At 48.2% G+C, this 144,179-nt stretch overlaps 1 protein-coding gene, 1 long non-coding RNA gene and 1 pseudogene across 3 annotated transcripts in view; all 3 read right to left on the bottom strand.

Moving 5' to 3' along the window:
• Positions 1-39,853: 39,853 nt before the first annotated feature.
• LOC109283297 (uncharacterized) lies at positions 39,854-41,307 on the bottom strand. Its single transcript, XR_002090402.1, has 2 exons — positions 41,020-41,307; positions 39,854-40,596 (listed from the first exon to the last, which is right to left on the bottom strand). It is a non-coding gene; the product is annotated as an uncharacterized LOC109283297 (long non-coding RNA).
• Positions 41,308-41,880: 573 nt separating this feature from the next.
• Positions 41,881-111,426, bottom strand: LOC102558717 (solute carrier family 22 member 23-like; annotated as a pseudogene).
• A 31,982-nt stretch (positions 111,427-143,408) lies between these two features.
• Positions 143,409-144,179, bottom strand: part of SLC25A14 (solute carrier family 25 member 14) — a 12,928-nt gene continuing 12,157 nt past the window's right edge. For both annotated transcript variants that reach the window (XM_014599227.3, XM_019487951.2), the window contains one exon: positions 143,409-143,888. In XM_014599227.3, the coding sequence (XP_014454713.1) occupies positions 143,847-143,888 (42 nt within the window). In that variant the 3' untranslated portion in view covers positions 143,409-143,846. The remainder of the gene's footprint in view (positions 143,889-144,179) is intronic.

The following is a 144,179-nucleotide window of genomic DNA, read 5'->3' as shown; positions in this document are numbered from 1 at the left end:
TGCAGGGGCTGCCTGGCACAGTTCTGGGCTCATGGGACTGGGAGCATAGCCACCTCCCCTTGCAGGGTTTGCTCCACTTTGGAGTCTCTGGGGCATCAGATCAAGGAGCTCCAGGCTGCAGTTCAGAGACTGCAAGCCATCAGGGATGGCAAGCAGGAGATAGACTCCTACTGCCAGGCCCTTCACCCCCTGGAAGTGAAGGGTAGACCAAGGTCACTTTCCAGAACAAGGGAGGACTTGGGTATCTCCCATACCGTCCAGCCAGGGGGTTGGACCAAGGTGGCCAGGGGCCCCAAGGCCCACCGCACCAAGGTCCCCTCCCCTCTGGGACTTTGCAACAGGTACAAACCTCTTGCAGCCCCAGTACAGCCTGCAGAGATGCCAGCTCCTGCAGGCAAGGGAGGATCACACACCCCTACTCTCCCTAAGACAAAACACAGAGCGCTCATCATTGGAGACTCCCTTCTGAGGGGGACTGAGGGGGCAATCTGCCACCCTGACCCCCTAGCCCACATCCAGGACATAGCTGACAGGATCCCAAAGATTGTCCAGCCCTCTGACATCTACTCTATGCTCCTCATCCATGTGGACACAAATTTCATGGCTCAGAGCAATCCCAGCCAGGTCATGAGAGACTACAGGGCTCTGGGAGTGGGGCTGTCATGGAAACACATGCAGCATACTTTTGGGTCAAGTCAGCAGAAGCTTTTATTTAAATGAAACTACATCTGTAGGGGGGACTCCAAAGTGACATGGATTTCCCAAGCACTTGAAAGGGGTTCCCCCCCAAGAGCAAAATCAGGAGGCTTATATACTTTTTAACAGTCGCTTACAACTCACGTGATCATAGAGTGGAATTAGCTAGAAAAACAGCTACAAACATTACCTCATTACTGCTTTGATGTTATCAGATTGAGAACTATGAGGGAGACAAAGGGAGAAATAACACTCTCTTCTTGCACCTGGAAATCGGAGTTGTACATACTTTTTTACTATCTTCAAGGCCATGGTGAGTAAAGCAGTTGCAGAGGAGTTACAAAGAACAAATACTTTTCCTTATCTGTTCTACTATACAGAGCCAGCAATACCCCTCAAAGCGGTTATGTCATCTTATAACTCGTATGATCAAAGTTTAAGGCATTTATTTTTTCTGATTCCACAGTCCCCCCCTTTGAGACTATTTAGTTTCACTTTAGCCTTAAACTTTTATTTTCATGAGTTTCTCTATTTTATTATACAGCTTGGGCAATCCAAATTTAGGGATGAATTCTTTGAGCAATTTTTTTGCTACAGTGATGGAATCAGCATGTACGCATGGGTAGGCTTCTACCCATCCAGAGAACACATTAATAACAACAAGAATGTACTCATAAGAACAGCACTTAGGTAGCTGCACGAAATCAATTTGCAGATTTACAAACGGTCTTTGTGGAGGGGGATGGGCTGCGGGTATTGTTTTTACCCATTGCTTAATGTTGTGAGCTAAACAGATGGGACAGGAGCTACAGTACTGTTGTGCTATGGAAGGAAAATTTGGGGCAAACTAATCTCTTTGTACTGTAGCAACCATGCCCTCCTTGCTCGTATGGGCTACTGAATGAGTCAGACGAGCAAGATATGGCAAAAGTTTTCTAGGCGCCACCAGGCGGCCGTCTGGGGAGCGCCAGAGAGAGTTGGGGTGCAGTGAACATCTTGCACACAGCTAGTCGTCCTTTTCTTTTTTGGGGGCCTGATTTTGAAGAAGGGCTAGACTTGAAAGGCTAGCCAAAGGAGACTGGTTTGTTGAAAAACAAACAAGAACAGAGTTAGGAGCTTGTGGGCCAGAAAGGGTCGCGTTTCTGGCAGAACAGTTTGCTAGATCATTTTCTCGTGTGACATCATTAAAGGGTTTCTCATGAGCTTTACATTTAACAATAGCAATAGAAGAAGGTAATTGAACAGCTTCTAAGAGCGCTTTTACATAACAACCATGACTGATTTGGGTCTCTGATGAAGTGAGGAACTTTTTTTGTTTCCAGATTTGTTCAAAATCATGAACAACACTAAAAGCATACTTAGAGTCAGTATAAATGGTTGTGGTTTGATTTTTCACAAGAATGTAAGCACATGTTAAAGCAATGAGTTCAGCAACTTAAGCAGAACAAGCTTGGGATAAAGAATAAGCTTTTAAAACAGCATACTGAGTGCATACTGCATATCTCACAACTAATTTGCTTGCATCATTTCTAAGACAGGAACTATTAACAAACAAAACAAGGTTAGAGTTCGGGATAGGAATGTCCTTGAGGTCAGTTCAAGGGGTTAACAATTGAGCTGTGATAGACAGGCAATCATGAGGCTCACCATCAGAGGCTATTGGTAGAAGTGACGCAGGATTCAGAATTGAACAGCGATTTAAGGTTACATTTGCAGCTGACAGTAGAAGTTTCTCATACTTAGTAAGACGGGAATTGGAAACGTGCTGAGTTTTGCCCTTGAGGAGAAGGGCTATCACAGCATGTGGAACTGCAACGGTTAAAGTGTCCCACAACTAGAGTATCTGCCTTTTCAACTAACAAGGCAGCAGCTGCAACTGAACGGAGGCAAGGAGGAAGTCCCGCAGCCACGGGATCAAGGGCAGAGCTGTAATACGCAACTGGGCGATGCTTTTCACTATGCAGCTGAGTGAGTACTCCTAAAGTGATTCTTTCTTGTTCATGACAAAACAAGGTAAAGGGTTTCATATAATTAAGGAGTCTAAGAGTGGGAGCAACAGTGAGGGTTTGCTTAAGGGCTACAAATGCTTGTTCGGCTTCAGGAGTCCAAGGGAGGGGTTCTGGGGTGGTATCATGAGTAAATGCTTGCAAGGGTTTTGCAAAAGCAGCATAACTCAGGATCCACTGTCTACAATAACTCGTTGCACCTAAGAATCTCCTCATCTGTTTTTTAGTTATAGGTTTGGGAATGTTGAGGATAGTTTCAACTCTACTAGGGGAAAGGTGTTGTTTTCCTGCTGAGATATCATGCCCTAAATAATGTATCTTAGACTTACAGAGCTGCAATTTAGATTTTGAGGCCTTGTGGCCTTTTTGAGCTAAAGCTGTGAGGATTTCATAGACATTAGGGCTGGAAGGGACCTCGGAAGATCATCGAGTCCAGCCCCCCGCCCAAAGGGCAGGAAGTCAGCTGGGGTCACAGGATCCCAGCAAGATAAGCATCCAGTTTGCTCTTGAAGGTGTTCAATGTAGGCACTTGAACCACCTCCGGTGGCAGGCTGTTCCAGACCTTGGGGGCTCGGACAGTAAAGATATTCTTCCTTATGTCCAGCCTAAAATGGTCTTGTAGTAGTTTATGACCGTTCAACCTAGTCGCCATCCCTTGGGGCACTCTGGTGAACAAACGTTCCCCCAGATACTGGTGGTCACCCCTGATAAACTTATAGGTGGCCATCAGATCACCCCTGAGCCTGCGCTTTTCCAGGCTAAAGAGCCCCAGGACTCTCAGCCTGTCATCGTAGGGTCTGCTTCCCTGACCTCTGATCATGCGCGTGCCTCTTCTCTGGACTCCCTCAAGCTTCTCCACATCCTTTTTGAATTGTGGAGCCCAAAACTGGATGCAGTACTCCAGCTGCGGCCTCACCAAGACAATGTGTCAAAGTATCTTGCTTACAGGCCTCCAAAGTGGGTGAGGCTAACAACAGATCATAAATATACTGAACAAGGGTGGACCCCCCTTTGAACATGATAGGATCTAAATCCTTCTTTAGGATCTGGGAAAACAGGGTGGGGGACTCTGTATATCTCTGAGGGAGTCTTGTTCAGGTATATTGGAATCTTTGATAAGTAAATGCAAAAGATACTGGCTATTCTCATGAACGGGGATAGAGAAAAAAGCAGAACAAAGGTCCACTACTATGAAATATGTAGCATTTGAAGGGATACAGGAAAGAATAGTGGCGGGGTTAGGGACCACGGGGAAAGCGGGTAAAACAGCAGCATTTACAGCTTGAAGGTCTTGCACAAAGCGATAAGTATCTTTACTAGTTTTTTTGACAAGTAGGATAGGTGTATTACAAGGAGAGCGTATTGGAACAATAATTCCTTGCTCAAGGAGTGAGGAAATGACAGGCTTGATTCCTTTCTCAGCTTCCTTTGAGATGGGGTACTGTGGGACACGAGGAAGTGGCTTGGCAGGGTTTAGGGTGACACACACTGGTTTAGCACTCAGCATGTGCCTCACTTCATTTGCATGGGTGGACCACAACTGTGGAGGTACTCGTGCCAACAGTTCCTCTTGCAAGTAGGAAGTGTCAGAATCAGAGTACTCCTGGGTTAGCAAAGCCACAAGCTTGGTTTCCCTATGTTTTGGTACCTCAAGGTAAACTCTATCTGGGCTACAATAAATCACGCATCGCAGTTTACACAGCAAATCCTAAGGTTGACAGGTGCACAGGGGCTAAGAAGAAAGGCATGATTTTCAGACAAAGGGCCAATAGAGATGGAGACAGGTTCAGAGACGGGATGTGGGATAGGTTGTCTGCCTATACTGACAGCATGTACAGTTTTAGGAGAATGAGGTAGGAAAGGAAATTTAGTAGCTTTTAGCGTGGAGCGGGACGCTCCGATATCAACAAGACAGGAGACAGGTTTACCAGAAATAAGGCATTTAACAAAGGGACTAGATTGGTTAGTAGCAAGCAAAGGAGCGATGATGTTACTGTCCCTCAGGCTGTCTTATTTAACACTGGGAAAATTGACAGGAAGAGGAGGTGGGGGCTGGGGGCTCAGTTTTTGGCCGGGGCAGTTGGGGCATTCTGATTTCCAATGTCCTTCTTGCTTGCAATAATGACATTGGTTCCCATAGCCTGGGTTTTGTGGGCCCGAGGATTTATCTCTTCTCTTGAATCTACTTGGGCCTCCCCTTCCCCGTCTTCGTTTTCTTCTTCTACCTGGACCCTGCAACTGAGAAATCTGTAAGACCATTAACTTAAACTTGGCATTGTCTTTAGACCGTTCTAATTTGTTATGAAAATGGTTAGTTGCAGCAAGGACTTCAGTCAAATCTTTAGTTTTCTAGCTAATAATTACTGTCTGAATTTTTTCAGCAATTTTAGGGTTAAGTCTCTGGACAAATGCAGCTACCATTGCTTGTTTAGCATTTTCGACCGGGTCATCTATTCTTGAATATCGTTTAAATGCCTGTTTGAGGCGTTTCAAATAGTCACTGGGGTGTTCATTTTTGTTTTGTTTACAGGTATTTATTTTGGTTTAGTCTGCTTTTTTCGAGCAAATTGTGAGAACTGCCCGAACTAAAGCATTTCTCTGGTCAATAAAGTCTTGGCCAGTCCCTGGGTTTTGATCTGGCCAAGTACAGGCAGCGTACAGACGCAGCATAGTTTCCTTGGGCAAAATGGATCGCATGAGCTGATTAATGTCAGCCCATGTTGGATTATAACAATGTATAACAGTCTACAATTCTTCTTCAAATTTTTTTGCGTCTTCTCTGATTTTGGGGAATTTTTTAGTTAAATTGTAGAGATCACCTGGAGTTCAGGGTGCATGCACAGTTACTATATTTTGTTTATCGGTGCCAATGGCTGGCATTTGTCTTAGCAGGTAAACTTGTGCAGCTCGGGATCTAAGATTGATGGGAGATCTTTTCATAGATTCATAGATGTTAGGGTCGGAAGGGACCTCTATAGATCATCCAGTCCAATTCCCTGCATGGCAGGAAAGAGCGCTGGGTTTAGATGACCCCAGCTAGATGCCTATCTAACCTCCTCTTGAAGACCCCCAGGGTAGGGGAGAGCACCACCTCCCTTGGGAGCCCATTCCAGACCTTGGCCACTCTAACTGTGAAGAACTTCTTCCTAATATCCAGTCTAAATCTGCTCTCTGCTAGCTTATGGCCATTATTTCTTGTAACCCCCAGGGGCGCCTTGGTGAGTAAAGCCTCACCAATTCCCTTCTGTGCCCCCGTGATGAACTTGTAGGCAGCCACAAGGTCGCCTCTCAACCTTCTCTTGCGGAGGCTGAAGAGGTCCAGGTGCCCTAGTCTCTCCTCTTAGGGCTTGGCCTGCAAGCCCTTAACCATACGAGTGGCCCTTCTCTGGACCCTCTCCAGGTTATCCACATCCCTCTTGAAGTGCGGCGCCCAGAATTGCACACAGTACTCCAACTGCGGTCTGACCAGTGCCCGATAGAGGGGAAGTATCACCTCCTTGGTTCTGTTTGTCATGCATCTGCTGATGCACAAAAAAGTGCCATTAGCTTTCCTGATGGCTTTGTCACACTGCCGACTCATGTTCATCTTGGAGTCCACTAGGACTCCAAGATCCTTTTCCACTTCCGTGCCACCCAGCAGGTCATTTCCTAGGCAGTAGGTATGCTGGACATTTTTCCTCCCTAGGTGCAGCACTTTGCATTTCTCCTTGTTGAATTTAATTCTGTTGTTTTCTGCCCATATGTCCAACCTGTCCAGGTCTGCTTGTAGTTGTTCCCTGCCCTCTGGTGTGTCCACTTCTCCCCACAGTTTTGTGTCATCCGCAAACTTGGACAGAGTACACTTCACTCCCTCGTCCAAGTCGCATGATGAAGACATTATAGAGTATCAGTCCAAGAACCGAGGCCTGCAGGACCCCACTGCCCACACCCTTTCAGGTCGATACCAACCCATCCACTGTGACTCTTTGGGTACGACCCTCTAACCAATTCGCCACCCACCGGACCATGCAGACATCCAAGTCACAGCCTCTTAACCTGTTCACCAGTATGGTGTGGGATACCGTATCGAAGGCCTTCCTGAAGTCTAAGTAAATGACGTCTACCCCTACTACTGCATCCAGGTGTTTTGTAACCTGGTCATAAAAAGAGACTAGATTAGTCAGGCATGATCTACCTGCTACGAACCCGTGGTGATTTCCCCTCAGCATAGTTTTTCCTGCGAGGCTCTCACAAATGTGAGCCTTGATAATTTTTTCAAAGACTTTGCCAAGGATGGAGGTGAGACTGACTGGCCTATAGTTGCCTGGGTCCTCCTTCCTCCCCTTCTTGAAAATGGGGACCACATTGGCCCTTTTCCCGTTCTCCAGGACCTGGCCCATGAGCCATGAATGTTCAAATATTCCCGCCAGTGGCTGTGCAGTGACTTCAGCCAGTGCCTTCAGTACCCTCGGATGGAGCTCATCCAGGCCTGCCGACTTAAATGCATCCAGTTCCTCCAAGTGTCTCTGCAACATCTCAGGGTCTACGCTTGGTAGTCTCGCACCCTGCTGCTGCCTCTCTACAATCCCAGTGAGAGACTTGTCTTGCCCCTCAGTTAGGAACACAGAGGCAAAGAACTCATTGAGGAGTTCAGCCTTGTCCCTCCTGTCCATTTCGTGCTTATTCTCATTCTTCTAAATACACTTGTGGTGAGTTGTGACCCAGGAGTAAATTGCCACACTGGTGATGATTGAGTGGCAGGTATGGTGGATGAGTCTGGAGTATTAAGCTCCGTGAATGAGTTTACTAAAGGAGCTTCAGCTAATGGGTTACTAGCCTGGGCTGCAGGCTAGTAATGTTGATGTTGAACTGGTTGTTGTTGATGTGGGAGTTTTATGAGAGCAGGGTTCAAACAAAAGTTAAGGATATTCTCTGCTGGCTCCGACGGTGGGGGCGCCCTGGGCAATGCTGGATACATCGGAGCGGTGGCCAGCGTGTAATTTGGGGGAGCAGCTAATTTCTCCCGAACAGCTTTTAACTGCTGCTTTAATTTTTCTTGAGAGTCTTTTAGACTTCTACTTTGAGATTTTGTCCACCTTTTGGACATCTCATCATACCAATAAAAGAACGCGTCTCACTGGTTTTGTGGTGTTTTGGATTCACGGGACTCTAAAGCCCCTCTTAAGTGCATTATTTTATCCTGACCAAATGTTCCTTCCTGTGGAAATTGCTTCACGGGATCACTCTTAGTATACCAGTTCTGCTTATCTAGGTACTTGCAAGCCTCGGGAGAATAGTGTGTGTACATAAAGTATGCCGGAGTCCCCTTAGGGGGGACTGGAACTTGTTTTGACTAACTTGTTCTCATTTTCAGTCACATGGGGAGACATAGGATAGGCTTATTTAGGATGTCCGGGCCGCTCAGTGCCTTGCCCCACAGTTTTTCAATGCCCAGACAAAAGGCTTCTGACTCGACACCAGCTCATAAAATGGAAATGGGGAGGGAAACACAAAAGGGATCTTTTAACTTCTGTTTTGGCAGAAGCTACTGGGACAAGGGGTTTGGAAAAGACAAAATCACTCTGAAGCCCTGTCCACTGGATCACGAGGTTCTAGTTGGGCCCCCTTGCTTTCAAAACTGCTCTGTCAGGCAGAATTGGGGTGGCTGAACCCAACCATAGTCCCAGACCTGGTCAGTGGCTCATATTTCTAAATACACACACACACATCCATTCAATCAGCCAGACCCCCTCCCACATTGCCTCAGTTAACTAACTGCGAGCCCAATGTGCTGTTGGATGGAGGTGATTTAGACAGATTCTCCCTGCACAGAACGTACGTTACCAGACAGGATTACCAGACAGAAAATTTTAGCCAACAGTAAGGTTCTAAACTGACCTGTTTTAACAAGGTTCAGATCTAGTTACCATGGCTAAGTTGGGAGCCTATGGGCAGTTCTTTTCTGAAACCCTAATAGAGATTTTGAATTAGGTCTCTTACCTCTCAAGTTTGGCGCCTTGGGGTTCGGGGGGGGCAGTCCGCGGTCCTCCTTCCTCAACACGTGTTCTGGATCTGAGTCACGGCACCAGGAATTGTCGTGGAAACACACGCAGCATACTTTTGGGTCAGGTCAGCAGAAGCTTTTATTCAAATGAAACTACAGCTGTAGGGGGGACTCCAAAGTGACATGGATTTCCCAAGCACTTGGAAGGGGTTCCCCCCCAAGAGCAAAATCAGGAGGCTTATATACTTTTTAACAGTCGCTTACAACTCATGTGATCATAGAGTGGAATTAGCTAGAAAAACAGCTACAAACATTACCTCATTACTTCTTTATACTGAATGCTTTCTCATCCTGATACTTGCTGTTATCAGGATGAGAACTATGAGGGAGACAAAGGGAGAAATAACACTCCCTTCTTGCACCTGGAAATCAGATTTGTACATACTTTTTTGCTATCTTCAAGGCTGCGGTGAGCGAAGCAGTTGCAGAGGAGTTACAAAGAACAAACACTTTCCCTTATCTGTTCTACTATACAGAGCCAGCAATTCCCCACAAAGCAGTTATGTCATCTTATAACTCGTATGATCAAAGTTGAAGGCATTTATTTTTTCTGATTCCACAGGGCTTATGGGGTTGGGGGTGCAGGTGGTCTTTTCCTCACTCCTCCTGGTCATGGGCTCAGGAGGGAGAGACGGGTTGAGGTAGTCAACCAAAGATTGCAGAGCTGGTGTCATTGTGAAGGCTTTGGCTTCTGCGATCAGAGTTCACTCTTTGGTGAGAGAGGTGATGGCCTGCTGGGGAGAGATGGCCTCCACCTCACTCCACTAGGGAGGAGGCTCTTCTCAGCCAGACTGACTGACCTGCTCTCCTGGGCTTTAAACTGAGCCTGCCAGGGGTTGCAGGGATTTCCGCCACTGCAAGCCCACTGGGCAACATTTGCAAATCCATCAGGCTAAGGCTCTCAAGGGAACCCACCCCTACCCTAGCCCCAGAACAATTTGTGGGGAAGGCAAGGGCCCTCAATGGAACACTTGCCTGCCTATATACCAATGCCAGGAGCTTGGAAAATAAACAGGAGGAACTGGTCCTCCTGCTAAGCAAGAACGACTACAACATCATAGGGATAACGGAGACCTGGTGGGACTCCACCTATAACTGGGCCACAGGTATAGATGGCTATACCCTGTACAGGCAGTATCATACAGATAAAAGGGGTGGGGGTATAGCTCTCTATGTAAAGGACTGCTACATGTCCCTGCAAGTTGACATTGGCATCCAGAAAGGACAACTAGAATCACTCTGGGTTAAAATACATGGGGAACATGGCACAGGGGACATCATAGTAGGAGTCAATTACAGACCTGCTAACCAGAAACAAGAGCTGGACCAGGAATTTGCCAGGGAACTGGCTGAGGTGAAACTCTCAGTGCATGGTTGTCATGGGAGACTTTAGCTACCTGGACATCTCATGGGAAGAGTACTCAGCCAAATCTGATTGGTTGCAAAGCTTCCTCACATGCGTGGATGAGCTTTACCTGACCCAAGAAGTCAATGGGCCGAAGAAAGGTAAAGCATTGCTGGACCTAGTACTGGCTAAAGGGGATGATCTAGTCAGTGACCTAAGAATCGATGGAAAGCTGGGTGACAGTGACCATGAGCTGATCACCTTTACTATCCGCTGCAAAACTGGCAAATCAGTCAGTGATACAGAAATCTTTGACTTCAGGAAAGCTGACTTTGACAAGCTCAAGAGGCTCATTGTCGAGGCCCTAAGGGACCATGACTCGACAGGCAGAGGAGTCCAAGAGCAGTGGTTGCTCCTCAAGGGAGCAATCCTGACAGCACAAGGGATTGCTATCCCATCTCGGAGGAAGGGTAGCAAAAGGGCACAGCAACTCCCTTGGCTCATCAGGGAACTTGAACACCTCCTATGCCTCAAAAGAGAGACTTATAAAGGATGGAAGGTTGGAGTACCACCAAGGAGGAGTACTCAACACTGGTCCGTACCTGCAGGGAGCAGATCGGGAAAGCCAAGGCTGCAACTGAGTTCCATCTGGCCAAACATATCAAAGATAACAAAAAGTCCTTTTTCAGATATGTAGGGAGTCAGAAAAGAAGCTAGGGTAACATTGGACCCCTGCTGAACCAAACGGGACAGCTGATAACTGACACTCAGGAAAGGGCCAGTCTGCTCAACGGGCATTTCGTATTAGTCTTTCATCAGTCCAATGGGACCGCCCTGCCTAGCAAGACACAGGACAGCCAGGATGAGGGCATATTTATACCCAGCATAGGTGCTGATCTAGTAAAGGATCACCTTGAGAGGCTGGACACCTTCAAGCCAGCTGGTCCTGACAGATTACACCCCAGAATACTCAAGGAGTTGGCAGGTGTCATAGCCCAACCATTGGCAAAAATATTCAAAAATTCATGGCAGTCAGATGAAGTACCTGAAGACTAGAAGATGGCCAATGTGGTATCTGTCTTCAAGAAAGCACGGAAAGTTGATCCTGGGAATTACAGGCCAATCAGCTTGACCTCAATTCCCAGTAAGATTCTGGAGAAAATTATCAAGGACACCCTTCTGGATAAGCTGGCCGAAGGCAACATCCTGAGGGATAGCCAGCTTGGGTTTATCGTGGGTAGGTCTTGCCTGACCAATCTCATCTCCTTCTATGACCAGGTGACATATCACCTGGACAAGGGAGAAGAGATTGACATCATATATCTGGACATTAAAAAAGCTTTTGATCTGGTGTCCCATGACCTCCTCACGGAAAAATTGGCCAACTGTGGCCTCAGCTTCACCACAGTCCGATGGCTGGGTAATTGGCTCCAAAGTTGGACCCAGAGAGTAGTCGTTGATGGTAGCAAATCATCATGGTGCTCTGTGACCAGCATCCCCCAAGGTTCTGTTCTTGGACCGGTTCTTTTTAACATCTTTATCAATGATGTGGACATTGGTGTCAGAAGTGCACTGGCTAAGTTCACCGATGACACTAAACTTTGGGGCATAGCATCCACACCTGAGGACAGGCTAATGATCCAGGCTGACTTGGATAAACTTAGTAAGTGGGTGGATACAAACCTGATGACGTTCAATATTGATAAATGTAAGGTACACCACCTCAGGAGAAAAAACCTGCAGCATGCTTATAGGCTTGGCAGTGCTACACTTGCTAGCACCACGGCTGAAAGAGACCTGGGGGTCATGATTGACCACAAGATGAACATGAGCCACCAATGCAGTGTTGCAGCTGGCAAAGCAAACAATACTCTGGCTTGCATCCATAGATCCTTGTCAAGTAAATCTCAGGATGTCATCCTCCCACTGTACTCAGCCTTGGTGAGGCTGCGACTGGAGTACTGCATCCAATTCCGGGGTCCAGGACATGGAGAAGCTTGAAAGAGTCCAGAGGAGAGCCATGCACATGATCAGAGGGCAAGAGAGTAGGCCTTATGAAGAAAGGTTGAGAGCCATGGGACTCTTCAGCCTGGAAAAGTGCAGTTTCAGGGGAGACCTGGTGGCTGCTTTTAAGTATATAAGGGGTGTACATCAGGATCTGGGAGAACGTCTGTTCACCAGAGCGCCCCAAGGAAAAACAGGGACTAATGGTCATAAACTCCTCCAAGACCCTTTTAGGCTGGACATAAGGAAAATTTCTTTACTGTCCAAGCCCCCAAGACGTGGAATAGACTCCCTCCAGAAATGGTGCAGGCACCTACTCTGGACTCATTCAAGAAGCATTTGGATGGTTATCTTGCTGGGATCCTTTGACCCCAACTGACTTCCTGCCCCTGGGACAGGGGGCCAGACTTGGTGATCTTTGAGGTCCCTTCCAGCGCTAACAACTATGAAATCTATTAAATCTATGAGATAAAGTGTCTTGTCCTCAAAGCAGAGAAGAGAGAGTGTATAAAGGAAAAAGAGAAATCCCAGGCTACAGCCTACTCTCCCCTGTGGAAAGACCTGCAACTTCTGCGGACAGATCTGTAGCTCAAGGATTGGACTTTTAAGTCACCCCAAGATGCACCAATAAGCTGTGGTATAGATCATCATTAAACTGAAGGATTGCCACTGCCAATATAATACGTCACTTAGATTTAAGATTCTTCTGCTCATATACACTAATGGAGGGAGGTGCTTTCCTTCATTCCACATCCATAGCACATCCATGCGAGAATTGCCATATTTAGTTTATTTAGGGCCCTGTCATAAAAATAATTTCTGGTATGATACAATTGATCATATTCATGACAGCATGGATTTTTATTCTTGGAGGCCGTAAGTATTGAAGAGATTGCTGGCTCTGTGACTTTACAATGACCTCACCTTCCCACTCCCAGACATTTGTTTGTTTCATCCACTACCTAAATCTTTCCATTAAATTTGAATGGCAGTCTGACTTAGAAAGTGGCTTATTTGACTGTGTAGCACCAAGTACCCTGGAACACTGACCCTGTGATTAAAGGGTAACTGTAATACTAAGAATACATACTAAATTGCTAGGAACAGCATTGTTTTGTACTACATGATCTTGATATTTGCCACTGGCAGGGAGATGGAAAGAGCTTATTCAGTCATCTGGTCCATCTCTAAGGGCTTGCCTATACTACAGGGTCATAACTGATAATGTAGCTATAACAGCTATGTCCCCTACTATAAACAGACAATGATGACAAGAGTTTTGTTTTATCTTCTTTTCTGCTGACATAGTTATACCATCTCCCGATATGATGTAAGCTAATCCAATAAAAGCCCTCCCCTGTGTTCAAACTGGTGGTTTTGCTAGCATAGCTACATCAGTCAGAGGGCATGGTTTCTCACATCCCTTGCTAATATAGCCTTTGGGTAGTATAGATTTTTCTAGGTAATCTGATTCTAGGTAATGTTGTAACTCATCTATGGCTTTCTCAGAGTTTGCAGTTATTGTTTTGTTTTGGTATGAACACTTGGAACTCTGGGAACAAAACTCAGCACTGTTTTAAGGTACCAAAATAACTATTTTCTTGGCTGTTACCTATAATCAAGACAAAATGAGAAAACTTTTAAAAGATGCAATAATTCCATCGCTATTTCTTGTGTCCTGTAAACAATTCCTCCCACCTAGAATCCTTTGCATTATCATGTGTCTCAGTGGCCATATTTATATACTTAAAAAAAAAAATCCTTGTTTAGATGGAAACATTTTGCATAGGTCCTTTTGGAAATTAGAAAATTCTATGCTGCCTGAAAGAATACCATGATATACTTGGTTTTATATGGACAAATACTTATACTTTTGCATACAAACTGGTGCAGTTTTTTAAGGAATAATCAAAATCCTCTTTTCAATTTTAGTCATGCAGCATTTATTTCCTAATTAATTCACTGAATCCCATATTCAGAAAACTATGCAGATATAATAAGCAAAAGAAGCTAATATAACAAGGCCAGAAGCTATATTCTGCTCTCGTTTGCAGTTAAGCAAGGCTGCTGAAATAACAGATGAGCTTAACTTAATCTACCTTATTTTCTCCAATATGTTTAATTTAAGCTTCCATAAATCCCTTCTACTGGTAATTTTAGCAAGTAAGCAGTCTTAATACAATTTTAAATATAATTTCAGGGCATTGGTTGTCTCTTCAGAATGGGGAAAATTTAGGACTTGGGTAGCTCAGCACACTTTCTCTCATAAAACATAAAAGAGATCCCTTAAAGTTTGTTCAGGAAATGTAAACTGTCCTGACAAAGCCATGACAAAGAGACTATCGGGAATATTTTTAGATAATACTGCTGCCTGTAAGTATGTTAAGTATAGTAACTATATAACATTTTAAAAGATGCCCACATGCTTCCAAACATCTGTAGGAAGATAACTGCAAGATGATAGTTATGTACTAGATCCAACTCGTATCTTTCCCAGTTGAGTTGAACTGGATTTAGCAGGGAGTCTCCAACAATCATCACCCATTGTCGCTTCTTTGGTGGGGGTGGCTGTTCCTGTCTTGTTCTCATTGTGGAGGACATGGCTGCTTCATCTGTTGATGGTGTTAGGGCTGCATAGTTGTTGCATGAGGCTACTGGTGGAGCAGCTGATGCACATTGTGGCTTTGGGCCTGATGTGACCAGTTTCCACTCTCCATCATTAGGGGCATCCTGCTGAAGCTCAGTCTTCTTCCTGGTCTCTGTGGCATCCCTTTCCAGGTGCAGGACCTGGCAGTAAGCATCAATGTCCTCCTCATGTTCTCTGATGGTTCGCAGCCTGCTCACCTCCTCCTGGACCTCCCTCACCTGGCCCTCCAGAGTCTTGACCAGTGAGCACATCCCACAAGTGAGAGTGCCTGTAGCACAGATCCCAGTCTCCAGCAGGCATGACAAGCAGCCTCCATAGCCTGGAGTCAAGGGCTCCACGTGTGTGGAGGCTGGGACCATGGACCCTGTCTGGTGGAGGACCCCTGAGGTACCAGGTAGGGGAGATCCATCCACATAAGGAAGCCTTGGGGTGCGGCGCATGCCCATCACCATATTGCAAGGCGGGTCTTGTATACATACAAGGCCTCAGAGCTATAGGGCTGTGCAGAATGGCTCCGTTGCATTTCAACTTGTGTTTTGACATTTCAACGGAACAGTGTTTCATTTCAAATTTTGTTTTGATTCAGAACCACTGCTCCATTTTGTTTTGTCAAAACAGTTTCAACCCTGTTTGAATGTTGTGCCCATAGGATATAACGGGGAAGGTCAAAAAAGCCTATAACTTTGTCGTTTCTGGCCTGATTTCATAGATTCATAGATTCATAGATGTTAGGGTCGGAAGGGACCTCAATAGATCATCGAGTCCGACCCCCTGCGTAGGCAGGAAAGAGTGCTGGGTTTAGATGACCCCAGCTAGATGCCCATCTAACCTCCTCTTGAAGACCCCCAGGGTAGGGGAGAGCACCACCGCCCTTGGGAGCCCATTCCAGACCTTGGCCACTCTAACTGTGAAGTTCTTCCTGATGTCCTGTCTAAATCTGGTCTCTGCCAGCTTATAGCCATTATTTCTTGTAACCCCCGGGGGCGCCTTGGTGAGTAAAGCCTCACCAATTCCCTTCTGTGCCCCCATGATGAACTTATAGGCAGCCACAAGGTCGCCTCTCAACCTTCTCTTGCGGAGGCTGAAGAGGTCCAGGTGCCCCAGTCTCTCCTCATAGGGCTTGGCCTGCAAGCCCTTAACCATACGAGTGGCCCTTCTCTGGACCCTCTCCAGGTTATCCACATCCCTCTTGAAGTGCAGCGCCCAAAATTGCACACAGTATTCCAACTGCGGTCTGACCAGTGCCTGATAGAGGGGAAGTATCACCTCCTTGGTTCTGTTCATCATGCATCTGCTGATGCACGATAAAGTGCCATTGGCTTTTCTGATGACTTTGTCACGCTGATGACTCATGTTCATCTTGGAATCCACTAGGACTCCAAGATCCCTTTCCACTTCTGTGCCCCCAAGCAGGTCATTTCCTAGGCAGTAGGTATGCTGGACATTTTTCCTCCCTAGGTGCAGCACTTTGCATTTCTCCTTGTTGAATCGCATTCTGTTGTTTTCTGCCCACTTGTCCAACCTGTCCAGGTCTGCTTGCAGCTGTTCCCTGCCCTCCGGCGTGTCCACTTCTCTCCATAGCTTTGTGTCATCCACAAACTTGAACAGAGTACACTTCACTCCCTCGTCCAAGTCGCTGATGAAGACATTAAAGAGTCATTTGTACAGTGGTTCTCTTGTAACTGCCATGTGCTGAATGCCTCTGAGCTGGTCACCCCCAAGATGCATAGCACTGGACATGCTGAAAAGGGGTTAATGGCAAATGTAGCTTGACTTGGTTCTCCAGGAGACAAGTGTAACCCAGGTGGTACTCCAAAAGGTACCCCCTCTCCAATTGAAGGGATCAAAGCAGGTTAGGGACTCTCCTCCCCCTATACAGCAGAGCCAGACCACCACTGGGGACTTAACCATATACCTTTTAATGAGGGAACAATACTGGGAACAAGACAAGCATAATCAGGGGGTATAGTGGACACCACAGTGCCCCAAAGGGCAGGATTCAACAAAGGTTAGACACTTACAATCATTGACAAAAGACAGGGTTAACAAAATATAAAACACAAATAACAGAGCAAACAATACCGGTTGGGGAAATATAAAAAGGCACAAAATACAAAATGTCAAAGGACAAAGAAATATAGGGCCTAGGTACCTTCAAAGGGGAGAAAGGGGGAAAACACAATGGTCCCTTTCCCTGCAAGAAGAATTTCTCCTTGTTAGCTCACTCACCCCAAATCACCAAAGCTGGGACTTGAACTTGGATCTCCCATGTGGTAGATAGGAACATGACATACAGACAGCAGTGCTGGTACTGCTCAAAGCTGCTAGGGGTCTTGACCTTCCTGGAGCTCCGGCCTCATGTCAAGCTGTCTGGTCTCTGATTGGAGGAGCTGGAAGCCAAGCTGGGAACCCCTCAAGTCGCTGCTCAGATCCTTGCTGAAGCGGGAAGCCTCTCCTGCTGGCCACAGCCTCTCGTAGGGGATCCTGGAGCCCAGCAGGAAGCCTCTCCTGCCGGCCACACACCGTGCTGCTGAGGGTCCAACTGCTGCCTGCAGGTCCTGCTCCTTCAGGCTCTTCTGGGGCAACTGCTCCCGCCCCACTGGCTCAGCTCTTTGAAGCTCCTTCCTTGTGGTCCCTCGCTGGTCTCTTCCCTGAGTCAGCCATGCTGCCCCTTTTATCCCCCTCCAGGTGACCCAAGGGGCCAATCAGGGGACATGAGAGGTGAGTCTCTGGGACCTGATTCATGAGGAAAGGGAATCCCAAGTCCTCCAATCATCTTTTACCCCTTCAAAACCCCTGGACCAAATCATTACCAGATTGGTGAGGAAAGGGAATCCCAAGTCCTCCAATCATCTTTTGCCCTTTCAAGACCCCTGGGCTAGGTCACTGCAAGCTAGCCCGTCACACAAGCATCGGAAATTGGACAACCAGGTGAGCCTGCAGCCCCAAATAGCACAAAATGGGTCCTCATCAGGGGTCAACCCACATCACCCCCCAATGAACAAGCAGGTAAGTAGAAGCAAGCTGACTGGGAGGAAGGCAAACAGGAGGCAAAGGTAAGAGAATTTTGACATGGGGAGTGGCTGCTCCACGGGTTCCATTATTAAGTTGTGTGCCATTATTAAGACTCTGGGATTTGTGATCCTCAGGATGTTTAGGACGGTGAGACCTCCTGTGCCCCTTCACCTGGAAGCAAGGTTCAGGTCTCCTACCATTATTTGTCCTCATCTTAGGCTACTTTCTAAGGTTGACTAGAGCTATTGCCCATAGGTTATGGAGAAGGTTGCAGGTTTCCAGAGGATCCTCAGCGCATGGAAACTGCTTCATGTTAGCGCTCCAAAGACAGAAGTTGCAGCCACTAGATGAGTGCTCTGGCTCTGGTCACTTACAGCTGGTCTCGGACTCTGTTCTTCCAGGCCTCAGAAGAACCAGAATGAGAAGTGGATTGTTACCTCTCAGCTCCATGTTCTTGGGGAACCCTGGCACAGGATGCAGCCTGTCTGACTCACAGAGAACTCTCCCCCTCCCCACCTCTGCCTGAACAAGAACTGATTAGAGGAAAGACTTACAGAAGACAAAGAAGATGCAGTGGGAGACGCACCTAAAGCCCTCCAGACAAGGGTGACAAGAGTGAAGCAACTCCCCTGGTCTCCTTTGCATCCGAGATGGAACGAGATGACAACTCATTTAAATGGGAGATGGGACAGTAATGCACCTTCATTAGCATTCAGGATGGAGAACAGAGATTCCAAGGCAAGACCCGCACTGAATTTTGGGATCAGAAAAGCAGGGGAGCACTGCATGATGGGGAATCCTTGCTCCAAATGCTAATCAACCCACATCTACACACACCCAGCTCAGCAGTTATCAGACCAATTCTAGTAATGACTCTTCTATTGGTATCCAACACACTGGATCTTCCTGTCTGTATTGTAAGCTCCCTCAGAGTAATGCCACCTATAGCCAGCAGTGATCAATTCCTATTATCCAGCATATGAACCATTTTTTACCCCTAAACAAACCTACTGTTCTCCCTTGAGCTATTGTTAGTTCCCTACAAAAACCCCTACCCAAGCTCAAGTTTCTGTCCTGGTGCTTGAATCCAAAGCTGCATCAGTTCCACTCCTTTTTCTGCCTGGAATCTCTCCATTGATCATGCTGAGGACTCTGCTTGTCTGCCAGATCCAACAACACCTGGGAACCTCAACTGGTTCAAGCTTTGCTAAGTGGTGAGACCCTAACTTTCTCTCTCTCTCTCTCTCTCTCTCTGACTCCAGGAACCTGACTTTTATTCTCTTACTCCAGGCACAGCTTTCTAAACCTGACTTTTGCTAATCAAATTCAAGCTAGACTTCCCCAAAACCCTAATTGAAACTATGTAATATTGTAACTGTTTAGTTGTCTCTCTCTTGTATGGCTGTTACTACTGGTTCATATACCTGGCAATAAATAACTTTTATGGTCAAGCTGGTTGCTATACTTTTTATATAAACTTCACCTACTCTTTCTTCTCCTCGACCTCCCCATTTGCTCTGCAGCAACACTTCTTTTACCTACACCAAAGATCCCTGTAATGCCCAAAACCACAGTGGGGTCTGCTCATCACGTGGGTTACTACTAGGGCAGTTAGGCAAAAAGTTTGGGATGTGCGGAGTTTGAGACACATAAGGGGATCAGCTTGTACAGGCTGATTGACCCAGTTTGGCTCAGACGTGCCCTAATGAACTGAATGCTGCCAATGGTACAGCCTCCCATAAGCGAGAAGGAGAGTGGATTTGAACGTGCGTAGCGCTGGACATCCTAGGATTGGGACACCAGGTACATAGCCAGCCAGTCAGAGAGGTGCCCCTGTAAGCAGGGTGGGCCTAGCCGCCTTCCGCTGGCTTGAGAGAGCAGGAACAGTCTGCATCATTGTGCCGCAGGGCGGCCTTGCAGACAAGAGCTGAGTCTCATGGAGTGACAGCAAACTCTTTAGAACCCAGAGCTTGATGACCTTCCCATGGCTGGGTTGAAGCCTGTGGCCTCTTCTCCGTTCCCTGTGTCCAGGCACCTGTCCTCCTTCCTGCATCTAAGCCTGGCACTCCATATCTGGATGGCTGGGCCACCCTATAATGAGGCTGTGAGTCCCATGCCTCTGGTGGAGGGCTAGGTTCTGCAGAGCTGTGGAACACCCTGTAAGCAGGGTCCAGGTCTCAATGTGCCTTTGGGGACAGCTCTGTCCTTTGGCTGGCTAAAGGCCCTCCCTCTAAACAGGGCTCTGGGCCTTTCCCTTTTGTCCCCTGTGGGCAGCCTGACCAGTCAGGCAGACCATGTCCTGTAAGGAGGGTGCTGGTCTCAGCCTTCTCGCCCCCTGGGAGCAGAGGAATATTTTCCAGTGGAAGGCTGGAGGTGAAGCGGTTTGTGGGATGGAGCTCCTTTCTGGCCTGGAAACACTCTTTTTCCCTTGTCAGAGTGTGGATAGTGGGAGAGAGAAGCACCTGGGAGCAAAAGAGTTTGTTATTTTAGTTTAGTTTTTAAAATCACTGCTGCATAATTTGTTTTCTTCCCAGTGCTGGGAAAGGGGCAAGATGTGTCCTCATAACCTTCTCCTCCCACCTCCATACCTATGGGGATAAGCACCTTGTTGCTAAAGGCCATGGATCTGGTTGGTGGCTTTGCGCAGTGCAGCCACCCTGTAATTGGGGTCCAGGCCAGCTGCCAGACATGGCTGCTAATGGCGCAGCCTCCTGTAAGCAGGGTGCGTGCTGCCTCCTACCTTGTGAGAACGGCAGGCAATTTGAACATGCATCGCACTGGACATGCTGTAATTGGGAGGCTACGGGTGCTGCCAAAGCCAGCCAGTCAGAAAGGAGCCCTGTAATCCAGATGGGCGTAGCCTCCTTTCACTGGCCTGAGAGACACGGAGCAGTCTGCAGTGCTGTGCAGCAGGACGGCCTTGCAGACAGGAGCCGAGTCACGTGGGATGACAACAAACTTTTTGAACTTGGAGCTTGAGGATGTTCCTGTGGCCTGGGTTGAAGCCTGTGGCCCTGTCAGCATTCCCTGTGTCCAGGCATCTGTCCTTCTTCCTGCATCTATGCCTGGTACTCCACATCCAGACCCCGGGGCCACCATGTAACAAGGGTGCAAGTCCCATGCCTCTTGGTGGAAGGCAAGATTCTGCTGAGGTGTGGACCACCCTGTAAGCAGGGTCCAAGTCTCAATGTGCCTTTGGTGACAGCTCCTTCCTTTGGCTGGCTTGAGGGATCTCCCTGTAAGCAGGATTCTGGGCCTCTGTCTTTTGCCCCTTGAGGGCAGTCTGGCTAGTCAGATGGCTCATGCCCTGTAAGGAGGGTGCCAGTCTCAGCCTTCTTTCCCTCCTGGAGTGGAGGAGGATTTTCCAGTGTAAGGGTCGAGGTCAAGCAGTTTGCAGCATGGAGTTTGTTTCTAGCCTTGTCAGAGTGTGGATAGCGAGAGAGAGGAGTGCCTTGGAATGAAAGCATTTGTTATTTTCCTTTTGTTCTTCAAATCACTGCAGTGTACTTTATTTTCTTCCCAGTGCTGCAAAAGGGGTGAGATGTGTTCTTATAGCCTTTTCCTCCCACCTCCTCACCTAGGGGCTTAAGCACTGCTATAAATTTCCATGCCTTCTGGCCTAGGGGAGTGTCAGGCCCCTCCTCGAATACTTTTGGGCACGCGATCTCTCTGTATCTCAGGGTACAGGTCTTAGACCCCCTCTTTTTGGGTGGCTAACATGTTCTGGTGCCCCCTTGGTGGATCTCATGAAGGAAGGCTATGTATTCCATACCCGAGTTCCAGGAGATGAGCGCCCTGGCACTTGGCCAGCCATTGTTCTACACCCCCGTGCCTGGCCTGCAGCCTGTAAGCAGTTTCCAGGTTCCCTTGATTCTGTGGTTCTTGTTCTACTTGGTGAGGCTGGTCAGAAATGATAACCACAGATTACAGGGAAGGTTGCAGACTTCTGGAAGATACTGAGCATGTTGGGATCCCGAGGCTTCATGGCTGTTCTGTAACTCAGATCCAGGTCTCTGCTCCACTGTTCTGCTGCTTTGGCACTATTGAGATGGCCTCCCCCAGCACCCTGTAAACAGGGCTGCACCCCTACCCCTTCTGGTCTTGGGACAGGAGGCCTCAATTGGCCCTTTAGGCTCTGTGGCTTCTGTGACAGGAGGCTGAAATGGTGGCCCTTTTGTCCTCTTGACACACAGGGCAGCTTTGACCCCATATCAAGACCACCTGAGTCAACTGTCAGCTGGCATTCAGGTCTTTGCTGGTTTTTATGCCCCAGCAGCCAGCTGTCTGGAAGGAGCACTGCCCTGTAAGCAGGGTTGCCAGTGTTTGTGGTCACTGTTCATGGTGCTTCCCAAGCAGTTCTCCAGAGTACTGGCCCATCACACACTGCTTCTGGCTGGATGTCAGAAGCCGAAACTGCAGACGTCCACTCGTCCCACTTTCCATGGACAGAGGATGGAGTGGCAGCAGGTTCATTTACAGGTAACAGGGGAGAGAAGTTGGGGCCTGTAGTCTCATCCTCTGATGTGCTGACTTAAATCCAATGTCTCTGTTTTTTTTAAAGCCCCCAGAATGAGATGCAGAGAAATGACAGATGTACAGGAGTAAGCCACTAAGAAGGGATGAAACCCACACCAGACCACCCAGAGGGAAAGGTAAAGGAGTTTGGACACAGTTTCTGTCCTCTCTGCAAGTTGCATCCCCAAGTTGTTGACCTTGTGATTAATATGTCATGAATTTTTGGAGCACTGGGACCTCCTTATACACAGGATTCGTGTCTTAGGTTTTCCTATTGTCATACCCAGGTAACTGGTAGGGGTGTACTCCTCATTTAGGAAACTGGACGTATGTCACACCCCCCTTGTTTTTAAAGGATACCAAGCTTGAGAGTACAATAGGCATTGTGAGCTATATTATTTTTATTATTTTATATTTTTAGGGGGGTATGCAATTCATTGCCAGTCAACTTCACTTCTGTTTTGTGTACTATTGCAGGTCCCTGAAGGGCAGCTGGAGAATAACAAATGGAAGCAGGAAAAGAAACTAAGGAACAAAAAGTGTGGGTTGAGGTGGGCAGGAGGGAGGGAGGGAAATGTTTAATGTATGCTTAGCCAAGTACAGATGGATATTGTGTGCATCTCTACACTTTCAAACATCCATTAGGAGCAAGGAGCCCCATGCTTCAAGTTGCACTGTGCATTAGGTCTTGGGTTTGCCCTGATTGTGTGTGCAGAGGTTGAGGCATTGTGCTGGTTGTGTATATTGATATGCGGCAGTCAAGGGTTTTGCATGTTGTTTGGCTGAGAATCGTCCCTCCCTAAATGTCTGCAGTCACTGAATGAACCAAGGGGTTGTGCTGCTGTCCTGGGGTGGGGGTGTGTAGGCACCTTCCCATGTACCCTGAGGTCCTTGCCCTGAGTTGATGACCCCCTACAGCATGTGAGTGCAGTGCAGGGGCTTGGTGTCAGGGAAGCGTGGGTGAGACCAGGGGCCTGTTTCACCCAGTGTCTGTCTCTGACCCTGGCCAGTCCCAGAGGCTTAAGCCAGTGCTGTGGGAGAGCCTCTCCATGCCTTGCAGCACAGGAAGGGAAAGTCCTGCCTGATGGGATGTGTCTGCTCCCCTGGAGTTTGCAGTCATCTCCTACCTCAGCATGTGCCCACAAGCCCTGTACAGAGGAGCTAGGAGGGCTGGTCTGTTGGGGAAGGCACTATACAGGCCCCTAGAGAGTACCTGTTCAGTTCTTTGCTTCATCACTTTTGGGGCACCAGGTGCCATGAGGCTAGAGTCAGCCTATGCCTCTTTGTAACTCCCCCAGGAGAATGGGAAGAGAGGAACAGGTGGTGAAAACTGGAGAACTTGAAATCCCATGTCTACTGGATCTGCACAGCTCTGTCACCTCAGTGACTGCTGCTCTGGGAGGGAGGGAACATTTAGAGAGGTTTTTGTAGGGTCTCTAACATACCTCTGGTTGCTGTGCTTGAGAAGAGCAGCTTGATCAGTGAACAACAGCTTCATCTCTCCCATTTGAGTAAAGTTGGGTAGTGGAATCCTTTAGATGAAGCTCCTTCAGAAAAACCATGAGTTCTTTATTGTTGTGATTGCTGTTGGGGGTTGTTAGTGCTGCTTTAAGCCAAGAGCTTTGGACTGAAATTTGCATTCAAGTTTCATTTTCCATAAAAGGGATAGAAAACGTCCTGGAATCCTTGCCTGTAGAATGAATGTCCCTTTATCTGTCCTCCCTACTAAGGCAGGTATAAGCGCATGATCTGCAGAATATACAAAACCATAGTTCATGACTTTTCAACAGTGTGAAAAGTCACAGCCTCTCTCACATTTTAATGATAGTCCTCAATTTAACTTGTCTGTGTGTGTCCATTGCACTCAGCTGCATCCGCTGACTTAGCAACAGAGGTGGAGTCTGAGCTGCAGGTGCTGCTGATTCCAGTGCTTGGAAACCTAAATCCCAGGGAGTTTGCTTTGGATCTTATGAAATGGCAACTAGGCAGTGGAGTCCCTTCTTCTACGTACGCATTCCTCAGGGTGCCTAAGGGCTCTGGCATGAGCAGGAAACCTGGCTTCTTTCACTGGGGGTTTTGAATGGCTCTTAATGTGGTTTGTCTCATTGTGAGATGAGCACAGTAACACATGGCCATGTCGTGGGTCTGCAGGCTGCTCAGCTGGAAGTACTGCTGGAGGTGGCCCTGCTGATGATGACTTGGGTCTGGAAAGCCTGGCCATAGACAGCACTACCGGCAGAACAGATACCACTTACCCACTCAAAGCCTTTCCCTGGAGTTGCCGACCCCAGTAGAGATTGTTGCTGGTGAATGCTTAGCCAGGGGTTTTACAACTCAGCATCACTGACTCCCCAGGCTTCCTGGCTTCTGCTGTGGACTGGGGCAGCTAGATTTGGGAGTTGACACCTTCAGACACAGAAGCATCAGAGGCTGTGAGCCAGTTCACCTCTTCTTGCTCTGTCCTTTCCAGGCATCCCCAGGCCTCTGTTTTTCTCCTCAGTGGGACCATCTGAATCCTGTGTGGCAACCCCATGGTGCGAGAAGTCCAATTCTCTTCCTCTTTTCCCTGGGAGGGAATGGAGGGATCCTCAGTGTGTAAATCTCTTGATGGGGTGTCTGCCCTAACTGGAGGTCTGTAAGTCTCCAGCACTTGCCTGAGCAAGCAGCCAACAATAAAAGCAGACTGGTCCCTGTCATTTCAGTTCAATCCAAATCCTATGTGGTCCCCATAATAGTTCACCCCCAGCTCGAGACAGGAGCTAACGGGCCCTTGAAGGCCTCATTGCAGACTCCACAGAAGGCATTTCCACCACAGTTATCACTGCTCAGGAAGAACACTGTGTTGTTTCCAGTTGTTTCCCACATCTGCCCTGCCATGTCTTTGGATGCTGGTGCCCGGTTTCAGGTCTGCTTGAGGGATTTGCCATTGGGCCCCAGAAAAGACCCTTACAATGGGCTGACAAGGTTCTTTGGGTGAATCTGATATCCTTAGACCAACACGGCTACAACCTATACCTCTTACAATGGGATATATTGTTTCCTCCCAATCCCAGGGAGTCTTCCACTGTCTCTGGAAAGTCTGAGGCCTGGGCAGTGCTGTCTGGGGATCAGAAAGCCTTTGCACCCCCACTGGTGGATCCCAGCTTGTTCCCTTGCAGGGCTAGTGCACAGGCTGCCTCAGTTTCCCCTGTGGAGGGTGTCAGAGCATGAGCAGCCCCAGCAGGTTTTCCTCTTATGGTCACTGCCAGGGCAGTCCTAGGGGAGTGAGGCTGGTAGAGCAGTAATAGGGAAGTGGCCTCTCTCCTGCCTCCTCATCTCCAGAGGCAGGGTTGGGAATGTGTAGATGTGCTGGATTGTCCCAGCTGAATGAGTCAGTATAAGATGCCTCTATATCCCATATCCCCACAACCTACTCTCCAGAGGTTTTAATGCTTATGCTGATGGGGAACCTGGCTGACAGAAGATATTACATTTCCCTTTAAATCCTTGCTAACTTGTAGGCTGGTTACCAGCACCCAGGACCAGGTACTATTTGTTGATGGCTCCCCCTCTCTCTCCCTTTATTTCTGTCTCATGTGGTGGTTGATGTGGCCTCTACCCTTGTTTCCTAGTGGGGCACAGTGGGGTTTCTTTAGCTGTGGAGCAACCTATGTCCTGCAGGTCCCAAGGGGCTTTGTGTAGCAAAGGAGCCACTGCCTGGGTTAGACCCCAGGATGAAATGCACCTGCAGATCTGGATTTGCACAGCCACCTGTTCCCATTTTTGCCTCAGCTGCCTGGTTTGGGAACAGCCACCTACATCTGAAGCAGAATCAGGGTGACTGTGTAACCAGGTGTCTTCCACCCAGGCTGCCGGGTCCCACATGCTCTTTCCTGCAGTAACACCAGGCAACTTCTTGGTCTCAGTGTTCTCCCCTGCAAATGCACCAGGCTATTCCTGGAGGTAGAGTTGCCCTTCCTTGAATTTTAAGGAGAGGGAGAGTGTGTGAGAGGGAGAGAGAGAGAGAAGAAGGGAGACTGCCTCTTCTTTCCTGCACCAGCACCAGGAGGCCTGGATTCCACCAGGCTTGAAGGGGAAACAGCCCAAGGCCTTGGAGACCCGCTGCTCTCCTGCTCCCTGATTCAGGCCATGTCCCTTCCTGGTGCACCCTCTGCTGGGAGGTCAGCACTGGAGCACCGTCCCCATGTGCAGTGGGTCAGCCGTATGCACAGCCAGTGTCTCCCCAGGCAGGGACATGTGCACTCTGATGTCAGTGTTCCCTGCAGGTTGTGAGGGAGTTTGAATGGCAGCCCCTGGCCACAGTATTGACTGGTGCCACTCATGCAGAGACTGCAGGGGACCTCAAGGCAGTCAGTAGGTCTCTGGTCTTCAGGCAAGGCTAGGGTGGGTGAGGGAGGCTGAGAGATGAGAGGCAGTGCTCAGGTCTGCATGTGGACTACTATTTGGTGAATCCAAAGTGCAACAACCTCCCTTTGCCCCACCACACTAGGGTCTGCAGGGTCGAGTTCCATTCCGCGCATGTGTGTGTGTTGGGTAGGGGGTTACTTTTGACAGGCACATGGTGACATGTCCCTCACTCAGCAATGTCATCAGGGCCTCAGCACTGGGCCAGGCCTGGAATGGAGGCAATAGAAGGGATGGTCCCATTCCCTCATGGGCGAGTCATGGCCAAGTGTCCCAGATTCATCTCCTGGCAGTTCCACGGAAGGTATAGCCATTGTGCTCTCAGCTCTGTCTTTTGGGAAGTGGTTTCCTTTCTCAGTAAAGCCACAATGAAGGGGAACATTCCCGGGGTCGAACCCTTTCAACACCCATGGCTCAGGGAGTGAGATGGGCCATGGTTGGGGTCTGACTCATTGTGTGTGCCCAGCACTGAGCTGGAAGATGATTGTTTGGCCTGTGGGTGCCCAGGGGTCAATTGTTCTGGCTGTGCCTTACCTGGAGCTCTCCCTAGGCCTGGCACATTAGCAGAGGCTGCTGCTATGGCAGGAAGAGTGGGTAGGGCCTGTCTTGAAGAAGCATGAGGCACAAAGCTGTATCCCACCCCCTGCCCTGTGTTTGTGGCAGCAGTGGCCAAAAGGCCGGGAGAGCTGGGTCTGTTGGCTCCAGGTGTGAGGGCTCCTCTGTTCAGATTGTGCCTGTGGTTTGTACATGACATGCAAATGAGGGTAAAAAATACAATGATGAGTGTGGGGCTGTGGTCAATAGGAAGATTTCTTCCCAGTGGGTTGAGCACCCTGGAGCCTGGAACCAGCATTCATAGATTCATAGATGTTAGGGTCAGAAGGGACCTCAATAGATCATCGAGTCCAACCCCCCGCATAAGCAGGAAAGAGTGCTGGGTCTAGATGACCCCAGCTAGATACTCATCTAACCTCCTCTTGAAGACCCCCAGGGTAGGGGAGAGCACCACCTCCCTTGGGAGCCCGTTCCAGACCTTGGCCACTCGAACTGTGAAGAAGTTCTTCCTAATGTCCAATCTAAATCTGCTCTCTGCTAGCTTGTGGCCATTGTTTCTTGTAACCCCCGGGGGCGCCTTGGTGAATAAATACTCACCAATTCCCTTCTGTGCCCCCGTGATGAACTTATAGGCAGCCACAAGGTCGCCTCTCAACCTTCTCTTGTGGAGGCTGAAAAGGTCCAGTTTCTCTAGTCTCTCCTCATAGGGCTTGGTCTGCAGGCCCTTAACCATACGAGTGGCCCTTCTCTGGACCCTCTCCAGGTTATCCGCATCCTTCTTGAAGTGTGGCACCCAGAATTGCACACAGTACTCCAACTGCAGTGTGACCAGCGCCCAATAGAGGGGAAGTATCACCTCCTTGGACCTATTCGTCATGCATCTGCTGATGCACGATAAAGTGCCATTGGCTTTTTTGATGGCTTCGTCACACTGCCGACTCATGTTCATCTTGAAGTCCACTAGGACTCCAAGATCCCTTTCACTTCCGTGCCACCCAGCAGGTCATTCCCTAGGCTGTAGGTGTGCTGGACATTTTTCCTCCCTAGGTGCAGCACTTTGCATTTCTCCTTGTTGAACTTCATTCTGTTGTTTTCTGCCCACTTGTCCAACCTGTCCAGGTCTGCTTGCAGCTGTTCCCTGCCCTCCGGCATGTCCACTTCTCCCCATAGCTTTGTGTCATCTGCAAACTTGGACAGAGTACATTTCACTCCCTCGTCCAAGTCGCTGATGAAGACATTAAAGAGTATCGGTCCAAGGACCGAGCCCTGCGGGACCCCACTGCCCACACCCTGCCAGGTCGAAACCGACCCATCCACCACGACTCTCTGGGTGCGACCCTCCAGCCAATTCGCCACCCACCGGACTGTGTAGTCATCCAAGTCACAGCCTCTTAACTTGTTCACCAATATGGGGTGGGATACCGTATCGAAGGCCTTCCTGAAGTCTAAGTATACGACATCCACCCCTCCTCCTGTGTCCAGGTGTTTTGTAACCTGGTCATAAAAAGAGACTAGATTAGTCCGGCACGATCTGCCTGCTACGAACCCGTGCTGGTTTCCCCTCAGCATAATTTGTCCTGCTGGGCTCTCGCAAATGTGAACCTTGATAATTTTTTCAAAGATTTTGCCAAGGATGGAGGTGAGACTGTGCCAAGGATGGAGGTGAGACTGAGTCATAGTCATAGGTTACAACATCAGGGGGCACAAGATGGAGGCTTGACATACAAGATAGAAACTTGACATTACTTGACATTATTTTACAGACCTAGGTCTAAATTATATAAATGTAATATGCAACAATAAAAATCAATGCAAAAAATGATAGGAATACAATATAATACAATATAAAACAGTAAAATCAATACAAACATAATAGAACACTATTTACAATATAAAAAGGGGCTTATTACAATAATAGTATACAAGAATTTAGCTTACCTAGTATTACTTATAATCACTTATAAGGGATAGAGAGGGCAGAGAGAAAGTCAGAAATGGTTAGGGGAAGGGGATGGAATGTATTTTTAAATTTAAAAAAAGAAAAACTGGAGGTTTTGCTACAATGGTTAAGTTCTAATTGGTCTTGGCTCTACTGTATTTGGGATAAGAGAGCTGCTCCCCCATAAGCAGCCACCCCTCCCATAGCACACTAACACCTGCTAAATCCCTTTAATTGGAGAAGGGGTACCTCATCTGAGTACCACCCAAGTTACATTTACCGTCCACGCTATCCCTACCCTCCCAGGCCTGCCAGTCCCCCTCACTCCTAATCTGCCTCCCTAGCCCTGCCAAACCAAAAACCCAGTCCAACAAAAAGTAATTTTAATTAACTTGAGTCTTGAATTGCCTGACCCATAACAATTTGATCTTTGCCATGAAGTGCATGGGAGCACAGGGAATCCAAAAAAGTTGTATTTTTCATTAATCTGAACCTGGAATTAAATCACCAATAAAAATTTCCAAGATTAGCACCTGGAGTCTTGTTGAAGTATTGCAATAGAGATTCAATGGCTTTCCATGGATTACTGAGTGAACGTGTGGCAAAACCCCCAGATTTTCTTTCTTTTTTTTTTTTTTAATACATTCCCTCCCTTCCCCAACTATTTCTGACTTTTTCTCTTCCTCTCTATTCCCTTTAGATAAGTATGAGTAAGCTAAGACATAGGATAAGCTTTAGCATTTTTGTAGCAAGTTTTTTTCCTTTTCTCTCTCTCCTTCTTTGATCCACTGTTTTATATTGTATACTTTTATGTTTATATTGATTTTTACTGTGTGATTACTGTTTTACTGATTTTTACTGTTTTTTAAATTGATACTATATGATTTAGGCCTACATGTGTAAGTTAGCACAAGTAATGTCAAGTTATGTCAAGTTTCCATTTTAAATGTCAAGCCTCCATCTTGTGCCCTCTTCCCGGGTATAACCTATGACTCATGTGTAACCAGACTCATGTAAATTGGTTCCTGAATGAACGGGGATGAATGAGGATGCTTGAGATAGAATGATAGCAGGCCTCTACTGAATAATCAACTCAATGACTGGGCCATCAGCTCAACAACTGGACCATTGCCTTCCATTGATTCACCCAGGAACCATGGACCCAGCATTTGAAACACAAAGACCCTACAGAAATCAGCCAATCTACTATTGCAACACAGACACCTGGAACTGCACGTCCTTGCCTGGAGTCCACATGCTCAGTACACCAGGGCTGACCCTTGCCTGGGCATGCTTCTACCACTAGGGTCAAGAAGGTCTGCCCCTATAAAAATGGGTAGTAAAGACAGACCCAGTGGGATGCCCTCTCCATCTGGACTATCCACCCAGAAACCCTGCCAGGGACCACCTCTGGACAACACCTTGCTGGAGAAGACCCCAACTAGCCATCAAGGATTAACTCACAGCCCAGGATAGGTAGCTATCACCCATCTTCCTTTCCCAAGCAAAGGACCTGGACTCTGTCCTTACAAACCTTGACTTTAATCCCTTCACCAAGCTGTTATCTCTCCTGCTACCATTGTGTGGGTGTGTATGTGTGTGTGTGTGTGTGTAGGAACCAATAACTTCATGGGGCTGTGTAATGTGTTGCCTGTTTAATAAACCTGTTATTTTGAAACCCTGAGTTAGGTTTTTGTCTTATTGACCTTCGGACCCTCCTCCTTCATTTCCTGGCTATCTCTCAGCTTTCTTCCTCCCAGTTTCCAGCCCCAATCTCCTAGCTTTCTGCCTCTTTGTCTCCTGGCCATCTCCTCCTTGCTACCACTTATCTGCTTCCAATCTGCCAGCTTTCTGCCTCTCAGTTTCCAGCCCCCATTTCCCAGATATCTGCCTTTCTCTTTTCCTGGCTGTCTTCTCCTTGCCATTGTGCTTTTCCCCTTGCTTCCACCCTGGCACCAGGTCACCCTGAATAACCCTGGGGCACATTAACCCTAAGTAAACCCAAGCCCTGGTGACCCTGATGAACCCCAGGGCACTTGACCTTAAGTAACCCCAGCTTCTCTCCCAGTGGGAGACTTATTGGGAGAGGATCTAAATTATGCCTTGGGTCCCCTTGGTTCAGTTGACTAAAGGAGACCATTATTTGTCCTTCAGACTGAGGGAAGCACCCCAACTTCTTGTAGTGGGTCAAGTACCCTCAAGGACTACTAGCCCTGTGTTTCCTGGAGGCCACAGGTCCAGGATCAGTCCAGACTCTGGGAGGTGGCAGCATTACCCCCAGGCTAGCAGGTGTGCTCCAGGAAGGGGGTTGGACAGATTTGAGGCACGCCTAGGGAGGCACTCAGAGCCTTGAAGGTGGTTGGGTGCAGTGGGGCGGGTGTCACAACACAGGAGCACCCCCTAGTGGTCTGCCACATGCCTCACCCTCTGCCTCTTTTTATTTGTAGCTCTAATTAACAGAACTTTGGTGCAGTTCATCAACCCCAGACAAATCATATCTTTTCAAAGCATTGTCTAGTTGCCTGTAAAGAGGGAAGTTTGTTATGGCATGTGGTGGGGGGGGGAGGAGGCAGAGGCACTGCAATAGAAAGAACCAAACTTGCTCCAAAAGCAAGAGGCTGCCTTTTCCTTCACTTTTCCAAAAGCTGCCTATCAAATTGCACAGGTCTGAGATGCTTAGGACACTAAGATGTGCAGAAGTGACAGCAAATGTATACAGTTGTCTCCCACTTTTGATTTTCTGAAAGAATAAAACACCTGGCTCCATTTAGGAAATACATCTGTGAGGAACTGCAGATTTGCAGAGGAAAGCCTTCCCCTTACCTTTTTTTTAAGGTGAAAAAAAGACTTGGCTAGGTCTTTCTCATAAACTGTTCAATTCATATGTGTTCTGCATAAGACACTGAGAAATATTTCACCTCTTTGGAGATGAGTGAATTTAATGTTGGAAGAAGTGCCAGATGAACAATCTTGGAGTCTAAGGTCCAGGTTCAGACTGTTGCATAAGCAACAGACATGCTGCCTTGCTTATTGCCTCAGCTCTGAGAAGGAATCAGCTCCAAGGCTGAGAAGGTCTTTCAGAAAAGGGATGGAGACTCTGCCTCCATTGAGACTGTTAAAAATGTTGGTTGATATTCTGGTTTGGAAGTGAGGTCAGGGGATGTATGGTTTCTTTATTCTCGTGATGGATATTCTCTCTGGCCCACTGCTTATGGGAGAGATGTGTTACCAGAAAGTTAACTCGTTCAGCGCTTCAGAAACAAATGTTTGCAGAATCAAACACCTCTGATTATCTCTACTTTGTTTTCAACAGTTGAGAAGGGAAGGCCCATGAGAACAGGACAGAAAGCTTCTAAATTAATTCTTTATGTCCATCTTCAAGGTTGGGAATGGACAGACAGGAGAAATAACCTGGGGGTATTACAATCTAGTTACTCTGTTTCTTCAAAAACCTTTTTATCATCCATTATTATATAGAATCTTATTGTATAGATGCATGTTGTCTATAAGCTATGTCTAATTGGACTTAGGCACCTAAGTGGGATCCTATTCCACCCTGCTCAAGTTCCTAAAAAGATGTAACATAGAATCATAGAAAATTAGGGATGGAAGGGACCTCAGAAAGTCATCTAGTCCAGCCCCCCTGCTCAAAGCAGGACTAGCCCCAGCTAAATCATCCCAGCCAAAGCTTTGTCTATCCAGGTCTTAAAAAACTCCAAGGATGAAGATTCCACAACCTCTGTGGGTAAGCTGTTCCAGTGTTTTACTACCTTCCCAGTGAAAAAATTCTTCCTAACATGTAAGGTTGTGTGTAGACGAAACAAAATTTCCCATTTACATCGATGCAATTGCATTTGTGTTTGCATGACCAGGAATTTCCCACTGCTTGAAAGTCCATTTAGCACTTTAAACTAACACTACTCAGAGATCCTTTTATTTGTGTTGCTTTCCTGTTACACTACTCCAACTGTGGATTTTGTTCCTGCAAATAGGCGGACTCCAAAGACTCGTAATTAATCCCTTTTGCCACGAGGAGCTGCTGCATTCTAGCCTCTAGCCAGTAGGTGGCACTGTGTGTTCTTTTTTACCCTTTTCCACTCCTCCCTCCTCTGCAGTCAGGTCAGGATGTGTCTGCTTGGTTGACCAGACCGACCAAATATCCTTATTTTATTATTATTTTATTTAAAAGATTGAAAGAATGGGGGAGAGCAATAATATCATTTTCTACCCCCTCTTAACTGTTGTCCCCCCTGCCACCTACTGTCTGTATCTTCCCCCCCACCCATGTACCCTCCTGACCTCCAGCCCTGCCCCCAGTACCCTCCCCCTGCTGTGAGCCCTGCACCCCCCTCCCCCTCATTTTCTATCAATGCAGTGGCCATGGCCCCTGCTGGCCGCGGCAGCATCAGCATCAGTGTAATTGTAAGTTTTCTGCAAGTAGTTTTAAACTTTGGAGGGAAGGGAGTGAGTGGTTACATGACTTCCTTCAATATTGCAACCTGAACTTCATCACATTCCATTCCAGAGCCATGAGTCCAAGGGCAGCAGGATGCTGCCTGCCAGACTCGACACCAGGGGTATGCAGTGTCCCAGGTGATATTTAGGTAATATGACCCACCAACTTTGTGAATACATGCATGTGTTTGTGTGTGTGTGTGTGTAAGTGTGTGTGTGTTCTTTTCATCCAAATTCAAGAAAATTGTAATACCGCCTTCTTCTACGCTAGGTATTGGTATGTCTTCATCAAATCAGTCTCAGCTAAGCAGGGAGCTGCTAATTAGCCAAGGCCATGTTTTAAAAAAGCACTATGCCCAGGGTTTTTTTCTTTCCCCACAGTTCCTTTTCCCCTCACAAGCTCCAGCATTTGAGGCCTGTGGTTCCCCTAAATCCCATGCTCAATAACTAATATAGATGACTGTGTGACTTTAGATTGGCACCCACAATGGTCCACAGAGGGTACTGGGGTTTGAAGGTGTCTACCAGCTGCTGCATTGGAAGAGAGGTCAGTTCAAGTGTGCAGGCAGATGTTTGCAGGGCAAAACAGGTTTGCACCTGCAGAGGAGGAGCAGAACCATGGCTGGAGTTTGGAGAGGGGGTATCTGGTCATGTCTAGACAGTTCCTCATGGGGGTGATGTGATGAGGTTGCTTTGTCCATGTAATAACTGCTCATGCTGCAGAGATAAAGCATCATTGCAATAGATAGCCTGCTTACTCCTAGGCCTTGACATATTCTCGTTATTCCTGCTCACCTATGTGGCCTTTTTGATATACTTGCATGTCCAGATGTGCTCTGTCTCTGAATGCATAGCTACATATATGTGGCAGACTATGTATATATCCAGACTGTATGCATCATATGGCTATTCCCAGACATATTATTGAGGTCTCTGGAGGGGAGGCTAACCAATCAGAAATATGGGCCCTGTTTGTGCCCAGCCTGCGCAGCAACCACACTTACTCCTCCCCTCCCCTCCCCCACCCAGCTGCAAAATGCTTCCCCCCACCTCCCAGGTCCATGAAATCAAGCAGGAACAAGTACAAATCAGAATTTTTTGTTCCTCACCTTTATTTTTTTCACAATACATTGAATTGCAATCAATTCCATTGAGAAATCACAATAAAGCTAAAACAGTATAGCCTTTTTTTTACTCAGCTATGCTGTTGGTAGTCAACTGGTGAATATTTTTTCTACATTACAGCCATTGCCAGCAAAAGCAAGACAATATAAAACACCAATTCACAATATACTCCCATGTTCCTTCAGTAATCCCTTGATATCATATGGATTGATGGAGGGCTGCATGGTGGAAGGGTGAGAGGGCGAGAGGGAGGGATGTAGGGAGGCAGGGTTGAGGCCCCCTCAGGTCCAGATGGATGATGACCTGACTCAGCTGGTTGGCTGAGTCAGGCCATGCTACTCCCTCTCGCTTGCAATGTACCTTTGGAATCTGCTGGGCACAAAGCTTTGGGAGGGATGGAAGTGGCCCCCAGGTGGGTGGCTGGTGGAGAGGGAGGGAGGAAGGGAGGCATGCTGGACCCCCTTCCTGGTTACTGAGCATGTCCCGCACAGCAGAAACATGGGGGGGAAAGCCATGGTCACAAAGGGGGCCCACTCAGGTGCGGGCCCCCAGGCACAGTTGAAGCCCCCTCGTCCAGATGGATGGCCTGACTCAGTGCTACTCCCTCTCCATTGCATTCTACCTTTGGAGTCTTTGCTGGGCACAAAGTTTTGGGAGGGGTGGAGGGGGCCCCCAGGTGAGTGAGGGAGAGGGGTGGAGGGAAGGAGGAAGGCAGGAGCCCCCTCCTTCCTAACAGGAGGGGACAGTAAGGAAGGCTAAGGTGGAGAAAGAACTGGGACTAGCGACCCAGATCAAAGATAACAAGAAGTCCTTTTTTTAAATCCATAGGGGGTAAAAAGAAGCTACTGGGCAATGTGGGGCATCTGCAGGACACGCTAGGAAATCTAGTGGTCATACCAGATGACAAAGCTAGCCTTTTTAGCAATTTCTTTGCCTCCATTTTTCTGAGCAGGGACCGTGTCATCCCCCCACTGGGATCCCTGATGGGCCCAGGGGAGGCTCCGCCAAACCCAGGGTCAGTGAGGACCTAGTCAGGGAACTTCTGGTGGGACTAGACATGTTCACATCAGCAGGTCCTGACGGTCTCCCCCCCAGAGTGCTGAGGGAATTAGCAGAGGTCATTGCAGGACTCCTGGCACAGCTTTATGAGCACTAATTGTGCTCTGGTGAAGTGCCAGAGGACTGGAAAAGGGCCAATGTGGTCCCCATTTTCAAAAAAGGGAGGAAGGAGGACCCAGGAAACTAGAGGCCCATTAGTCTTACCTCAGTCCTGGGGAAGCTCTTTGAGAAAATTATCCAGGAGCACATCTGCAAGGGACCAGCAGAGGAGATTATGCTTAGGGGCAACCAACATGGGTTCATTCAAGGCAGGTCCTGTCAGACCAACCTGGTGGCCTTCTACGATCAGATCACAAAATCCTTAGATGCAGGTGTCATGGTGGACGTAGTCTTTCTGGACTTTAGGAAGACCTTTGGCACTCTCTCACCCCATTCTCATTAAAAAAGTTAGGCAACTGTGGTGGCGATGCCTACACAGTCAGATGGGTCACAAATTGGTTGGAGGGATGGGTCATTTTTGACCTGGAGGGATGTGGGCAATGGGGTTCCCCAGGGCTCAGTCCTCGGGCCCACACTGTTCAACATCTTCATCAGCGACTTGGATGAGGGGGTGAAAAGCACCATGTTCAAATTTGCGGATGACACTAAGATGTGGGGAGAAGTGGGCACACTAGAGGAGAGGGACAGGCTGCAACTAGATCTGGACAGGTTACAGGAGTGGGCAGATGAGAACAGGATGGTCTTCAATACTGACATGTGCAAGGTACTGCACCTAGGGAGGAAAAACCAGCAGCATACCTACAGGCTGGGGAACTCCTTTCTTGTCAGCACAGAGGCAGAAAAGGATCTTGGAGTAATTATTGATTCCAAGATGAACATGGGCCACCAATGTGAGGACGCAGTCAGGAAGGCTAACCGCACGTTGTCATGCATCCACAGATGCATCTCAAGCAGGTCCAAGGAGGTGATCCTCCCCCTCTATGCAACACTGGTCAGGCCACAGTTGGAGTACTGTGTTCAGTTCTGGGTGCTGCACTTCAGGAGGGATGTGGCCAGCATCAAGAGGGTCCAAAGGAGGGCCACTCGCATGATTAGGGGGCAACAAGGCAGGCCCTATGAGGGGAGGCTATGGGACCTGAACCTGTTCAGCCTCCACAAGAGAAGGCTGAGAGGGGATCTGGTGGCTGTCTATAAACTGGCCAAGGGGGACCAGCAGGCAATGGGAAAGTCCCTGTTCCCCTGAGCACTACCAGGAGTAACAAAAAATAATGTTCATAAATTGACTGAGAGTAGATTCAGGCTAGATATCAGGAGGCACTACATCACAGTCCAGGTGGTTAGGATCTGGAACCAACTTCCAAGGGAAGTGGTGCTCACTCCTACTGGGGGTCTTCAAAAGGAGGCTAGATAATTACCTAGCCAGGGTTGTTTGACCCCAGCATTCTTTCCTGCCCATGGCAGGGGGTCGGACGTGATGATCTGCTCAGGTCCCTTCTGACCCTACCAACTATGAAACTATCCTGCACTCCCTTCCCAGTTACTGAGCATGCCCTGCACAGCAGAAACATGGTGGGGGGGAGGAAGCCATGGTTGCAAAGGAGCCCCCCTCAGGTGGGGGCCCCAGGCACAGTTGAGGCCCCCTTAGGTCCAGATGGATGGCCCGACTCAGCTGACTGGCTGAGTCGGGCCATGATACTCAGTCTCCGTGTCAGTCACAATGTAAATTTAGAATCTTTCCTGGGCACAACATTTAGAAAATAATCCCTTAATTTTATACCCAGTCTTAATTATTTGGGCCCCCACACCACCTATAGTGTATGTTCTCTCCCCACCTCCCACCTTGCCCAAGGAGACAGAAACCTCCCTGAGGGAGACAGAGTGGTGGGTGGGGTCAGAAGATATGTACCCCCATCCGAATTTGGTGGTAGGCATGAGGCCAGTAACCAGGTGGAGGGTGAGAAGGCTATATGAAGTGGGCCTGCAGAACTTGTGCAAATCAAGCTCATGCTCAGGCCAAAGCCAGTGAAGAATCCTCAGCTTCTGCCACTGCAGTGGTCAGAGCTAACCAGGAGGAGGGCAGACGTATAAGGCAGAGAGCAGGCAAAGGAACCAAGAAGAAGGCCTTCGCAATTCAGAGGAGAAAGTCAAACTTTTTTAGTGGGGAAGAAGGCACCACCTGTGACCCAAGCCCTCTGCCACTGCAGTGATAGCTCATGATCATAGCTTGCTTTATGGTCAGCAGTGACTCCAAAGATACAAGGGTGCAATGGAGAGGTGTCATATGGCACAGGGCAAGTGGGGCAAAGAGCTTACTACCCAGAACATGGAGGTCTTGGCCAGCAACCAAGAAGGTCTGCAAGGGAGAGGAGTAAGGAATGGAGAGGTGTAAGGCACAGGGCAAGTGCTGATGCTCGCACCAAAGCTTGTGAAGAAGCCTCAGCTCATAGTGATGCAGGATAGGGACCCTTGTAAGGATTGCGCCCTTGTAACTTTGGAATCATTGCTGGGGAAAAGCTTCTTGCAACCAAGACGACGACCTGCACAATTCAGAGGAGAAACTAAAGCTTCCTTAGTAGAGGGTACCCCCTGCGACCTAAGCCCTCTGCCAATGCAGTGGTCATAGCTCCTGAGAACAGCTTGCTTTGTGGCCAGCAGTGATTGCAAAGTTACAAGGGAAGAAAACCTCAAGTCAAGTAATACACAAAGGGAAAGCCTCAGCAGCACGTGATTTATCATCATAAGGAATTGAACTATAATTATAAGTCAGAGGGTAAGTGGGGTGGATTGCCTATTACCCAGACTGTGGAGGTCATAGCAAGGAGGGAGAGAAGACTATATGAAATGTCATGTCATATAGGGTCTACTACAAGGGCTGGCAATTATTTCGGGTGGAGGGCTACTTACCAAGTTTTGGCAAGCTGTTGAGGGCCGCATTTCCCTCTCCGGCACAGGGAAGCAGGAACAGCCCCATGGTCCCAAGCCAAAAGCCTCTGCTAGGCAGGGGTTTCTGGTTGGGGGGGGGGCAGGGCTGAGCAGGCCTTGCTGCTGGGTCGTGCCACCAGTTTCCTCTGGGCCCTACTGTCCCTGTCTCCTGTCATCTTTGACAGGAAGCTAGGAACAAATAAATATTAATTTTCTAAATTTTTTTAGGGGCCCCGCAGGCTGGATAGAATGGCCTGGCAAGCCAGATCTGGCCCCCGGGCCATATTTTGCCCACCCCTGGTCTACTAGCTCAGGAGCACAGTTTGCTCTGTTGTCATCAACAATTCAAAAGTTATAAGGCTGCAATAGAGAGGTAGAGGCAGAGGTGGGCAAGTGGGATGAGGAGCCCACAGGCCTGGGACTACTACCCAGACCCTGGGAGGGAATTTGCTGTAGGTTTTGTCTTGGCTAGCAAACAAGAAGAAACCTAGTACAGATTTACCAGGTTTCAGACCTGAGGAAATCCATTTTTTTCCCCATAAAACTAAAATCTAAACTCCTCATAGACTACTGCAGTGTGTGTGTCTGTGTGCCTGCGTGTAAGATTTTTTCATTATTTGATGTTTTGATGTTTTGATTATTTGATTGATTATTTGATTTATTATTTAAACCACCATGCAGGAGCAGACATGAAGGAGGAAAGTAGGACCTTTCCCAAACCTTAGTTTTCACTTGTTGGAAAACCTAAAATCTAAAATCCTCATAAACTACTATAGCAAAAATGATTTTAAAGGCACACATGTTACATTAGATGATTTAAGAAAATGTAGCAATTTCCTGCCATGCAGAAGTGCATTTTCTGAGACATGGCAAGTAACCACGAAGGAGGTGCTAGGGAGGGAATATGCTCGAGCACCACCCAGGGTGCTAACAGCTAAGCCCCCAGCCATGTGAAGAAAGCCTCTACAATTCAGGTATTACACAAAGGGGAAGCCTCAACAGTTGTGGCCAACAACCAGGAGGAAGTAAGACAAGTTCAGGAACCAGGGGGTGGGCATTTCCTTCACCACCCCAGCCCACCCCACCCCCACACCCATGGTGAAAGAGGCAGGGAGGGTGGGTGTATAATCAAATATATCTATTTGCTTTCTCATCTCTCTAATTCTATATATAACAGAACGATATTGAACATACATTGGCTACATATATATGGTGGAACTGAACCATTACAATCATGAATCCTGAAGGAAGTGTTGTCATGCTCTTCATTTTCTCTTTCTTCCTTTCTCTTTCTTCCAATATGTCACACCAACAGGGATGGATCAACCTGCGGCTAACAGTGGAAGGGGATCTGAAAACTGGAGGGAGGGAGGATAAAAAGAATTTGTACTGGTGCCTCTTGTGTAACAGAAATATATATAACATATATCACACATTGGCTACATATATATGGTGGAAGCCCAGGATGTGTGTGATGTGTCAAGGCTGATAAGGAAAATCTACCTGCTTTGAAATGCTGTGATAAGGAAATGAACAGTTACAATCGTTATTGACCATTAATAAATCATCATTAATATTAGTCTTACTATAAACTCTTATTAATATATTGCTACTGGAATTAATAGCTGCCTCCTATTATTAGTATTATCTGTTGTTATATTATAAGGCTATATCAGGCAGGACAAAAGTCAACTATGATGAAAGTCAATGCATAATAGTTCAGATGCATAATAGTTCAGTTGTTGAGAGAATGAATCCTGAAGGAAGTGTTGTCATTTTTCTTTATTTCTTCCTTCTCTTTCTGCCTCTTGTCACACCAACAGGGATGGATCAGCCTCAGGCTATCAGTGGAAGGGGATATGAAAACTGGTGGGAGGGAGGATTAAAAGAGCATAAGAATGTGTATTGGTGCCTCTTGTGCACCTCAAGTACCTTCTTTCACACCCCTAAAAAAATCCACCAGACCCATTTACAATAAATTTGAACTAAACAATGTGCTCCCCACCCGAACCATAGCTGACCCACGTTATGCCACTGGTGCAGGGCCTTGGGAAAATTAACCTCTCCCCACCTCACCCCATGCATAGCCAGTCCTACATGCCACAGCAGCAGTGGTGGGGAGTTGGTGAGTGTCCTGATGCGAGGCCAGTGGCAGCGCTGAGGAGTCGCCCCATCTGCTTTGCCTATCTCTGCAGGGTCCCCAAAGCACTGTGCCTGGGTTGGTTGCTTGAATTCACACACCCCCGGGGACGACCCTGAGGGCACAGACAAGTGTCAGGCATCACTCACCAAAGGTGGCATGTAGCACATTGCCATGTCTACTTTCAAGTCACACGTCACACAGGTGCAGGCGGGCATCATATAGCACTCGAAGCTTCGTTGCATCCCACTTGATCAGCCTGCAGTCTTTTTGAATCCTGTATTCATATTGCTGTGCCCTCCAGGGGTAAGTCTTGTTCCTGGGATGAGTCCTTCTCTGCCCTCACTGTGCTGTTATCCCTCATCCACCTCAAACCTCCCTCATCGATACAGCAAACGCGCACCCCAACCTCTACTCCTCCAATTTATACTGCTTGAGTGGGGAACGCTCCCCTCCCCCTCCCCCCTGTTCCAGCAGCTGGACTTTGGTATGGAAAAAAACAACAGACAGTCTGGCACAGTCTGTGGAAAAGAGCACAAAAAGAAGGTGGAAAAGTTTGCAAAGTCCCTGGGTTTGTTTGCAAGAAAAACGGGTCAAAGAAGTCTTGTGAAGGGTGATCCAAAAAAAGAGCATCATGAAGGCAATGTGAGGCCCTGACTTTGCAAAATGGCTGGTGGCTTTCCAAAAAGCAAGCCAAGCTGGCTGCTGGGGGGTGACACACCCAGGCAGCCCCGCTGTTTATCCACCCTGCTGTTTACTTCTGGAGCCCCCTGTGTACCTGTGCAAGAGAGATTGTTTTGTGTGCAAGCAAGCAAAGCAAAGCTAAGCTGGAAACCCCAGGGTGCTGCCTCCCCCTCCCCCCACCATGTGGTAGGGAGATTGCCAACCCTTCCCCTCTCCCCAGAACTATGCAGGAAAAACAAAAAGAGGGAAGTGAACCCAAACAATGAACGAAATCCACCTTTGCAACCAAGCTGTGTAAGGGTGGATATGGAAGAAGACACAGGAAGCCAGGAAACCATGAGTTTTTATTGTTTGCAACACAATATTACAGCAGTTACTTGGGCTTCTTTGCCTTCACCCCACCATGACCCTGAACTGCCCCATCTCCCTGAAATGCAGTGGCGCCCTCCTGGCCCTGCTGGCAGTTGTACGGCCCTGCTGTGACCCCACTGAGTTAGGGGGAACAGGCTCAGCTGTTATTCTTGGCTCGTCTTGCACAGAGGCAAGATAAGGGAACCAACTTTTCCCTTTTGGGCATTGTAGCCATTTATTTAGGTAGTTCTGCACACTCTGAAATGCATCCCTGAATGTGGCGTGTGAACTCCGTAATTCAGCATGGGACTCCTCTACCATGTCTTTCAAATTCCACATGGTGTCTTGCATTTCCTTGAGAATGGCATCCCCTTACACGAGGACTCATGGAGCTCATCCTGCCAGGCATCTTCATGTTGCACTCTGCTTACTGAGGACTTCGCCAAAACTTCAAGTGAGGATTTGCAGAACAATCTCTGCTTGCTGCGAAAATCTCTGCAGCGCTCTGCTGAGGTGTGAGCAGGGCACCATTCCCAATGGGCATGGGTCACAGTGGCTGATAAACAAAGAAAAAAGCAATGGTTGCCTTCCCCACAAGAGGAGGAAAGTATACACTCCCACCACCCTCACCATGAAGTGCACGAAATGCTGGCAGGCACAGAAACAGACCCCGCAACAGTGGGGCACCATTCATGCTGCCCAAAACTTATGAGTACTCACTGCTCCAGGAACAGGTCCATGCCTGCCACTGTTAGCTGCAAAAAAATAACATATTTTCACACATATATCCCGCGGGGTATACACGATGTTACCAAAAAAAAAAATGGATGGGTGCGGGCTATCGACGAACTTTTTTTCCCCACTGGGCCCAGGCAGGCTGAGCTGCGCCGCTGTCGTGGGGGCCGGGGCTGGGACCGGGGCCGGGGTTGGGCTGCGCTGCCACTGCTGCGGGGGCCGGGGCACGCCACAGCCACCAGGGCGGGCTACGCCACCTCCCCGCTGGACCCAGGCAGGCCGGGCTGTGCCACCGCCACCACAGGGGCTGGGGCCGGGGCCAGGCTGCACCGTCGCTGCCCCTGCCACAGGGGCCAGGGCGGGCTGCGCCACCTCCCCGCTGGGCCCAGGCAGGCCATGCTGTGCCGCTGCTGCCATGGGGGCCAGGGCCAGGTCAGGCTGGGCTGCGCTGCCTCCCCGTGTATACACCGCCACAGGGGATACACGGGTGCGGTGTATACACGGACTGATTTACAAAAATACAATTTTCCACGGGTTTTACGTGGGTGCAGCTCATACCCGTTGGTGGGCTATATCGCGAAAATACAGTAATTAAAGCAAATTGTTAGCTATCAAATCTGGCCTGCACTACCACAGAAAGAACATGGTGAACCACCTACAGAAATGAATGAATTTCTTCCCCTCACCCCTGGGAGCCCCCCAAACCGAACCAGCACAAACCCAGGAATTGCCTGGCAGTGGCAAGAGGGACATTAGAAGAGACTTACCAGGTCAAGCATGTCCTTGGGTCTTGGTAACAGTAGATGATGCATCAGTCACATGGGTTTCTTCCTGACCCTCAACCTCCTCTGCTTCATCATCCATGCTACTCTGTGGAACAGAGGGGCTAAGTGGCACTAACTGTAAGGTGACCAGTGGTTGTTCCTGCCACTCATCAGGGAACAGGGAGGAGTCTCCAAACAGCTGAGACATGCTCGTTATTTCCCACTCAGAAGGGGCTGCTACCACCTCCCCCTCCTCTTCCACCTCCATGTCCAGCCCAACCCCAGTGCTGAAAGTCTCCAAACCCAGGGTGTCACCTCATCCTTGGAGAGAATGATGGCCAGTTTGTCATAGAAGGGAACAACTGTGAGACCTGATCCAGAATGAGAGTGCACATCTGTCCCTCTGCGCATCTCAGGGACTTGATCTGGGTCTAGTCATGATTGCGCCCTTGCACCTGCATGCCCTTTGCAATCTAAACATAAACAGGCATATTCCTCCTACTTTCCAGCCCGTCTATGATCCTTTGCTCTGCCCAAATGTTGATTAAGTCCTCCAGTTCTTCCTGGCTCCAGTTGGGTCCACAGGCATTCGAGGTATCAGCCTCCTGGGCTGTCAGCTCCATACTGCTAGCCTTGGCTTTCTGAGACATGTCAAAGCAGATTGTGGTCAACAGCACAAGTGATTTGTGAAAGGGGCTGGCAAATTCTGGGTGGGATGCCTTTATACTCAGGCTGTGCTTGCATGAGAGTCTGGGGAAATTCCAAGGATTGTGAAGTCATTACCTATAAGTGTCAAGAGACCCAAAAGTGATGAAGCACCCAGTTAACAACAAAATGAAGGCGATGGGGTAAATAAGGCCATTGTATTTTGGGATGGCTGCTCAATGACCCGGAATGTTGCAAAAATTGAGACCTACCTGGCTGCTTGTGCAAAATATTTTTTTCACACGAGCACAGCCTGTTTTCCATTAAAATGGCAAAAGTTTTGAATAGCCAGGAGAGGAGTAGGCAAGACATTTTTTGTTTGCAAGCTTGATTACATCAGAAGACCAGTGACTGCTAAGTTCAGTATAAAAGGATGTGCAAAAGCCCCAATGCCCCGAGGTGCTGAGGTGATGTGTTGAAAAGCAGCTACACCAAGCTCCAGACCAACCACACAGTCCCTGCCCCCCACTTGGTGCAGATGGGTGAGAGGCCACTGCTGATGGAGAGGGGCAAATTGAAGAACGAGGATGAAATCTGCAATATGATGGACGACATGGAGCAGGAGGAGGAGAAGGAGGAGGAGGAGGAAGTACTGGTTCTGCAAATGCTGTTTAGCTTGGGATTACTGCTGGAATGCTTAAGAGGGAAGGATAGGAATTGTGCTATACTGTTCAGTGGCAAGTTGTGGTCCTGCTTTAACAGCATTAATGACAATAATAAGAAGAAGAAACAGGAACTCAGAGGACTTGCACTACACAAAGCAAAGCAAACAAGTGGAATTTGAATGGGCTCTGTTGACAAACCTGAGGAGGAGGACCAGAATCCGCAAGATGTGAGCCCACAAGAGCAACCTGGACTGGTGGGAGTGAATCATGCAGAGCACTTGGAACAACCAGCAGTTGGTGGAGATGTTCTGAATGAAAAGAGAGATGTTCTATCATATTGTCTCAATGCTGGGGCCACACATGATGAGGCAGGACACAAACATGCATCCTGGCATCCCACCAGACAAGAGGGTTGCAATGGCCATCATGAAACTGGCCAGCCCATCCAGCCTCTGCTACATTGCCAACCAGCTTGGTATGGCTGCCTGCATGGTCAGGCAGCCAAATGGAGAGGTATGCCAGCTGCTTAAAGAGATTGCTACAAACATTATCCACCAGGAGAATCTGCAGGAAGTCATAGATGGCTTTAATGAGAAGGGGTTTCTGAACTGCATGGGGGCTTTAGACAGCACTCACATCCCAGTGCTGTGCCCTGCCAGGAGTGGGAAGATTTACACAAAGAGGAAAAGATATACATCTGTGATCCTGCAAGTCATTGTGGACCACCAAGACTGGTTCACAAACATTTTTACTGGGTGGACCGGCAGTGTGCATGATGCACACATGTTCAGAAACTCCCCTCTCCTTGCCCTCATGGAGAAAGGACACCATGCACCCAGCATTGAGGAGACAGTGATCTACAGTGTCGCCATTCCCCTGGTTATAGTAGTGATGCTGCCTACCCCTAAAGCCCTGGCTCATGAAGCCTTATGAAGGGAGCATTATCAACTTGCAGAAGATAGCTTTCAACTACTGCCTCAGCAGTTGCAGGATGGCCCTGTGTCACAGGATGGGGTCCCCAAGGATGGCCTTGATACCCTAGGGCCCCTCAACCATGCCAATTTGGCCTGATGGGAACCTTCTTTTCTCGCCTGCCACATCTTGATGCATTTATAATGAATAGGGAGGCTGCCTTCAAGTCCAGTTGGACATAGCACGGAAGTGGAAAGGGATCTTGGAGTCCTAGTGGACTCCAAGATGAACATGAGTCGGCAGTGTGACGAAGCCATCAAAAAAGCCAATGGCACGTTATCATGCATCAGCAGATGCATGACGAATAGGTCCAAGGAGGTGATACTTCCCCTGTATCGGGCGCTGGTCAGACCGCAGTTGGAGTACTGCGTGCAATTCTGGGAGCCACAATTCAAGAGGGATGCGGATAACCTGGAGAGGGTCCAGAGAAGGGCCACTCGTATGGTTAAGGGCCTACAGACCAAGCCCTACGAGGAGAGACTAGAGAAACTGGATCTTTTCAGCTTCCGCAAGAGAAGGTTGAGAGGTGACCTTGTGGCCGCCTGTAAGTTCATCACGGGGGCACAGAAGGGAATTGGTGAGTATTTATTCACCAAGGCGCCCCCAGGGGTTACAAGAAATAATGGCCACAAGCTAGCAGAGAGCAGATTTAGATTGGACATTAGGAAGAACTTCTTCACAGTTCGAGTGGCCAGGGTCTGGAATGGGCTCCCAAGGGAGATGGTGCTCTCCCCTACCCTGGGGGTCTTCAAGAGGAGGTTAGATGAGCATCTAGCTGGGGTCATCTAGACCCAGCACTCTTGCCTGCTTATGCAGGGGGTCGGACTCGATGATCTATTGAGGTCCCTTCCGACCCTAACGTCTATGAATCTATAGTCCTGATGGACTTCACTGAACCCTGTGGGTTCCTGGACCCCTCATGGGTCCCATTTCAAAATGGATGTATCAGAACACCCCAGCCTTATGGGCTATATGCGTGGCTCCAAACCGCCCCAAGCCTCATAGATGGTATTCCCACAGTGTCCCTCCGAGGCCTTGATTTCACTCGGCCTCAGGTTGTCACTAGGCTCTCTGCAGCCCTGTCTCTCTCTGCGCCTACAGTGGCACTAGGGTCTGTTCACCACCCGAACACTGTGCCCTCTGTGGTGCTGGGGCCTGGGCACCCCGAATACTGCGCCCTCTCTGGTGCCAGGGCCTGGGCACCCCGAATACTGTGCCCTCTCCGGCACCGGGGTCCCCATGCTGTAGCAGACCCCCATGAGGCCTTCTCCTTCCCCAGTAGACTCACCCAAACTACCGGTGTTATAAACAAAAATCAAAACTGCAAGCACCTAGGCTACACCATAACTCAAGCTGCACAGGGTGTGCTCTGTCCCTTAAAAGTTACCAGGAGCAGACAATTTATAGTCAGGCCTCTTCCCCTTGCTTTCTCTAGGAGGGCTTCTTCCCCCTTGGCCACTGGCAGAGAACTGCCTTCCTGGCCTCAGCCCTGTGGTTTATATATGTGCTAGGCCCTGCCCCTTCTGGTCAGCTGGCAGGTGTGGGCCAACTATCTCATTCTGGCTGCCCTGGTAACCAGCAGCTGGGGCTCCCAACTGACTTCTAGGGCTCTCTCTCTAGCAGTTTCAACCCTTAAAGGAGCAGGACACCCTAGTGCCCTGAGACAGCCTGGAATGTGCATTTGGCTGACTGAAAGGATGATGGAGTATGCTTACCTGCTGGCTTGAGATGGATCAAGAAAATCTAATAGCCTTTATTGTGGCAGTGTACCTGGCCAAGAAAAGGGAGGGTTTCTCATTAGAAACTGTATGAAGATCAATGAGCTTGGGAATGCTGGGAAATGTAGTCCAAAAAAAAAAAACCTGAAAAAAAAGCCAGAAGAGCTCACCAGCACCAACATAAACAACAACCACATATCAACCAGGCAGCAACAAACATACACACACCCACCTGCTATTCTTATGATATCATAGCCCCACCTGCTACTCTTATGATAAAGCAGTTATTAAGCAGCTATAGTTAATGAAAAAAAAAACATATTTTTGTAGCATGGTGGGATGGGAAGGGAAAGGAATGGGAGGAGAGGTTTCATACTGTAATAGTAAGAGCTTTGCTTAATGCTTATAGCAAGAGTTTTGTATGTTGACTTTATAGTAGGCTGGTGAAATAGCACATAGCTTTTTGCTTTGTGAGTGTGATTGAACTATGAACTTAGATAGTAGAATGCTGCAATACACTAGAACGTAGTAAACACTAGGTGTGTTAGATCATGACTCATTTCTAAATTTTTAGCTTGAAATAACTAAATCTCTAGTTTGAGATAATGTTATTTACTTTAAACTATATGAGCTGTACATTCTTCAGTTACGAGGAGTTTTTTTCACTCTAGCAAGAAATTTTGCATGGAGCCCAGCGCAGGCTATCCCATCCCTGAGACTGAGACACTCCGGAGCCAGAAGAATTATGCGGAGTGGCGGCTGCTGCCTAGAGCCAATGTGAAGTAATCATCCTCTCTGCTCTGTCCTATTGCCTGCCTCTGCGAGTATCCTTAAATAAAGCTTGCAAAAGTGAGAACAACTGTGAGTACGTCCTTTCTTCAAGCACGAGAAATCTTCTGAACCCAGTAGTTCATTCTAAAACACATGCAGCTTGTTTTTGGGATTGGGATTGGGATGGGGTCTTTGGGATCATGTACTGATGGAGAGAGACCAGACTGAATGAACATAGGCAGGTGCAAGTGACAAGGATTTTGGGGTGACCATGACCTTGCCTAGGGGAGACTGCCAGTGAGAGTCAGGTCTACCCAGTGAGAGTCCAGGGGTGGGGACTGGGGAGTCCGGGTGGTTCACATGTGCCTTCTGCTGTAATACATTAGGAAAGTCATTCTAGGGAGTGAATTGGCACTTAACTCCCCATACTGAAATTTCACGGGAATGACACACAGTGGCTTAACTCACTCGAAATCACCGTTTGTGCAAACACGAATGCCATGTCATGCAAACAAAAATGCTCCACACCAAAAAAAGCCGCATTAAAATTTTTGGGTGGCCTACTTTAATTCCCATATCATCTACACAAGCCCTAACCTCAACTTCACTCACTGCAACTTGAGACCATTGCTCCTTGTTCTGTCATCTGCCACCACTGAGAACAGTTTAACTCCATCCTCCATCCCTTCAGGTAATTGAAGGCTTCTATTAAGCCTCCCTCAGTCTTGTCTCCTCTACACTAAATAAGCCCAGTTCCCTCAGTCACTCCTCAGAAGTCATTTATCCCAGCCCCCTCATCATTTTTTTTGCCCTCTGCTGGATTCTCTCCAATTTGTCCACATCCTTTCTGTAGTGGGGGCCTCAAAACTGAACACAGGACTCCAGATGTGGTCTCACCAGTGCTGAATAGAGGGAAATAATCACTTCCCTTGACCTACTGGCAACACACCTACCAATGAAGCCCAGTATGCCATTAGCCTTCTTGACAACAAGGGAACAATGCTGGCTCATATTCAACTTACTGTCACTGTAACCCCCAGGTCCTTTTATGCAGAGTTGCTGCCCAGCCAGTCAGCCCTCAGCCTGTACCGGTGCATGGGATTTTTCCATCCCAAGTGCAGGACTTTGCATTTGTGCTGCTTGAATCTCATGTGACTGCTTTTGGCCAAATCCTCCAATTTGTCTAGGTCACTCTGAATCCCAGCCCTACCCTCCATCATGTCTACTACTCCCTTCTGCAAGCTTGTTGAAAACCCTTAAGATTAAATCATAAAATTATGCCAAATAGGAGGACCCATCCTTATTTTCTGTGTGAACTGTTTATCAGGGATGGGGACAGGGTAGAATCAAGGATTGGGACAGGACCTGTTTAACAGGGATTGGGACAGGATCATACTACAGCAGAACAGGATCTGGCTCATGTATGTTATACATACACACAATCCACATTTAAATGAGAGCAATGTTTCCTGACTGTGTTGCTACCTGTGGATTGCCAGTGGCTGGCCACAAGTTTACCAAAGAGGAGGGATGAAGGAACAAAGAGCTCCTGCATTGGTGGGACTGCTCAGAGTAACACCCATTTTAGGAGCCACCAGAGAGGCAAGTGCAGTCCACTCAACCTGACTCTTTTGCCAAAGGCCATTTGGACATTTTTTTTTTCTTTAAATAAAATATATGATAGAACCAGAAGCTACCAAAATCCAACCAGATGCCCATGATGCAGATTTAGTGAATAATGTTCCTCACAGATAGTAAATGCCTTTTCAGCACAGACAGAGAGGAACTCTGGGATTCTGCCAATCAGTTTCAGCTCCCTAAGCAAGCATATTGCATGTCAAAAGCAGCTGAGAAAGGGAAGGGAAACTTTTGTTTGTTTTTTTCCTGGCTGATTTTCTTTGCAGTGTCCTTGAAAGACAGCTCTGTTGGGTCCTGCTCAGTTGAACCTGGATGAAGTTTCCATGGATTCTCTTAAGAATCCATTCTCTTAAAAAAATCATGGTTTCCTTAAGAAAACGGATATCAGATTTGCACCCCCCACCCTTTTTTTTTCTAAACAGACAATCAGCCAAGATGGAAGCGCACTCCATTTTTTAAATCTTCCTCAAGTGGGTGACTAAGGATACTGTTAATTGTTACCTTTAAGATATGTTAAGGACTCCTTTAAACAGGAGTGGCCACACATCAGGGCAGGGAAACACAAGCTGTGGCCTCTGAGTGTCTCAGAAAGAGTCCTCTTCTAGCAAGGATTATCTCAAGTTCATCTTGAGTAGTTCATGTTACAGCTACATCAGACTATCCATAGGGCCAAGAGCTGGGAGCAGTCCTCCACTAGCCCAGGAGGCATCACTCCAAACCATCCCCAGGTGGATGCTTTTTCTTCCCTCAGCCAGCGGAGACAAAAAGGTAAGAATACTCCTCCCACGCCCTGCTCCCATGTCATGCTCAACACCATGCTTGGGGCTCCCCCCACCTTCCCTCCCAGCCCCCCACGTCCCCATTTACCTGTGCTGCCTGCCTGCCTGCTAGCCACTGCCACCACAGCTGTTGCAGCAGCTGCTGCTCTGGGCTGGGCCTAACCCAGAGAGTAACAGCAGTGGTGGCAAACAGGTTCCCCACCCTGGACTGCTCCCTAGTACAGTGCCAGCAGGCACAGGTAAGTGGGAAGCTGCAGGGGGTGAGCAGGAATCTGGGAGGAGTGGGAGCTAATATGGGGTGAAGGGCATGATTTTGGGGGGCAGTAGAGGTGTGCTGTGGGCCCAATCTGGGCTCATGGAAGGCAGCAGGGACCGAGTCTGGACAGATGGGAGTGGGGAGGGGCCGATGGACCCAATATGCATCTTCAGAGGCTGACAAGGTCCTGATCTGGGCTACAGGCCTGTTCCTGGGACCTATGCTGCCTACAGAACAGGTGAGCAGGACAGACACAGAGTCAATTTGGCAGCTCTTAGCCATGCCTCAGCTGGCCAGGCCTCTAAGGGCAGGTCAGAACAGTGCACCTTACAGAGAGTATTAACATCCCTGAAAGCTAGCATGTGCTAGTTGGAACATGTAGCTATACCCTTAGTCTAACTGAACTCTGCTGCACTAAGCAGAACAATGAAGGATGAGGAGGTGGGGAGGACAACAGAATTACACTGTAATTGAAAGAGTGAAGATAAGGAAAGGAAATCTACACCGAGTTACATTCTTTCTTGCCTGCAATAAGAGTGCACAACATGTGAATAAGCATTCTTCATGCACAGTTGATTTGCTACTTCTCTGCACTGCAGTAGTTCTTTATGAAATTCCTTCCCTCCCCCGTTGTTAGCTGAGAACAGCCAGAGATTCAAAGCCTCATGCCATTCTGAAATACAATGTGCTCTGACCAGCCTCTACGGCAAGTCACTTGGATATCTTCACTTACAGTTGAGAAGGCCAAGCTGTAGAAGCAATGCCAGAGCTGTTAGAATCATGAACAGCAGCAGTTCTCCTCTTTGCCCTAGAAACCAACAATTGGGTATGTAACTAGGCAGGATGCCAGAGCAATCCCCACCATGGTATAGAAATCATGGGTGATTGGCATCTTTGCCTCAGGGCCCATCATGCTTTTTACAGAACAGTGGTGTATCCCAAACCATGTCAGCCTAGAGGAAATGGAAAAGAGCAATAGGAGATCACTGCTGAGTAAGTCAGCAAAAAATGAAATACAAGAAGCAGCTAGAAGAAAACACTGAGTCTGAGGTAAGAATTGACTCTATCTTGGCATATATGATCTAGCACAATGGGGTCCAGATTTCATTTTGGCCCCAACTGTTCTTCTCTAGAAGAAAAAATCAAAGTTGAAAAATAATCAAACCAAAGAGGTGACATCAGGTCCCATGTGAATTTTTTTTTTTACTTATTATTATTATGTGATTGGAAGCAACCTGCAATCAGCCAGGAAAACCAATCAGAAGCTGCCCAGAAACTAATTGAACAGATTTCTATCACCATTTAATCTCTTACTCCTAGCACTTGTAATCAGTGCTATTAAATGGTTTATAAAGAAACTCTGTGTGTTCAGGCAGCAAAGAGGTTTACTATAAACCAGATCACACCAGAGATGGAAGCCTGCATCCACCAAGGTAATGATGCTGCCAGCAGCTCTCCAAATGAATGTTTAATGTGGCATGGTGAACCTGTTTTTAATTCATTGCTGATAGTTATGAAAGAGACAATACCTAGGCTGTAATTTATGCCATCCTTCTATAAAATTGCCTTCCACTTATTTTAAGACAAGAACAGGTTCCTCCCTGTTCTAACCACCATGTCTCCTCACTCTGGTTTCAAACATTTATTCTTTAAAAAGGTGGGTAGCAGAAAGAAACTGCTTTGTGTGATATAAAACCAGTGACAGAGGGCCTGGTGTACTTTACTGCTATAAATGCCACCCTCAGAGAGTGCTATAACTCTCCCAGAAAAGAACTACATGTGTGGCAAATCCTATAGTATTTCGGTAACATGGATCTGCTACCTTAACTGAAAAGTAAACTAAAAACTGCCAAACACCTGTACATCATTAAGCCACCTGTGGATTCTAGCCTTTAGAATGACAGGCTACATGTTATATCAACATACCATCATTTGATTTAGAAATCTACAGTACAGTCCACACACGATTTCTTTCTGACCTTAACTATGAACTTTACTAGTCAGCCAACATTATATTTGGTATATTAGTGGGCAATCCTAATCCATTACATACATAAACAGTGCATACATTTGTGATGCATTTTAGAGGTGAGGTGACAGCCACGTGACAGATTGGATACCCATACAATTCCTATATTCTCTGTGTTTTGCCCTCTAATGTACATCTCCATAATTTATTCTAATATCCCAAACTGTTTAGCAGCTGCAAAATTGCAAGTTTTAATAAATCAAGCTGCCTTCAAGCATTTTCTCATTCTTTCTCCCTGAAACACTGTGATTTCCTTCAAATTTATACCTTCCCAAGTTTCACAATAGTGATGAAGAAGGAGAAATAATAATAAGGAAACGTAGTAAGCTTCTGTGCACATAGGCTCAGTTGGGTCAATGCTGTAACTCAGAGCTGTCCAAATTCTGACTGGCCAGGGCCACAGTACAGAGTCCTGCCCTGCCACGGCGGGGAGGGGAAGGGAATTAGCACTTAGGGGGCTGCAGTGGGTCACTGCAATTTCTCATGTGAATGAAGATGACAGGATGGCCCTATAATAAACAAGATACTAAAAATAGATTGGCAAGATAGATTTCCATACATACATTTTATTGGGCCAAGATCTAGTGCTCTCAACATTTTTGTCATCTCTATTTAAATCACACAGATTATTCAAATTAGGACTTCATGCAAGGCATATATTAGAAACACACCTATGTCCCCATGGGAACATTCAGAAAGAGATTTCACACTCATAATTTTTTGTGGCATGCCCAAGCATCCCGATGTTGTGTATAAGCAAATGTGTTTTCCCCATATATTCCCTTAGCAACTTTGAGGACTGTAACAGGGGACCCTAGCCCTGTTACTAAGAGACAGGGTGGTCCCTTTAAATCCAGAACCTTCCAGTCACAGCTGGCTGGTCAAGTAGGGGTTAAGGCTCAGCCTTGCCAGCCAGTCAGGTGACAGGAAGAGGAAGGCCAGGACCCTACAAATGGCAAGTGGAGAAGGCCAGCAGGGAGGGGGACTCCCAATGACTATGGTGCTGTGGCTGTAGTCTCTGTGGGAAGACTATGCCACGCTGTGAGCCATCCTCATGATTATCTAAAGTAAGAAGGCATGTTGCCTCTCTTGTTTCTGTATGAAAATGTTTCCATTATATGACCTTAGAAGCCAACGTTTTGTGTTGAACATTAAGACCGGTGGTTTGGGTGAGGCTACTTGGGGAAGGAGGAGGCCTCAGTGGGGGCCCACTGCAGTGTGGGGACCCCAGCGCCAGAGAGGGTGCTGTATTTGAGGGTGAGCTGACCCCAGTGCCACAGAGGGCACAGTATTCAGGGATGAGCAGACCCCAGAGCCACAGAGGGCACAGGAGCCCGAGTGAGGTTTTTTTTGAGAGCTAGAGCCTGGGAGTCAAACCCTGATTAGTGCATTTTTGACTGACAGGCCTAGCTAGAGAGAGAAGGGGTAGGCCCACAGCAGCCAAGACCCCAACATAAAGAGGAATTTACAAATACCATCTGCTAGGCTTGGACTGTGGTGTAGGAGAGGAATGGAGTGCCCCCTGGCATTGGGGCATTCAATGGGCAGCCTGCCGCTTAATTAACAACAAGGTCTGGCAGGAAAGAAGGCGGGCAGTTGGCCCAAAACAGGTGGGCGGGGCCATCAGTAGACAGACCCCGAGCAGGCCCCCCCTGTTACAAGGACACATCCAGTTCAGTCACTGAACAAGGAAATGACCTTGTATTTCTTGAAAAGCAACCACTTTTCTTTGCCAAATTAAAAGACTTAATTTTAAAAACATTAAACAAAGTACATAACAGTTTTATAAAACTTTGCCATTTATTACTTTCAATTAAGTAGGCATTGCTTTTCCCCTCTGCATTCCTTCAAGAGTCAAGATACATTGGCCAAATCCCATTCTTCCTCACCTCGCTAGCTCCCCAGTTCCTCCTAGAAATTTTATAAAACACATGGATTAAAGTGATAGCCATTAAGGGCGTGTCCACACTTGCAAGCATGTGTGCTTGCAGCAGCTCAAATAGAAGCAGTGCAAATTTGAGCTAGGGCTTTTTGCCTCAGCGCACATGCTCGGACATGCACTTTGTTGTGGAGCAAATTGTGCCACTTGGGGCAAAATAACCCTGCCTGTCTCCTCCTGGATCTCCAGCCAGGGGGAGCCAGAGCCCGGGGTCAGCACCTGTGCTGTCCCCAGCAGTATAAAAAGCTTCCCTGTCCTAGCCCCAGCAGTACAAAAAGCTGCCCTGGCAAGTATCTCAGGGCTACTTGCTCTCAGGAGCTTCTGGGACCCAGCCAATTGGTACCTGGGAACACTACCCCTTCTGCCAGCTAGACTGCTGAAGTGGCCCTGAGAGTTCCCTGCAGCCATTAACCATTGCAGTGGGGACTGCTGCCTGGCTGTGACCTGCTGCACACCTGCCAGACCTGGATGGGGACTGCAGGGCCAGTAGAGGCATCTTCCCCTCTGGGCCAGCAACCAGTAGACTGTGGCTGCAGGGTTGGCCTCTATGCAGCACTACTGCCATGTGTGCCCCCTGCCTGGACACCTGGGCAGCTATAGCTCAGAAGATGTTCCGGGTGTGGTGGCCTGCTTTGAACTGTCAAAGCATGACCTCCTGGCCCCATTTGGCCAGGAGGTCAGCCACAGCCAGCTGGGTCCAAGGTGCCAACTTTGAGCAGGCAGGGTCCTGCTACTGGCTTCCCTTGAAGGAATTCTGGTGTTCCCTATTGGAAAACTGAAAAATCCCTGATAAAAAGAATCCCAAAGTCATTCTGTAAAATGCCTCAAAATCCATTTTCCATGGGGTTACGGCCCCCACAGTGGCTACCACCCCCCCTGCAAGGCCCACATGCCCCACCCCAGTCCCCAATTGCTGCCCCACCTGGCCTTATCCCCCACCAGCTGCTGCAGCCCACCCAATGGCTGCCCCACCCCCCCACTCCCACAGACCCCCCAATGGCTGCCCTGCCCAATCCCACCCCCCCACTTGCACCCCCAGGACCCATGGCTGCCCCCCAACCCCAGGCACCATCACTTCAAAGAAAAGGAAAAAAAAGAAAACGAAAAAAAAAAACCAGGAAAAAAAGCCTCTACTTACCCTAGAAGGATGGGTGGGGGGGCTCTGGGGCCTCCTGGTAGAGCCCCCTGGGCAGCACAGGGCAGTGGGGGACAGGAGGGCCCAGGCTGGGGCTGCTGGGGCTGTCTCTCTGCCCCACTGTGTGTAGGTGGGGCCCCAGTGACTCAGACGGCAGCCAGACTGCCCATAAGTGCCGGGGCTTGGGGTTTTTTTTTAAGTATGGGGATGCTGGGGTGGGGGGGGCATTTTGGGGGTGGGGCCAGCCAGGGAAGTGATTGTGGGGGTTGGGGCACAAGGCAAGGGGAGGGGCCAGGCAGGGAAGTGATTGGGGGGTCTGGGGGGCAGGTGACGGGAGGGGCTGGGCATGGAAGTGATCGGGGGAAGGCGGGGGGAGGGACTGGGCAGAGAAGTGATTAGTGGGGTTGGGGGAAGGCGGGGGTCAGGGCCAGGCAGGGAAGTGATCAGGAGGGTCGGACCGGCAGGCAGGGGGAGGGGCCAGGCAGGGAAGTGATCAAGGCCTGGGGGGGCAGGCAGGGGGTGGGGCCAGGCAGGGCAGGGATCGGGAGGGCTGGGGGAGCAGGTAGGGCCAGCAGGGTTCCCCCCATGGTCCCCCCCCTCCTCCAGCCCCCCCCCCCCCCCACACACACACACAATCCCTTATGGCACTGGAGCCCTGATGCTGAACAAGCAGGCCTTGCGTTTCAGCACCAGGGTGAGGGGCCAACCATAGAGATGCTCTAGCAGCCAAAGTGTCTCCATGGAGGACCCAGCCTCTGGTTGCCCACTTTTTTAAATTCCATTTTTTTTTAACCCCTGGATATTCAGGGGTCTAATTTTCTCCCTGCACTGCAAAATTGCAGCATGGGGAACACTTTTTCTTTCCTACACGGGCCTCTTACCGCGCCTCAAAGGGGTTTGAGATGTGCCCTACAGCTCATTCTCTCACCTGAGGAAAAAAAAAAACCCCTTCCTTTCTCACTGGAAGACCAAACATGAACAATTATTTAACAGTCGACTTCAACTTTAAAAGAACACTATGAAAAGCAAAAATACTACCTGGAAGGATGATTCTGCCTTCTTGACTCTACCCACTGGAAGCAGAGGGTAGACTGTTCAGATGCATCCAAGAAACTTAGAGCACAAACCCTGCTGAGTCCGGAAAGTGAAGATGGAACTGAGATAGAAATCAGTGGGACTTGTTCTTCTAAGTCACTTAAGTGCACTTGGAAATTTTACCTACTTACCAACAGCCAATGTTTGTGTGCAAGGGAGGCAGAGATAGAAAATATTGGTGACTGACACACCAATGCACTTGCAGAACTACCATTTACATGAAGCAGCTAATGTTTTTGCTCCACATCTTAAAATGTCTAGAGAAGGAGCTTACTAGCAGGCCCAACTCCAAGCTTAGTTCCTCTGCTAAGTTTCTTCAAGTGCACACTTTCCTGGTAAAGTTCACTCCTCTTATCAAAGATCAGTTATCAGCAACAGGGTGTTAAGGCTCCTGCACTGGGAGGAAGATGGCCTCTATGTTCTCCAGCATTGCCCACTATCTACTTTCAGTTTACCAGCAGCAAACGTGTTTGACGTATTTGACAGGAAGATGTTGGACTTACGAGTTCACACATAATACCACAATGTTTTTCCACAGGTTCCTGGTTCCCATCACTTTAACAAGGCAGACCTTCTTGGGCCTCCTGGTAAGTTCCTCCTCCTGCTCTGAAACAAACCAAACCAAAGTCATTATCTGGAGAGTGGACCGGCAAAATATCTGGGGGATTTTAGTTTTTGTTATGGGATGAGAGGTAACACTGCTTCTTTTGTTGCTCTGGAGATGCCACACACCTTAAACAATTCTTGATCAGTTTCCCTCCCATTCTTCAAGACCCCAAATCCTGCTGACCCACTCTACAGAGCAGGTGGGGGCATGTGGATCCCTTTGTAGCAGAAAGCCTGTTTTCCTCTTGCCTGCAGTTGCTCTTGCCTCCTTGAATATGTTTTTCCTCTTCTACCTTTTCTTCCTTCCTCTTTCTTTCACTTTAAGATAAGGAATTGTGTTTTGAAATGTGTATGTGTGCATTTTGTATCTCCCCTTGTATTTTGGTATTTTTATCTATTTGTGTGCCATGGCATTACTTTTGTAGCTTATATTTTATACTCCTCACCTTTCAACTAAATGTGTTTAGTTTCATAAGTAAGTTATACATTGTAACAATGTTAACAAGGGCAGGAATCAAACTGCCCTTCCCTGTATCAGGCTGGCCCCTGAAAGAGCGACCACTCCTAGAGCCCTATTCAAAATTCATCAATGGACTCACAAACCTGCACATACATGCGGATGACCCCTGGGGCTGACAGATGCCATCCAGTAGCCACTGAGGGGGGAAGTCCCATGAGGGTCAATGACCCCTGGATTGGGCAAACCTGAAAACTGCGGGGTCACCAAAGTCTGCTAAGGACAGATAAAAAGCAGTGAAAAGTGACCCTTGGTGGCGCCCTCTTGATCTCCAACTCGACCAGACCTGTCCAGCCAGAAGGACCAGCTGGCGACCCCCTTCTGGAGGAACACCATGCTGAAAGAAGCCTCGACTGGCCATCGACGGCAGACTCCAGCGCTCATAGGATAGGTATACCGGACTCTTGTAGCTTGCTACTGTATGTGTGCATGTGTGTGTGTGTGTGTGTATGTGGGGACCAGCCCCAAGGTTTATGAGTTAACTTCATTACAGTGTTTCAATCTGCCTAGTAAACCAGAATTTTAAGGATCCCGAGTTGGACATTTGTAGCCAACACCTTCAGACTCCAAAGCTTCTCCCAGTTTAAAAATATTTATGCAGAAGATATACTGGGAGGTAGGAAGTAGAATTCAAATGGCGAATCAGGCCTAGAGTTAGCATTGCATAAAGTGGCCTGATATACACCAGCATCTCTGCTAGTGTTACAGTTCCAATCAGCAATGCTTTCTGCTCATGCTCTGCCTTTTCCAGAAATAGCCCTCGCACATGCAACCAAACTTGTATCATTTCTGTAACATGGGCCTGCATAACTGAGGAGAGGTCTGGATACTGCCAAATTCATTTTAGATGTGCCTTCTTAAGGAGCACTGAAACCTAGGGTTCCAGAAATAAATGGCTAGTATATTATGTTCAAGGCGCTGTCTGTCGTTATGTTCAGCTGTCTGTCCTTATCAAAGTCATTTTGATAGAAATTAGAAATGGAGGGGAGGGAAGTCTTTAAAAAAAAAAAGAAAAGAAAAGGTGGCTCATCATAGCAATCCCCTCACAGTTCAAAGCAGCACTAGAGCAAAGCAGCACTAGAGCAAAGCAGCTCAAAGAGCACATCCACTGCATAACTGGTATCAAGATTTCTGTAGGCACCAGTGTAGAGGAGAGTTTTAAAAGTCTGAAGGACTGCGAAGAGACTATGGATGATCGGGGTTGCTCCCCACCTAAACAAAGCAGAACAACATTTAATAAAAGCTGCAAAGTCAGAAGTCAGCATTCCCTGCAGCATCCAGGGAGACTGTAGTCAGTTCACGGAGGGTATATAAGGGGCCTTCAAAATTAAGATGAGTAAGCTTCTGTCTTTTGATATGGCAGAGGGATGCAAAGTGAGGAGTAAAAGTCATCTTTGCAGCAACCTCTGAATGGATGTAGGAGGCAGCAACATCATTCTGAACATACCCATATGGCAATGCTTATCTGGAAAACATGACCTGAAGCCCCACAGGAAGAAAAGAAATCAAGAGGAGGAAGTCCAACAAAATGAATGATAGTGTATAAAGTCATAATATGCAGAAAGGATTAATATGCAACTGCTTGGTCCAGTCTAATTTTAAAACTTCTCAATCCAAAGCATTTAATTCAGTGGATCTCACTGTATAAATAAATTTTACTGACCTATAGATTCATAGATGTTAGGGTCAGAAGGGACCTCCGTAGGCCATTGAGGTATAGCTTAAAACACTGCTGTTCAATTCCATGCCATTAACTCAATTTTATTTCTTATGCTAGCCTAAAAATTCTTTTCAGACCTGTTTTTCCCTACTCTTCAAATATTATCTCCTTTAGCCAGCCACTGGTATTCATACATGCTTTATATATTTAATTCTTTCAATATTTCCGTAACCAATACTGTCAATTATTTTGCCATTTTTCACTGCACTGTCTCCAATTTATGGTTGTATTCTGAGGGTATCCAAAGGTGCATTCCAGATATGGACACACTATAACTATAGGCAGAGGAACTAATGCAGCTACACATACTGTAGATTGAGTATGTATGTGCAGATTGAGTACTGATGTGATTAGCCTCTGATAAAGTCCTCCAGTCATAAGCTTAGCCTATTATCCTTGTTCTTGTCCCCATAAGCATTAAAACCATAAGACAAAAATCATCAGTTTGCAAACAAATGATACTCTATAAGCCTCAAATTTGTTGACCCTTTCGGTAACCATTCCTAGTTCCTCACTCTGTTACATTGTTCCCTTGTCTGTAGCTCAGACATAACCAAGCATCCTCCAAGTGTCCCCCAAGTAGAAGGCCAGGCTGGCATTCAAATTCTAATATATGGCAACAGATGCAGCAAAGACTATAAAGCCTTTAGTTTCTGTTTAAGTGTACAGTACAGTATAAGGAAGAGCACCTGTTTGAACTGCTAGGAGCCCTTGACAAATACTTAAAAAGATGTATATTATGCCACCACTACCGTAGTTTCCTGCACCTACCATCACTCCACCAGCAACATAAAACACAAACAATGACTAAACCTTGCCTAGCAAGACCAGTAGCAAAGTGCCCAACTACCCGCTCCAACCTCACCCAGTGGCCAGAAGGCCAGGGAGCAGGCTTGAACTTTCAAAGAGAGTCTTCAAGGTAAACAGAGCTGGACTGCTGTGGAGGCAGCAAGAGAAGAGAGAAGCTCTAAAAGGAAGGGTCGTCAGGGAAGAAGTCTTGCCAGCAATTTTATGCACCAACCAGATTATACCCAATGTATACAAATGCAACTGCCTGTCAAGGGCAAAAAGATGGCCTGTTCATTAAAAAAGGAGTATGGGGATTTGGGGGGCTGATAATGATATGAAAGGAGGCATATCAGCCAATACCAGTCCTACTTCTAATACAGCTGCCTCCAGCTGGTAAATCTGGTGTGGAGGAAGAGAGGGGAGAGGGAAGGGGAGTGGGTGGGGCAGATCTATGCCCCTCACAGTGAGGGAGGGGGCAGGGGCAGGCACTGCCCAGGCGCGGTTGCGAGGTGAAGCTGCAGCTTGTGGGGGCAGGGGGCTCCCACCACTGCTTGCACCCAGGGAGGACACAGGGGGGCATGGGCCCCCCGATCTGTGGTGGGTGGAGTGGGGAAGGCTGTGGGGCTCTTCTTGGCAGGGACTGGGCTCAAATCAGGTGGCAGTAGTGGTGAAGGATGCTGAATCCACCCCAAATATTGCTGCTGCTCCACTCCCACTGCCACCATCGCTAGCTGCCCGGTGCAGCCCAGGCTCAACGCCCCACCTCCACCCATGCAGCAGGAACAGCCTGGGCTGCACCGGGTAGCTGGCGGTGGGGGGAATGCAGCATCCTCCCAGTGCTGCTGGCACCTGCTCTGAACCCAGCCGCCACCAAGAAGAGCCCCACGCAGCCCTGGCTGCAGCCCACCCAATCGCATGCCCTCCTGGGGTGCAAGCAGCAGCAGGACCTGGCTCCCCCACCATGAGCCATGGCTTCACCCCTTCCCACACCGCCTGGGCAGCACCTGCCGCTGCCACCCCCATGCCAGCCCATAGGAACTTCCCTTGTATTAGACATGAGGTTTTCAACCTTTAAGGAGTGTACCCCTTTTGGTGGGTACCCCACCTGGACTGTACCCCTTGGATAAGCGAGGGAGGGGGGTCCCCCAGCGGCCGGTCAATGATGGGGGCTGCTGCCCCAGGGGGTATGTGGTGGCAGAGAGAAGTGGGGGTAATTGGGCAGTGTGCCACCACCATGTGGCAGCAGCAGCAGCAACCCCCCCACCTTCATTGACCACCTGCTGGGAGACCCCCTCTCCCCCATTCATCCAGGGGGTACAGTCCAAAAGGGGTACCCACTAAAAGGGGTACACTCCTTTAAAACAGTTGAAAACCCCTGGTGTAATACAATGGAAGTTCCTATGGGCTGGCTCCTCAGCCCTATTACTCTTTATATTTAGTAACCATCATCCCTTCCCTCTGCTACTTTTACTGATCATAAAGTAAAACATCCAGTTATAATCCATCCAGTTATCACTCATTATTTAGAAGATACAACAAAAGAGCAAAACAGAACTGTGTTAAAAAAAATCATGGCAGCAAGTTGCTCAGTAGCAGGCAAGGTGTAAGAAATCTATTTTAGTCCAAAACATAAATAAATAAATAAAGGCCTCTTTCTGAAAGTCTCAGCTTTCATCACAGAAATCAGGACAAATATTTTGCATGTGTCATCACAGTGCCACCACAGTAATAAATCTGCATTGAATATGGCATGTATACTTGTTTCATAAGCAGGGGGTGGTGACTGGCAGACAGCTGGCAGGATCCCAGGGAGGTTGGGAACATGGCCCTCAGAGACCAGGCTCCAGGAAACTACTGGCTCTCAAATGAAGCCGTGGAGAGACAGCCATGATCAGGAAGGGAGCTACTGGGAAAGCTCACTTGGGGCACAGGAGCTGATGGGTGGCTGGCAAGACCTCCTTTGGCACCATCTGAACCCCCGGTATGCTAAGACCCTGGGCTCTGATTGGGATTGGGAGAGTAGCCCCCTGGGACAGGGGTGGGGGTAAGGGTGGGGGTGGGGCTCCTTCACAAAATGGTGGGGTAGAGCTGGAGCCCTGGGGGGTCTGTGCAGGGTCCCTGACAAGATCTGCCCATTGATTAGGGGACCCCACCGTGGCACCCTCTGGTATGGGACTGTGGGGCAGGGGAGGTGAGGTTTTCCTGGGAGGGGGAGGGAAGAGACCTGCCAAGCACTCGGAAGGCTCCAGCGTCCACCTCAGGGTCCTGGGAAAAGGGACCTCCTTCCTCAGGACTCACCGGGGTGAGCCCCAGGTCCTCTGTATCCCCTAGATCAGAGGGAGGAGGCTCTGCCACCAGGCCTTCCTTTGGGTAGGCCTCAGCCTCAGCACCCATGGTTTCAGGGGCTAGGCCTTGGTCAGCAGAATGAAGGGCTTCCCCCATGGGCTCCTGTTCGGGACTATCCAGCAGCCCCGAAACCTTCTCCACAGGGCATGGCACTTGCATCATGGCACTGCAGGTCCCCCAGTGTATAGAAAATCCTCACCAGGTCCCCCTGATAAATTACCAGGCACCCCTCAGCCTCCAGCCGCACTCCCACTGCCAGCTGGATCATGACCTGGGGACGGAAAGAGCGCACATGGTGGAGGCCAGGGTCTCGGCACCCCAGTGACAGGGCCACCACCAGGGAGATAACTCTCTCCAGGGTTTGGAGCTAGGGGAGCAGGGCCCAATTGGGGATCCAGGGAGGGACAGAGCTGAGGACCACCCTGGTCCCCAGCTCTTCTAGAGGCTCGAGGGGGACGTACTCGCCCTCTACCATGAGCCCCCTCTCTACCACCTTTTGTGCAGCGGCCTCTCAGGCAAGGAAAAAGACCCCTTTACCATGAAAGTGGGAGGCTGCCATGATCTTGCAGGTCCCCCACTACCCAAGCCAGGGCCTGCACCCAGGTCTTAAAGTGCAGGTTCTCCCACTTGGGCAGCTGGCACTTCACCCCATGCCTGTGGGTGAGTGCCGGAAAGGGGGCCCCACTGCCCAAGCTGGAAGGGCCAGCTCTGGAGGGTCCAGGCCCCCCAGCTTTGGGTCTCCCTACAGCTGCCTGTACTTATCTGCAGTTCCCTCCCCAGAGGGCCATGTTTTTGGGGCTGGAGCTAGGACCAGTGACAGGCTGAGTGGGTTTGCTGGCTGGTGTAATGCACCTGATCCCCTCAGGTGCTGGTGGTCTAGGCTTTGGGGGAGGGCCCTAGCCCTTCCCACCCTCAGCTGTGAACGAGGCTGATGAGTCTTCCCACTGCCCTTGCCCTTGGTCCCTGATGACAGGAGAGGGGGCTTGGGAACCCATCTGGGCAGGACCTGGTCAGGGGTGACCCCCTGGCCCTGTTGGCTCCCTACTGGAGTCCCACCTACCCCTGCAGCGGGGGTTGCAGTCTTCTCCACCCATAGATGAGGTTGGTTTGACTCTGCCTCTGGGGTGGAGGCTGCAGGGGCATGCATCCCCTTGGGGGCTTGGCTGGGATCCACCCCCTATAGTGGGGTCTACAGGAAGCTCTGTGGGGGCATCTGACCCCCCAGAAGGTTCCTGCCCTGCCATTGTTTCACAGGAGGGCAGAGAAGACAATAAAGAAAAACAAAATATCTCATGGGGCTAGTGAATCTAGTAGGGGCAGGCTGGGGTTGTGGAGCAGAAGAGGGATAGGATGGAAGGGGGCTGAACTCACTGAGCCACAGCCCCACAGGAAAAAAACAGGAGGCCTATGCTTTGAGAATGTGGCGGGGAGGGGGAACACACACACAAGGGCCTTCATGAAGTCCAGGAAGATGGCATCCACCCTTCATGCAGGGACTTTGTGACCTAATCATAAAAAGAAACCAGGTTAGTCAGGCAGGATCTGCTCTCAGTGAACCCATGTTGGTTGCCCCTGAGCATTACCTCCCCTGCTGGGCCCCCGCAGATGTGCTCCTTGATAATTTTCTCAAAGGTCTTCCCAAGGACCGAGGTAAGACTGACTGGCCTATAATTTCCGGGGTCCTCCTTCCTGCCCTTTTTGTAGATGGGGACCACACTGGCCCTTTTCCAATCCTCTCATACCTGGCCAGTGCCCCACAAGCACTCATAGGTCCGTGTGACCCCCGCCAATTCCCTCAGCGCCCTCGGGTGAAGAGCATCTGCACCTACTGATTTGAATACGTCCAGCCTCTCCAAGAGTTCCCTGAGTTATAATGCACCATGTAAGCGGGTGTCAGCTGTACGTCCAGTTTCTTCCCCAGGACTCGCCTGCCACGATTAAGAAGACGGTAGAAAGATTTAGATGTTAATCCCTGAGGGGAGAGGGAAACACCAGACCACCTGGGTGTTACTTTCACCAAGTGCCTATCTTTATTGAAGTGGATACAATGCAGCCAACCTCGCTAATTGGCTCATTAATGCGGAAGTTGCTGTATCACCATTTAGTTGATTTCAACTTCTGTGCTGCTGTGCTCCTGGTCACAGCTGCCTCTCTGCTGCTGTCACTGAGAGCCCGTTGTCTTTGGGGAGCCTTCTCTGGGGTGTGGTTCCCCAGCCTTCCCTTGGTCCTTGGTGGGAACTTTAACATCACCCTAGATGCGCGAGACCGGTCAGGCAAGGAGCAGAACCAGGCCACCATGGGAATCCTCAGGGACTACTCTGTGGTGGATGTCTGGCGTGCCTGTCACCCCACTGAACCCCCTGCCTTCACTTATGTGAGTGTGGGAGAGGAGCGGGTATGCCACTCCTGGTTAGACTGGGTTTATATCTCTTTGCTGCACTTTGCCCAGGCCCAGTCCTCTGGCATCTGGCCGACCCCTTTCAGCAATCACCACCTTGTCTGGTCCCAGGCCAAGCTGGGGCCTGGGCATCTGGGGTCAGCCTATTGGCATTTCAATGCCAGTCTGCTAGAGGATGTGGGCTTCAGGGAGACCTTCTGGGAGTTCTGGCTGGCCTGGCAGGAGCAATGGGCAGTTTTCCCCCTGGCTCAGAGATGGTGGGATATGGGGAAAGTACACATCCATCTCTTTTGCTGCAGCTACACTCGGGGGCACACCCAACAGAAGGAGGTGTCTGGGAGCAGCTCAAGTGGAAAGTGCTAGAGCTGGAGAGGTGCCTGGCCACAAACCCAACCAACCTGTCCCTCTGCGGAGAGTGTCAGGAGAGGCAGGAAGAGCTTTGTGCTCTGGAAGACCACTGCACCCACGGTGCATTTGTCCACTTGCACGTCCAGCTCCTTTGGGAGATTGACCACAGCTCCCACTTCTTCTATGCCCTAGAGAGGAGGCAAGGGGCCAAGAAGTACATCACCTGCCTTCTGGTGGGTGATGGCACCCCCTCATGTATCCAGGTGAGATGTGCCAGCGCGCACGGGCCTTCTATGAAGAGCTCTTCTCCCTGGATCTGAATGACACCAAAACCTGTCAGAACCTGTGGGAGGGACTCCCACAGATTAGCATGGGTCAAGCCCCTCCTGTAGAATCCCCAGCTGGAGATGCTGAAGGCAGAGGCGCCCTGGTTGTGACAGAGGTTGCTCCTAGCTGGTGTCACCCATATTGGAGACCTCCTGGACTACAATAGGTGGGAGTGGGTGGACCCCGCTGCACTGGCCCAGCACATGGGTCTACCCATGACACGTGCAACCTGCTGTCTGGTCCAGGAGGTGAAATCTGCCCTACCTCCTGATGCCCTTGCCTTTGTTGACCAGGGGCTGCATGGTGGCAATCCCCCCCCTCCACACCCCCAGTGTCTTCCAGCCCACTGGAGTTTGTCATGGGGATGATGCCTCGCCCAGCCTCACAACACTCCCCACTCCACCACCTGAGCTGGCTGAAAGACACCAGACTGGTCTGCTTTTCCACCATCCATTGCAACCACTTCTACATGCTCGTGTGCCATACTGTCCATCATGCCACCCTTGCGTCTTGCCCAGATACCAAGTGGTTGTATCTACTTGGTGAGGGCATGGCTGGGACACCCTAGTGGCTGAGTCTGTACTTCACCTTCATCCCATGAGCCACTGAGGGCCTCAGCTGGCAGCTCCTCCATGGAGCTATTGCTACGGCCGTGTATGTGGTGAGCTTCACAGACACCCTGGTCTCCTGCTGCTTCTGTGGGCAGAGGGAGACCCTAGCACACATGACCCTCGAGTGCACCAGGCTGCAGCCCCTCCACCTCCAGAGCCTCCTCCTGAGGTTCTGGTTGAATTTTACCCCCCACCTTTTTGTTTTTGGTCACTCCATCCATGGCCCCACCAAGTCCCAGGACCTCCTGGTCAACCTTCTCCTGGGCCTGGCCAAGTGAGCCCTGTACTTGACCAGGAAGGAGGCTCTGACTGGGAAGGTCCCCAGAGACTGTGGGGCCACTTTCCTCTCACTTGTCTGTGAACATTTCCGGGCAGAGCACCAGTAGCTAGCATCCACCAGCTCCTTGGATGCCTTTGAGGACCGGTGGGTGTGGCCTGGGGGGCTCTGCTTGGTGCCCCCCTCCAGATAACTTCTTTTTACATTTTGAACTTTTGACAACCACATCACTCCTATCCTATCCTAGCCTACTGACTTGTGTAGTCGCAAGATCTCCAGGTGAGATTGTTCTGACCCTGCAGAGCTAGGACATTTCTGACATTGAAGCCTAACAACTTCTTTAAGAAAAAATAAATAAAATAAAATAAAATAAAAAATTAGCTACACAAATGCACAGCAACAATCACAAAACCATTCTGAAACTTAACAGTTCATCTTTTTCAGTTAAAAACTGAAGGTTAAAATGTGTTCTAATGTTATAATTATATGCATCAGAATTTGCTTTTTATCTTTCTACTTAAAAAAATTTAAAAACTAAGAGAAAAAATGCTGAGAGAAAGTTAGATCAAAAAGTGTTTCATCTGTCTGGATTTCCACTGCCTGACTTACCAGGCATTTTTACTTACCCAGCATCACTCCTTTGATATCACTTTCAGTGTTCATAGATTGTCAGGGGCTGGAAGGGACCTTGTAGATCATGGGGTCCAGTCCCCCTGCACTAGGCAGGAAGAGACAACTGGGGTCAAGTGACCCCAGCGAGGTGACTGTCCAGTCTCCTTTTGAAGATTTTCAGGGTAAGTGACTGCACCACTACTGGAGGGAGTTTATTCTACAGTCTGGACACCCTGACTGTGAAGGAGTTTTTCCTGGAACTGAGCCTGAAGCAGCCTTCCAGGAGTTTGTATGCATTGCTCCTGGCCTTCCCCAGGTGTGCCCTGGTGAACAGCTGTTCACAGAGTTATTGAGGTACTCCCCTGAAGTAGCAGTAAGCTGCTACCAAGTCCCTTCTCAGCCTTCTCTTCTCTAGGCTGAAGAGGCCCAAGTCCCTCAGCCTCTCCTCATATACCTTGTCTTGCAAGTCCCTGATCATGTGGGTGGCTCATACTGCACACCAGTGCAGAGTCCAGTGGGGGTATCACTTCCTTAGTTTTGCATGAGATGCAATGGTTAATTGCCCTGCTGTTCATTCTGTTCTTGTGAGTGAATTGAAAAATAAGTTTCTTGGATGCCTCAAACTGTTGTGTGGCCATCAGCCACCAAAGTGATTCTGGGAAAATACTTCAGACAGAAAATGTCTTAGTGGATGCCTCCAAGTATGTATCAGAGGGAGCTCATTGCATTTATTTGCTTCCTTTACAATTATTACTTAATTCTCTGAGAGGGTAAGAACTCCCTGAAAAATATAAAAAGTCTTTTTTTTTTTGCAAACAACAGAAACACACACACACACACACACACACACACACACACAATCTGCAAACTGAATGGAAATTTTGGGCACAGAGAGAAGTGACAATTTGCCTGATCTGGCCACAGAAAGCAGTTTGTAGGTGTGACAAAACAGAAGTTAGAGCAGGTTGACATTGTATACCTTGACCTCCATAAGGCCTTTGACCTAGTATCCCACAGTGTCCTCATGAGAAAATTGGAGGATTGTGGGCTTAACTCCAAGACACTTAGGTGAGTGAGAAACTGGCTGCAGGATAGGACCCAGAGAGTCATAGTGAATGGATCAGTCTGGCAAGAAGTGGGCAGAGGTGTCCCATAGGGGTCAGTGCTTGGTCCAGTACTTTTCAACATCTTTATTAATGATTTGGATATGGGGGTGAAGAGCTCACTGGCCAAGTTCACAGAAAACACCAAGTTATGGGGAAGTGTGGTCACCCTTGAACACAGGCTACATATACAGGTGGACCTAGATGGCTAGTAAGTTGGGTGGATCAGAATCTGATTAAATTCAATGTCGAGAAATGTAAAAGTGCTCCACCTCAGGACGAGCAACTGCCAACACATCTACAGGCTTGGCAGCACCAAACTGACTAGCACCACAAATGAAAGGGACCTGGGGGTAATAACAGACCACAGTATGAATGAGCCAGCAGTGTGATGCTATAGCCACTAGAGCAAATAATACTCTGGCATGCATCAGTCGATGGATCACCAACAAAACCAAGGAAGTGATTCTTCCGCTCTACTCAGCACTGGTGAGACTGCAGCTGGAGTACTGCAACCAGTTCTGGGCATCACACTTTAGCAAGGACATAGACAAGCTTGAGAGAATCCAAAGGAGAGCTACCCATATGATCAGAGTCTTACACAGTAAGCCATATGAGGAAAGCCTGAGGGATCTGGGACTCTTCAGCCTGAAGAAAAGAAGGCTGAGAGGGGACCTGGTAGCAGCTTACCTCTATGCTGGGGGAGTACATCAAGGGCTCGGTGAGCAACTGTTCACCGAGGGTAAAACTAAGAGTAATGACCACAAAATCCTGAAAGACCAATTCAGGCTCAACATTAGGAAAAACTTCTTCACAGTCAGGGTGTCCAGACTGGTGAATAAGCTTCCTCCAGAGGTGGTGCAATCACTTACCCTGGAAATCTTCAAGAGGAGACTAGACAGTCACCTTGCTGGGGTCACCTGACACCCAGTTACCTCTCCTGTTTGGTGCAGGGGGCTGGACCCGATAATCTTCCAAGATCCCTTCCGGCCTTACAATCTATGAATCTATGGAAATGCATACAGGTCAGTCGCATCATACGCGCATTTAACTTGCGCAAATTCAACTATACGTGGTGTGGGAGGTGGGGCAGGGCTTGAGTCTGCATGCGGCACTGCCGCTTACCTGGAGGCCCGGCCACCACCACGCTGCCAACGGTGACTGCCTCTGCCTCCAAAACCTCCTGCCGCTGCCATGAAGCCATGCCTGGAGCTGTGTGGCCGGCCACCAGGTGGCAGCGGCAGCGTGGTGGTGGCTGGGTGGCACGCAGCCATCCCCACCACCACCCTGCGCTGTGCCACTGCCGCCGGCCGCACATCTCTAGGCATGGCTCCGCAGCGGCAGCGGGAGGTTTTGGAGGCAGAGGCAGTCACCGCTAGTCAAATCGCTGGCACGGTAATATGCAATTTGACTATATGTGATTTTCACCTTACACGCTGACTTCAGAACGTAAACCATGCGTAAGATGCAACTGACCTGTAGCTGCAGACAGCCTAAAAAATGGCCGATCAAGTGAAAATCTGACCCTCATTGCATGGGGGGTAAGATGAAGACATTTCAAAATAAAGTGCCTCCTGTAACTTCTGTCTGCACTGCTTATGTTTCATTGTCCTGTAATCTTTTTGACATGGGTTCATATATAAAAAGATTCCTGGCACACCACATTGTTAGTAAATAGGGCAACAATAAAACAAAATATGGTCTATCAGTAGAACTATGGTGTTTACAATGTATCAAAGGGTTGGGGAAACTAGGAAGTCCGCAGTAGCCACCAGCTGCAAAGTAGAGAATGAGTTGTGTGGTTTCCAGATGACAGCTTGGATCAGGAAGAAAAAACATTCTAGTTAATGGAAGTGACTGGAAGGAAAAAAAAACAGTGCAACAGTGATTTTGTTTTAAGGTAGGTTGTTTAAATATTTGCAAAACATTAAACTTCTTTTCTTCTAAGTCCAAAGTGACCCATACAGATTTTAAGGCCTGCTCCAGACCAAACAGTTCATACTGCTATAAATGTGTAATAAACATACTTGTTTTGTTATGGGAAAAGGTCGTTTTAATGAAAACAAAAATCATTTTATTTGCATGGTTCCCAGTAGGCCTGTCCAAAGTGGCTAGTATTCGCTTTGGATTTGGCCAATTCGGTGGACAGTGATTCAATTCAGTGATTCGAATCAGTGTCCCAAATCGATTCAGCCGAATCTGATTCAGATTCAACTGCTGCCAAATCTCTGAATCAGCCAGGCCCATTCCCCCAGCCCGGCAATAGCTGTCCTGACTGCTTCAGCTCCAGGCACTTGTTAAAAAAAAAAAAGCCCCAACTCAGCAGGTGCTGCCAGGCAGAGGGTGATCCCCACTGCTCCCAACTGCCCCATGCTGTATGAGGGGTTCTGCACAAGTCCCCCAACCCCGCCTTGCTCCCCCAGCCCCCCCCCCACCCAAGGGTGCCCCACCCAGGACAGCTCTGGCCCTTTAAAAAAAAAATTAGAAAAGCCCTGGGACTCACCATTCCTGCTGGCAGGGGGTGATTCCCACTGCCCCCAGATGCCACATACCATGTTGGGGGCTCTGCACAAGCCCCCCAAAGCCCCAAGGCCACTGCAGGAGTGGTGAGTCCTGGGGCTTTTCTTGGGGTTTTTTTTTTTTTCTTAAAAAAAGGGCCAGAGACCCTGTGGAAAGGGCAGCCGTGGGGGGGCTGGGGGAGTGAGGGGGGGGTCAGGGGGCTTGTCCATGTAGTGTGGGTCAGTGGGGGGCAGCAAGGATTGCCCCCCACACCTGGCAGCACCTGGTGAGCACTGGGGCTTTTTTTTTTTAAACGCCAGGAGCTGGGACGTGTGGGGCAGCCATCGGGGGGCTGAGAGAGCAGGGGGGGTCGGGGGGGCTGAGGAGCAGACAGGGGATGGGGTCTGGAAGGGGTCCCCACATGGTCCCCTCCCCCGTCCCTAGTACTTACCCGCTCGGAGTTGGCTGCAGCTCCCTGCTGCAGCCACTGGGGACTTTCTGAATCATCAAAGCTCTGAATCTTTTCCAATGTTTCAGAGAGCTTTGAATCAATTTGGACCTTTTAATTGGTCCCTTGGTTCAATCTGGATTCTGAGATTTGCCCACTGAATTGGGCCGAATCTCCTCCGAATTGAATCACCACCCAAAGCTTCACACAGCCCTAGTTCCCAGTATAAAGTTATCCCATATATGGGAGACGACTCAATAGGCTATGGAATGGATACTAATAAGAGTCAAAATAGAATACTATGTGGAATATAAATATCACAGGAAAAAGCACTGAAAAAGAAGTTAAAACACTTCTGATTGCGTTATCAGCTAATGTTTCAGCTTTAAAACTCCATTTCCCCTTAGGTGGGCAAGGAACAGGAAAAGCTTTTACATTTAGAACAAACTTGAAAGAAATCTTTTGGATCTGAGTTTGCAAAAATGTGATAACCACAGTACCCCAAACAAAGAACACAGGAGAGGCACCAGCTTTTCATTTGACTTGGCATCCTGTAGGCAGACTACAGTATCAGACCCTGATTAGTTCATCTAATTGTCATTTCTGAAGTATGAAAATGAAACTCAGTTTAAAAAAAGGAAGGCTTATGAGAATTTGGAGAGCTAATAGGTTCTAACATAAAGGGCAGGTTAAGAGATCCTAATTTAAACCAATTAGCAGAAGATGTCTTTGCAAATTACTAGACTACTCTGGTAAGCTAAGAACTAAGAGGCAGCTGGTGTGGATATCATTAAAAGCAGCTGCCAGCTAGATTCATGCTCTGATGCTTAGTTACCCACATCCTGTATCTAGCAACGTGCCATTAAAAAAACTTTTAGCCAATAAAATACTTAAGCAATAACCATGAAAGTATTTGCTGATGCAAACACAGCACTGTGTACTTTACTGTTTAAGGGTGGTTCTTAAAAATATAGCTGCAGAAAAATACACATTTGTTTCCTTTAAATGCAGATGTTTACTCTAATCTCTGGTCCTACTGACTAACCTTCCATGTAGTTTTTAGATCCATTTATTTTTTGTATATTGCCAAAAAGGCACATACAGAACTCGACTAAAAGAAATCCTGCAAGGCATACATGCATCTCAGTGCTGTCATACTTTCAGTCACTTTTAAAGACATCTCCACCTCTATGCTGACCTCAGTTTCACTCCCTCCTCTCTGTGTTGACTAACTCAAAAATTGTATTGAACTCTAAAATAAAAAATGAAATTCTATCAGAGATTCCACCACAATGCAGTAGCCTTTGCTACAGATGTAGAGTAAACACTTATGTTTTTGAGGTAAGGGAAGGGGAATGGAAACTGAGCAGGCAATTGTACCAGTATAGAGCCTTCTGGGATTAATAAAGACAGCACACATTGCCCTGAGCTAGAACATAACCATAGAGAAAGAAAAAAGAATATTAGGGGTGCACCAATAGAGATTTTGGAGGCCAATAACAATAGCCAATCCGATTTCGGATACAGCTGAATGCAGCTGGTAAGTCTGTTGTGGTGGAAGGAGAGGGGAGAGGGAAGGGGCATGGTGCGGGTACAGATCAATGACTCCCACAGTGAGGGAGGGAGGAAGGGAGTGGGGCTGGGCCTGAGGCAGGCACTGCCGAGGTGGGTGGGGGACGGTGTGGGATGGAGCCACAGCTCATCCAAGGGGTGCAAGGAGGGGAGGCAGCTCCTGCATGCACCCTGGGAGGGCACGGGGGTGGGGGGCATGTGCCCCCCAGATCTGTGCAGGGTACAGGTGGGGAACTGAGCAGATAGCAGTGGCACTGCAAGGGGACTAGGTGGGGGGACTGCAGCCACCCCCCCCCCAAAAAAATTGCTGTAGCTACCCTATACTATAGACCCCTTCCCAACGCCAACACCACCTACCCCACACAGATCCGGGGGCACACACACACCCCCCTCCATGCCCTCCCAGACCCCCCACCCTGCCTTGGTTGAGCAGCACCTGCCCCACTCCCTCGTCACCATGGGTGCCTTGATCTGCCCCCCCACCACGTCCCTCCCCTTCCACCACACCAGACATACCAGCTGCATGCAGCTCTCCATGCTACCAGCTGTGCTCCTCACTGCCTACATGCTGCGCTGCGACTGTGGGCATGCATGGGCCATTTATTGGCCACATCAAGGCGATTTCCAATATAGACAATTTTCTTTATATCGGTGCTGATCTGATATCAGACCAATGTATCAGTGCACCTCTAAAGAATATTGATCATGTGCATTACAAAAAAATGGATAGTTTATCTTAAAAATCCAATAGATCAAAGAACACTAAGTATGTACAGCAATATATTCAGTCATTCTGCTTGACAGCAAAATAAGCTATTTTACTAAACTGATCCCAGGTGTCTTCTTCAGCATATTTTCTTGCAGAATGTTATGAAAATTCCCCATTTCCTAAGGCTACCCAAAGCATCTGAATGGAATACACCTTCCACTGCTTTTCCCTTGACAGCTAAACAACTTTACCTTCTCCTCTAATTTTCTTTTAAAATACATTCTCTCACCCCAGATGCATGGACACATATACACCCCAGAAACCTTTAGGCTAGAAAAACCATGGTGGTCCAATAACTGAAGGAAAAGAACTGGCATTGCTCACTATTCCCTCAAAACTGCAGGCTTCTCATGCTGCATATGTAGTATAATGCTTTGTTAGAAATATTAGAGGTGCACTGGTACATTGGTCCCATATCATTTCGACACCAATATAAGGAAAATTGACATTATTGGCATTTGGCTTTGTTCGGCTGATGTGGTCAATAATGTCACCGATAAATACCCTGTGCATGCATGCAGCTTCAGCACAGTACACAGGTGGCCAGGAGCGCAACCCGGCAGCATAGAGAGCAGTGTCTGACTGTTAAGTCTCTTGTGGGGGAAGGGGCGTAGGGAAGGAGGGAGAGAATGGGGCTGGGGCAAGTGCTGCACAGCCAGGGTGGGCAGGGCATGGGATATAGAGTCACAAACAACTTATCCAGGGGGCGTGGGGATTGGGGGGTGGCTCCAGTCACTACACGCACCCCGGAGAACCATGGGGGGCATGTGCCCCCCAGATCTCTGCGCAGGGCGAGGATGGGTTGCCACTGTAAGCTGAGGCTGGGGGCAGCACCAGGCTCTTCCTGGCGGGAGCTGGGTGGGGCTGTGCTAGGGGTGCACAGTGGCAGTGCTAGGACATGGGTGTACAGGGGAGAGGGGAAGGCTACAGCCACCCAAAATTCACTGTAGCCCTGCTCCCAGTGCCACCCACTCTGAGCGCAGCCTGGCCCAGCCCCTGCTGGGAAAAGCTTGGCGCAGCGCCAGCCCCAGCCCCAAGTGACAGCCTGCCCATGCCCCCTGGATCTGTGTGTGGGGCAAACCCCACCCCCATGCCCTCCCAGGGTGCATGTAGCTGTGCCTCCCTCCCCCACACCCCCAAGGTGAGCCAAGGCTCCATCCCATTACTCACCCTGGCTGTGCAGCCCCAGCCCCACTCCCTCCCTCACCACAGGGGCCTTGGTCTGCTCCCCCCATGCTCCTTCCCTCCCCCACAACAGACTTAGCAGCTGGATGCTGCTCTCCAACCTACCAGGCCTCACATCGGCAATTGAATTGGTATCAGATGATATGCCTTGTTAAAAATCAGCCATTCTATTGGTCCAAAAAGTCTCTATCGGTGCACCCCTAGTGAAAATCTCTATGATTTGCCACAGGTGTCCCAGCTGCCTGTGGAGGTTCGGGATTGAGAGTATGGTCGGGGGGAGAAAGGTAAGAAAGGTTTATTGACTTAACAAAAACACAAATACACGTAGTAACAAAACAAACAATGACAGACAAAAGCAATTCAGTTGGCAACTTATCGGCAGTCCCCTCTGATGCCCAATACACAGCAAGCTTCTCTTTCCACAAAGTTCAGCAAAGTCAGGCATCCCTGAACAACACTGTCCGAAGGGGTACCGGGAAGGACCCTGGCATGCAGTTCGTGGGCTCCTCAAGGTCCATGGGCCCACTGATCCAGGCAACAGCTAACTAATCCTTTTCACAGAGCTGTATCTTCCTTCTGAATGGTTTCCAGATATTCCAGCCAATTTAAAGCTTCTGAATGGTTCTGATAACGTACAACCACTCAGATTCCTTTTACTTCAACTGTCCTTAGACTGACCAATTAGCAGTACAAGCCTTGCATTCCTTTGATAAGGTAATTTTAACCACACCACAGGGCCTTACTACTTCAAGGCTTTGCTAAATTTACTAGGCCTTACTGTATACAAGGCCTCACTACATCTTAAACTTTAATTAGGCTCTTAGCAACAAATTACAGCTTAATATCTAAACAAATATAGAAAAACACTTGGTCTAATCTTCATAGGGCCTTCAGCAAGCACCTTTATCACACAGACATAATTTCAGCTGTCACACACGGGTAAAGATCAGGAGAGACCAGATCATTGCCACTGCCTTTATTATTGCAGTGGAAGGAAATCTGCTAGGTTAAATTATGTTCAGATTGATCCTAAGTAGATTGTGCACCACTGTTCAGGGAATCACTAAAAAAACCATAGCCCTCCTTGCCAGTCTAACCAAGGGGAAAAATTCTTTCTGAACCCAAATCTAATGATTAGTTGGATGTTGAGCCTCTCTAGGCAGGTTCATGAGAGTTTAAGTGCTGACAGGAACACAAGCACATTTTAGCCTCTAGTCAAGGCCAAAGTAGTCAGTGCTTCTGAGGAAGGTAAAAAACAAGAAAGCAAAAAACCCAGAGGTCAAACACCACCTTCCTTCTCGCCACTACAGATGACCAGCAGGTCTGGAATATGATAGTACCAGACACTTCCTCCTTAAAGTGCCTGCATATTTATCCCCAAGTAACAGAACAGAAATACTTATGACCCATAAAGCAGCATCAGGAAGGAAGGGCAGATGATGACAGTTTGGAGAACCTGCAAGTCCCTGCAGAGGGCAGCCACACCTTGCATGAGGAACTGCCCAGCCACTGCAATGAAGCTTGCCAGCATGGTGATCATGAACTCGTGCCCAGTAGGACAGAGCTCTATGTCTGGAACAAGATACAGGCAAAATTTAAAAGGTCAATACAAGAGGAGAAAAGAAATCAAGAGTGACAGAAGTGTTCATTAATAGTTTATTGTGGGCCTAGCATTAATGTACTCCTATAAATCACAATTGATTCCATTTTATTTAAAAAAGAGAACATAATATTCCTTTTATAAATTATTTCATTCTGTCTTGTGCCAAAAGCAAGAATTTTTTATTGGAGAATTATTTTTGGCAAGTAAAAGACTTCACATGGCCAAAAGATTTAGGATCCAGGTCTGCAAGAACACCATGCAGAGATACTAAATGCCTTCAATTTTCACGACTCTCATAGGAATTGAGGATGCATGGCATGTCACAGGAACTAACCTGCCAATCAATTTGAAAAGCCACTTGCCCACAAATTCACCACACTGCTGTTCAAATCTTGTTTCAAACTGAATGTTCAGAAACTGCTTCCAATAGCTGATCTTCCTCAACTTTCAGGCAGCTTCCCATCTGTCTTATCTTGCCCTTGCTCCTTCCCTTCCCTCTTCACTGGAGTCTGCCCTCACCTTGGTCATCCCCACCACCAGTCACCTCATTTTCATTAATGAGTCAACATTTTCATTAATCTTACCACAAACACACTGCAGCCTTGAAAGGGGGAAAGTGCTAAAACATACTTACTTGCTGTGGCAACAAAAAGGCTTTTAAACTAATTGGAAGAATAAGATACACACAGAGTTCCTACTCTATGGCATTATTCCTACTAGTAAAGTGTACTGAGTTTATTTTAACAGATTCCACTTTTTCTTGGTGGGAAGAATTCAGCTCAGATTTGTTTCTACATTCAACAAGGAGTAAGTAGTTCTGTATGGTTTCCTTAAAATCATAATCATTTGCACTTCAGTGCTCCATTCTTAAAACCAAGGAGTACTTTTATTACTGTACAAACCAAGTTTGCATTAGATGCACACATTCAGTATTTTAATGCCTTATTTTGGATTAATCTCGCATACAAAAATTCACTGAGACAAGAACAGCATTTATCAAGTCAGAGAGATGCATCAAATAGTAAAATTCAGTCACAAATGCATAATATACAGTAGTTATTCATCTCGCAAAAAACCCTAAGAACTCCAGAGAAGTAAGCAGATGCAAAATAAACTCTTGAACATGATGTATATAATCAAGTTATGCCCATTTTTCAAGAGAAGATGAAAAATCTCTGTGGTTCATGGGTAAGCCTGAATTTCATGTTAACATTACCAGAAATTCAATATCTAATAAATAAGGCATTACTGACACAAATATAATATACCACTAGATCAATTTCCAACTTGCCAAATATCTCTGAAATTAATCTTAAAAGATGCAAGAAGCTGCACAGCTGTTTTTGGTAGACCTATGGCAGGCTGCCATTCTTGATCTTGTCAACAAAGCAGCTGCAACTATGCTGTGCCAATAGGGGGCATCTCTTGATCTCATCCCAAGATCCTGATCCCACACTGTGATACATAAAGGCAGCCCAAAAATAAAGCTTCACAGGCTCAAAGTGGGCTCATACACATCTAATGGAGGATCAAGAACAGGTTCCTTGCATCCTCAGTAAATTTCTCCTGGAACCAGTGATACTCCCAGAATCTTCTTCTCTCAGCCAAGAGTTGCCCAAACCTACAGCTTTGACTAAGCAGTGCTACTGTAAAGCCTCCTGACATTTATACAAATTTAAATAAGTTGATTAGATATATGCAAATTTAAACAAGTTGACTAAATATTTTTTTTTAAATTCTGTCCATATATATTAAGTGATCCCAAGCAGATGATTAATTAGATTTTTATCAGCTAGACTGAGCAGGGCAGATTTGATTTCAATCAAATTGATTTAAAGCCTGATTTAAATCCAGATTTAAATCACTGGTCAGGAAGCCTCAATTTAATTGTTGCTTTCTACAAAAAGTACATTCTTGTTGTTTGATATCCTCTATTCGTTTAACTTCTTGAAAATTTGCACTTTTAGAGAGAGGTAAGGGCTTGGACTCTGTGCACACAAACTTGCAGAGACAATAGGGCTGATGGGTAGGTAATCAGGTCTGTTATCTCACATCTCCATATACTGCTGTTAACAGGGATATTTTCTGGAGACACAAATCTACAATTTGAGAACCGAAACTAAGCATCACAGAGATCTAGGCTGAGCACTGAGCCCTGTCAGGTAGAGTGGTTTTCTTTAATCTTTACATAATCTATAGAGAAGCCTCTGGGAATCCCATAAAATTGGGCCCTTAATATAATCCATGGCCTGTTGTGACCTCTTAATAAAACTTTTCTAAAAAAGTTACATGACTATATTGTCTCATATAGTATATAATTAGAAGTTATAATCCCTATTCCATGATGATATCTTTGAGACTTAACATATTTTAAAATTAAAATTATCTTTATGTAGGTTTACAAAAAAAAAAAGCATCTTAACAAAAAATTAAAAACTAGGGATGTGCGAAACTTCAGTTGGTGATTTGATTCGGAGGAGATTTGGCCTGATTCGGTGGCCGAATCTCCAAATCCGAATCGAATCGGGGACCAATCTAAAGGTCCAAATCAATTCAAAGCTCTCTGAATCTTCAGGAAAGATTCAGAAAGCTTTGATGATTTGGGCAGTCCATGGTGGCTGCAGCAGGGAGCTGCAGCTAACTCCAAACTGGTAAGTGTACTAGGAGCAGGGGAGGAAGGCTGGGAGAGGGGGGAGGGAACCATGGTAGGACCCCTGCCAGCCCCCCCGACACCTCCCCCCGCTCCCCCAGCCCCCCTCATGGCTGCCCCTGGTGCTCACCAGGTGCTGCCAGGCAGGGGGGCAATCCCTGCTGCCCCCCCACTGCCCCATGCTGCATGGTCTGCTCTTCCACGAGCCCACCAACCCCCCCTCACTCCGCCAACTCCCCCATGGCTGCTCTTCCTGAGCCAGCTCCAGCCCTTTAAGAAAAAAAAAAAACCGGAGAAAATCCCTGGGACTCACCACTCCTGCAGCAGCCTTGGGGCTTCAGGGGCTCGTGAAGAGCCCCCCACATGGTACGGAGCAGCGGGGGGCAGCAGGGATCAACCCCCTCCCAGGAGGAAGCAGTGAGTCCAGGGGGTTTTTCATTTTTTTTTTCTCTTAAAGGTCCATAGCTGGCCCAGGTGGGGCACCCATGAGGGGGCAGGAGGAGCAAGGGGGGGAAGTTGGGGGGCTCATGCAGAGCCCCCCATGCAGCATGGGGCAGTGGGGGGCAGCAGGGATCGCCCCCCTGCCTGGCAGCACCCACTGAGCCAGGGCTTTTTTTTCCCCAAGTGCCGGGAGCTGGGGCAGCCATTGCCAGGCTGGGAGAGGGGCAGGGAATGGGCCTGGCCTGGCTGATTCAGAGATTCGGAGATTTGGCAGCAGTCAAATCTCCAAACCAGATTCAGCTGAATCAAATTGGGACAGTTATTCGAATCACCGAATCGAATCACTGTCCCCTGAGTCAGCCGAAGCTAAATCCGAAGCGCATACTAGCCACTTTGCACAGGCCTATTAAAAACCACAATTAAATAAAAAATTCTGATAAAAAAATCCTACATTTTAATTTTTAATAAATCATTGATTTTTATCCACCCTGAGACTGAGTGACAGCCCATTAGGTTGTTTCAATTGCTATAAATTATTAACCTCAATATTTGCTGAATTCAAAGTTTCCCCCAAGGTAAGGTGCATGGTCCATACAGGAATGCCACAGGTCTTTAAGTAGCTCTGTGGATCAATATGCATATCACTGAGTAGAACTGGGATTTTTAAAATATTCATATATACATTCTAGCATAACTTCATGAGAAATTCTAACATGATGTGGGATGACCAGGGTTAGGATGAATATATGCCCACCATTGGCGTGAATCTTGTGAGAGAGCATCTTGAGATGCTGGACCCCCATAAATCAGCTGGTCCGGATAGGTTGCACCCAAGAGTGCTAAAGGAACTAGCAGACATCATTGCGCAGCCACTGGCAAGGATATTTGAAAACTCATGGCACTCAGGTGAAGTACCTGAAGATTGGAAGAGGGCCAATGTGGTGCCCATCTTCAAGAAAAGAAGGAAAGAAGACCCAGGAAATTACAGTTTGACTTCAATTGCTGGGAAGATTTTGGAAAAAATTATCAAAGAAACCATTCTTGACAGGCTAACAGAAGGCAACATTCTGAGGGATGGCCAGCACAGGTAGGTTTTGCTTTGACCAATCTCATTTCCTTCTATGACCAGGTGACATATCACCTGGACAAAAGGGAAGAGGTTGATGTCATATATTTGGACTTCTAAAAAAGCCTTTGACCTGGTGTCCCATGCTGCCCTCATGGAAAAATTGGGCAACTGCAGTCTTGACTATTTCACAGTCCAATGGCTGGGGAACTGACTCCGAGGTCAGACCCAGAGAGTGGTAGTTGACAGAACCAAATCAACATGGCACTCAGTGACTAGTAGCATCCCCCAAAGCTCTATTCTCAGACCTGTACTCTTTAATGTCTTCATAAACAATCTGGACACTGGTGTCAAAAGCAGACTGCCACTTTGGGGAAGAGTGTCCACACATGAGAATAGGCTGATGACCCAGGCTGACCCCAATAGGCTTGCAAGGTGAGCAGATGAAAACCTGATGGCATTCAATATGGAGAAATGCAAGGTGCTCCACCTTGGGAATAAAACCCCACATCACACTTATAGGCTCGGCAATGCTACACTTGTTAGCACCATGACCAAAAGAGACTTAGGGGTCATGATTGACCACAAAATGAATATGAGCCACCAATGCGATACCACAGCTGACAAAGCGAACAGAACCCTGGCTTGCATCTACCAATGCATCTCGAGCAAGACCCAGGATGTCATCCTCCCACTGTACTGGCCCTTGGTGAGGCTGCAGCTGGAGTCCTGCATCCAATTCTGGGCTCCACAATTCAGGAAGGACATGGAGAAGCTTGAAAGAGTCCAGAGGAGAGCCATGCACATGATCAGAGAGCAAGAGAACATGCATTATGAAGAGAGGCTGTGAGCTACGGGACTCTTCAGCCTAGAGAAGAATAGGCTCAGGGGTGACTTGGTGGTAGCCTATAAGAACATAAAGTGTATGCATCATGATCTGAGGGAACACCTGTTCACCAGAGCACCCCAGGGCATGACAAGGTTCAATGATCACAAACACCTGCAAGACTGTTTTAGGCTGGACGTAAGAAAAAACTTCTTTACTGTCCGAGCCCCCAAGGCCTGGAACAGACTCCCTCCTCCCCCCCCCCCCCAAGGTGTTGCAAGCACCTACTCTGGAAACTTTCAAGAAACAATTGGATGTTTATCTTGCTGGGATCCTTTGACTCTAGCTGACTTCCTGCCCCTTGGGCAGGAGTACCATTAAGGTACTAGTAGATTTTACATGTTTTCCTCAGGCTCTTCCACAGATGTGGCTTAGACAAGAGGGTTAGACCAGCATTTCTCAACCCACGAGGTCACAACCCAAAAGTGGGTTGCAAGAATATATGAAAGGGTTGCGAACAAACTTTAAAAATATATTCTCCTTTAAAGGTTTCCTCTTGCAGGCTGGCAGAGATCCAACCTGCAAAGAGTTGTTTGGGGCTGGGTGGAGCAAGATGAGGGCAATCAGATACGGGGCACCACATACACGTGCACACACCAGGCAACATGAAGAGCAGCTCCTGTAGTACCCCACAAGTAAGTCTATGGGGCGGGAGGCATAGACAATACATTGTGGGGAGTGGCATGAGCACCCACATCAGGCACATGGCTGCAGCCTGGCCGGAGCAGCAGAAGCCACCTCTGCAGCCCAGTGGCAGGACCTAGTGCAGGAGGGCGAAGCAGTATGGCAAAACTCATTGCTGCTACCACCACTTCCAGGACCCCCACACCAGCTGCACCGCCAACAGTGAGAGGAGTAACAGACTGGGGGAGTTGCACTGCCTTCACCTCCTCCCACCACAAGCTGCTCATGCGCTGGGCCGCAACTCTACCCCGCCACCATGGCTAGACCACCAGCACTGCTGCCACTCCCCTCAGGCCACAGCTCTAGCCCAGAGAGGAGGTAGGGTTGGGGGCAGCATGGATGGCTTGAGGGGAATGGCAATGGCAGCCAGGCCATGGTGCAGGGTACAACCACAGCCCGGATCACAAGTGGCTAGGAGCAGAAGGAGGTGAGGGCAGCGCAGTCTCCCCTCTAAGCCCATTACTTCTCACACTGCTGGAAGCATGGCTGGCATGGGGGTCATGGCAGCAGCGGTGGCAGCAATGAGTCTTACTGACCCACTACACCACCCTGCACCAGATCCCACCTGCTGGGCCTCAGAGGTAGCTCCTGCCATTGTGGTCCAGTCAGGCTGCAGCCCCATGCCCGCTGTGGGTGCACAAATTTGGCAGGGTACATCCTCTCCCATGTGCCCCCCACCCCTGCCCCTCCCCCTTCCCCACACACTGGGGAGCTGTTTTCTACTTAAGCTGCTTACTGGGTCGGGACTGGCCATCAGTGTTTACAAATGGGCCCTGGCACACAGAAGGCTGAGAACCACTGGGTGAGACAATACTTTCTCCCCTGAGGTGGATGAGGAATTCTTTATTATTAAACAGACAGAGGTTCAATCATATGTGCATTTTTGATACCCGGAACTAGGAATCACATTAGTTTTATTTATAAAGGTGGAACTATCTGAAGGCTATTTTTTTAGGTGGCTGCATTGGATTATAAATCATTCTGGATTTTCTAAAACACTGTTAATGATTTGGTCTTTGTAGCAGGGCACTAGAGTGCCGGCTACTAGAAGTGCTGGGATAACCCTTCAGGTGCTGGTTGCTGAGGCAACCAAAGGGAGCTAATGGCTTACACCTGCCTAGCCAGCTGAAGAAAGGGGCAGGGCCTGGCCCCTATATAAAACACAGGCAGGAGGCCAGAGGCAGTTCCCTATCAGCAGCTAAGGATGAAGGAGCTCCCTGCCAGAAAAGAGAGAAGCTTGAATGCCAGAGCAGTGTTGGTCACCGTGGTAGGATAGAAAACCTGGTAGGCCTGAGCCTAGTTATAGCTCGTGGCTTATGTTTAAGTTGTTGCCAAGAGGCTGGTGTTTATGTTACTGTTTATGTTTGTTATTGATTACACCGGTGGTTTGGGTGAGGCTATAAGGGGATGGAGGAGGCCTCATAGGAGACTCATGGTAGTGTGAAGACCCTAGCCCCAGTGAGGGCACAGTGTTCGGGGTGTACAGACCCCAGCTCCAGAGAGGGGCGGCTGAGAAACCCCAGAAGAGGGGTAGCGGTACGGTGAGCCCGGAGAGAGGGCCACATTGGCAAGAAGGCCCCGGAGAGAGACAGGGCCACAAAGGGCCCGAGTGCCAGAGGGGGTGTAGACCCAGACAGAACATCATCTTTTCCATCTGCGAGGCTTGGGGCGTGGTATTGGGGTGGAAGGAGCCACACATAGCCCACAAGGCTTGGATACACGGAACACCCAAAGCAGGAGAACTGTGGCCAAGTAGAAGAAAGGTAGCCTCCCTATAAAAACACATATACGATCAAAGTCGTGGCAGGTGAGAATAGGAGGGTACAAGTCAGAAGCTTGGCACAGTAAAGGAGGCGACAGGGGATAGCACGGTGACCCTGACGTCGCTCCTGTTACAGTCTTGTTACATGTTATAACAAGGTTTGTGCTAAGATAAAAAGTTGTGTTAACAAAACTGCATGAGAGAAAACTAAATATCTGAGTTTCAACCAACCAAAGCAGACTTTGTATGAAAAAGTCAACGATGTGTTCTCTTAGTCCTTGTGACCCATATTCAGACTCTGAATTACTGAGCAGGATTTCAGAAGGTTGAAATTACTTCTCTTATTCAGGACAGTGGAACTCGGTCCTTTTTATTTCCTGAGCATTTTTCTTGCCACGGTTTCATTTAATCTCACAGCACTCTGTGCAGCCTTTAAGAAGTAGAAAGCAGGCTGGATTAATTCAAGTCAAAGCAATTTAAAGCCACAGGCTCAAGAAAACTGAATCACCAATTTTAAGTTGGAATTCAGTTTTAATCACAATTTAAAATCGGCAAACAAGAATGTTAATGTTTAGTTTTTTATTTTGGGTTGTTTTGGTTTTTTTTTAAACCAGGCTGTGTGTCAAGTTCTGTTTGACAGAATTTGGAATTATAAATGCCCAAATATGACATTTTCAAATAAACTACTAGTTAGATAAATCTACCTTTAAAGTACAGGATATACAAGAAAAAGTAGTATTCCTTCTAATGAGCAAACTGATTGTTCCTAGCCGCCCTGTTCTTCAAGATTTCAGAACTAGTAGATCTCATCCTCCAATATCTAGCTTTTACGAAGAAAAGCTAGAAGAAAAGAAACATTCCCAAACAGTACATTCATAGTTGAGAAACTAATGGGGAAGCAATCTGTGAACATAACTAGTTGATTAAAATGAAATAAAGAAAATATTCTCCCTCCACCTGCAGAATAGCTGTCAGAAGCTGCTTTAACTAAAGGGATAACAAAGAAATTGGCAGCAGAACACATGGGGGCAGCAGAGATTCCTGGCAGGCACAGGCTGTGACTGCAGCAGCAGCTGATATTTTTCTGCATTCCTCCCTCCAGCCCCCAGGTCAGCACCTGGGAGAGCTGGCCCAATCACTCCAGCCTAGTTACACTACTGGCTTTTAACACTTCAACACACCAATCCCAGACATTTCACTAGTGACCCCTCTTAGTCCCATGATTTGACACTAAAACTTCAGTAAACATGTACTGCTGAATCCTTTTAAGATCTGTGGACAGATTTTAATAAGTTTAGGCCTTAGCATAGGTTTATCACTTTTCATTTAAATTTAAAGTTTTAAAATAAATATTTTTAAATCAAATCTTATTTAAAATAAAACATCCTATTTTAATAAAAGTCACAGAAGTTCATTCATCCTGGCTGAATGAGATCTGCATTATACAGTTGTTGAAGCTATAATTCTGAAATTGCAAAAACAAAAAGGCAAGTTCATTCCCACTACCCTGGTCTAAAGAGGAAGAAGTCACGACTGTTAGGTGGTTTCACAAATGTGTCCACTGTGCTACAAAAAGTAATGCCTGAAAACCATTAGTAAAGTCAACATATGATTACATAGAGCAGAACTGCCCAGCTGCTAAAGTGGGCAGGGATCAAATGCTCCATGGGCTGCAGTGCACCAGTGTGGGCTATGGGTTGCACAATAATGCAAGCCAAGGGCCACATGCCACAGGGTGTCCCCCTCTGCTGCACCACCCAGTTGCAGGTTCCCCTGCTGTACCACACCCACAGGGGCATCCTGCACTGTAAGTTCCCCAGCTCCGTGGGCTGTGCTCCATCGCACTATTGGGGTGGGAGCAGGAAGTGGAGGCCAAAGGAGGGAGGGGAAGCCCAGAGCCAGCTGCTGCTCAAAAAGTAAAGCAAGACGTGCTTTTGGAGTGTATCAACTGGTAATCAGGAGCTTGTGCATTTTAACATATAATCTTTCAATAATCTGTAGAGAGCCCTTAGCCTTGAAAGGTTCCATTTTTATAGTTTTTTGCAAGCTATTTGCTCAGCTTCAGAGACACTGGGATTCTGCATTGTCCTGCACATCACTCATCCACCATCCTTAGCTAACCTAACAAAGATAACATTTGTGAACTTACAAACCCACAGACATATGGCCAAATGATTGACAAAATGTATACTGTTCCAATGTAAGTGAGAAGACTTGAGAACACCATGCAGTACTTTGAACAGGATGAGACATGCCTCTGTACTGATGCCTCAAGAAGGATACCAAGTGACCACTGGTACTATTCAAGCTGATGCATCATTTGTGCTAAACATGGCACATAAGTGAGTCACTGAGGCTTGAGATTGGTGTTAGTGTAGTCATATGTAGTGGTCATAGTGTATCAGAACTGTCCTCCCTTGCAAAATGTTTGTAGATGCTGGAAGTTGTAAAAAATATGTCTACAGAGAAGAGACAACAGTGGCAGGCTGCCTGAAGCAAGGGAAATACCACACAGATTATGAAAGGGAGATTAATTTGAAATAATCATGGATAGCAAAAACAACCCTTTTTTTTCAATACATCCCCTAGGGTTTGCAGGTTTCAAATGTCCTACAAACTCTCTAACCCTAGGAACTAGGCCATCTCTTCCAGGTTCATCCTCTCCCCAGACAAATTTTAAAAACCTGGCAACCCAATCACATTTTCCCTACCTCCCCCAATACATTTACACACTAGTTACGTATAGAGCAGTAACCACCAATACCAAACTGATTGCTTTCAGTTATTTGCTCACAACCCAAAGGCTAACATTTGTTATCATGAGGTGTTTGCACCAGTCTGAATAGTGAATGTACCGACTAAAGTCGCAACTTGTTTGCAAAGTACTGCGCAAAGGTCGGAAAGGCTAGGTGGGTTGAACAAGCTTCTCTTTAGGATCAAAGTCCCCACTTTTCATCCCAAGCCAGGAAGCCATTCATGGATGAAACGCCAGCTACACTGAAGACCCTGAAGTAGCAGCAAGTGCCAAAAAACTTGTTTGTGTCTTTGAAGCTCTCTTCGTCCACTTCCAAATTTCAGTGTATGGACAGGTAAGATTGCTGTGACATGCTGGGACGCTGCAATCACCAACCTGGAGACAGAGAACTAGGACAAAGCATGATCAGGTGAGAAGTATGGGCTATGGAATAAAATTAACATGAATCTTCTGATCTTTAAGAAACATGGAAAAATTCTTTTTGGTTTTTCTTCCATGTCATCCTGATATCTGCCACCCCCTTCATTTAAGGAGCTTCAAAAACTAATCAACCCAGTTAAAAAACAAACAAGCCCAAAAGAGACTGAGTTTGTAGTCCTGAAGAGAAGCTGGATGAAGTCCAGTAGACTGGAGGTGGGGGTTAAACTCTGAGGTGGGACCAGCCCAATAGCCAGGTAAATCTTATGGGGCTGGCCTAACAGGCATAACACCCTGCTCCCACCTCACTGCACCTGACCACCTTCCAGGCTCCAAGTGCCACCCTAGGGGTGCCCCATGTCCGGCTGACCCCCTTCCTGGAGCACACTTGTGAGCCTGGGGGTAAAAAAAGCCACCACCACCCAGAGTCTGGAATGATTATGGACCTGCGCCCTCTGGGAAACACAGGCCTAGTAGTCCTTGAGGGTACTTGATCCACTACAAGAAGTTGGGGTGCTTCCCTCAGTCTGAAGTACAAATAGTGGTCTCCCTTAGTCAGTTGAACCAAGGGGACCCCAAAGCATAATCTAGACTCTCCCAATAAGTCTCCCACACTAGGTACAAAGGAGAACTTTATTGGTTACAAAAAGTAGATTTGGAACAGGGTACAGGGTAGAGCAATATCAGAGAAATACCTTAGAGCAACAGTGGCATGGTAGCCTTTGATCACGTATCTGAGTTACTGCAAGCTATAAATCTAGTTAGATCTCAGGTAGCTTACTCACAAGTATCATCCACAGGCAGGTAGAGATTCCCTCTGGAGGCAAGCAGTTCATTGATCATGAGTTTCAAGAGAGAGAGAGAGTTTCAGATGATCCAGCTTCTCTCTATGAGTTTTCATCATGGCTACTGCCCCTTCTCCTGGGCAGTTCTTCACTTGCATAGCCCTTATGACCTCATTTACCTGGTTCAATGGCTGCCAGCCAACCAATTTGAAATGCGTCAATGGTTTCCGGCTAGACTGGCAGGGTCTTTAGCCCCCTCCCAATCATGGTGGCATTGCTTAGAACAATAGGGAGTTTAAGCCTCACCACCCAGGTATGTGATGCCAGTCATGTAGGCAGAGGGAGCAGGTTTCCTCCCTTCCTCAGGAATGTATCCAGCTCAGGTTACAACTCAGGGTTACCTGAAGAGATGGGGCAGAGGAGTCTGCCCTTCACAGTGACCATGGTAACCAAACTGTCAGACAGCAAAGTTTGGGAAGAGACAGAGATGGTATTATGCCACACCCCCCCACCACCCTACACACACACACACACACACACACACACACACACACACACACATGCTGAGTCCAGTGCTAATTCCAGCAAATCTGGAACTTGTATTGCATACCCACAGCCAGAGGAGGTACAATGTGCGGCTTGTGTCCCAGACCAGCTGAAGTGAGCACCCCATGCAGTTCACATCCTGAACCAGCCTGATCAGGTGCCAATGTGGCAGGCATCCTGGGCCCTGCATGAATTGTGTGGGTGAACCATGAGACCCAGGAGCAGCCCTGGAGCCAGATAATGGGGTTCTGTGGGCCAGATCCAGCAGATGGGCTGTGTCTTTGACACCCCAGCACTAGACATAGCTTGCTATCAATTTGATGGGGAAGCAACTCACATATTACACCAATAGACAAAGCTAAATTTCTATGGTTCAAAACCAACTTCCACAACTTTTTAAAAATATTTGTGGTGTTCACTCTTCTGCCTCCCATGTTTCTAAACAGTGACAGGATAGACAGATGCCAAGCATTTGTACTCTACTTATGGAGGAACAGAACAGCCAAAGGCAGCAAAACTTGCATCTCTGTAGAGCTTTGAACTAGATTACTCTTAAGGTCCTTTTGAACCTTAGGACTGTGGGACTGATGCTACAAATGCCTTGCTGTGTTTCTCATCTAGTTAGGCTGGGGACTCAAAATCAGAAGACTGAGCACATAACCCTAGTTTTGCCACTGGATTATTTTATATCCTGGAGCAAGGAAAGGAGGGATCAGTTGGTGCTGCATCTGAAAGAGCTAGCTCAAGCACAATTAGGGCTCTATGGTTCCTTCCACCCTCTGTCTGTTTTGCCTATTTAAATTGTATGCACATTAGGGCAAAGATACCTAAAAGTGTGGTCACACAGTGCTCATTATAAAGAGGCTACATGCCGGATTGGTTTCTCTTGACACTACTGCAATAGAAATAATAATTAATACACTTAAGAGCATACAAAAAAAACTAAATAAATTGATTTCCACATCACTCCTGCAAACTCAAGGTTTCTAGATAAATACCCAAATTTCCAGATGGTTATTAGACCCAAACTTCCAAGAGCTGCAAGCCTCACTCATGTGCTAAATTTACCTCTCCCCTCTGCCTGTACAGCTCTAATTCAGCTTGGTTGCAATGACACAGGCTGAATCTATATTCACTCCTGGATGAGTTAAGACAAAGAGCATTCTCTCTTGATCATCTCTGCTGTCACCAGGAAGCACCAGATGCAATGTCTAGTAATGATAAATGCAGTCTGCAGTCTATGCACTGACAATCAGCCAAGCCATGTAAAGGAAAAAGAGAGAAACAGAATGAAAGACAGAAAATAAATTCAATCCTTTGTCAAATAGAGGGAGTGGTAATAGCTTAAACTCCCAACGACTAAATAATAGACATAGGCATACTTTTCAAAGGTCTCTAAAACAGCACAGCTGAACAGAAGTTATTCTGAAATACCTCCACATGTGATGAAGGTTGTTGTCTATGCAGCACAGATCGTGTTCTCCCCTATATATACTTACCTATCATTTATATATAATAAATAGTTCTGATGCAGGTTAAATCATCTCTTCAGGCATTTTTTGAAGTCTGGGTCAATGCTGCTCCTGAGTTGGTTCTAAGCTAGTTGACTCCAGACAGATCCATTTATTGGGGAATGACAGGGGGGTTCCAGATATCTATCCTATCTATTTCTACCTAATCAGAAGGTCTCTCACGCCCAAAACTGGATCCAGTTCAGTACAGCCATTTTGTATGCAAGTCATAGGATGATGCTAAAACAGGTGCTAAAGTATATCCCAGCCCACTTCCTTCCAAAACTCCTCTGTCTTCCATGGAAGTTCCCCAGTGAGGCCTTTGGCAGTTGGCACATACAATGGGGCTGTCTAACTTCTAAGTAGTCAGGGGCTGCACACCCTGTGGGCTGCGCCAGTGGGGACCGCGTGCTGCACAGGGAACAACAGTGCAAGTCATGGGCCCCCTGGCCCACTTGTCACGAAGGCACCCACTTCGCCTGTACTGTGTGCATGGGGGGCTGCCTCTATGTAGGCTCTCCCACTGCACAGTTTCCCCGTACCACAGGCTGCTCAGTGCTGCTCCATTGCAGCCCCTGGGGCAGGGGCAGGAAGTGACCATTTTAAATGAATGAAAGATACTTTCTCATAGGTACCAGACAGTAACTCCAAGCAAACAGTGGTTTTTATTTATTTATTTATTTATTTATGTTTTACTGAAAACCTCTGCATGTGACTATCAGCAATATAAAGAGAAACAGGAGGAGTGGCCTGGGTTGTCCTAAGACTCATACAAGAATCACCATATACATACACTTACTCTCATCCTATTGTCCGGAAGAAATGTAATATAATTAATCATAATAAAAGCAGCAAAGCACTCCCCCAGATCAACAGCACAGGTGCTACCTGCAATTTATAAAATGCACCTTTTAACCTTTCACTTGATACCAAGGGTGTCAAAGACATGGCCCACAGGCCAGATCTGGCCCACAGATCCCTATCTTCCAGCTGTGGAGCCAAGCCTGGTGCATGATGCACGTCGGGCCAGGGCTGTGGGGCATGCAGCTGTGAACTGGATCCAGTATGCAAGGTAGGATGGCCATCATAGAGGACATTCCAGCTTTCTGCTATTCTATCCTCTCTTCAGAACAAAAATAGAGGAAATAAAGGCATCCAGTTTCATATCAATAAAGAACAGAGGACAACCAGACTCTCCTCTATGATGGCCACCCTAATGCAGGGCCAGTCTGCAGGCTTGATATGGCTCATGGACCAGGTCCATGGCTCTCATCCAGCCCGTGGAGCCTGATGAGCCTGACACCCCTGCTCTATACCTCCTTTTCCCATTTCAGGCCCCTGCCCTTGTTGGCTACAAATGTCCAACTCGGGATCCTTAAAATTCTGGTTTATTAGGCAGATTGAAGCACTGTAATGAAGTTAAATCATAAACCTTGGGGCTGGTCCCCACACACACACACACACACACACACACACACACACACACACAGTAGTGAGCTACAAGAGTCAGGTATACCTATCCCACAGGTGCTGGAGTCTGCCGTCGATGGCCAGTCGAGGCTTCTTCCAGCGTGGTGTTATCCTCCAGAAGGGGGTCGCCGGCTGGTCCTTCTGGCTGGACAGGTCAGGTGCTGGTCAAGTTGGAGATCAAGAGGGCGCCACTGAGGGTCACTTTTCACTGCTTTTTTATCTGTCCTTGGCAGACTTTTGTGACTCCCCCGTTTTCAGGTTTGCCCAATCCAGGGGTCGTTGACCCTCGTGGGACTTCCCCCTCGGTGGCTACTGGATGGCATCTGTCAGCCCCAGGGGTCGTCTGTATGTACATGCAGGTTTGGGAGTCCATTGATGAATTTTGAATAGGGCTCTGGGAGCAGTCGATCTCGAGATATTCAGCCCAAAAGTTGGTCCCCGGCATTGATTAACTCAGACCAGGGCTTCTAGCCCTTGATCAGTGATGTTTAGAAATTTCCCGGTTGCTACATTGTCTCCTATTGATTTCTTCCCTTGGTTGATCTGCAGTTTTCCTAGGTGTTAATTGCTGCCTGCTACTATGTTACACATTCAATCACTGATTCACTCGCTCTTTCATGGGCCCACCTGATACAGGGAAGCGGCAGTTTGACTCCTGCCCTTGTTAACATTGTTACAATGTATAACTTACTTCTGAAACTAAACACATTTAGTTGAAAGGTGAGGAGTATAAAATATAAGCTACAAAAGTAATGCCATGGCGCACAAATAGATAAAAATACCAAAATACAAGGGGAGATACAAAATTCACACACACAAATTTTAAAACACAATTCCTTATCTTAAAGTGAAAGAAAGAGGAAGGAAGAAAAGGTAGAAGAGGAAAAACATATCCAAGGAGGGGAGAGCAACTGCAGGCAAGAGGAAAAGGGGGCTTTCTGCTACACCCTGCTCCAGACTCCCATCTATCACTATACTGATCTCTTTGCTTTCCTATTCCCCTCCCCCTTCCTCCAATATCCAAATGCTAAATGAAAGGATGCTACTTCTTGGTATCTTTCCTTGCTCTCCAAATGAAATGCCCAAATCTCACACACCTGCAGTTCACAACTGCCAGCTCCATCACAATGCCCCCACCCACACCCCATCTGCAATGCAGGCTACAAACGCAATAATGAACACCCACCCCGCCCCTCCCCATGCAAGAGGTGCCAGAGGAGTTCCTTTTCCTTTACAGCTGGTGGGTTGTTTCATTTGAAGCACATCGGTTCCAGAATTTCATCAGTATTAGTCACCACATTACAATCACTGCATTACACACAGCATAGCAACCTCTTAAGTGCATGCACATACATACGCACACAGAGCAAGCTCCATTTGAAAACTGCAGTTAGCATTGCCTTCATTTCCACCACATTTGAGTGGTGCATAGGGGTTGGGGAGAAACAGAAGCAGACATCTTCAAAAGGTAAGAACAAAACTACAGTATCTTGTTTCAGGTCTATAAAGTATCTCCAAGCTAACTGAGATAAGCAGGGCATAGGGAAGGGGGTCATCTTCATCTCTATCAACAGGGTTCCAGAACCATGCTCTCCAAAAGAGAGGACTTTTGTATCCTAAATGTCTCTCTAAGCAGCAATTCTACACTTGCATAGCAGAACCTGCTTTTGGGTTTCTCTCATCCAACTGAGCAAGTGAATAAACATCAGACTTTTAATTCCAGTCTTTTCCCAGTGGGACTGTATATTACAGGCAAAAAATCAAACAAGGGGAGCCTTAAAATGTTCTGTTGTCCAGCTTATCAACCAGAGAGGTAAGCATGGAAGAGACCTCTAAATGGACAGCCTTGATGTGTACTGTGTTCTGAAGCACTCCCTAGACAGAAACCAAGTATTCTCTCTCTGTTCCAGGGATTATCCTGTGGCCTGAATAAGAGTGTCCTGACTATAGGACTGTGCATTACAGTGCTGCTCAACCTTTTTAGACTCAAGGCACCCCTTGGAAAATGCCAGCTCTTAAGTTGCACTTAGGTTTGGCTTCAGAAAATAAGGCCAGAATGTTTTTGACACTATGGAATCCCATTTGAAGTCTCAGGGGTTATCTAATGAATCATGTACCTGCACACCTAACAGTGCTAATATTGTGTGGCATCCTTACAAGGGAGAATTAGCTACGTTAGTCTGAAGTCAGAGGCAAGGTAGATGTGCACCTTTATAAGCTAACTTAATAAGGTTTATATAAATGCAAACTTTTGTGGGCTAAAGTTCACTTCCTCCAGATGCCAACCCTCAAAAGGATCTCATAGCAGCCTGGGGTACTGTAGTATGCTGGTCAAGAATCGCCAGTGTATAAGATCAGTCACCCCAGAAGGGCCTCATCCTTGTAAGTGTTGACTTAACAGCAAACAGAAAACAAATTTTCTGTTCATGTTTTATATAAATTTTTGTATTTCTGCAATTACAAAACACTTTACCTTCAAATCCCTTATATCACAAGAAAAATGTGAGTCACACACTCATGCCCAACAATCACTGCAAAAGGGGAGAAAACTAACCTGTCAGCTTCAAGAAGAGGTCATGTTAATGTGAAACAGCCTGAATGCACAGCCAGGCTACCTCAGCAATTTAAAAGAAAGCATTTAGTAAACATAATGTAAAAGGCCTCTGGAGTATACTTATTTTAAAGATTTATGCCATGCCCTCTGGATAGACTTGTCCTAAAAGCTATCAGAATTGAACTTGAGAGATTTCGACATCACCAACTATTACATTGGTTACTACCGTCAGCATGCATTCAGTGTTCACACTGCCACTCATACGTTACTTTTCACATTAACAGGTACTTCTGCCTTTGGGAACATCCCATCCCACTAGAAGTACTTAAGAGTTCAGTACTGAAGAATTTGTAGGTAAATTATAAAAATAACAAAAAGGGACTAGGCTGAAAAATAAATGTTGTAGATTTATGACAAAAGACAGGAAAAACAGGCATGTGCTTCTGCCTCCCAAAACCCATTTCATTTCAAAATGTAGCACTGGGTAATATTATAAAGGAGACAATGTCACTTTGCTAATAAAGCAATACAAATTTGACAAAACACCTGAAAAGTATAGATGATGTTTTCCACCCTTCTCTTTCCCAACAACCTCTTATTTTGTGGTTACTGCATCTGTGGGAACACAGGAAAAAACTGTTTCTCTGGAAAGAAATTCAATGAAAGGAAGCACTTTGATTAATATTGCAGATGATATCCATACCCAGAGAACAAAAGATTTATTAAAATTAATACTACAGGGTTGTAATATTTGAAATGAAATTAAAACTTCTCTTATGTAGGTCTTTAGGTGTTATTTCTATTATTTAGCTAATAAGCCCCCTAGGGCAGGAGCTGTCTACTGTTGGGCTGAAACACATTCAAACCCTACTTCTCTGTGGGCAAGGAAAGCTCTGCGATTAACCACCGGCACTGGTCTGACAAACAGTCAGAAGCTTTATTGACTACAAAACATCTACTACACACAAAACAATTCATCAGCTGGGACTGCCAGAATACAAGTAGGCAACTTTACTGGGACTGCTAGAATATAAGCAGACAGTTAGCAAAGACTGAGTGCATTAACATGACTCTTCACGTGACTCTTCGGTCTGTCTAGAGCTGATACACAGGAGTTACTTCCCACAGCTGGCTGCCCTGGGAAAGCTTCCTGGGTTGCGCTGCTCCCATCTAAAGACTTGATCTTCTCCTTAGAAATCCATATAGCAAACAATGAACAGCGAACACTGACTTCACTTGCTTAGGCTATTTAACCCTTTAGTGATGTCATCATTAATGCTAGCTAAGTGGTTTATAATATTTTAACTGATAAATTCTAAGTTAGACAATAGCATATCCTTACAACCCAGAATATTTTCCTATTATGTTTCCTGTTATTATCCTGTTCTTACCAATGGTCATCATGGTATAGTTCTATTGTTCTGTACTAAATGTGCAGTCAGCCTTTTACTGGGGTTAGGTTCAGGCCCCAATCATTACCAATTCTGAATCATCTCAAAAAGGCTTCTGGGAGTTCAGTCAACTTGACATGACCAAATTTAATTTTTCTTGCAACATTTACTACTGCATTTTTCAAGAGCTCAGCAACATGAGGTCTGTGCTGGGTCTCACAACTGCTGGAATGACCATAACAACATTTTTAGGAAGCCAGACTTACTTAAAAAAGAAGTTATACAGAAATTTTGTTAGACTACTTGATTCAAGAACATGGCTTTCCTTCTATGTAAACAAGGTCGTATTTCCAGCTAAATACTGAATATTCTAGTTTGATGATGTCTAAGTTTGATGATAGCGTGAAGGAGTGAGACAGAACTTACAGCATGAAGGGCCAGCGGCGCTGCAGCTGCAGCCTGGAAAGGAAAGAAAATACCCACCCAATTTCCGGAGCAGCATCTTGCTCAGGATTGGCAGAGGGAGACTGCTCAAAGAGAGGGCCCAGAGGGGTCAGTTCCCTGCAGGCTGCAGGGAGAGAGGAGCAGCTGAGCATCTGGGCAGGTAGAAATTGCAGAGCTGCCTGAGGAGCGCTGGGGGGGGTGACCCTGAGACAGGCGGAGGCCTGCAAACAAGGGCTAGTGGGAATCTCCAGAGTGGAGCTACAGCTGAGGATCCGGAACGAGGGAGTCCACAAGGCCTGAGAGAATCTCTGGAGTGGCGTTTTCCAACACAGGATCCAGAGGAGGGCCTGAGGAAAAAATCTACGGTCACAGGTAGAGCCTTCCTGCACAGGGGGGAAACCCCAAAGAGACTGTGAAGGTTCACAGGGGTGCAGGGCAGGCTAGCACACAGCAAAGAATGGACTAAGGGATTGTTTTCCCTGAATTATGGTGATTGGGAGGTAGAGCACCTGATCACGAGAAAAGGGGACATTGCCAGAACCTGACAAGAAGGCTGAGAAGCAGCCAGGGTTTTTCTGTGATTTCTTTTTGCAGTTTATTTTGATTTTTTTTTTTTTAGCACAGGCCAAGACCGGCCCCTGGAAGGGTGTACCCAAAAGAGGCATCACGAGCAGGTCCAAAGAGGTGATCCTCCCCCTCTATGCAACCTTGGTCAGGCTGCAGTTGGAGTACTGCATCCAGTTCTGGGCACTGCACTTCAGGAGGGATGTGGACAGCATTGAGAGGGTCCAGAAGGCCACTCACATGATTAGTGGGCAGCAAGGCAGGCCCTATGAGGGGAGGCTATAGGACCTGAACCTGTTCAGCCTCCACAAGAGAAGGCTGAGAGGGGATCTGGTGGCTGTCTATAAACTGGCCAAGGGGGACCAGGGAGAGTACCTGTTCCCCTGAACACTACCAGGAGTAACAAAAAATAATGGCCATAAGTTGACTGAGAGTAGATTCAGGCTAGATATCTAGAGGCACTACTTCACAGTCAGAGTGGTTAGGATCTGGAACCAACTTCCAAGGGAAGTGGTGCTCACTCCTACCCTGGGGGGTCTTCAAAAGGAGGCTAGATAATTACCTAGCCAGGGTTGTTTGACCCCAGCATTCTTTCCTGCCCATGGCAGGGGGTCGGACTTGATGATCTGCTCAGGTCCCTTCCAACCCTACCAACTATGAAACCATGAAACTATGAGGCACTAGGACACCCTGGGGTAGGGGCAAATAAGATTACAACAGGCAGCACTGCAACCTGGCTGTGGAAGAATATCTTAAAACATCATCTGGAGAGGCTAGGCTGGGGTAAAGGGGAGGTTTGGAGCCCCACAGAAGAGACAGAGATCAAGACCAGGCAGGATCACTGTGGACATTGCCTCCCGGGAATATATAGGTCATGGCAGGAGAGAAAAACGTAAGAACCATTTCCTGGCAGACCCGGTGATCCATAGCCAAGGTCTACCCTGTCACCACCTGTAGGCAGATGAGCACAGGGCAGTACTAGCAAGCCCTATAATACCTACAGGCATCATAGATAGCTTCTAATCTTTTTATACCTTAAAAGGTAAAAAGCTGTAGTTCTGTGGAATATCCAAAAAGCAAAAGATTGCCCAAAGGGACAGTGCAATTTTTCTTCATACTGTTCTGCAAAACAAAATCCAGCATTTTCTCCCATACCACTCAATGTAAGTCCCAACTGTTCAAATGGATCCATGCTGACACACTCTCACACCTGTACCAACAATAAGAATCCAACTGGCAGATCACAGCCATAAAATTATGATTTTGGAAGGGGCTATCTGGTTCAGTTAGCTAGTCTTCCTGACTTACTGCGCTTATACCTGCAATAGTTTTGAACCTAAGAAATTAAATTAGATTGGTTTCCATTAGGAAATACCCAGGCAAGATTAGTATTTTCTGGTCAGGAAAGACACAGAGCTATGTTACTTGAGCTTCACAAGTTGAGGTTTCAGAAACATTTTTGAGGAAGTGGAAGCCACCTTCTAGCTACTGTTATCATTTACCTCCATGCACTTTTTAAAAAACATATGTCAGTTACAGTCTGTGACAGGGGGCAGGCTCAGGGCCAAGTCTCTAGTCAGCCTGCCCACCTGTTTCTATGGGGCAGTCCACCCAGTCTCGCCTGCCATGACTTTGCTGTTCCCCTAACTGGTGGAAAATGCAGGAGACTATCCATTACATTACAGCTTAGCCCTCACTGTCAGGCCTCTTTCACATCCACATTCACACCACCCTCCTCTCACTAGAGCCTCTTGCACTCCACCCCCGATTACAGAGTCTCTTTCTTGCATCAACAACTTGTTCCACCCTGCTCCCTCTTGGAGCAGCTCCTGTACGCCTTGGGGCTTTATCCAGATCATGCCTTGGGTGACAGATGTATAGTCTCTTGGGCCTCTCCCACAACCCTCACCTGGGTAGTGACCAGCCAAGTTCCTGACCTGGGTCAAGCTTGCCCTGGCCCCTCTTAGGGCAACTCTAAACAAACATATGCAAACATACTCTGAGCACCTGGCCCCACATACTAGTCTCCCAGCCACCTGTAACCCCTCACTGGGCTCCACACTGCCCCCTCACTGGGGCTCCACACTGCCCTGAACTTGTTCTTCAGGGGGTTTGCCCATGTACTGCCCTTCAGGCTGTCCCTCAGCCCCACTCAACCCTCATCAGGGCCCTCGCTACCGCCCCCCTCTCTGGGGCTACACATCTACTTCCTCCCTGGGGCCTCCAGGGTCTCATTCTCCTGTGGGGGCTCAGGTGGCCACAGCTGTGCCTGACCCCACCTGGGGTCTTACACCCCCTGGGCTCAGGTGGCCATAGCCATGCCTGGCCCCTTATACCCACAGTGTTGTGGGGGCTAGGGGTTATTGTGGTGCTCCAACCCACCTTTCACAAGGGACATGAGTGGTCCTGGTGTGTGAGTGAGGCTGCCACACCACCAGCAGTCCCACCGGGCCTCCCTATCCCAGCAGGGTAGTTTTAGGTCTTGCCCAGGACCCAGATTCCCCTGCTTTTACCTGCCAGATGTTTCATAAAACAGCTCAGCCAAGCAATGTCTCTGCCTGGCTGCCAGCAGTAAACTGCTATGTTTATATAGCTCACCTGTGTTTTAAAATAGCCGCTGCAACCAGGCACCTGCTGGCTGACTGACTCAACCCTTGAAGTGGCAGGCACAACACGTGAACTGCCACACAGCCATTTCTGTGAGGTCAGTCTCTTCAGCACTACATTCAATCCCTCTCTGAGGCCTTCTGGTGCAAGATCTTCATGTGCTAGGCATTTGGGATATGCAAAGCTTCTGTATCCGATTGGATTCAGAGGAGATTCAGCCCAATTCAGTAGCCGAATCTCCAAATCCAAATTGAATCAGGAATCTTATTAAAAGGTCCTAATCAATTCAAAAGCCTCCAAATCAATTTGAAGAGATTCGGAGATTCGGTCATAGACTATACAGGCAGCAGTCCTTGATGCTAGACGCAGCTGCCTGCAGCTGGTTAGTCTGTTGTGGTGAGCGGAGGGGGAAGGGAAGGGGTGTGGGTGGAGGCAGATCAATGCCCCCACAGTGAGGGAGGGATTGGGGCTGGGGCTGGGGCTCGGACAAGCTGCCCAGCCGGGGTGTGGGGGCATGGGATTCAGGAAGGGGACTCCCACCACTGTGCATCGCCGTGCTCTGCCAGTCCAGGAGCTGCTCTTCCGGCAGCTGGAGCCTGGGCTGCACTCTGGGTGGCTAGGCCCAGCCACAGCCTGGAGCATAGCCCTGGCTCTGCCCGCCCTGCAGAACACAGTGGAGCAGGGACTGTGGGGGCGCTGAAGCCACCCTGAAATTCCCCATAGCTCCTGCTGCACCTGCCCCCATGCCCTGCTGCTGCTTGCCCAGCCAGGGTGAAGCCTCGGCTTGTCTGGGAGATGTGGGGAGGCTGGAGCAGCTACTGTCACTGTGCACTGCTTGTCTGAGGCAGCACAGTGGCACCATCCCGTGCCTCCCCACCCTGGCTGGGCAAGCAGCAGGAGGGTATAGCCCCTGCTCCCAGTGCCTTCTACCACCCGTCCGGAGCGCAGCCCAGCCTAGCCCACACCACATAGATCTGGGGGCACACACCCACTCCCATGCCCTTCTGGACCAGTGGTGAGAGCTGATGGAGGAGCCACTAGAAGAGGAGCTCCTAGATTCATGGTGCATAGCAGTGTGCAGTGGCAGGAGCCCCCCTCCTTGAGTCCTATGTCCCCCCATCCCAGCTGGGCAGCTTGTCCCAGCCCTAGCCCCAACCCCTCCCTTGCTGTGGAGGCATTGATCTTCCCCCTCTTCACCCACCACAACAGACTTAGCAACTGGAGGCAGCTGTGTCCAACGCCATCGAGGACTGCTGCCTGTATAGTCTATGGCTGAATCTCCAGATCTGAATCAGCCAAATCAAACAGGGAAAGTATTTTGAATCACTGAATCAAATCACTGTCCCTCCAAATTGGCCAAATCCAAATCTGAACCCAATACTTGCTGCTTCGCACAGGCCTACTAGACATTGTCTAAAGGCATAATCACATTCCTAGATCCCCGTGCTACTGATTTACATGTACAAAGTACAAAGAGAAGCAAGATTTCTTTGGTAATATCTTTACTGGAACATCTCCCCCAACTGTACAGTTGGTCTAATAAAAGATATTGTCATTCATAAAGCTAGGCATCTGTGTAACCACCTGAAGAACAATGGCCTAACAATAAGGTAAGAGGCAGCAGGGGAATACGAACCAATAGGCGAATCAGGGTTAAGTGGAAAAACCTTGATTGGTCAAACAATGCTGATGAGGTAACTACTCAAGTAAGTATGATATCTCTGGCAAACTTGTCTGTCTGTTCCCTTTCCCCACAATAATCCTCTACAGGCTTTTATAATTTTCTCAGAATTAGCTTTGAAAATTCTATCCAGTTGCTCAAATACAAAACCCAGAAGAAATATATGTTGTTTTCAACGGATAAAAGACTGCTGTTGTATCAGCCGCTAGGTCATTCTCCTTCACAGATGGTGCAAACCTCCACAATTTCCCACTGATTTAAAGTAATTACCTCCTGAAACATCACATGATTTCAATCTACTTCCTTATTGGATGTTAGCAATGATATCTGAGCACTACAGCACTTGCTTTGCACAACCAACCTTCCTGCAGAAGACATTCATTTTTTCTGTAACAATGTCTGTCTCAAAACCACAGTAAAGTATTGAACTAACCAACAGCACAGAATTAAAAGGAATCGATTTTTTTGGAAAGTGTCAAGCTGCATTACAAGGAAAACCTTACTGGTGTCATTCTGATTTCAACACTCAAAATCCTCGCGCACATCATGCAATTTTAGCTAAAGGAAGTATAAAATACATATATACATTAATTGTACAGAGGCAGAAAAGCTGTTGTGGCTACTAGCCCACCCACTCTCCTAATTGTCAAATATTTCTTGATACACTTTCATAGATTCATAGATTGTAGAGTTGGAAGGGACCACAATGGATCATCGTGTCCGACCCCCCGCCCCTGGCAGGAAAGAGGACTGAGGTCAGATGACCCCAGCCAGGTGACTGTCTAGCCTCCTCTTGAAGACCTCCAAGCTAGATGATAGCACCACCTCTCTTGGAAGCCCATTCCAGATCCTGGCCACCGTTACTGTGAAAAATTTCTTCCTAATATCTAACCTAAATCTACTCTTAACTAGTTTACACCCGTTATTCCTAGTCACTCCCTGGGGCACCTTAGTAAACAGTGCGTCCCCTATTCCCCGTTGACCTCCCCTAATAAATGTATAAGCGGCCACAAGATCTCCCCTCAGCCATCTCTTGTGAAGGCTGAAGAGATTCAGCTCTCTCAACTTCCCCCCGTAGGGTCTATCATGAAGGCCACTAATCATGCGAGTGGCCCTCCTCTGGACCCTCTCAAGATTCCCTGTGTCCCTCTTAAAGTGCAGCACCCAAAACTGGACACAGTACTCCAACTGCTGCCTGACCAGTGCTGCATAGAGGGGAAGCATCACCTCCTTTGTTCTATTAGTCATGCACCTGCTAATGCACGACAAGGTGTGATTGGCCTTGTTGATGGCCTCGTTACACTGCCGGCTTATGTTCATCTTGGAGTCAATTATGACTCCAAGATCCCTCCCTGCCTCCGAGCTGCTGAGAAGGACACTCCCCAACCTATAGGTGTGCTGAGGGTTCCTCCTTCCCAGGTGGAGTACCTTACATTTATCTTTATTAAATTGCATCCTATTTCTCTCTGCCCATTGATCCAACCTGTCCAGGTCAGCCTGAATCTGCTCCCTGCCCTCCGGTGTACTAACTTTGCCTCATAACTTGGTATCATCAGTGAACTTGAAGAGGGTGCTCTCCATGCCCTCGTCCAAATCACTGATGAAGATATTGAATAATATCGGTCCAAGGACCAAACCCTGCAGGACCCCACTGCCCACCTCCCTCCAGGCCGAAAAGGAACCATCCACCACCACTGTCTCAGTGCGGTCCCCAAGCCAGTTGGCCACCCACCTGACTGTGTAGGCATCCACTCCTCAGTCTGCTAGCTTCCCAATGAGGATAGGGTGCGAAACTGTCTCAAAGGCCTTCCTAAAGTTCTTAAAGTCCTAAAGCACTTAATAGACTGTAAATTATAATCACAACTAAACACCATTGTTAAGAAGAATTTATTATTTTTTAGGGTTCTCCATAGTGTGATCTGTTTACCGTGTAGACAAACATAGACTGTACAAAAGAAAAAGTGTAATTAATAATCAATCCATTTTCAGGTTTTTAAGTCTCTCTCAGAACAGTCACCCGTACTGTATCACAATGGCAGCATGATCTTTCCACTGCTTCTCACATACGCACAAACTCAAAAAGTCCAGGCCTTCGACCTGCAATAGAATCTTCCAGGGGGTGGGGGGAGGGAAGGAATAACACTGGGACATCAGAGAGACATGGGTTCAATTACTAGCTCAACTACAGGTTTCCTGTGTGACCTTGGGCATGTCACTTATTTTGCCCTCCATCTGTGGAATAAGATGGTACTGTCATCTCTTACAGGTGAGTTATGAGGGAAAAATTCTTGAACAATTTTCATGTTCTCAGATCCTCTGACAATGGCAGCCATAAATACTTAGAGAAGCCCTGACTTTCAGGTAAAGCAAGCTCACAGTTATAAGCAGTCCATGCTATTAGCCTCCAATACCTTACTGAAGTTTATAAGACATATAAAAAACTCTTGGTTCCAAAATGATACTTTTTATTAGACCAACTAGAAAATGGCAAGAAAATTGTCCTTTTGACAAACATTTACACTCGCAAAATAAATAAAGAGTTTTCCAGGCCAGAGATAACTTGCAAATTCTGACATGCATTTAAAAGCCTTAGATACTTGGAGGTTGATTCATGAAGGCATGCAAATATAGAACCCAGTCCTGTCCCTTCACGTGCACAAAGGTTGGCACACACATTCCTGAATTAAGTATGCAGCAATGCAAACAGCATATTCTAAATTACCCTTCCTAACATTCCCTTAAATCTTTTTTTCTCACAAGATGCTCAAGTCTTAAGTTAGCACACAAGTGAAGTAAGATTCAAGGATTCAAAGATTCAGACAGTGAGGAAACCAATTCTTTGCAATTTTGTCTAAAGGCATTTTTGGTAAGAAGAAAGTCTTACAACTTAAGCTGAGTTAACAAAAGCAGGAATATGGGTAAAATGGCAAAAAGAAGCAGCAATTTTTTAGGCCCATTTCAGATTTCATTTTTGTTCAGACTGGCTGTACAGTTCAACAGAAACTTTCTGCACAGGAAAGTTCTGCAACTACAGAACCACGTCTTCAGTTACCTTAATGTTAAGTGCTGCTTAGTCCATTGAGGAAGCAAATGAACAACCTGCATCATATTTTACCAAGGCACAAAGTAATCCCTTGCATTTAAAGGGTAGTCATTTCAATTTAAATGCCACTAACTAAAATATAGGTTTCCCTCAATTTATGCGATACATGCGTTCCCAGAGAACTGAAGATAGACTATAAAAATATTAGCCACAAGGCAGGAGGGCTTTTAACACCAGCAAGAGAGGATTATCATAAGGTGACATAGTCATACCAATCATTCCTGACAGGACACAAGAATTTATCACCATTTTTCCCTTACATAAAAGCACTAGTGCCTCCCTGCCCATGTCAGTGCCCTTCACTTCCACCCCACAGCTCCCCTCCAGTGCCCTCATTCTCACCCCACAGACCTCCCCCCCTGCCCTGCCCATTCCCTCATTTCCACCCCACAGCCACCACACCCTTCCCGAGCCCTCACTCCAGCCCCACAGCCCTCCCCCATCCTGCCAGTGCCCTCACTTCTGCCCCCAGTGTGTAAAGAAGGGCATGTGCAGGGAAGGGGGGCACAGGTCCCCCAGACTCCTGCACCCACCACAGGCTATGTGCGGCTGGCTCAGCGGCACTGCCCCTGCTCTGGCCCGGCCCGGTGGCAGCCCCACACCCCACAATGGTGCAGAGATGTGAGCGAGCCATGCCCCAGCCCCACTGCTGCCACAGACACTCACCCACTGTGAGCTGCTCACCACTGAGCCCAGTGCCACATGCACATATGCAGAGGGCCCAGCAGCCCCTCCAGCCACAGCGGGGCCACGCAGGGCCCGCAGCTTCCCGCGCTTCTCTCCTGGCATGGGGAAGAACCACATTTCTCCTTTAGGATCCAAGTGGCTGACACAACACGTATGGGCACCAGCTGTGTCTCCTGTGTCAGGCAGCAATGCACACGGCAGCTCCCATGGGACACACATGTCCAAAAGACATGCAGAGCGAGTGCCCCAGCACAGACACAGCCGAGGGCCCAGATCCGTCTGTCCCAGCATCACGGACATCTGATTTCTTTCAGATCCGTTTCCTTGGTACAGGGAGCGAGAGGAAGAGGAGGCTCCACTGACATGAATAGTGGCTTCTGAAACACTGCTAGTTCTCTGCAGACAAGCTCCATGCACTGTAAACACTAGGAAAGGTGTGGACAGCATGAGGGAACTCGGCTGTTTCAAACCTGCCCTGGGCATTGGCTCCTAGAGAGCTTGAGGCTTCTCTTCACCCATACAAACATAGGGCAAACTGAAGTCCCTTGTTTCCATCTTGGAATAGCTTCCCACAGGCTATTTATCCCAAGGGGACCCTTTGCAAAAACAAATCCTTAGAGAAAGGATACAGCACAAAGTAGATACAATCGTTTTGTTGGGTTTTTTCATAAAAATATTAATCTAATAATCAGTTTTTATAGTTTTAAAGAAATAAAGCTATTTACATTTAAAATTATGACAACCTATTTTAAGACCTCAAGTCATGTCAATCTATCCAAGGATCAAAGTTAAATAAAAAATATTCAAGTGGTGCATATTTTCTGCCAATTTACGAAGGAAAGAGTAACCACTGAACTTTATAGGTTTACATACTTTTAATAAGGAAAAACTCTCACCCATGGGAAGTGAATAGGAAAGAGGCTATACTATGGCCTGGTTTACCAAGAAGGTAAATCAATTGCCACTGAAATTCAAGGAAGCTACAAGTTCTCAGAGGTTAAGTGTCACACAACTATGTAGCCCTGTGGGGTCAGGCCAACTCTCAGGAACTCAATGTTGCACTGTTAGACAGGAGGGTGTAACACAATTGCACATATATAAACACACAAATCAATTAGGTGTATACACACACACACTACCCGCTCAGGCACATACACATCCAAACAGCATAGGCACATGCATACCTATCACCAATTCAAGCACATACACTATACATCCCAGAAGTTAGACAAAAATCAATTGTCCATACCTGCACACTCAGTACACATACACAGATCACTAATTCATATATCATACACGCAATGACATATATATACACACACACTTACCAGTTCACACACATACAACCCACCTACACATAGGTAAGTTCCTAGCTTGGATGGCACGGTATGTGTGTGTGTGCTTGGGGTACCTGGGATATTTGGGGGAAGGTTAAGGTGAGAGAGAGAGAGAGAGAGAGTTAAAGTGTACGGAGTGAAAGTTGCCAGAACTGAGATTAGAAGCCGTGGACTAGAGAGAAGCTGGCTGAGGAACTGAGGGTTGGGGTTACTTAAGGTTGATTGGGGCTGGAAACTGAGGCAGACAGCTGAGATATTGGGGAGGAGGGGGCAGATAAGTGGTGGCAAGGAGGAAACAGACAGGAAAGAGAGAGAGAGGCAGAAACCTGGGAGCTTGGAGCTGAAAACAGGCTGCCAGCTTAGAGACTGAGGAGGCAGATAAGTAGTGGCAAGGAGGAAACAGTCAGGAAACAGACAAAAACCCAACTCAGGGTTTCAAAATAACAGGTTTATTAAACAACCCTGTGTAGACAACACACTACACAGCCCCATGAAGTTATTGGTTCCCACACACACACATACACACACACACACACACACACACACAAGCACTCACAATGGCAGCAGGAGAAAGAGACTCAGTGGAAGGGCTGGAGTCCAGGTAGGGAAGAGAAACAGAGTTGAAGTCCTTGGTTGAAGAGAGGGTGGGGGTGATAGCTACCTATCCAGGCTGGAAAGGGGTCTTTGTCCAGTAGGTATTGTCCAGAGGGGGGTCACCGGCAGGGCCTCTGGGTGGATAGGTAGCGTGGCATGGTGCTGTTCCAGATGGAGAGGGCATCCCAAATAGTCAGTCTTCACTACCCCTTTTATGGGGCAGACTACCTCTGATCTCCTATGGGAAGGCCTGTCCAGGCAATGCCAGTCCTGTTCCAGAGGGCTCCAGGTGTTCTTACTGAGCATGTGAAGCCTGGCACAATGGTGGGCTGCCTCATCTTTTGTTTCTTGAATGCTGAGGGTGGTTCCAAGGGCTGGGTCATTGGTCCAGGTGTTGGTGTTGATGGTTTGGTCATTCAGAGGGAGCTATTTTTAGACCTACTGCCACTGTCTCTCAAGCACCCTCATTCATCCCCATTCAACCATGCTACCAAATGGTTGAAAGCAGTTAGACGGGCCAAAGCTACCATGGAGCTGAGGATGGCATCCCAAGTTAAGCATAACAAGAAATTGTTTTTCATCTATATAGGGAGTAAAAGGAAGGCCCAGGGTGGAATAGGACCCCTACTAAATGGGCAGAAGCAATTGGTGACGGACAGGGGGGACAAGGCTGAACTCCTCAATGAGTTCTTTGCCTCAGTGTTCCTAAGTGAGGACAAGGCTCTCACTGGGATTGTAGAGAGGCAGCAGCAGGGTGCCAGACTACCATGTGTAGACCCTGAGATGGTGAAGAGTCACTTGGAGGAACTGGATGCGTTTAAGTTGGCAGGCCCGGATGAGCTCCATCCGAGGGTACTGAAGGCACTGGCTGACGTCATTGCACAGCCACTGGCGGGAATATTTGAACACTCATGGCGCACGGGCCAGGTCCCGGAGGACTGGAAAAGGGCCAATGTGGTCCCCATTTTCAAGAAGGGGAGGAAGGAGGACCCAGGCAACTATAGGCCAGTCAGTCTCACCTCCATCCTAGGCAAAGTCTTTGAAAAAATTATCAAGGCTCACATTTGCGAGAGTCCGGCAGGACAAATTATGCTGAGGGAAAACCAGCACGGGTTTGTAGCAGGTAGATCATGCCTGACTAATGTAGTCTCTTTTTATGACCAGGTCACAAAACGCCTGGACGCAGGAGTAGGGGTTGACGTCATATACTTAGACTTCAAGAAGGCCTTCGATATGGTATCCCACACCATACTGGTGAACAAGTTAAGAGGCTGTGACTTGGATGACTACACAGTCCAGTGGGTGGCAAATTGGCTAGAGGGTCGCACCCAGAGAGTCGTAGTGGATGGGTCAGTATCGACCTGGAAGGGTGTGGGCAGTGGGGTCCCGCAGGGCTCGGTCCTAGGACTGATACTCTTCAGTGTCTTCATCAGCGACTTGGACAAGGGAGTGAAATGTCCTCTGTCCAAATTTGCGGATGACACAAAAATGTGGGGAGAAGTAGACACGCCGGAGGGCAGGGAACAACTACAAGCAGACCTGGACAGGTTGGACAAATGGGCAGAAAACAACAGAATACAATTCAACAAGGAGAAATGCAAAGTGCTGCACCTAGGGTGGAAAAATGTCCAGCATACCTACTGCCTAGGAAATGACCTGCTGGGTGGCACGGAAGTGGAAAGGGATCTTGGAGTCCTAGTGGACTCCAAGATGAACATGAGTCGGCAGTGTGACGAAGCCATCAGAAAAGCTAATGGCACTTTATCGTGCATCAGCAGATGCATGACGAACAGATCCAAGGAGGTGATACTTCCCCTCTATCAGGCACTGGTCAGACCGCAGTTGGAGTACTGCATTCAATTTTGGGCACCGCACTACAAGAGGGATGTGGATAACCTGGAGAGGGTCCAGAGAAGGGCCACTCGTATGGTTAAGGGCTTGCAGGCCAAGCCCTATGAGGAGAGACTGGGGCACCTGGACCTCTTCAGCCTCCGCAAGAGAAGGTTGAGAGGCGACCTTGTGGCTGCCTATAAGTTCATCATGGGGCACAGAAGGGAATTGGTGAGGTTTTACTCACCAAGGCACCCCCGGGGGTTACAAGAAATAATGGCCACAAGCTAGCAGAGAGCAGATTTAAACTAGACATTAGGAAGAACTTCTTCACAGTTAGAGTGGCCAAGGTCTGGAACAGGCTCCCAAGGGCGGTGGTGCTCTCCCCTACCCTGGGGGTCTTCAAGAGGAGGTTAGATAGGCATCTAGCTGGAGTCATCTAGACCCAGCACTCTTTCCTGCCTATGCAGGGGGTCGGACTCGATGATATATTGAGGTCCCTTCCGACCCTAACATCTATGAATCTATGAATCAAAATAAAATGCTGAAACTTATCCTATGTCTTAGCTCACTTATACTTATCTATAGGGAATAGAGAGGGAAAGAAAAAGTCAGAAATGGTTGGAGAGGGGAGGGAATGCATTTTAAAAGAAAAAAAAAAGAAAAACTGGGGGTTTTGCTACATATTCCCCCCCCCCCTTGACATTAACCTTACACAAGGGTGATGTCATTATACTGTTTGAACACTGTTGTCCAGCTATATAGAAAGGAGGTGTGTCGTAGGCCTTCCTAAAATCCAAGTAAATTACATCCACCTCTACTCCTGCACCTGAGCGTTTTGTGACCTGGTCATAAAAAGAAACCAGATTAGTCAGGCATGATCTACCTGCTACAAATCCATGCTGGTTTCCCTGGTACATCATTTTTCCTACTGGACTCACACAAATATGATCCTTAATGATCTTTTCAAAGACTTTTCCAAGGATGGAGGTGAGACTGACTGGCCTATAACTACTCAGATCCTCCTTCCTCCCCTTCTTGAAAATAGGGACCGCATTGGCCCTTTTTCAGTCCTCTGGGACCTGACCTGAGCACCATGAGTGCTCAAACACCCATGCTAGTGGTTCTGCCTATTCCTTCAGTACTCTCAGATGAAGCTCATCTGGGCCTGCCGACTTGAACACATCCAGTCCATCCAAGTGGCTCTTCAATAAGTCAGCATCAACAGTTGGTAGGCTGGTGTCCTCTGATGCCCATCTAAGAACCCATTAGGAGACTAGTCGTGACCCTTGTTCAGGAACACTGAGGCAAAAAAATAATTGAAAAGTTCAGCCTTGTCCCCCCCTGTCTGTCATTAATTGCTCCCACTTGTTCAATGGTGCCCTTCTCGTTCCTTTTACTCCCTACATACCTAAAAAAATACTTTTTGTTGTCTTTAATTTCTGTTGCCAGCCTCAGCTCCATAGTTGCTTTGGCCTTTCTAACTGCCTCCCTGTAAGTGTGGGCCAAGTAGGTATACTCCTCCTTGGTAACTCCCCCCTGCTTCCACTGCCTATATGCCTCTTTTTTTGCCCTTAGGCTCCCCTGGATTTCTCTATTTAGCCAAGGAAGTTTTTTGGCCTCTTTCCCCACTTTCCCTCGCAATAGGATCATCTCCCTTTGCACCCGAAGGATCGCTTCCTTTAGGAATGACCACCCTTTCTGGACTCCCATCTCGCCAATACTCCTACCCTGCACACTGAAGTTAGCCTTCCTAAAGTCAAGCACTTCCACCCTACTAGTTATCTTTCCCACCCTATGCCATATGGTGAATTCAACTGATTGATGGTTACTGTCCCCAAGGTGACCACGAATCTGCAGCTCCCCTACCATGTCATCCCCTGTATCCAACACCAAGTCCAGTAAGGCATTCCCCCTAGTGGGGCCGTATACCTCCTGCGTTAGGTGAAGGTCCTGTATGTAGGTTAAGAACCTACGTGAAAGGTTGGATTTGGCTGACTGGTCCTCCCAGCAGATGTCAGGGTAGTTTAGGTCCCCCATGACCTCGATCACCTTCAGGGTGTCCCCCAAACTCTCTTGCCACGACTTTGGATGGATCTTCAGTGCAGGGGGTCCCCTTTGAGGATACCTCCAGAGTTGTCATGTGTCTTGGCGGATGTCCATAGGGCTCCAATCTCCCCTACACCCCAGCCATATGCCAACCTTCGAAACGAGCTTCAGGATCTTTAGCAGCTAGCCCCTTTTGATGTCTTCCTCAGTTCCTATGTGTCCTCCTTCGCAAACTGATGCCTCAGGTTCCGACTAGACCCAGAGGATCTGGGGGCACTCTGCCTTCGGGGTTGCCCCTTCTGATGCCCTGAGTGTTCTGCTACAGATGATGCTGGTCATCGCTGCATTCACACGTTGTCCTTTATCTTCAACTGGGGTCTCTAATCCCCCAAAACCCAGTAAGGTGTGCTGGGCTAACCTGCTCTAGGCAGGGAACTAAAATAGAACAGGCCAAAAAGGGAAAACACAAGAGGACACACACCAACAAAAATCCCACACAACGGGAATGACCCAAAGTGAAAAAGGAAATAAAAGAAAGGTCTGAGGAAGGAAAGCAGAATAAAGAAAAAAGAGGAAAAGCAACCACAGAGCTGAGAGTCCTCCGCTTCTCTCACCCCTAAGGCCCCTAAGCTAGCACGTCCTGAGTCAGGACCCGCACTTTCACCCCAGCTGGGGTTTCTTTTGTCTTCTCCCGGATCTGCCTCTGCTCTGAAGTCTCGGGCTCCAGCCACCTCCAGCAGGAGCTCCTTTGACGGCTCTTGTTGCCGCCACTGCCGGCTTCTCTGCCGGCTCCTCTGATCCCTGACGGGCATCTCCGTCATGGGGATCTCCCGCATCCCCTGCTGCCGCCACCGCTACTCTCCGCGCTGACCCGTCTGCTCCCTGCAGCGACCGGACGCACTCAGCCCACTGGTCCCCCACCGTTTCTCCAGCTCCCGGCGTTTCTTTTCCCGCGCTCCCGGGTTTTATCTCTGCTGGGTAACGTCTCTTCATGATGTCACCTGGCTCCAGCTGTAGATGAGCACGGCTGATAAACCGTGCTGGCGGTTTTCCCCAGCACACCTCTTCGTCACTCTGGAGCCCTGCAACAAGTAGGTTTTTTTCTTTATCCTTTGTCTGGGGTCTGCCTATGGGTGTGGCTTTCCCCTTGCCCGATCCTGCGTCCCTGGGACACTCTACTTTCTTCTCCTCTTATCCCATTTTGATTAGGGTAGATGTATAACACTCTTTAACATAGAGTACAGCCCCCACCCCCCCATCCCCACCACCTTTCCTCCCTACTTTGTCCCATCTGTACAACCTATAGCCCTCAATGCATACTGCCCAGTCGTGGGTAGGGTCTCACCAGGTTTCTATTAGCCCCATTAAATCATTATTGTCTGCAAGCAGGAGTGCAAGTTCTTCCTGCTTGTTCCCCAAGCTCCTAGCATTATTATAAAGGCACTTGAGCCCTCTGAACGTTGCCGTTGGTGCCCCCCCCCCCGTCAGTTCTGATGCCCAATGGGCCCCTTCATACTTACCTGGGATGTTCTGTTGCATGTATCTGTCTCTAGTGGGTTATGGAATAGAGAAAATCCCACACAATTTACTGATTCGTTTTGATGCACTGGCTGGGGGAGTAGTTAGCTGATTGCACGATTTCACAATGATTACACACTTAATTCATACAACACAATTTTATTTTAAAATTCTTTGCTACGCATATAACACTGCTTAGCTTTAAGAAACACCACAAACATTAAGAACACAATAATTACATATATCAGAAACAATGCTCCGAATGTACTTCCTTCCCAAACAATGCTATAAGAATTAGTATTACAAAAACAACTACAATTACAACTAAAATTTAAATTTGAATCAATACTATTATTTTTCATATTATACTTACAATCCTAGAATTCCGAGAAGCCAAACACCTAAATATGGTTTCATTCCTCAGTAGTACAATTTAATGGGTTGGCCTCAGTAGTACAGTTCAATGGGCTCACCTCAGCAATACAATTCAATAGGCTGGCCTCAGCAGTGATAGGACTAAGTCCCCTTCCTTCAGTCCCTTTCAGGTGCTCCGCGGCTTCAGTGTGAACTAAAAGATTCGTGTTCACGGAGAGGTTGGTTCAGGTGATCAATCTAATCCGGCCTACACTTGCGATTCTTCCTTCGTTGTTCTACAAGTATAGACACCTCCAAATTGGGACAGTAAGTTACAGTTTTTATTGAGTGAGCTGCTGTCTTGGGCCACTCCTACTCAAACCTGTCATTACCCCCAAATTTGGGCTCGGATCTTACTCAACAGATTCTTTTGCTTAGTAATTAGTTTCTTTTGTTAATCATTTTAAATTACTTTTGGGGAACTTCCATATCACCACAAGTGATCTTTTCTTACCAATCTGATCAAAAGGCTCTAGGGTTTGATCTCTCGGAACTCAGGATATTTGCTCTTTGTAAAAGACTTCTAAAGATAAAATTCAAATTAAGACTTTAAGCAAAGTAAGGACCTTTTGCACGTAGTCCAAAAACAATGACCTAGATAAGGAGATAAATCTTATCTTCTTCCTGAAACTGGCTAATGGGCAACCATCACAAACATTCAAACTATTTCATTCAATATGACAGTATCATAGATTGTAGGTCCTAGATTCTCTCCATCTTCTGCTTCCCTGTCCCCCATTGAACCTAATTTAAAGCCTGACACAGGAGATCAGCCAACCTGTAAGAAAAGAAACTCTTCTACCTTTGCAGAGAGTTGAAGCCCATCGCGTCCCAGGATGTTCCTTGCATGGAAGTGCGGATTGTGGTCCAGGAAGCCAAAACACACATGATGGCACCAACTCCCAGAGCCACGGGTTGACCTCTCTGACACAGGTGATGTGATGCCTACTGAGACTGCTGACCAGGAGGATCGATGAGAAGACCACCTGCGCCCCTGTCTTCCTAAACCTGGCCCCCAGAGCCTTGTAGCTCTGGGCAGGCAACAAACCTCTCACACCATGGCATCCGGGTCGCAGATGGTTCCCTCTGTTCCTCTCAGCAGGGAGTCTTACCGTCTACAATGATGAGGCATCTCTTCTTCCAGTTACCTGGCTGGCCCTCAGCTTGCTTGGTGATGGTTGTGGGCTCCTCCAGTGCACTTTTCTCCACTGCAAACTCCTCCAGTGGCTAAAAGCAGGCTTGTAAGGCATTCAATGTTTTGGTTACTGGCACCAAACCAAAAGTAACTAAGAAGGAACAGATTCAGCAGTTTAAAAATCCTCACCATTGTTGAAGGATCACTGCATAAGGGCATGGCCTGAGACATCCGTATGACATTCACCTGTTCATGGTTGTCAGGGATGTCTTGGCCAGCTAATTAGACTCTGATCTCCAGCTAATTCTTGCCTGCCATGACTCGATGAATTGCACTTTTGGAAGGTGGTGTTCTCTTCACAAGCCTGGTTGTGGCACTAGGCGTCTTCCCAGTGGGGCTCCAACCTCTCCATTTACCCCAGCCATACACCTACCAGTCATCATCACGGGAACAGATATAAACTGGACCATAAGCGTGTGGTCAGCCTAGCTGTTTTCTCTCACTCAGTGCCAGTTATCGGTTCCTTCTCTGGATAATTACCTCTGACATAAAAAAAGTCTTTAACCTGTCCAGATCTCAGATCCCAACTAATCTGCCCAGTCTGATAAATCAACCAAATCCTATCCCTTTTCTTGTCTTGTATTCCCCTCTTTTCTAGGGCTGGATGCCCAGAATCCAGTCACCCTGTAGAGTTCCCTTCCCTTGACGGGGCAAAGGACAACTGCCATGGGCAAATCCTCCCCTTCTCAGTAAGCAAAAAAAAATGGAACACAAAAACTGAAGTCAGTGCTTCAAATACTGCCACCCCACAGGTGTGGGTCCTTTCAGCTGCAATTCCTCTTTGGCTGGCAAGGCTTCACTCCCAGGCTCTGCTAACTGCCCTCATTACCACGAGGCAATGCCCCCCTGGGGCTACCCAGTCTCCTGATCCACATTGCCAGTGCAACTCAAAACAGGAAAACTTCCCTGTATACTCAGGTTCCCCTTGGCAGTCTGCAAGGCTTCAGGCTTTTAACCCTCACCGCCACTGTGATTGCCGGATAGCAGCACTCACAGAGCTGCTCCGAGCTCATAGACCATCTCAGTCTCAAGCCCCATTCCCGGGGATAGCCTCCTCACTCTCAACCAGGGCTTCCACCTTGCCGGTGTTCTCTCTCCTTCCTCCTCTCCCTCCCCAGGGAAAACTCCCTGCCAGAAGTAGCCCCAAGGCACCAAGTGAATCCAATGTAATGCACCTGGCACTCAAGTAAATTCAGTGTCGGGCACAACAGGAGTTCCCTCCTCAACCTCGTCACTGCCCTCTTAGGTAAACCTCAGCCTGGATCATATGTCTCCTCTAAAGACGCACTTCCAGCCTCTTCACAACCATCAGAAGGCTGTAAAAGTTTTGCAGACAGCTTTTGAAGGGAGGACCATCCCCTTGGAGGGAAGATGTGTGCCCCTTTCCCCGGTTCACTCTTTCTGATTTTAACAGCCAGTACTGTTTAGGTGACCCCTCATCTATGCAAAAACAGCATGGGGCTGCAGTGTGGCTTTTATGGCAGGCTGTGAAAAAGAAGTGCTGTTTCATAAAAGACAGAGAAAAGTGAAAGCTATAAGGCATTTGTTATACAGAAGGAAATGTGGAAAGTGTTTAGAAAGAGAGGCAGTGAACAGATTAACAGTTTGGATGCAAGAAAGGGCAGGAGGAAAGAGTAAGAATAAAACTTAAGTAAAAACTGGTCTAAGAAAAAGTTGTAACCTGATCTCAGTGCTTGAGGTCATGCTGTGGTTTGTTTAGGTTAAGTACAATAACTTTTATTGCTGGTCCAATAAGAAGTCAATAGCAGAGAAAAAATTAACCCCTGCACTAAAAACTGTGTAAATGTACAGAAGTAGAGCCCAAGAAGCCTAAGAAGTGAGCAGCTTTACAAAGGTTGTTAAAATGTTGGTGTAAAACAGAGGGTGTGAGCAGTGTCGTGTGTTTGTTGTGGGTATGTTGCAAGGTAAAGAGGGACTGTTGAAAGTGTAACTGTGGGCACTCTTATTGGTAACAGGGAGTGAGAAAGGAAAGGTAAGAAATGTTTTTGCTACCCGGAATAGTATTAAAATCCTAGAAAGGTAGGTGTTGCCAATTTGTTAAGGCAAGAAAAAAGGTGTTTGTGAAAACTCAGTGTCAGCTATTAAGGCTCTTGCTGTAATTGATAGAGTTAGTCAGGACAAGCAAATAAAGGCATTTTTTAAGGTGCAGGCAAAAAAAGTTAAAGATACAAGCATTAGGGATGTGTGAAATTTGATTTGGATTTGGCCCGAATCAGGGACAGTGATTCGATTCATTGATTCAGATCACTGTCCCGATTCGATTCGTCCAAATCCAGATCTGAAGATTCGATGCTGATTTGGAGAATCAGCAATTCTGCCATAGGCACAGCTACATACCTCAAAGTACCAGGCGCAGCTCATGAACACTGCAATGGTGGGGCAGATGGAGCGGGGGGGGGGGGGGGGGCCTGCGTGCTCAGCAGCAGACCCAGAAGTGCTTCTGGTCCACTTCCAGGTCCACCGCTGAGCATGCAGGGTGCCCCCTGTGCCCTCCTGGCTCGGCAATTGGCCATGGGGGGACCCTGGATGCCCCCCCACACACCCAGGAGGCACCAGTCGCCAAGCTGGGGGAGGGGGCCCACGGGAGGGTTGCAGGGGGGCCCCCTGCATGCTCCCCAGTGGACCCAGAAGTGGACTGGAAGTGCTTCTGGTCCACTTCTGGGTCGGCTGCTGAGTGCGCAGGGTACTCCCCTACACTCCTGTGGGACGCTTCATCTGCCCCAGCATCTCAGCATTCAATTCAGAAAAATTAAAGGGTCTCCTGATTCGATTTGAATTCAGAGATTTGGCCACCAAACAAGCATGTAGCTTGAATGAAGAATCAAACTCCACCCCCAATAAAGGCATTGTAAATATTCACTAAAAGCTAAAATAAGATTATAACTTATAATAAATAGTTTAAATCAGGGAGTGACAGTACAAATGTTTAGGGTATGTGAGTCCCTGATTTCGGATTTGGTCTATTCTGAAAACAAAGGGGAAAACCTAAAACAGACAATAAACTTCAGAGCTTTGAATTCAGTAACACCTGTTATAGCTCCTGGTATAGCAAAACACCCTGAAATTCCAGCAGCCTTAGCAGGAGGAGTAAAATGGTTTTTAGTATTAAATTTGGCTAATATAGGGTTTGGTTTTTTTAGGTTATTTCCTTGGCACAAAAGCACTGGTATAATTTGAAATTGATATTCATGAGAACAATAATATTGTTTTATCCAAACATCTTTAAAATTTACAATGTCCCAGCAATAAAAATGTAGAAAAAGTTTAAGTAAAAATTCTAAGGGAGAAACTGTCCCTCTAAAAGAAAAACTCATTTTTGAAATAATAATTTGGTTAAATTATAACAAGGGTGTTGGCATCCCTCAATCAGACAGAAGCAAGAAGACAGTGCTGTGTGTATCAGGCACGCATAGGTGAGGACCGCACGTGGTCAGCATACTAGGAGCTGCAGCATACTAGGTCTAGCTCTAAGCAGCAGGACTAACAGGAAGAATGCTTGTAGTAACCTGCAGTAGCTGATGGAAGAGGTTGTTTGTTTCATTAAACAATCGTGTCCAGAATGAAATTTTCTCCCCCCCCAGATCCATTAAGCTCTCTCATCCATGTTTCAGGGCTGAAATCATCCTTATGTGGGCTGAATCTCTGAATCTGAATCCAATCAGGGGAACCTGAATTGATTCAAAGCTCTCCGAATCTTCGGGAAAGATTCAGAGAGCTTTGATGATTCGGGCAGTTCCTGGTGGTTGCAGCAGGGAGCTGCAGCTGACTCCAAACTGGTAAGTACTAGGGGAAAGGGAGCGGGGCTGGGGGAGTGTTCCGCCTCAGCTCTGTATTCTTGGGCAACCCTGGCACAGGATGCAGTCTGTCTGACTCACAAAGGACTCACCCCCCCCCCTCCCCTCCTCTACCTAAACTAAACTGATTAAGATGCATTGAGAGACGCACCTAAGACCCTCACCAGATAAGGGTGATAAGAGTGAACAACTGCCCTAGGTCTCATTTGCATCCGAGATGGAACCAGATGACCATTCATTTACATGAGAGATGGAAAACAGAAAGCCTGAAGCAGAGACTGCAGTGAATTCTGGGACCAGAGAAGCAGGAGAGCGCTGCATGATGGGGAATCTGTGCTTCCAATGTTAATCAACCCATGTTCACACACACCCAGCTCAGCATTTATCAGACCAGTTCTAATCTGGATTTGCTAAGGACTTTTCCCCCCCAGACACACACACACACAGCTCTAAGTTTAATAGGCATCTCGGGCCGTACATTCCCCGGTCCCACTATGGGAAGCCTATTTAAACTTGATTGACTAAAACTCGGTTGCCGGGTTAGGGAATGCTGAGGCAAGAGACCGAGTCAGAGGGGGTACGGGCAACATTGGAACAATGGTTAAGGGTTCATCACAGCATCCAGCCTGCTGGAGCCCTAATCCCATGTGTTGTGATATCTTTCCCGAGATGACTGGTGGAAGTCCTCTCCCCAAAAGGTTATGAGCACCCCAATAATTGCTTTAAGTCTGTTAAAAGACTGTAGTAAGATCTGGAAAAGTCATGCTAAGCTGAGGCTTGTGCACAACAAGTAAAAATCCAAAATCCTGATGCTGCAAGCTATCTATTGTTCCTGAAGAAACCATGAGATATCCCATCAGTATATCTGCCATCCATAGGAATTTCAAGCTGGCTCCCAAGTATTTGGGTTACTCCCTAATCTTAAGTGTTTCCTGATTATCAATCAGTTTCCTGAGATGGTCCAAACCAGATAATCCCTTGTCAATAGAAAAGACAATGATTTACACTACTGAGGGTGCTTCGAAGCAGCTGAACTGAGGGTATAAAATCTATAAGTGTGTGTGCTGCAAAAAAAAAAGAAAAGAAGAAGCAGGAGGAAAGGAGAAGGAGAGGAAAAGGAAAGAAGAAGAAAACTCCTGTGCTGACACCATCCCCTGTCATTCTTGGGACGCTGGAAGAACAGATCATCTCTCTCTTCAAGGATTATGCTACGGACTGTGCCTGTCAGCTTTGCAGCCTGAGTACCGTGGACTAGGTGAGATCCCAACGTTCTGTTCTCTCTTCTTTCTAGGCATAAACTTCTGAACCTGAACTGTATCAGTTAAGCTTGAGCTAAGTTTCCCCAAATACTTAGTGAAACCAGGGTAGTATTGTCATTGTTTGTGTTTGTTTTTCTTTTGCATGTCTATTACTACTAGTACCATTATATATTTCATATGCTTAGCAATAAATAACTTTTATAGTCAAACTGGTGGTAATTGGGTATATTTTTCCTTCTCTGCTTCTCTTTCCTCCCGTGCTCTGCAGCAACGCTTCTTTTACCTATGCTAAAGATCCCTGTGAAGCCCAAATTACTGTGGGGTCTGCTCATCAAGAGGCCAAAGATTGGGACGTGCTGAGTTTGAAACACATAAGGGGATCAGCTTGTACAGGCTGATTGACCCAGTTTGACTCAGATGTGCCCTTATGAACTGAATGCTGGCCCATGAGGGTGTCAGCTGGACACCCAGCCGGATTCAGAGGGATTCTGTTCACCTGTGTGGTTGTGTCTGACTGCATTTTATTGTTGCTCTTATGAACTGATTCTTGGCATATGAGGGTGTCAGCCTGTCCATGCTGATCAGCCCGGCCAGGTCAGGCGTGTCACGTTAATTTGTGTGTGTTTGTGTGTATGACTGATTTGGTGACTGGAGGAACCCAGTCCTATTGAGATTGAGTCCTGCAAGATAGCTCCACTGGGGGTGCGGGCTTGCAGAAGGGAGAAATACAGCTCCGTATAGAAACACAAGCAGCACATTGACAGAATCACCAAGACCCTAGAAACTATCCTTTAATAAATGAGCACACCCCAAAGTAATGGGCAAATTTGGTAACAGGAGAGGACCATGGGGGGAACCCTGCTAGCCCATAACCCCCCCACTCCCCCAACCCCCCCCCCATGGCTGCCCCCAATGCTCACCAGGTGCTGCTGGGTGGGGTGGGGCAATCCCCGCTGCCTCCCACTGCCCCACACTGCATGGGGGACTCTGCCACAAGCCCCCCAAGCCCCCCTCCATGGCTGCTCCACCCAGGCCAGCTCTGGCCCTTTAAGGAAAAAAAAACGGAGAAAAGCCCCAGAACTCAGTGTTCCTGTAGCAGCCTCGGGGTTTCGGGGGCTCATGCAGAGCCCCCAGACATGGTACGGGGCAGCAGGAGACAACGGGGATGGACCCCACCTGGCAGAAGCAGTGAGTCTGGGGGGTGGTTCTTAAAGGGCCAGAGCTGGCCTGGGCAGGGCACCCATGGGGGGGCTAGGGGAGCAAGGGGGGGAGTTGGGGGGCTCGTGTACAGCCCCCCATGCAGCGTGGGCCAGTGGGGGACAGCAGGGATCGCCCCCCTCACCCAGCAGCACCCACTGAGCCAGGGCTTTTTTTTTTCCCAAGTGCCGGGAGCTGGGGCAGCCATAGCTGGGCTGGGAGAGGGGCGGGGGATGGGCCCAGCCTGGCTAATTTGGAAATTCAGCAGCATCCAAATCTCTGAACCAGATTCAGCCAAATCAAATCAGGACAGTGATCTGAATTACCGAATCAAATCACTGTCCCCCGAATTGACCAAATCTGAATCCGAAGCGAATACTAGCCACTTTGCACAGGCCTACAGGACAACCAGTCTGATGTGGGCATGGGTAGACAGTAATAAGTGGTGGTCATGCACCCATGGAGGTTCTGCATGCACCTCCCAGAATCTCTGGATGCCTCCTGCAGAAGACACAGAAGAATGCGGCAGGAAACTTTCTGCCCTGCCATCACTGAGAAAAACCTCACATTGGAGCTTCTCGTTCTGACTAATTACGGGTATATTATCTCCCTCCTCTATCTCTGTCCACATCCTACCTCATCCCCTTCACTGCCCAGCTTTATCCTTGTGGGATCAAATTGGGTGGAACTATAGACACTCCTGAGGGCAGAGCTAGGACTCAGAATGACCTGTATAGACTAGGAAAATAGTCCACAGTCAATTATATGAGATTCAACAAGGACAAGTGCAAAGTCCTGTACTTGGGACCAAATAACCACATGCACAAATACAGACTGGGGAACAACTGCCTCGGTAGCAGTACTGCAGAGAAGGGCCTGGGTGTCATGGTGGCTGATAAGCTGAATGTGAGCCAATAATATGCTCTTGTTGCAAAAAAGACCAACAGCGCACTGGGCTGTATTAACAAAAGTGTTCCTTGCAAATCAAGGACATTGGAACAGGCTGCCTAGAGATGCTTGGAAATTTTCATGAGCAGGTTAGCCAGACACTTGGCTGGGATGGTTTAGTCAGGGATGATACAGCCTTGAACAGGATGCTGGACTAGATGACTTTGTGAGGTCCCGTCCAGCCTTATTTCCTATGATCCTATAAGCATGTTTCAGTCCTCTATCTCTCCCAGCCCGACTAACTGAAAACTAAAACAAATATAGTCTTTGTGCTTTGGGTCAAAAAGGTCGAGCAGCGCTTTGCCTCTCGTTGGCCCATAGACTTCTTGAGTCAGGTAGAGGTCATCCACGCACGAGAGGAAGCTCTGCGACCGCTCAGATTTTGCTGAGCGATCCTCCCACGAGATGTCTGGGTAATTGAAGTCACCCATGACAACCATGGTCCTGGAGCAAGCTGCCTCAGCCAGTTCCTGGGCAAACTCCTGGTCTAGCTCAGGACTTTGGGTGGGAGGTCTGTAATAGACTCCCACCATTGTGTCCCCTGTGCCGTGTTCCCCACAGATTTTAACCCAGAGGGTCTCCAGCCGTCCACCCTGGTTGCCAATATCGGCTTGCAGGGACACGTAGCTTTCCTTAACATAGAGAGCTACACCCCCGCCCCTTTTCTCTACACGATCCCTCCTGTACAGGGTATAGCCATCTATCCCCGTGGTCCAGTCATGGGTGGAGTCCCACCAGGTCTCCGTGATCCCTATGACATCGTAATTGTTTGCACTGAGCAGGAGGATGAGCTCCTCCTGCTTATTCCCCAAGCTCCTGGCATTTGTGTACAGGCAGGCAAGCGCCCCCTGGGGGGCTCCTTCCTTGCCCACAGATTTTACCAGGGCTGGGGCGGGCTCCCTTGAGTGCCATAATCCGCTGGCTTTGCAAGATTTGCTCAGCGGGCCAGCAGTGGCGGTCGTGCCCCCGTCCCCCAGCGGGCTTAGTTTAAAGCCCGGTGGAGCAGGTCAGCCAGTCTGGCTGAGAAGAGCCTCCTCCCTAGGGGAGAGAGGTGGAGACCATCTCTTCCCAGCAGCTCGCTGCCTCTCTCGCCAAAGAGCGGGCTGTGGTCATGAAAGCCAAAGCCTTCCTGACGACACCAGCGCCGCAGTCTTTGGTTGACCACATAGATCCTCCTGTCCCTTCTCAGCCCATAGCCTGAGACTGGGAGGATCGACGAGAACACCACCTGTGCCCCCAGACCCTTAAGCCCCGCTCCCAAATCCCTGTAGCGCCTCATGACCTGGCTGGGAGTGCTCCGAGCCGTGTCATTGGTGCCCACATGAATAAGGAGCATGGGATAGCGGTCTGTGGGTTTGAGGAGCTTGGGGATCCTCTCCGCAATGTCCCGGATGCGGGCCCCTGGGAAGCAGCAGACTTGCCGGGCTAAGGGGTCAGGGTGGCAGATTGGCCCCTCCGTCCCCCTCAGGAGGGAGTCTCCCACAACAAACACCTTACGTTTTGTCTTGGGGAGAGCAGGGGCGGGAGTTGCAGTTGGGCCCATGTTGCCTGTGGGGGCCGGCAACTCAGCAGGCTCTGCTGGGGCAGCAAGAGGTGCATACCTGTTGCTCAGTTCTGGCGGGGGTGGGGCCTTGGTGCGGCGGGGCCTTAGGGCCCTGACCACCTTGGTCCATGCCCCTGGCTGGACACAGCAGGAGGTCCCAGAGTCCTCCTCTGGCCTGGAGGGAGACTGTGATCTACCCTCTGCCTCCCGGGGGAGAAGGGCCTGGCAGTAGGAGTCTATCTCCTGCTCGCAGTCCCTGATGGCACGCAGTCTGTGGACTGTGGCCTGGAGCTCCTCCAGCTGGCGCGCCAGAGACCCCAAAAGGGAGCAGACCCCGCAAGGGGAGGTCGCCATGCTCCCAGGCCCCAGAGCCTGAAAAAGGGACAGGCAGCCCCCGCAGCCGAGAGCCAGGGGCTCCGTCTGCGTGGAGCCCGGAACCAGGGGCTCCGTCTGGGTGGCCGTCTCTGAGGTGCCAGAGGGGGGGGCCGCGGAGCCCGAGGGGACCCTCGGGGTGCGGCGCGTGCCCATCCGTGTCATGCCTCTGGTAGGCTGGCTACGGCTGGGACTGTCTACCCTGGGGGGTGCGCAGGCAGGGTCCGGCGCCCACCCGCACTCCCTCCCACGCGAACTCCGCGCTAACTCACGCGCTGGCAGAGAAGCGCGCCTGTTTGTGCAGCCTGGTCGCGTGGCTCCCTGGGGGGCTGGGCGAAGTAGGGGCCTGGGCGGGGCTTGACCCGGCCCAGCTCCACTCAGCTGCCGCCTCCCACACACACACTAAGGGGTTAGCCCCTTCTCTCCACGGGCCCCGCTTACCCCGGCTGCGCTGGGGGTCAGCGGGGGGCTCCGCGGCTGCTGGAGGGACTCCGCGGCTGCTGGAGGGAAATAATCTGATGGTGTTCAATGCCGATAAATGCAAGGTTCTCCACCTTGGGAAGAAAAACCCACAGCATCCTTATAGGCTCGGCAGTGCTATGTTGGTTAGCACTATGGAAGAAAGAGACTTGGGGGTCATCATTGACCACAAGATGAACATGAGCCTGCAATGCGATGCTGCGGCTAGTAAAGCGACCAAAACGCTGGCTTGCATCCATAGATGCTTCTCAAGCAAATCCCGGGACGTCATTCTCCCCCTGTACTCGGCCTTAGTGAGGCCGCAGCTGGAGTACTGCGTCCAGTTTTGGGCTCCACAATTCAAAAAGGATGTGGAGAAGCTTGAGAGAGTCCAGAGAAGAGCCACGCGCATGATCAGGGGTCAGGGAAGCAGACCCTACGATGACAGGCTGAGAGCCCTGGGGCTCTTTAGCCTGGAAAAGCGCAGGCTCAGGGGTGATCTGATGGCCACCTACAAGTTTATCAGGGGTGATCACCAGTATCTGGGGGAACGTTTGTTCACCAGAGCGCCCCAAGGGATGACGAGGACGAATGGTCACAAACTACTACAAGATCGTTTCAGGCTGGACATAAGGAAGAATTTCTTTACTGTCCGAGCCCCCAAGGTCTGGAACAGCCTGCCGCCGGAGGTTGTTCAAGCGCCTTCATTGAACACCTTCAAGATGAAACTGGATGCTTATCTTGCTGGGATCCTATGACCCCAGCTGACGTCCTGCCCTTTGGGCGGGGGGCTGGACTCGATGATCTTCCGAGGTCCCTTCCAGCCCTAATGTCTATGAAATCTATGAAAATGTTTCATTTCAGCAGCAGCATCATTTTTGTGGCTGAGCTCATGTTCCTTTTAGAAAGAGACCTCTCATCATGATTTAAAGGCTACAAGAAAGTTCATGGGCTTTAGTGAGAGCATCACAATGTCAATGCCTGAATCCTTGAAGTGTGTGGTTCCTCATGTCCGTGGTACACCCAAGGGTATGACCTATGTTGTGTCTTCCTCTGCTCACTCTTGTTAACACTTGTGCTGGGATCCCCAGGCTAAGGTTTAAAACAATCCCAGCCTGCTCAGGGAGAATCATTGGAAGGTAGCAACATGTATTTGTCAGGAAGACATCAGTAGACTACTAAGAACACATCAGCAAAGATTCAGTCATTTTGTTTTAAAAATCATTTATGCCTCACAACCAGGCCTCAGTGCAACAATGCTGTAAAAGTAGTAATAAGATGGAGAACCAAGGGGTAGGGATGGACCCCAAATCCTGCACAATGATAGCGTCAAACAGCAATACAATATGTAACACCTGGCCATAAAGGAACACCTGCATTCAGTCTCTACAGCAAACTGCAGCTGTCAGAAGAAATAAAATCTACTTTTAAGGATTTGTCTCTGTGTGAATTAAATGAGAAAGGAAAAGAAAATGAGATCTCACTATGCTAGCCCAGCATTGAGAATTCATGGCTTACATGTGCCCATTAGCACAGTGAGCACTGATCAAACCAAGGCTCCTAGATACCAGGAAAACCTAATGGCTGGGCTAAGAGAGAGCACAGTGCTACAATCTGTCACTGTTCGGTTTTGGTTGTGAAGCTGTTCTCAAAATATTAATGAGTACCTGAGAGAGAGCTAGAATGAATATATGAGACCAAAGATAGGCTTTTGGAGCTCTCACTGCAACTGTTTTGCCAGACCAAAACCAGGGAGTCTCATTCACACTTACTGACATAGGGAAAGCCTAAAGCTTTGTTGGTGCAAGAAGACTGTGTGTAAGGTCAGTCAGCCAGGCCACACACTTTGGACCTTGACTTTCACTGTTTTCAGGAATTATGACAGCACCCAAGTAAAAGCCAACTTTATGGAAATGGGAGGCTTCTCCCTAGCTTGCTCTTGTGGCCATATGAGTGAGAGCAGGTGAAACTTGGGGGCATCCAAACCACAAGCCTCTGTGCTTGGGCCTGCACATAAGATGCCTGCCAAAAGACTTTGGAAATATCTGAAGCCCCTGGAGGGGGTAGAGGATGTTTGCCAGTTGTAGGGTCACTTATGGTTCTGGACTGACTCATGGATTTGGACTTGATTTGGCTTGGAACATGAAAAATTTCTTTAAAAAAAAAAAAAAGCTGTTACCATACACTCCCATTTATTGGTCACAAAACCCACTGGGGTGTATTGCCTACATTAAAGATGGGGGTGCGGGGAATACACGGGTGCGGGGTATGCATGAACTGTTTTTCAAAAACGCAATTTTCCGCGGGTTATACCTGTGTGCAGGGTATATGCGCGAAAATACCGGACATGCACAGTATGGGTACACGTCTACATGTGTGCACCCATACTGCACAGTAAATATGGCAACTTACACTAACTTGAGTGTAAATTTGACACCTGCATCATGCAAGTGTCTAATTTACACCTGATTAGTTACTGTGCAGTAATGCACATGTAGATGTTACTGCACAGTAACACTGTGTGTAGACTGACTTGGGACTAACTTTAGTCCCATGTCAGTCCACACATAGCGTTAGTGCACTTTAACACCTGCACATGTAGACGCCAGCCTATTCCCACTTACTGCTATGCAGTAATTTACTGCACAGTAAATTTATGCCTGCATAAATGCACGTGTAGACATGCCCTCTGTGTCCTTGTCCAATTTCCCTCTGATCAAGTCAATGTATAAATTGTCTTAAACCTAATAAGTATCTTCTGATTGGCTAGCTTGATGTTTAGAGAAAACGGAAACCAGCCTGAACCAGCCTATATGTGCATGCAAGTTGTGGAAACTAGCTTGAACCAGGTCTTAGTGATCATTTAAGTGTCAATTAGGCAATATTTATGTGAAAAAGAGACTGCACTTTGCAGCGATAAGTGCACTTCCTAAAGGAAGATGCTAGCAAACTGAAATAGAAATGATGCTAGCAAACTGAGAGAGAAATTAGCTGCATGCAGGGGCGGATCCAGGGAGGGAGTACTGGTGCACTTGCACCTCATCTCTGATTCTGGGTCCACCCAAAGTTTAAGATCAACTGCCAGACAGTGGTAGCAGCATTTCTAGTCAGGCTGTGCTGAGAGGGTCACTTGACTTCATGGCTCATTATAATCTACCTGATCCCTTCTAAACTCTTCATTCCACAGGTTTTATCAACTCTCTCTTCTTTTTAATAGTCTTGATGCCCTAGGCCCCTCCTATATTAATAAAGATTCTAGTCTATTGATAACTGGAGAAAAACATGTTGCTTGATATATGATGATGCACTACACCATCTGCACCCCACTTTTCATAATTCTAGATCTGCCCATGACTGCATGTAATCCAAGGTATATAGAAAGAAAAGCTGAAAGACACCAGATGCGTCCACCAAGCGTTAAACCCAGAGCAGCTTGTTAGTTCACATTTAAGAAGTTGTTTCTTTTTATGTAGCATTTATCTAGCTTCATAAATGTGAGTTCATTCTGATTATCTCCAGTCTATGGCAGCACACTCAGGACCATTATATGGCAGCAGGGCTTGCTCAGGGCAGGCAAGCTCAGTCCTGGCCCGTGGATACCTGTCACATGAACCTTTGCTAGAGCAGGAGGACTATGGGCATAGAGCCAATTATGCCAGCTTTAGTAACCAGCAAGTCCCTCCAGAGGGACCATCACTGCAGCTCCTGTATGATGATCTACAGGAGAGAGAGCTTTACTGGGGCTGGGCATGTTCTGCCATCAGTATCTACAGCAGGACAAAAGCTTAACTAGCTCCAGCTCTGCTGCAAGCACTTGATCACTGCTTTGCACCAGCCTTGCAGAGGTGACAGGGTGAGCCATGGCACAGCATAACCTGGAATTTGGCTCTGGGAGGACAGAAAACCACAGAGACAAACAGTCCAGGGGAGCTCACAGGCCCCTTTTGTAAACTGTACTAATTGTAACAAATCACTATCTGGAAACCAAGCCCCATCAGCTGGTTGTTAGCAGAATGACAGGAAGTAACGTGGCCTAGACCTAATCCAAACAACCCTGCACATTATTGGCACAGCTCTGTGTTTTGGAACCACTGTTAATTGCCCTATCTTCCACACTGGTTGATGTCTGTACTTGATGGCTATTGTGCTGTGCTGAACTCCTGTTACAAATGAGACACATAAATTGTGCCCAGTTACTGCTCATCTTGGTATGATCAGTCAGCAGGCAGCTTCAGGGTCTTTGGGAGGGCACTGAATGCAGCAATGCAGTGCCCTTGCAGAGAAACTGTGCATATAGGCCAGTGTGGCAAAGGACACTAACTTCAATAAGGGCAGTTTGCAAACAGTCTGTCTGTACAGAGCAGGTGGCTACAGCCGGGACAAATGAGAATATAGGCAGGGCAGTGAAGGGGAGGCCAAGAATCCTATTTTTGATACAGTGGGTGGGGGAGGGTCCAAGGATGATACTACAGTGTCATCAAAGGCTGGTACGAATTGATGGCCCCCTGCAGTCAGGTGGAGGTCACAGTAGGTCAGACAGGAACAGATGACAATCTGGACAGCAGTTTTTAGCCGTGGGTTGAAAATACAGAGGACAGACCTGGGGAACACTAGGGAAAAAGCAACTGCAGAGTTTCGGGCTTCCTGGGTGTGTGCAGTGGGATGGGGAGGGGCACACAGTTTCCAGGCCGGGCACTGGGACAGAGGCAGTAGTTACAAGTGTTTGGAACATGATTCTGTCAGGACCCAGACTTAGCTTGTTTGCCTGAGGGTGAACACACTGACTGGATAGCTATTTAACGCAGACAGCCATTCAGTGCATTCACCCTCCACAGACCCATCCCAGCTCATGCGGTGGGCTGGAAATCTGTAAACGCATATTCAGAACTGCCCACTCATGTATGGTTTCTCCAGTTTGTCCCCAAACTTGGTAATCACATATGCAAAGATTGCCTTTCATCCCCAGCATCTAGCTACAGTAGCTCTGAGTTTGCCAGGTCAAGTCCACCAGATACCTCCTTTAGCTCAGCTGCTGCACTTGCCCTTGGTTAAAGGAAACCCATTGGCTCTTAGCTTGCCTCCAAGTCCTGCATAAACCCCTTCCTCCCTGATGTAAAGGACTGTTCTGCCTGAGTTCAGAGTGATTGCTCCTAGGAGTGTGTGAAACAGGCTCTATTTGATTTGGATTCAGATTCAGCCCAAATCAAAGACAGTGATTCATTGATTCGGATCACTGTCTCCAATTCGATTTGGCTGAATCCAAATCTGAAGATTTGATGCTGATTCAGAAAATCAGCGATTCAGACACAGATGCAGCTTTAAATGTTTTTCCTACATACCTCAAGGTACCAGGCACGGCTCGTGAGCACTGTGATGCTGGAGTGGATGGAGTGTCCCACAGGAGTGTGGGTCCCCACCCCTGCCTGCTTGGTAGCGAACCTGGAAGTGAATCGGAAGTACTTCCGGTCCACTTTTGGGTCCACCAGGGAGCATGCTGGGGGAGCCCCTTGTGCCCCCCCCTCGGCTCAGTGATCAGCCGCAGGGGGACCCCGGGCACCCCCCAGACCCAAGAGATACCAGTCACCAAGCCAGGAGGAGGTGTGGGGGGGCCCACAGCTTGCTGTCCAGCAGACCTGGAAGTGGACTGGAAGTGCTTCTGGTCCACTTCCAGGTCTGCTGCCAAGCGTGCTGGGGAGCCCCCCATGCTTCTGTGAGACACTCCATGTGCCCCAGCATCACAGCATTCATGAGCCACCGGCTACCTAGAGGTATGTAGAAAAATCATTTAAAGCTGCATCTATGCCCGAATTGCCAAATCTTTCCAAATCTCTCCGAATCAATTCAGAGGGTTCCAGGTGGATTCAGAGATTAAAGGGTCCTCTGATTCAGTTTGGATGCAGAGATCCGGCCACCAAATTGGGCCAAATTTCTGCTGCATCAAATCAAGGATCGAAGCTTTGCACAGCCCTAATTGTTCCTATGCCCAACCTCACTCCCATGGTAATATTTCCTGGGTAAATGAGCTGTTGTCCCCCTCCCTGGGAGTAGCTCACCACGCTCAGCATCAGTTCAATCACATTCTCTGAAGCCTTCTCTGGCTCTTCTAAGGTGAAGGCTCCTGAACTAAGCCCTCTTTCCAGTGCAGCCTTCCCATGCTGGGCAAGGGTTCCTTATTCCCTGCCCTGACAACCCATGTGCCCTTCCACACAACAGCACTGCAGTTAACTCGGGCACGTTTCAGCCCTGACCATCTCCGTCATGGCTGCTTTCCAGATAACACTGCCGAGCTGGTTTATTAGGGTAAGTACTCTTTCCCATTCTGAGTTGGGCTTTTTTTCTTGAAGATGAATCTTTCCTGTTACCTAAGACTCTTGAGTGGCCTATGCAGTGTCATGCAGACAATGATCCCCCAGTGGAAAACCATGCTTACAGGCTAACAGGCAGAAGTAATCCTATGGATTTCATCCTGGCCTCAGGGTAGCAGATGGCAGCTGAAAGTAGTCACAGCAGAGTTTATGTGGTAAAGAGAAACTCAAACCCAACCTGCACACTTCTGGGAGCAACTACCTCTTTTACCTACTGATCCCTGGTAAGATCCAGGCTAGGGCACCACTGTTTTGGGGGTATCAGGGAGGAGTGGGTGGGTAGAGAATGAAAGAGTGAAATGAGCCCAGCTTTGGGCAGAAACAGTTTTTTTCCTGGCAAAACCAGTCACTTATAAAAACCTCTCATTACAGCATGAGTGGGGACAGATAACAGAGGGGACACTCAGAGCTTTTCTATTATGGTTCCTGTCTGAGGCTGGCTGCTGTCACATTGCAGCTTTCAAATGTTAGACATTTTGAACAGTGCTAGTCCTTGCAGGCATAGATTGAGATTGTCACTGAGGGTGTGCAGTCACAGGTTTCTAAGAATGTCTGATGCATGGAGAGGAACTGTGCCTTTGGGGAGGTACTTAGACATGTTAGTCTGAAGTCAGGCAGAAGGCAGAGTAGAAACACATCTTAGCAGAGCGCTGATAAAGTGAGCTCTTGCTCACAAAAGCTTATGCATCTCCAATTCAGTTAGTCTATAAGGAACACCTCTTCACCTTTGAAGAGGTCCATGGCCATTCTCACCACTGAGAGCTAGGGCTGTGCGAAATTTTGCCGCCAGTTTTGTTTTGACACTGTTTCGACCCGTTTTGAGGTCTAAACGGCAAAATCAAAACTGAACAGATATAGTCGAAACAGCCTCAAAACAATATGAGGCAAATCAAAACATTTTGCCATTTCGCCCATAGGCTATAATGGGGAAGAACAACACAGCTTATAACTTGGTAATTTCTGGCCTGATTTGGATGAAACTTGCAGGAATGGTAGCCCGTTCAGAGGGCATGAAGCCTGCCAAGTTTCAAGGAGATAGGTGCAGGGGTTTGGGGGAAACTGCACTCCAAATTCTTGAAAGCAAAACTCATGTCATGTGTATATGTTAAGCCACAGTGGGGTCAAACCTGCAGGCATGTTAGCCCTTGGTGAGGCCACAAAGCCTGCCAAGTTCCAAGGAGATAGGTGCAGGGGCTTGGGGGAAACTGTACCTCAAGCTGAGGACAAACAAAACTCACGACATGGGTGATACTGTGTGTGTTAAGGCGCAGCAGGGTGAAAGTTGCAGGCCTGCTAGCCCCTGCTGAGGCAAGAATCAATACAGAACCAGGAACTGCTTCTGCCCCAAGACAGACACAGTCAGTTGCACAAGCACCCACGTCATGAGTTTTGCCTGTCAGCAGCTAGAGGTGCAGGGCCCCAGACCCCAGAAGTCCCTGCACCTAACTTCTTGAAAGCTGACAGGCTTTGTAGCCTCAGCAGGGGCTAGCAGGCCTGCAGATTTCACCCTGCTGCAACTTAACACAGTGTCGCCCATGTCACGAGTTTTGCTTGTCCGCAGCTTGAGGTACAGTTTCCCCCAAACCCCTGCACCTATCTCCTTAAAACTTGGGAGGCTTCGTGGCCTCAGCAGGGGCTACCAAGCCTGAAAGTTTCATCCAAATCAAGCTAACAATGACAAAGTTATATGCTGTTTTGTCCTTCCAGATTATATCCTATGGGCAAAACATCAAAACAGTTTCGCCATTTCGACCTTGTTTCGACAGAACAAAATGGAACAGCTGTTTCAAATCGAAACAAAATTCGAAACAAAACGCTGTTCCGTCGAAACGGAACACTGTTGTTTCACACAGTCCTACTGAGAGTCTTGCTGTCATTCCAGCTGGTTTGGTTACTTATGATGGATTAACAAGTGACAACAGGAAAGCTGTGTTACCATGACTGTGTCACTGGCCAGGGCTTCATATAACAGAGATTAGGACCTGGACTCTGAACTCAGTGAAGAGTTAGTGCAGAGAACAGCAATACACAAAAATTACTGCTGTTGTGAACAGCCAGCATGTTTCTACCAGTAGGTGCTTTCTCAGGGCATGCCCCTTTCCTAGCTGCTATGAGTTGCAGTGATTGAGCTTAGAAGTCGCATGCGAGTGGATCACTGTGGCTGGGTCCGCATTTTATAAGAGTTTACAAATACCTAAAGGGTGAGCCCAGAGAGGATACAGATGAGCCCTTCTCTGTGACTGTAGGGGAAAGGACTAGGTGCAATAAACTCAAGCTGCAGCAGGGGAAAATTAGGCTGGAGATTAGGAGGGACTTTCTATGAGAAAAGGATACCTAGCAAGTTGTGGATTATCCATGCTTGGAAATTTTCAAAAATAAGTTAGACAGGTTGGCTGGGGTGGTTTAGTGAGGAATGATCCTGCCTTGAGCAGGGGGCTAGACTAGATGACCTTGTGAGGTTCCTTCTAGACCTACTTACCTATGATCCTGTGATCTTCAGGCAAATACCAGAAAGCATTGAGTATTGTAGCCCCCATAGTTACTGGGGATCTGCTAGGTCAGACAAGGCCAGAGGGAGGGAAGACTGCACTGGTTCAGCAATCAGGACTGCCATCTTTAAAAGCTTTGGGTGTTCTGCATTCTTCAGATAATCCTTTTTTTTGCTAGCACCTCCCCAAGCCTGCCCTTAGCCAGCTTCATTCCAACTGGGCACTGGGAGGGCTAGAGAGAGGACTGTTGTCCACTCTGAAGGTGAAACAAAGCTGGAAATGTCCCTGTCCTTCTTGTTGGCTTGGCAACTCATGCTGAAGGACAACTCCACAATGGCTTCGTATGGCTGTTACATAGGAATATGACATACAGCTGCACAAGACTGGAAGGGACTGCCTGCTTCATGGAGTTCGGTCCCCCACAATTCAAGATCAACTGGTAATAGAGGCTAAGACCAAATGGGACCACAAGAGCATTTACTTGAGTGCCTCCCACATGCCAGAAGCCACAAGCCACAAAGTAGTCCATAACACACCTAGGCTCCATAGTGCAGCTGAACCAAAGGCCTCACACACTGCAGGGTGCCACAGGAAGAGAGAACACCACTAATGTGATGGGTCCCTGCAATGGAAAGAAGTTTATTAGGCAAAATATTCCTGGACGATGGTAGAAAGTGGACCATTGGCCACACTAGAGAAGAAAGCAAAAAAACATTTGCCAGTCTGACCTGGGGAAAAATCTTTCCTGGCACAAAATTTTATGAGCAGTGTGGCAGGCCAGTAGGGGATGCTCCTGTGCTGAGCCACCCACCTCACTGCACCTAGTCACCTTCCAGGCTCCGAGTGCCTCCCTGGGGGCACTTCACATCCAGCCAACCCCATTCCTCGAGCACACCCACAAGTCTAGGGGTAACACTGCCACCACCCAGGGTCTGGACTGTTTCTAGGCCCTGTGTCCCCTGAGGTACATAGATCTTGTAGTCTTTGAGGGAGGAGGAAGCAAGAACTTCCCTTACTCTGAAGCACAAATAGTGGTCTCCCTTAGTCAGCCAAACCAAGGGGATCCCAAGGCATAATCTAGACCCTCTCCCAATAAGTCTCCCACACTAGATACAGAGGAGAACTTTATTGATTATAAGGAGTAGGTTTGGAGTAGGATAGAGCAATATCAGAGAAATACCTTAGAGCAAACAGGGTGGCTGGGTAGCCTTTGATCACACATCTGTGTTACTGCAAGCTATATTTCGAGTTAGATCTCAAGTAGCTTACTCACAAGTATCATCCAGAGGCTAATAGAGCTTTCCTCTGGAGGCAGGCAGTTCATAGTGTGTCCATGTGTTTCAAGACAGTGAGAGAGAGCTGCAGATGTCCAGCTCATCTGTGTCTTCATCATGGTTGTTGCCACTCCTCCTGGGCAATCTTGGCTTATATAGACCTTCTAACCTCATTTACCTGATCCAATGAAGGCCAGCAGAGGTTGGCTGCCAGTAAACCAATTTGAAATGCATCACTGGTTACCAGGCAGAGGGACAGTGGCTTTTGCCTCCCCTCCCACCCATGAGGTCATTGATTAGAACAATGGAGGGTTTAAGCCCCCATCCAGGTGTGTGAGGCCAGTTACATAGGCAAAGGGGCCTCTCATGTACTACAATGAGCTCCTTAGCCACTAGGGGGATAGACAGGAGAGGGTACCATGTTTAAAGGAGAGGAAAAACAATAAAAACTAGTGAAGGAGACCTGGATGAGGCTGGGATGGAAATCCTCCACAAGCAATTTAATCCTGAGTGAAAGTACAGGACCCACCAACCAGACACCAAACTCAGATGCTGCAGAGGAAGAAGAGAAAAAAACCTGAAGTCAAATTATGCAAGAGGGGGAAAAGATCATTCCTGGCCCATGTAGATGCACAAGCCCTGAAGCATGTTAGAATCATAGGAAAACAGGGCTGGAAGGGACCTGCAGAAGTCAACTACTCCAGGGGTGTCAAAGTCTCAAGGGCTCCCAAACTATGTGGATTCTCATGGGCCAGAAAATGACAGCAGCTGCAGCATTAATCCTTGTGGCTGCTGGAGCTGCTGTATCAATGTGGCTCCAGAACCTGAGGAGTTAACATGGCCACCACTCACCCTCCCTTTTCTCCTACTGCTGACCTTAGTCACTAATGGTGATTAAAGCCCCAAATTCAGAGGTGGTTTGGGGAGGGGGTGGCAAGCAGCAGTAGCAGCGTTAACCCCCTTAGTTTTAGAGCCCTGATGATCCAGCAACTCTGGCACCTGTGGCAACAACACCCATGGGCTGAAACCGGCCTGTGGATGTGAGTCATTCAGTCCATGAGAAGCCCCACAGTCCAAATGACCCACCTCTGCAGGCTGAATCTGGCCTACGGGCTTTATGTTTGACACACTTGATCTAGTCCAACCCTCTGCTCAAGGCAGGATCATTCCTGTTTAAAACATCCCAGGCAAATGTTTTTTTTAATCTGCTCTTAGACATTTTCAGGGATGGAGATTCCATGACCTTTCTGGATAGCCAGTTCCAGTGCTCAACCATGCTTATAGTGAGGAAGCTCTTCCAAATAAACTGCAGTGGTGCAGCTTAGCCAGTCAATTCCCCAGTCACCACTTGTACAGGGGACTTTTTTCATCCCCGGTACAGGACTTTACACTTGTCCCCATTGAATTTTATCTAATTCTGGAGAATTTTCCAATATATTTTTTTTTTTCAAATCCTAATCCTATTCCCAATGCATCTCCAACTCTACCCAACTGGGTGTCGTCTGCAAATTTTCTGTGTACACAATGCCATCCCCCAAATCATTAATGAAAATATTAAATAGTACTGGAGCCACAACAGACTCCTTGGGAACCCAACTTGATATCTGAGTTGCAGCAACATCTCAGATTCAGGCTTGTGGCAGATGGCAGCCCTCCTGAGCCAATAAATCAGACTGGCAGTTGGATGCCTCCAGCCACTGTCACCCTTTATCTTGGTGGCCTTGATCCTCCCACCTTTGGACTGCATGATTTGGTCTCTTCTACCAGTAGAATAGGCTCCTTTCTCCTCCATACCAGGGCTTTGTATCTGTTCTTACCTGGAGGGACAAGGCTTCAGAAGTGGAACACTGTCTACTGCCAGAGGTAACCAGGTTCTTTCTGTTCCCCAGCACCTTCTCTAGCTGTCCCTCTTCCGTGATCCAGGAGGTCTCCTGGTGCATCATGCCAATGAAGCTGCACGCTCACAGATACTTCTGAATTAAGCAACTTCCTCCAGCAACTCACTTAATTGGGGTCAGGACTAGTGGGGCTTGAACCCAGGCCTTCTAGGCAGGGGTGCAAGGTACAGCATTACCAGGAGACTACCTATGCACCAGGCCAGGCCATCACATGTGAGTCTTCATAGGGGATCTGGTGATTTGGAAGGATCAATGGGAGCCACAGGCCTGTCACAGCTGTAGGTGTTGTAGGGTTTGCTACTACTGTCCTGAGCTTGTTTGCTTGCCTGCAGGTGGCAAGAGGGTGGACCTCGGCTTTGGATCACCTGGTCTGCCAGGAAGTTGGTTTTATGTTTTCTTGCCTGCCGTGACTTTGATGAAATTATATTTCCAGGAGGTACTGCCCATGGTGATCCTGCCTAGTCTCAATCCCTGTTCCTTCTGTGGGGCTCCAAACCTCCCCTTTACCCCAGCCTAGCCTCTCCAGATGGTACTCAAAAGTCCTTCTGTAGCCAGGTCGCAGTACTGCCTGTTGTACTATTGTCTGGCCCTCTACCCCACAGTGACCTCTGGTCTTGATTAGATACACCCTTCCAGGGCTGGTCTTGGCCTGAGCTCAAAATATCAAAAGGCAAAAAAACACAAGGAAAACCCCGACTGCTCTCAGCCTCCTTGTCAAGCTCAGTCTATGTCCCCTTTCACCTGGGGTCAGGATCTCAAATCCCAATCACAATGATCAAGTTCCTTAATCCAGTCTCTGTTATGCACAGGCCTGCCCTGCTCCCCTGTGAACAGTCACAGTCTCATTGGGATCTCTACCTGTAACCGCAGTTTTCCTCAGGCTTCTTCTCCAGATCCTCTGCTGACGCTCCGCTACGGAGATTATCAAAGGCCATGTGTGTTCTCTCTCCCGGATCCTCAGCTGGGGCTCCCCTCCAGAGCTTATCACCAGCCATGTGTGTGCAGGCCTCCTGCTTAGGGTCACTCCCACAGCTTCCTCTGGTAAGTTTTGCAACCCTTGCCTGCCAGGATGCTCAGCCACTCCTCTCTCCCTGCACGGAACTGACACCCACTCTGCCCCTCTCCAGGGCCGGAAATACCTCTGGGCAGCCTCTCTCCTCCAATCCTGAGCAAGATGCTGCTCCGGAAGTGTGGTGGGTGTTTCTCTTCCCTTCTGGTCTCCAGCTGCAGCCCTGCCGGCCCTCCATGCTGTGAGTTTTGCTTGTTTTCACTCTCTCCCTCTGTTGTTGCAAGCTGCTTTCCTTCTCCTAACCTCCCCTGCCCAGCACATAAGACACCTCGGGACTTCTGTTCACTCTCTCTCACTCCTTCACAAGGCCCCTAATAAGAAGGCTATAAAACCCTCCTCACTTCCTGCAGGAAGCTGTCCCTGCTGCAACAGTTCCACTATTTCTGCTGTGAACTCTGATGCCTGACTCCAGTGCTCCCACTCCTGCCTCCCACCCTCCTGTCCTGTCCTATCCCACCTCTGCTTCAGATCCTTGTACCTTGCTCTGGCCTCCCTCCTGCCCGTTGGATTCATCTGCTCTCAACCTCTAGCCTGACCTTGACAATGGACTCACTTGATCCTCTGGCATGACCAGAGGACTGGACTCAGACTGACACTTGGCACTTCAACCCTCAGCTTGGCTTCTGGTCTTGTGGTATCATAGACCCTCAGTTTCTGAGCTCTGACTCCCCAACATCCAGGTCATACCTATGACACCTGGTTCCGGAAGGAATCCACCAGGAAACTTTAATGACACTGCATATACTGCCCCACTGGCTGTCATTGGCAGAGACATGAACGCCATAGTCCTTGCAAAGCCAGAACAGGACCTGGGTAGAAAGATTAGAGGTCAGTGGGCTTCCATGGACAAAGCCTGCATAGGTACAGAGCAAGAGCTGGCAATTGTGGTAGTGTTGGCATTGCAATGTCTTTCAGCCATTTCACTGATTCTTCTGATACTAATACCTCCTTCCACCCCCACCCTGGTGGTATCCAGCAACCTTGTGGTGTGAAATGCTACAGCACAGTTGGGGGGAATCTCCACCATGAAATCTCCCACTCAGACTTCCCTGTTAGTGGCATGTTGCCTGACTCCTGATGCCAGATACTCCTTACATCACTGGGAACTCTTGCTGGCTTGGCCATTTTGCCTGGCCAAGCCCCACCTCCTGTTCACACTGCTATCACTTACCAGGCTTAGCTGCTGAGAGCAGCTTATTGCTCACTGTCCCACACAACCCTGAAAAATAGCACCTAATTGCTCAAAAGCTCAAGCCACACAGGCCCACTGCTCACCAGACCTCTGACCTACAACCAAGGCTTACTATTCCTCTCCTATGCAAGAGCTACTATTCAAACTACCCATTAGCTGGCCACTTCCCTGGCTCTCTCCTTGTGTTGAATAATATGGATCAAGTCATGGAAAGTTCCCAGTGCCCTGCACCCTCTAACTCAGTGTTTTTCAACCTTTTTTCATTTGAGGACCCCTTTGGAAATTTTGAATGGAACTGCCAACTCCTGTGAATTGTAAGCGTGAGTATTCACATAGTGTTGATTGATCATAGTCATCTTTCATGGACCCCTTAGACATAGTCCATGGACTCCCAGGGGTCCATGGACCACAGGTTGAAAACCACTGCTCTAGCTCAGCGGCGCTCAACTTTTCAGCCCTGAGGGTCGAATGGATGGCTGCAGTCTGGTGCACAGAGCCACATTATCCAGCCCCTGGACTACACATGGGTCTGGAAATTTAGCAGGGGAGTAGCAATTAAAGCTGCCACTGCTTCTCTGCCACAAATATCCCCACAGGCTGGATCTATCTAATGGGCCGGACATTGAGCACCCCTGCTCTAGCCCTCCTGAGCTGCTCTGAGACTTTCTGGAGCATTTCTACAACCCCATAGGCTCAAGGTAGTGGAATGAGCGTCTGGTCATGTGATACAAATGTCAGAGATGCCCAGCAGGAAGTGTGTAGGATGGGCTCCCCTGGTGGAGGGCAAAGGGAGATCTCTGTGCCAAGGCAGCAAGGCCTCTCCACACTGTGCCCTGACCTAATTCCTGGGGGGTTGCAGAACTGCTGCAGATTGACCTAAGCAGAAACAGAGTCATGTAGGCTAAAAGCAGCTGGAGGATGGCAAAGGGTGATGCTAAAGAACAGAGAGACTGATTCTAGCCCTTGGGGCTGTAAAAACTGAGGAAGCTCTTTTGGCCCAGGTACAAACAGCTCAGTTCTTCCTTGCATGCTGACTAGAGATCATGCTGGGAAGAGCCATAGATCTGAAGTTTTTTGCAGCACTCAATCTTATAGAGATTATGGCCCATGGCACAGCCTGTAGGCAGACTGTGGAACTCCAGTAAATGAGAACAGCTGTTTCAACTTGCAGCAGGGCCTTTTTGATTCCCATAGCAGTGCTGAGGATAAAAACCATTTCACCCTGTCTCTACTGTGCCTCCTAGAAGAGTGAGTGCAGAATCCCTAGTGTGGGGGTGTCTCCTGATACCACAGTGATAATCAGGGAGCAAGCTGAAGGAGGCTTTGGAGCCCATCTAGCTTCTCCTTCTGCAAGGGCAGGGCAGGCAGCCCTCCTTTCATATATTTGTGGGTGCTCTGCACAGGCTGATGTTACCATCAAGTTTCCTGCTGCTCCCTGTGCAGATTGGCCATCTTCCCTTCCTGGTGTTCAGCCCCTGGGCTGACTGTGGCAGGGCACCAGTGGTGCCTGCCACTTTAAGGGCTAAATCAGGGGCAGGCAATTATTTTGGGCAGAGGGCCACTTACTGAGTTTCGGCAAGCTATCGAGGGCCACATGACAGGCAGCCCAGGGCAGATTAAGATGAATTTTCTAAATTTTTTAGGGGCCCCACGGGCTGGATAGAACGGCCCGGCGGGCCGCATCTGGCCCCTGGGCCACATTTTGCCTGCCCCTGGGCTAGATCAAGCAGCCAGCAGGTGTTTGATTATGGTGGCCATTGTAGAACTCTGGCCATCTATATAAACAAGAGCAGTTTGCTACTGGGGACAGGCAAGAAACATCACCTAGCTGAGCTGCTGCATGGGAACATCTTGCAGGTAGGAGCAGGAGGATCTGGTCTTGGGCTTGACCTAAAACTGCACCCAGCTGGGAGTGGATGGTCTGGGGAGACTCCCAGTGGCATGGGAGCCCCCAGGACATACCAGGCCAGTTACCTAGCCCTCACCTTCGTGTGGGTTATATGACCCATTTAATCCAGGGAAGGCCAGGTAAGCTTCTTGAAGTGCCTGAGCCTGCTGGGGTGAGTGACCCTGCAGGACCAGGCACGCTTTGTAAAGCACCTGAGCCAGGAATGGGGGATCCTGATCCCCGAGAGCAAGCAGGCAGCATAGACCTAAACCAAGGGACCTAACTGGTCAATGCTGGGGCCAGGACTGAGATAGGGGTCAAAAGGGCCAGCAGCCCACTGCAAGAGATGCCCATTTAGAGCAGAAAAGCTTGTGGTCCTGACTGGCCTGAGACACGGCCAGGCCTTAAAGGGAAGCCGGAGGTCCCAGGGAAGGGGCCACAGCTAATGGGGCAAAGCCATGCCACAGCACCCAATGAGTGCTCACTGCACGTGGCCTGCAGAATGAACCAGTGCTGAGCACTACAGTACAGCCTCCCCACTGTCCCTCTTGTGGTGGACATAGCAGGCACTTGTCCATATAACGTGTTACCAAGGGCTGTGTGAAATTTCACCAGCTGTTTCATTTCAACACTGTTCTGATTCGTTTCGAGCTCAAAACAGCAAAATTGAAATGAAATGAAGGGCTTCAAAACAGCCTCAAAACGAAATGGGGGCAGTCAAAATGTTTCAAAACTTTTGAAAAGTTTTGAGTTTCAAAGCTGAAGCTGGGCTTGCCTACAGGGAAACAGAAAGTAAGGAGAGGGAGGAGGAAGAACTGTTCTGATATTGACTGTGATAGTTTGGCTGCCTGAGATGCTGCTGGTGCTACTGTGCTGCTTACTAATTGCCTGTTATCATTTGAAGTGGAGGACGGGATTAAAGCTGGAGGGGAGGAGAAAGCCTCATTGAGGCACACTACTGTCTCATGTAGAGGCCCCAGCACCAGTGAGGGCACACCTTAACTAACAACTCACTCACAAAAACACCTTCACTCACACATCCCCCACGTTTTGCTTGTCAGCAGCTTGAGGTGCAGTTTCCCAGGAACCCCTGCACCTTCTCTGGCTGAGAAGAGCTTCTTCCCCAGTGGAGTAAGGTGGAGGCCGTCTCTTCCCAACAGACCACTGCCTCTCCCTCTTAAGAGCGGACTGTGGTCATAGAAGCAGAAGCCTTCATGGTGGCACCAGTGCTGAAGTCTTCTGTTTACTGCCTTGATTCGTCTCTCCCTCTTTCCACGATGCATAACTGGAAGGATCAAGGAGGGGAGGTTCTCAATTGCAGCTAGCAGGGGAAGTTTTTTTTGAGAGAAATGTTTTTTTAGGAGAGGGGCAGGTTCCCTTTAGTGTCTGGAGAAAGAGGGAAGAGGGACAGGGACCACCCCTGGGCCTGTGGGAGAGTTGGGCAGCCTCTATGGCAGCTGGAAGCTCCCTTTAGGAGTAGAAGAAAGGAAATGAGTTGAGGGAAACAAGGGAAAGGAGCTTAAGGGGAATAGGAGTCTCTTCATGGCAGCTAGGAAGGGGGGGAGGGGAAAAACCACAGAAAAGAAATGCAAGGGCTTTAGTCCTTTAAAGGGTGACTGGCAAAAGAGAAGAAAGAGGAATGGAGAGGGCTGAAGGTAGAGAGTTGAGGAAAAGGCAGCAGGGGAATTACTTGGCAGTGGAGGGTACCTGTGGAAAGGGGGTTTCTCTCTTTTGCAGGAATGGAAAGGTTGTAGGGAAGGAGATGCAAAGGGGGAGCCTTTCTCTGGGAAGGGGGGGGACCTGGGGAAGAAGTGCAAAGAGGAAGAGGAAGAGGGTCTGGAGGAAAGGTGGTGATGGGGAAGGGACACTTGGAGGAGAGGTAGGACTTCTCTGATTTAAGGGAAGGGACCATAGACAAGTGCTGGGGGAGGGGAGGAAGACTAGGTATAAGGTAAAGTGTGGGTATGTTCTTCATGGTGACAGAAGGGGTGTAAGGAGGGGACAGATGGATAGGATAAAAGGGAAGGGGTGAAGACTATATAGATACACCCTGGGGTTTGGGGAGACCTGAAACGGAAGGAGTGTTTATATTCTCAGAGAATGGAGGGGCAGGAACTGGGATAGTGGGCTTCTCCCTGGCAGGAGAACTGAAAGAAAAGCCAGGATTTGGAGGGGCAGGACAGATGAAAGAAGAGGACAGACAGCTCAAGGTTTTATTCCATTCAAGAAGTAGATACTTTATAGATGGGGAGAGCTGGAAGGCATGATGGGAGAGATGGGAGCAGAGAGACCTATTTGGAGAGGGAAGAGGTGAGGCTGAGAAGGTACTGTGTAGGAAAAAGGAAACGGGAGTTCTTCTCTCCAAAGGCCTGGGGTGTAGGAAGGAAGGATGGGAAAATGAAGTCAGAGAGGTGGGACTTTCCCTCTTTCCAGAGGAAAGGGGGCAGGGTTCTTCCCCAAAGGGCTAGGCTAGGAAGCCAAGAGGAGGGAGAGGACAGACAGAGAGGGAAAGAGGCAGCTGCTGCTAAAACTCCCTCCCCTTGTGTGGGCACAGAAGGCCCCTGCTCCCCTGCAACAGGCAACAGCAACGAGTACAGCCACTGGGTGCAAGGACTAATTTAACGGAAAGAGCAGCAGCTACAATTGCTCACAGGAGCAGAACTGGAATGACAAGTGGAAGGTTGATGGGCCTTCTTTAAGTCAGAGAGCACAGGATGCTAGAGGTCAAAGGATATGATGGGTGTGCAATGGGTGGTGGAGGCAATCTCCCCATGGAAGGGATGGTGGGATATTTCTGGTTGGGGTATGCCCTTCAGAGGAGGCAGAGGGATGGATCTGTGTATGGGTAAAAGAAAACTGAAAATAAACCTCTACTGAACTGCAATGGATAGAAGAGTGTTGCGATCAAACTACTATGCATGCCTGTGTCGGCCCATAGCAGAAAAAGAATTGCTGCTTTTAAATATTCAGGAAATTCACATATTAAGAAATTAAGATGGATGTGGAAACAATTATCAAATTGTACTTATGTGAACAATTTTATCTTAATATACTAATATCCTAGATTTTCCATTATTAAGACTGAAGAAATGTTAAGATATGCAACTGTTAATGGAAGTAGCATTATTTTTTAAATCAAATACTTATTAGACTGCAAATAACTACATGGCAAGTGCTTGTGTATATATATTATAAGCACTAGGGCCAGTGAAGTTTGTAGAACTATTCATGCAACTCAAGTTCTATAATAGTTCAAATAAACTGCTGGAACAGGAGTTTAAGCTTTTGCTTCTAGCCGTTTTAGCAAATTCAAACCAAAGGGTGTAGGCAGGGCAAGGGAAGAGAATTGGGCCAGTCAATTAATGCTTTCCTATGCACTCCACCTCCACTACCCCAGAGCCCACCCTGAACCAGGAGCCCAGAAGCCCCACGCCCCCCACTACCTTACTCCTCTCTCCTGGTTTAGCGGTGAGAAGGGGAAGAGAGGGAAAGGATCTCTAAGATTTTGAAGCACTCCAGCACTTCAGCAAACAAGCCCCAAAGGCCAGAGCTGCTGGATGAGGGGGGCCATTCTTAGAATTAAGCCACATTTTAAACCTACCAGAACCAAGACGCAATGACCACAATATCACATGTAGAACTACCCAGCCTGCCTAGACTCACTCAGCTTGCACACCTGAAAAATCCCAGTCCTGGAGGTACTGCAGACACATGAGCTGAGTCTAATACTTGCTGATGGGCAGTGTTTTTGAAGGCTGGATGCTTTGAGAACAAAGACCTACATGTCATGATAGTTCTGCTCTACTGCATATGTAATGCCTTTGGCCATTTCAGCAAACGGCTGAGCATGTCAGAGAGAACACAGTGTGATAAGTGAAGCAGAAGACAGACAGGAAGCCAGAAGTATGGACTAACCCAAACAGTCCTGTCAATAAATAGTTTAATGAAGTTACATGTCTGCAGGAAAACACAGTGGCACCCACTATGGCCTCCACCTTATGTCCTGTCCTTAGGCAGGGCTCAGAAACTCACAAACCCAGCTGAACAAACACCTGCATTGCAAGGACACCATAATGCACTGATCTTCACAGAAGATGCCAATTCAGGCCCAAACAGTTGCACATTTGATCCTTCCCCCAGTGGGAAACACCGTCTTCCTCCAGTTCCTCATTCTGCTCCAGAGAAGACATGCTTCAGGGACCATGCATTCAGTGGGCATGTGGGTCCCAATCCACATATGCCGAGACAAGACATCTCAGGGAGAGTGAAATGAGGGGAAGGGGTGGTGGTGACCGCACTCTTGGATTGCTTGTTTCCAGCTGCGCATCTTGAAGATGGTACTTGCAGATCAGAGCCAGCCCTTAGAACGGGAGTCGCTTCAGTTGCTCATAGGTGATAAAAAACTTATAAGCATTGTCAAGGAGCTGAATCAGTCACGCTATGCAGCCTCCTCTAACCCCCACATCAAAGCACTAGCAGCCCTGTGCTCTCCCCCTCCCCCTAAGGTCAAAGATCTGACTCAGAGGGTTAATTCCACTGGCCTCTTCACAGGTAGATACCTATGAACAGATAAAAAAGCAGCCAGGGAAGCTGAAGGAATTTCCCTTTACAGTAGTTTGGACAGTTCTGCAATATAGCTAATGCTACTAGAAGGCAGGGGCCAAGTTGGGAGAGTTACAAAAGGGCAAACACTG

The sequence above is a fragment of the Alligator mississippiensis genome, chromosome 8, assembly GCF_030867095.1.
Source record: "Alligator mississippiensis isolate rAllMis1 chromosome 8, rAllMis1, whole genome shotgun sequence".
Classification (NCBI taxonomy): Eukaryota; Metazoa; Chordata; order Crocodylia; family Alligatoridae; genus Alligator; species Alligator mississippiensis.
Note: the sequence above shows the minus strand (reverse complement) of the source record. Positions and strands in the feature narration are given on the sequence as shown.